At 39.7% G+C, this 144,179-nt stretch overlaps 1 protein-coding gene and 1 pseudogene across 3 annotated transcripts; one reads left to right on the top strand and one right to left on the bottom strand.

Moving 5' to 3' along the window:
* Positions 1 to 29,177: 29,177 nt before the first annotated feature.
* On the top strand, positions 29,178 to 30,533 carry LOC307107904 (cyclic AMP-dependent transcription factor ATF-4-like; annotated as a pseudogene). The gene has a single exon. The product of its transcript is annotated as a cyclic AMP-dependent transcription factor ATF-4-like (transcript).
* Positions 30,525 to 67,571, bottom strand: STARD3NL (STARD3 N-terminal like). 2 transcript variants are annotated; one of them, XM_079786591.1, is made up of 10 exons: positions 67,367 to 67,571; positions 61,519 to 61,582; positions 44,508 to 44,790; positions 42,883 to 42,960; positions 41,174 to 41,251; positions 39,282 to 39,335; positions 38,576 to 38,693; positions 36,518 to 36,613; positions 32,245 to 32,316; positions 30,525 to 30,997 (listed from the first exon to the last, which is right to left on the bottom strand). In XM_079786591.1, the coding sequence occupies exons 3-9, from the start codon at positions 44,730 to 44,732 to the stop codon at positions 32,261 to 32,263; spliced, it is 705 nt and encodes a 234-aa protein (XP_079642717.1). In that variant the 5' UTR covers positions 44,733 to 44,790; positions 61,519 to 61,582; positions 67,367 to 67,571; the 3' UTR covers positions 30,525 to 30,997; positions 32,245 to 32,260. The 2 variants fall into 2 exon arrangements, with proteins under 2 accessions (XP_079642717.1, XP_079642718.1); XM_079786592.1 differs by lacking the exon at positions 61,519 to 61,582.
* Positions 67,572 to 144,179: the final 76,608 nt, after the last annotated feature.

The raw sequence follows: 144,179 nt of genomic DNA, 5'->3' as shown, positions 1-144,179 counted from the left end.
CCTTGGTTCCTAATTTGATAGTCCTGACCGGCTATCCTCATTGTTAGAGTAATGCAGGACATTTTCATGCCCAAGGTCTTAACAGCCACACCTTGAAAATAATAAGAACAGTAGTAACAACAAGCTATGCTATTACATTGCAGCTGACAACCTTTCTCCTTGGATGTCTAATAAGTATCCAGAACAAAATTATTGATTCCAATCTCACTTTCTTATCCCAATCCCCTATTTGTGTTATTTTTTTCTCCCCAAACGTTCCTGTCTCTTTAAAGGACAAAGGTGTATTGTGTCAATGAACACATGGCAAGGATATTTTGTCAAGCAGCTGGTGTTTCTTGTTTTGTTTCCTCTGGTAATAAGAAAAAAATAAATGAGGAAACCTGTGTATTCTTTAGGCATTTCCATAATATGAGATCTGAAAAAAACCCAAAAACAAACAACAACAAAAACAACACACAGGTGACCCTGTGCTAGAAAATAAATCACAAACCCAACCAACCAACCCCATGAGGCACCACCTGAGACTAGAATTGGCTTCCCAGACAGAGTGCCAACCAAAACTCTTAGATCCAATGCAGAGCACTCCCACTCCTTTCTCTCTAACTTAATGCAAGTTTAAAAACTCTTTTTCCCCCTAGCTTACACACGTAGGGTAACCAGCATATTGTTGTTCATAACATCTTTTATATTATCATCAATTCTAAAAAAGTGATGTAAAACTTCAAGTAATTCCACTGAAACTTGTGGTTTACTTCACTGGACTTGCTTATTATATATGTATTTATTCATTCCCTACTGTTTTTGAAGTAGAATTTTAGTTACCTCAGCTAGTCACCTCAAAATATGGTAAGTGAGTTGTGTATGTGTGCATGTGTGTATGTGTATTACATAAAAGAGAGTTAGAAGCAAAAGTACTGATTTTTGTACACAAGACTAAGACGTTTCCATTCTTTCTTAGAAAGTGCATTCCTGTGGTTGACCTTTTGTCTCACCTATTTTAAAAACATTATACAAAAGTTTTGAGAAATTGATATTATCATCTCCATTTTAAAGATGAGGACACTGAGGCTCTAAGAAGGGCCTAAGGACACATCACCAAGAGTGGAAGATCTGTAATTTGAACCTGCTCTTTCCGATGTCTTTTTCCTCACTTTCAACTTCCTTAATGGTAATTTGATATATCTCATGTGGATCCTTTTACAACTCTAATAAACCTATTAATATTAATTGCATCAACCCTTCTGTCCATCCCCACTGTCACTATAATAACACTAGGGGCCCAGTGCATGAATTTGTGCACCTTGAAAGGAACTGTAGGCCGGGAGGCTGCAATGGGCACAGGGGTGGGTCTTGGCCCATCCTCCATGCCCCGCCCAGCCCCTCCCACTGCAGCCCCTGGGCCCCTGTCTGCCGGCAGCCCTGCTCCCATGCACTGACAGCACTGGCTCCACTCACACCAGCTGATGGTGCTGAGTGATTGGGGTCGGCACCAACAGTGGGTGTGAGCAGGGCCGGCACCGTCAGTGGGTGCAAGCAGCGGCTGCTGCCCCGATCACCCCTGAGGAGCAGGGGGCGGTGGAGAAACCCTCAGCGCTATTGGGCTAGCAGCCGCTGCTCACACCCGTTGATGGTGCTGAGTGATTGGGGCTGGTGCCAGGCACTGGCAGTGGGTGCAAGCAGGGCTGGTGCCAGCAGCAGGTGCAAGCACCCAGGGGGACTGCAGTGCACGGGAGCAAAGAATTTTCAGTAACCACCAGAGGCTCAACCTAATGACAGCAACCAGTGCCCCGCCTTGATCTGGTGCCCCCACTTACATGCTCCACTATCCCACCTCGGCTGATGCCCACCATGTTCCACACTCTGCCGCCTGCTGCTGACACCCGCCATATTCCGTGCATGCCCCCTGGTGGTCAGCGCACTCATAGTGACTGCTGGTTGTTTGGTTGTTCTGTTGTTCAGTTGTTCTGCCTTTCGATCTATTTGCATATTAGGGTTTTATATATATAGATAGGTTCTTGGATTCCTCTTAGTGTCTTATGGTCATCATCTTTGAAACATCACTTAAAAAAAATGAAAGATAATCATATGATCATATCAATAGATGCAGAAAAAGCATTTTATAAAATCCATCACCCATTTATGATGAAAACTCTCAGCAAAGTGTGAATAGAGGTATCATAATTCAACATAAAAAAGGCCATATATGAAAAACCTACAGCCAACATCATACTTAATGGGCAAAAACTAAAAGTGTTTCCCTTAAGATCAGAAACAAGGCAGGAACATCCACTTTCACCATTCTTATTCAACATAGTATTGGAAATACTAACCACAGCAATCAGATAAGAAGAGAAAATAAAAGGCATTCACATTTGAAAGGAAGAAGTAAAACTGTCATTATTCACAGCTGACATGATACTGTACATAGAAAACCCTAAAGGCTCCCCCCAAAAAACTATTAGATGTAATAAATGAATTTGGCGAAGTAGCAGGATACAAAATCAAATCCAGAAATTGGTGGCATGTTTATACACCAACAGTGAATTATCAGAAAGAGAAACTAAGATAACAATTCCATTTACTATTGCAACAGCAAAAAATAAGGTACTTGGAATAAATTTAACCAAGGAGGTAAAAGAACTGTACTTGGAAAACTATAGGACATTGAAGAAAGAAATTGAGAAAGATACAAATAAGTGGAAGCATATACCATGTTCATGGATTGAAAGAATTAACATTAAAATGTCCATACTACCCAAAGCAATATATAGATTCAACACAATTCCTATTAAAATACCAATGGCATATTTCACAGATATAGTATAAATATTCCAAAAATATACATGAAACAAAAAAAGACCCTGAATAGCCTCAGTAATCTTTCGAAACATATTTTTATTGATTTCAGAGAGGAAGGGAGGGGAAGAGAGAGACAGAAATATCAATGATGAGAGGAAGCCATTGATTGGCTGCATCCTGCACACCCCCCACTTGGGATCGAGCCTGCAACAGGGGCATATGCTCTGACTGGGAACCGAACAGTGAACTTCTGGTCATAGGATCGATGCTCAACCCTGAGCACACTAGCCAGACAGCAATCTTGTGAAAGAAGAGCAAAGTTTAAGGGATCACAATACCTGGCATCCAACTATACTACAAGGTCTTTGTAATCAAAACAGCCTGGTACTGGCATAAGAACAAGCATACAGACTAATGGAACAGAACAGAGAGCCCAGAAATAATCCCATGCTTTAGCATCAATTAATATTTGACAAAGAAGGCAAGAGCAAATAATGGAGCACAGTCTCTTCAATAAATGGTATTGGGAAAATTAAATAAGTACATGCAAAAAGTGAAACTAGACCACCCATTTACATCATACACAAAAATAAACAAAAAATGAATAAAACACTTAAATGTAAGAAATGAAACCAAAAATGCCTAGAAGAAAACATAGGCAGTAAAATCTCAGACATCTCTTGTAGCAATATGCTTGCCAATATATTTCCTATGGCAAGGGAAACATAGGAAAAATAAACAAATAGAAGTACATCAAACGAAGAAGCTTCTGCACAGCAAAAGAAACCATCGACAAAATGAAAATGGAAACCAGTGTATGAGAGAACATGTTTGTCAATGAGACATCTGATAAGGTGTTAATTTCCAAAATATATAAAGAATGTATGCAACTCAACACCAGGAAGACAAACAATCCAATAAAAAAAAATGGGCAAAGGATCTGAATAGACACTTCTCCAAAGAGAACATACGGCCAATAGACATATGAAAAAATGCTCAATGTCACTGATCATCAGAGAGATGCAAATTAATACCACAATGAGATATCCCCTCACACCTGCCAGAATGGCTACCATTAATAAATCAACAAACAACAAATGCTGGCAAGGGTGTGGAGAAAAGGGAACCCTCATGTAGTGTTGGGGGGGAATGCAGATTGGTGCAGCCACTGTGGAAAACCATATGGAGTTTTCTCAAAGTTTTAAACACGGAACTCCTTTTGACACAGCAATCCTACTTCTGGCAATGTAGCCTACGAATACCGACACACCAGTTGGAAAGTATTTATACAGCCCAATGCTCATTGCAACGTTATTTACAATTGCCAAGACCTGGAAGCAGCCCAAGTGTCTGTCATAGATGAGTGGGTTTAAAAAAAGAAGTGGTACATTTACGCAGTGGAATACTAGGCAACCATAAGAAAGAAGGAAATCTTTCCTCTTGCGACATCATGGATGGACCTGGAGAGAGTATTATACTAAGTGAAATGAGGCAGTCAGAGAAAGACACATGATCTCACTTATATATGGTATCTAATGAACAAAATAAGCCGATGAACAAAATAGAAACAGTGGCATGGATACATGGAACAGACTGATAGCTCTCAGTGGGGGAAAGGGTGGGAGTGGTGGGGGAGGGGAACTGTATGAAAGAAAGTGAATGAATTAGCCAAAGGACATATATGCATAACCCATAGACACAGACAACAGTGTGGTGAGGGCTAAAGGGAAGTGGAGAGGGGTTTGGATGGGGGTGGGTAAGTGAGGGGGATGGGGACATCTGTAATGGTGTCAATAATAAAGTAAATCAATCAATAAATATTATATAATATACTTGGGACCTATTTTACAAGGTAGAGAGCTATTTTTGCTTTCACAACAGATCACTAATAGTGAAGTCAGTTTTTAAATAATCTATCATATCCGTAAAATTTAAAAATTCCATATCATATATTCATATTGACATATATTTGGAGGATATCCTGGAGGATTTCTGTTTTATTTTGTTTCATTATTCTTACACCATTATTATATCAGTAGCTTTGTAATAAGTGTTAAGATCTATTATGCCAAATGTCGATTCACTAATATTTTTCAAAAAATTATTTTTCAATTATCTCTTATTTATTCTTAATATTAACATTTAAACTAAGTTATCTTGCCCACACCCAACCCTACACCATAGAACAAAAAATAAAATGTTGTCATAACTTTGATTGACAATGCAGTCAATTTATATATATGAATTTAAGAAGGATTAGCATATTTATGACATTGAGTTTTATCTTCATGAATATGGTGTATCTATCATTTATTCATGTTTTATTTTATGCCCTTTAGTAAAATCTTTTACTGTTTGCTTCATATAGTTCTCATATTTTCTTATAAATTTAATAAAAGATTTTGTAACTCTTTACTTACTCTTTTGTATTTAATCACAAATTCTTCATGGATCATGAAATATAGGCAACTATTAAAGCTCCACATAATTTTGCTCATAGTTTTGGAATAAGGGAAAAAAGAGGACAAGCTATTAGAAAGGAACTGAGTGAGTATCATTTACACCTACAACTGGTGCAAAAGGTATTTGACTGTTCTCAGTTATAATAATTTGGAACACTCAGTTAGAAAAACACCACACTTTACAACATAATTTTCTTTTTTGTTGTTGTTTTATTGTTGACCCTCTCCCAATTTGTTGGGTACTGTGAATGGACAGTTGCCCACCAATGACCACCTCATAGTTTCATTCTCAGGGGCAGAGACAGTGTTTGCTCATGGGACTTAGGCCCCGACCTGGATCCGACATGCACAAGGGAGTCATCAGGACATGTCTTCTGTGGGTCCTGGCAGATGGACAACTCAGTTGTACTCAGAGAAGCTCTCAGTTGCTTCTGACAATTTCTTTTCCCTGATCCAAGGCAAGTGGCATGGGAGTACAGAACAACTCCTAAGAGGGTTCTTCTTTCAACATATCATTGAACTAGATTTGTTTGTTTGTTTGTCTGTTAATCCTCATCTGAGGGGGATATTTTTTTCCATTGATTTTTTAGAGTGTGAAAGGGAAGAGGGAGAGACATAGAGAGAGAAACATCGATGTGAGAGAGACACATCGATTGGTTGCCTGGGATTGAGCCTACAACCAAATTGCATGCCCTTGACCAGAATCAAACCCAGGACCCTTCAGTCTGCAGGCCGACGCTCTATCGACTGAGCCAAACCAGCCAGGGCTAGATTTTGTTCTTAAATGTTAGTTTAAATAAGAAATCTATTTCATAGGAGCTAGAATTCTGTAAGTTCATTCTTTTACTCCAGGAAAAGGAATGTCATCACAGAAATTAATTTCTTACTCTACATTGCCTGGTGAAGAATCACACTGTCAAATAATAAAAGTGGCTTTACTAAAAATGGAGAATTTTGTTCACATTTCTCAAGTGTATTTGTGTTGGTGGATTTGCATTTTCAGTGACTGAAGCCTTTCCTCCTTTCAGAGACACATTCTCAACTGCTAGAGGGGCAGCCCTGGAGCGTGTGAGAGCAGAAGGAACGGCCTTCCCTTTAGTGCAACCTCTGAGCAGCTTCACACAATTGAACACCTGGAAATGAGAAAGCCTTCATTCTCTGAATACGTTTCCTGGTAATTTAGAGAAGTAGTTGGCTGACCAGTTGAACTTGATGTCTCCTTTTTCTGCTCTTATTCTTTTCATTTATTATCAGTCCTTTTCAATGATTAGTGCCTTGATGGAAAACAGACAGCTGGTTCAATTCAACTGAGGAAACTTACAGAACTTACAGATGCCACAAAACCTGTATTTAAGGACTTCCAAAGAAGCCCTTAAAGATCCAATTGCATTTTTTTTTTTTTTTAATGCTGGTCACGTCATGAAGCTTAAGAGTATGGCGAGATTTTTGTAGGAGCTGTAACCAGTGTGTTAGCTCAGGCTGGATCAAGATATTTGCGGAAGGGACTCAACTCATAGTAATTCCCAGTGGTAAGTAACTTTTCTCTATTTTTGAAAAACTGGTAGATGCTATTTAGATAAAACAATTTAGGATCACCTCAATCTGACTGCCACATTCTCAGCCTCAGCATATGAACAGCAATTTTGCAGCTACTGGTCACTGTATATGGAAACAGAACTACATTGTAAATGGTTTATTACTCCCCTGCTTGTAAGCAGATTGAAATTCTATTCTTAGAATACACATACAGAAAAAAGGGTAGACTGCGGCTAGAAATCAAAACATTTTGAGTACCATGTCTGTAAATCATTGATATAAATTATTGGTTTAAGATACTTTTCTTGTAGAAGATGTGCTTTTCTTTTATTGAGAGACACTTTTATTAATTATCTCTGCTCTATGTTGAGATGAAACATATTGTGCCATTCTCTAAATAATCTGATAAACCTATATTATTGGTTTTTATGCCTAACCGCAGTGCAAAACCTTAATTCTTACAGTGAATGAGTGGAGAACATTACAATTTATGCTACCACGAGTCTTGTTATATTGCCTAAAGACGGACCAGTTTAATGAATTATAAGCTCAATATGCCATTGCAGCTCCAAAGTCTATGAAAAAAGTCTGCATGGTTTTACACCCTCATTTGTTTGTTCGTTGTCTCAACGAACATTTATAGAAGAGAGTTTCTGTGCTGAATGCTGGAGATAAAACAATGAAAAAGACATCGTTCCAGCACTCACAAAGCTCCCCGTCTAGTAGATAAGTGTTCTAGATTCAGCTTGATTGGGCCGCCTGTTCTTTGGCCTGTGGCTATCACAGAGGAAGATGGTCTTGGGTTCATGAGTTGTTTCCATAATTTATGCAAGAGTTATTACTTATAAAATACATGCATTTTGTTCAGTGGAAGAATTTGATAACATGGATCAGACAGTCCATTAAAGAGAATGATATCAGCTAATATTTATATTGAGGGCCAGACACCACGTTAATAGTTTCAGTGCCTTATCTCATTCCTCAGTAGTTCTGGACAGGAGATCCTCTTATTCCCATTTCATAGATAAGGAGACTGAGGCTTAGGGTAGTTCAGTTATTTGCCTCAATTCATATGGCTAGTTACTATGGCAAAGTTTAGAGTCCAATAGAGATTTGTCTATTCCAAAGTGCATGGTCTGGACCATTATGTGACATTGGAAACATTAAGTGGTGTTTTTGTCTTCTGAATAATTACTCTTCTATAGTCTGACCTTTGAAATGGACTTTTAATTGACTACTTACTAGCAATAGCTCATAATCTGTATTACTATTCTTGCATGAAAACAATGCTTCTGCTTCTAATCACAGCACCCCTCTCTCCCTCCAGAAAGATCAAGCAAGTCATGGTGAAAGGCATTAATTAAATACTTGAGATATGATTCTTTCTATAAAATGACAAGTCATTTTGATACCATTCCACTCAATTTTCTTTCTGTATTGGCATCAAGTTTGCTAGAAATAGTGTAGCCAGTAAAAGAACTAAAGCAGTTGCACTAAATTGCATAATTCAGAGCCGGCTTTCCACTCATGACGGGACAGCTCCAGAAATGCCAAGCCGAATAGGATCCTCTGATAAGCAACCAGAATGTATGGCCAATGCCCTGGCCACTGTAGGTGTAATGAGTCCAAAGGCGCAGTCTTTCAGCAACAAAGAGCAGGTAGTGCAGGTGCTGCGGGCTAGGTGCTGGTGAGGGCTCAGGATTGTTGGGTTCAGTCCCAGTTTGGTCACATATCGCGGTGATCTCGAGAGAGCTTAATGACTTCATCCAGGTGTTTGGAGGCAATTGTCTCCTACCTAGCATGGAGGATAGTAATAAGGAGTTAACGAGTGAGGTTCCCTAAGGGGTGGAGATGTTAGGTCCACTTGGTATTTTTATGTTGAAAGATTTTTAAAGAAGTTTATATAATCTATTTATTTGAAGCCAAAAATAACCAAAGGGCGACATTTGTTATTTGGCCAGATTAATATAAAAATATTTGACTGTGTGATCATATGCAAGAAGGTCATAAGCTGGATTTGCTTTTTCTAAATTCAGTCCAATAAATTTGTTCATTCATCAGTAGCCTTACAAATGAAACCGGCCTGAATGCATTTTCCAAGGATGTTCTAGCCTACTAGGTCCATTCAAATGAAGGTTTTGAAAGAATTTTTGCAGTTGATAAAGCATTGATAAAAAATAAATTATATATTTTGGTTTTCTTAGTGGTTGTGATCAGATGAACAAATGAATTCATAAATTGAAAATCAACTTTCTGGTTCTATTTTTTCCAACTGGCTCCATACTCAATGTAAATTATAGCAATAAATTAAATAATGGTGACACATAAAATTCATGAGGGTCCTGAAAAGTGCATTTTAGGAAAGTGTGAGTGGGGCAGGGAAAATTATAGACTTTGATTCTGGGTCTATCACTTTCTATATAAATATCCTTTAACAAATAAATTTTGATTTAGTGGTTATTGCTTTATTAACTTTATAATCATAGTATGTACCTACTATGGAAAAAATAGAAAATACAATAAAATAAGGAATAAAAAGAAAGCATTTTTCTCAGTCTGCTGAGATCTTGCTCCCCGGTGTATCCTCTGTTTGGCTCCCATACATTTTTAATAAAAATTATCTACAGGTTTTCATGGGGGTGTAGAGTACAGCATAGGGAATATAGTTAGTAATACTGTAATAACAATGCATGGTATCAGGTGGTTATTGCATTTATCAAGGTGATTACTTTATAAGTTATATACATATCTAATCATTATGTTTATAGTTGAAGCTAATATTGTATATCAACTGTAATTTACATTTTTAAATTAAAATTATTAAAAAATTTTTAAATAAAATAAAATTTAATTTTGACACACCACTGTTACTATTTTTATATATTTTCATCTATTCATTCTATATATGCATCTCAAGTGGCTGTTGTGAGAATTAAATGAAATTAAATATGGAAATAACCTACCACAAAGGTTGGGACATGGTCAGTGTTAAAAATGTTAATTCTCCAGAATTCAGATTTCCACCCATTCGATCTCATCATAAAATCAGGAGTGATTTTTAAAAAAATGGTCAGTATTTGCAAAATACTTTGAATTTCTAATTGTTACCTGCTTGAAAAAATAATTAGAATATAATAACCATTATCTCAAATACTATTAAACTAAATATAAGGTGATTTCTCATTTTCCAGTAGAAATATCTAGAGGTAAGAGAAGGGGAAGGGCTTGCTATTTGCATGTACAAATATATAGTCTTATAGAGAAAAGTCAAATATCCACTTATAATACTTAGTGTCTTAATTAGATTATAGCTACAAAGTTAAAAATTATATCAAAACAAATATCAGGTGTGAAATATCAATACATATTATATCAATATAAATATCAGGTGGGTTTTTTTGCCCTTACATTTTATTCAGACTCTTCTCATGCATCTAAACCATCTACTTTATTTTAGAGCAACTTTCTAAGTTATTGAGTGTCTGTTTTGGGATCCCTATATGATGTATGATGTCACTGGAAATTTAATCTGAAAAGATAATGATCATTTACGAAATGAAAGAAAAGCACTTTCTCATTTACTAGTATTCTGTTACTCTATACATGTACACTGTAAGCATAAACTACAGAGGCTTTAGTCTCTAGTAATATTTACCAAATCCCTGCTAAATTTCTTTGTTGACTATAACCAGTGATAGCTTAAAACTAGTACTTTAAATTTTAAAAATTTATTTATTTCAGTTTGGTATCTTATCTAAATAGTTGTGTTTTTTTTTAAAATCAAAGCAGAGTATTGGAAGATCATGTTTTAATATGAGAGGTTTCACAAAGACTGAAATACAAAGCAACCCCTCTTTTGTGAGGTATAGTTTTGGAAAGAAAACCTCACCTTATGTTCTGGCACTTTTAGTCTGTTTGAATTCCACATGTTTTGCACCTATATCACAGAGCTACAATTCACAAACATATTCTTTCATCTCTCATGTCATCTTTGAGTTAGAGATTATACTATCAACCTCACGGGCAGAAAAAGAAACCAGCTATAATGCATAAACTATTTGTCAGTTACCTAAACAGCCTATTACCAAAATTTATTTGAAAAAACTGAAACCAAAGTTACAATCAGACCAGGAAATAAAAATAGAAGTTCAAAATCATTAAAGAAAGCAGAAGAAAATGGCCTGTAATTATCCAGCAAGAGCACTGGGTAAAATTTTACACTCAAAGGTAGGCAAGGTATATCAGTTATAGCTCAATATTTTAAAGTGATTTTTTTAAGGAAAAAAAACTGTAGTAGAGTACATACATTGTTAATTAATCAAATGAAGCACTTCAAAATTTTCAAACATCTGTTTCCCACTATAACATTAGGAAATTATTTCAATGCATGAGTCCCTTAGGATGAAAGTGAAGTAAAAGTGAATATTGTCTTGGACATTCACTTTATAAAATGGGAGAAATGGTCTTTGAACACACCCGTTTGACACTACCACCTCCTCAATGCCATGGGCTTTAGAGCAGTTGCTGTTATTCACAGGTGTGACCCTCAGCAGATATGGTCAGGCAGGTGATCTAACGTGACAAGAGGAGGCTTTGAGGACAACCATCCTGCCATTTCTCTTGAGGTTCTGGCTTGAAGGCCCACTGCCAAGAGCTTCAAGCTGAACTTGCAGCAGGAACTGGAAAGATGTCAATTTGAGGCTGAAATTTCTGGTGAAAGCTTGGGATGCTAGTAGTGCTGTTTGTTGCCTGGGGAAAGAGCCATCTGTTTTGAACAACACAAGTGAAGCAGCCCCCATACTGACCTCATATTATTAGGCTGTAGCTAATGTTCCCTTTGATTTTCTTAACACTGGAAATTCAGACCAGACTAGACAAATTAGATCGTTAATTAAGCGTGTGTAAGGCACACTTCTGATGATGGCGGCTTTGAGAATTCCAGACATATTACAGCCAAGTGGGATGCATTGCCAGGGACTTAGCTGCCACCTCAAAGAGCTGAATTCCTATTAGTAGGGGCAAGGTTTGGTCCCATGAGATTAAAAAGTCAGGTTGGAGCACAAAGCCATCACAATAAAATGGCTAATAATTATTATAATTGCTAAATTTATAAATTTATAGTCTTATAGTCTTGATTTCCATAGCATTTTAAATCAAATTGCTTTTCAAATCTTGTTTCGTTTTGGTCTCACTTTGACACTAGCAGTGATGTCAAATTGATTTGCACTAGCATCATTGTTTTCAGATCAATAAAGCATCAAAAACTTGAATTGACTTTGTTTGCTCAGCCACAGACCTTGCTATGAGCAAAAGGAACCAGGACCAGAACACTGATCTCTTGAGTTGCAGGCCATCCTAGTTCCACTAGCGTTTGAAAAACTCAGAGAAGCTAAATTAGCCTAAAGTTTTTGATAGTGGTTGAATCACTGTGGAATTATGATAGAAAACTCTTCGGCGATGGAACAAAACTTATCGTTACAGGTAGGTATCAGAATGCAATTTTTCAATATAATAGAGGGTGGCAAGAAACAATGAAATTGGAATAACACTAAGAATATTTATAAAGAACAGGAATGTGATGGGTATTAGATGCAGAAATCGTAGGAGAGATTGTAAAACAAATCCTCAAAGGCACGCATAGACAACATTGTGCAAATATGTAACAAGACTTGGCTTTTGGGTACATGTGGACTTGCACAAAAGACTCATGTATAATGTATGCAATTATCATGGAAGTGTTTGGCCCCGGGATAAAGTTTGTTATTAGGTCAGTTTTGTGAGTTGACACATTTTCTGTTCTGATGGTGGAAGGGTGTTGTGGAAGAGCCTGGGCTTTGGGGTCAGGATGACATGGAGCTCCTACTCCATCACTTACTGCTTATATGAACGTAGGCAATTACTCTGGCCTCAGTTTTTTAACTCATAAAGTGGGATAAGTATGTACAGAGGATTTGTATGAGAATTGATTGAGATGGTGTGAATGAAGTACTTGCACAGTGTCTAACATATAATAGGTGCTGAATAGTGTCCCCTAGTTCAAATGTAAAGGAAAATTGTATCCAGTATGAAGAGTTGTTTGCAGCAGTAATATTGACAGAGCAGAAATTCCTCAGAGAATTAAGCTGTGTTTCTAACTACTTATTAAAAAAAATAATTTGGAGGTATTCTTTTTACCATCACTTTTTCCTTACTTGGCAAGAAAAATGAGATTAACATGTGTTTGTTTTTAATTTTTATTATTGGCCTATGTGCTTTAAATCTTAATCCTTTATCTTAATTGATATTATTTCTAATACCAACAATTATTGGCCCTAAAATTTATAGCCAATAAGTTTCAGCTTCATGCTCATATTTATCAAGAGTTTAAATTCATACAAAAAATGGTCAATATGTAAAGTAAACTAAATATAGTTAGAAACTTCATAAGTTTGAAATTCATATATAACCATAAAATAGCTATAATTATGTATTTGATAAAAGAAAAATGACAAGAAAAATAGAGAACATTTAATATCAACGTAGGTTTGAAATATCATACTTTCAATTGAAAATATAGTTGACATTTACATAGAATTTGGTAAATTTACATAGTATTGCTGCATCTTAATAAATATAAACAACTTGGGCAATTTAACTCAGACATATTATTTGGTTCTGCAAATAACTACATACATGTATTGGAAGGCTTATTTATTCATTTATTTACTAGAGGCCCAATGCACAAAATTTGTGCAAGAGTAGGCCTTCCTTCCCCCGACTGCCGGCACTGGCTTCCCTCTGGCACCCGGGACCCAGGCTTCCCTCGCAGCCCCAGCTTCCTCCAGAAGGTCGTCAGGACAGCTGGTCTAATTAGCATATTACACTTTTATTATTATAGATTTTTCTGGATGATCTTTTGCATTTTTATTTCTATTATTGCTGATAAAATAATATAAGTGAACTCCCATTTTTTAAAAATGTTACTTCAGCTGGATAAACCTTGTTTTATCTTTTTTTTGAGGGAGGGCTTCTTTATTTTGTGAACTGATTTCTATTATATACATCATGAACAAGATTTTGACCATAAAAAATTTAAATTTTACAAAGACTGTTTAAAGAAAAAACATGTAATATAATTACCCAACAAATAGGTACTAACCACATATAATCAAGTACACTATATAATACTCAGTTAACTATTACACTAAGAAAGATATGGAATTCAAGATTCATTTTATCTTGAAAAGAATGATGCAAAGAATCTAGCTAAGGAAAAGGGACAGGCAGTAAAAATAGTGTGTTTCCACACAAAAGCGTTTCAAGTTTGTCATTTGTTTTTCTATTTCCTTAATATAATGAATCGGAAGTATTACTATGAAGAAAAAAGTTCCTAAGATGAAAATTAGATTCTTTAATATATTGACTAGAGATTAAAATCATGTAAATATAATGTAAAATTGAAAAATTAATATTATTTTATATAGGATGGTTTTTAAGTTAAAAATAAAATATATGGTTGGAGAAATATAGAATGTCTTACTATTATAATCAATAAAATATTATTGCACTAAAAGTAAGATGTATAAAATTAAAATAAGCACATGATGACTTAATTATGTTTACAACATGATTTATAAACCCAACATTGTTTGCTTACTGATTTAGTATAAAAATCAGGAGCTTTGCTTCACAGATAGAAAGTCTCAAGAACTTTTTTCCTTTCCTTCTCAAATGAGTTCAATTAATTTTTCTTAAAAATTTGCCCATTGACTTATTAAACTAACTCTAAGCTAGTCCAAAAAGAATACAGTAAGGAATTTGTGTTTTAATCAGAAATAAAATTGGAAAGGGTTTTAATGTTTATAATTTCAATCATTAGATTAATAATAAATATATAATTTAGTAACATTCCAGCATGCATGTGGCATGCCTTTGTAAATATATGATGTTTTGTTATATATTCTAACATTATATCTGCAAGAAACTTTAGAACCATAGCTCTTAACATTATCCCAATTATATATAAATTTCATTCAGCAGATGAAAACAAAGAAAATGATGGAGCTCTAAAATAGCTCAGCAGCCTTATAGGGTAAACAAAAATTTCATGGGAGATACTCCGAGTCAAAATATGGTGTATTTAAAATATGGTATAATAGTCATGTTTAGACTTCAAATGAAATTCCAAAATAAAATGTGCTTTCGGTGAATCTTTTCAAAGGCAAAATGAAATTTTGTTAAGGGCATTTACTCGCTAGATTAAGATAAGTGTTTCTGAAAATAATCAATGAAAATTTTAATAGAAATTTTGGAATTATTGCTATTTTGCTTCTAAATTCAAGGCATCATAAACTATTTGGAGGTGCAGTTTTCAATACTGCCCTAAAAAATCTGGAGTGGTTCAGATGTGAAACCTATTAGGAGAACTCTATTACTTCAGAATTGGGCATGGGGTCCATATTGGAAGGTAAAAGAAACACTGGATAAAGTAAATACATCTAGTAGTAGATTCCCATTAAAACAAGTGACTGTGTATTATTTAGAAAGAAAAGAAAAACTTCCTCCTGGCATTTATTTTTATAAAAATAACGTAACTTGGTATATTTCAGAATCAGTTAATAGAGAGTGAGTTCCCACAGAGTTACAGAACAGGAGACTGTGTGGCCAAAAAGAGCTTAAATTACAAAAGTCATAGCGTGGGATAGGAAAGTACTTTATTTTTTATTTTTTAAAATTTTTATTGAACTTATTGGGGTGACATTGGTTAATAAAATTATACAGGTTTCAAGTATACAATTCTGTAACAATCATCTGTATATTACATCGTGCATTCACCTCCCAGGCAAGTCCCCTTCCGTTCCCATTTTTCCTCCCTGTACCTTCTTCTGCCTCCCCTACCCCCTTGCCCTCAGGCAGTCACCATAGTGTTGCCTGTGTCTATTTTGGCTTTTGCTTATTTGCACTTTAGAAGCCACTAAGGATTCTCATCTGAAGAGAGATTATCTCTTCTCTTACTCCCCTATCCCGCCATCCGTCCTCCGCCTATGATAGCATGAGAGAGATTAAAAATGAATAAATAAGTTCACAAATGTTGGAGCAGTTAAAAGTCATACCCCATTTTAGCACATGGAGAAGGAATAAAAGCCAAGTCTTCATTCAGGCTGTGCCATTTAATAGCTGTGACACTGAGCGAGTTATGAAACCTCTTTTCACATCTGAAAGTAAGAACAATAATAAGCAGCCACACTACTGGTATACTGTGGATGAAAGGCCATTAAAAGCACCGATTCAATGGCAGCTTTCCTTCCTTTCACTACATGCTAGGTTGTTCCAAACCACACAATGTTTGTATGTCTCTAATTCTTCATTGCTATTCCATTTTCCCCACAGATAGAAGCTATGGTCCAGAGTTCTACCCCAAGCCCACTATTTTTCGTCCTTCAGTTGCTGAAATAAACCTTCATAAGGCTGGAACACATCTTTGTCTTCTTGAGAAATTTTTCCCTGATGTTATCAAGGTGTACTGGAAGGAGAAAAACGGCAATACAATTCTGGAATCTCAGCAGGGGAATACCACGAAGACTGGCGACACATACATGAAATTCAGCTGGCTGACCGTGAGTGAAGAGTCAATGAATAAAGAACACAGATGTATCGTCAAACATGAGCATAATAAAGTGGATCAAGAGATACTTTTTCCTGCAATAAAGAAAGGTATGTGTGTGTGTGTGGGTGGGTGTGTGTGTGTATCTTCCCAGAACACTTCCCCCCCACCCCAAGGGAATGCCCCATGTGTCTGTTAAGCATTAATAATAATTATTATTATATATACATATATCTTCCTCAAATGTTGCTACATTTAATAGTAGCATAAATGTCCTGCTATTTTCCCATAAAATTAAAAATAGTATAGGTTTTGGAACATAAAAAGATAAAAAAATAAAAATTTTACTTTTCTCAGCCTCAGTTTTATCATCCAAAATTAAAGTCACATGATTTTTTTTTTAGAGTTATTGATGAAACAACCTACATGACAGCATAGCAATTTAGCACACAAGAAATGCTCAAAAAGAGATTCCACTTTTGATTATCTTACTTGGCCAGGAAATGAGAATAAGCGTACATCTTTCAGGAATTTTCTGCTCAGCAAGCAAAGTCACTCTTGCCTGAGTCTTGCTATACTTGAAGTATAACCCATAACTAATGAGTCTTAAGCGACTGTTGGTGCCATTCTGAGGGAGTCGGATCAAGGTTCACCGAAAAATAGAATAATTTAGCCCTGCAGTGTTATTACGGTCCTAGATTCGCATTTAAATACCGCTGCAGGTAAATTTTGGTGAGGCTAGTGCCTAGAAACATATTTCCATTCTACATAGTGAGTCTATTTCTTGCCATTGGTATTGCTGCTCCACAAACATGTCGTGCAGTGTTAGCGCGTGTCAGGCCTGGAAGGGTATGGATGAATACACTAGGACGAATCTCTGTTCCAAGGAGGATGCACACAGTGAAGAGAATGTAGTCTTTTCCTAGACATGCAGGGTCACCTGGGATTCAGGCATGATGCCCAAAGGAGTGCCTTTGATTCAGATGCTGTACATATTTAGACAGTGTGGGCAGAGGGCCGAATGTGCCCTGGCCCCGGCCGTGGCCCCATAACTCCCTAGACTCAGAACTTAAAGTCCTGAGTATTAACACAACAGACCATGGTCCCGTAAGAAGGAACCAGTTGGTACTTTACCCTGTGGTCAACAAGCCCTTTTTTAAGCACTGGGAAAAGAGGACGTAAGACGTGCTAAGACCTTTGCTGTATATCAGTCTTTATCTTAGATCTGAGTTTCCCCAAAGATCAAATCAGGTTTGAACACTTGCCTTGACTTCCTTCTGGGGCTGTGATGAAGGACAAATGAAATAATGTCTCTGAAATGCTTGCTCTCAAAAATATAACATGGATGTATTTATTCATATATGTGTATTTATTTATATCCTTTCCTAAAACTAGGGTAAGATTGCCAAAACAGCCCTAGTTTTCCTATTCCTGTGGCTACGAAACAGAGAAAGCAAATAGGCAAAGCACAAGTTTAATACCATCACTGGGCTTCAATGTCCTATTAGGTTTTGATTTTTCCAGTGACCAGGGATGACTACCATAGAGGAGAGAAGGTTCCGGTTACAAGGTGTTTTACTTGGCATCTAATTTCTGAAACAAATGTCTCCCTTGGGCGTCTCATGGCAGCAAAGCTAACGAGGGTGTTTCTGTTAATGTCATTCTATGGCAAATTTCTCATGCTGTTTCTTGGAAGATTTTTGTTTGTCATTTTTTTGTTCTAAAAATATAACATGGAAGCACAAATCAATCAAGCGATTTTGAAGAGAGAGAAAACTAATCTAGTCCAAGTTTTCTGCCAGATTAGGAAAGAGAATTAGGATACACACACGGATTTTATGGTGAAAAATTGTTACTTTCTTGTTTTTACCTCAATCAGTGCTTGGTGCTAATAGATTTTTATTTTTTAATGAATAAAGTCACTGCAAGGAAAATAAAGGGACGTTTGAGACACAGTAAAGTGAGTCCCTGGGGGATATTTTAACATTTAAACATAATTATACTAACATTTTCAATCTTGGGGTTTTCCCCAAAGTCTATACCTCAGAGCCATTTTTTTTAGAGCACAGCAAAGGACGACCTCATGAGTGCATAAAATTGCATACCAGAACCACATCCATACGGACAAGAACATATCTAGCAGAAAAAGGCTAAGCCAAAGCAACCATTGCGACTGTTTTTCTCCACCCACTGTTTTTTCTCTTTTTAAGAAATTTTGTCTTTGTATGTATATTTGCCTTTAAAAAAAAACATTGTAGATAAACACAACTCTCACCTCAGGTTTTATATATTCAAGTAACTATAAGTGTGGCTTGGTTTATCTGAAAAGAATTGCCCTGAAATGCCAAGCTCCTGTAGTAAAAAGGTCATTTGCTAAGCATCACTAAGACACCTGGAAGATATGTTTTAGTGTCCACAATGGTGGAAGTATGTTGTTTCTCTATAGATTATTTTCTATTTCTATGGATTATTTTTATAGAGTACTTTCCACATGTTCTCTCCCATTTAATCTCCCACAACTGTCCTTTGAATGCTGGCTCTACCTGTCACTGGTGTGCCTCTCAGCAAGTCACTAATACTCTCTAAACCCCACTCCTCGTCTGTGACATAGGGACCTCCAAAATACAACTCACTCCAGTGTTACTGGGGGGTTAAATGAGATAATGCATGTGAAGCATTTGACATGCACTGTGCCACACAGCCTCGCACAGTAATAATCACTTCATAGACATTAGCTTTTATTAATATCATTGTCATGTCCACAAACACAACTGCAGAAAATTATGTGGGTGAGTGGGGGATATTGGGGAAATGTATGATTTGGCAAGGCATGGCTTCGATGGGAAATTTGTCTAAACCAGACTCCTTCAAACATGTAAGATTCTGTTGTGGGTTCTACAATTAAGCAAATTTCTTTGGGTAGCAACTGTTCATGCCAGCAGTGTGTGCTGAAGACTGTAGACCAGCTCCTTTTTCTGTTCATTTTTTTCCACTCAACAGTATTTATTGAACAGTTACTTTGCAGCGGGCACTGTGCTAGGAGCAATGAGTGCAGGAGGAAAACAGGTAGTCTTGGGTCGTAGCCTCCAGGTAGGATTAAAAAGTTAAAATGTGCCTCGCTGGTTTGGCTCAGTGGACAAAGTGTTGACCTGAGGACTGAAGAGTCCCGGGTTCGATTCCGGTCAAGGGCACATGCCCGGGTTGCAGGCTCGATCCCCAGCGGGGGGCATACAGGAGGTAGCCAATCAGTGATTCTCTCTCATCATTGATGTTTCTATCTCTCTCTACCTCTCCCTTCCTCTCTGAGATCAATAAAAATATATTAAAAATAAAAATAAAATTTAAAAAAAATGTTAAAATGTACCCTTCATGACCTTCAACACCTTCATGTGCAGAAACACAGTATATGTATTAGGTCTACTGAATTACATAGAGTCTGGGCAACTGTTCCTGGAATTATGGGGCTCATATTTTTAATGGCTCTCTCTTCTCTATTGGTAGATTGTATCTATCTATATATGTATGCATGCATGTATGTATGTATGTATGTATCTATCTATCTATCTATCTATCTATCTATCTATCTATCTATCTATCTATCATCTATGTATCTGTCTATCCAGACACACAGTCAAATAATGGTTATGAACAATATATTAATAGTGCTCTCATTTCTTGTAGAGGCTGCTATTAATCCTACAATAGAAGTTTATCTGGAAGACAAAAGTGGTAAGTTTTTGCATATGTTTGCCTTTGTGTCATGCTGTAGAATTTTTCCCCTTCTGATCAACTTAAATTTTGAACTTCTCTGGCTTAAGGTAGAAAAATCAGAATGGCTGGATTTTGCAGAATAGACTGATATTTTAAGGCAACCCATAATTTCCTATTAGCTATCTTAACACAGTAAATGCTATATTTTGGTATGAGAGGACTGTGGGGTGCAGTGATATGCTCAGAATTATTTCAACACTGGATTTTATTCATCTGCATGGTTTTTGTTTCTATTGATTAGGGAACACATGCTATCAATATGCTTCTAGATGTTTATCTTTGGTCCTTGCTAGTAGTTAATAACATGAACTGACATTTACTGAGCAGTTCTTATACAGAAGGCTTAGTGTTGTGTTTTGAATGCATTTTCTTGTTCAATTATCATAATACTCCTGTGAAGTGGTAACTATATTTTCCACCATTTTACGGATGAGAGAGTGAGCTAGAATTAAGTCCCGTACACCGTGCCACACAGCTAGATCTGGGGTTTCAGCCCAGGCCACCTGAGTCAAGAGTTCATACACTTCCTCAGTTCTCTATTCTTCCCTTATGAGTCGAGTCATAGAACAAGAAAGCCAAAAGCCAAGACCCCAAGACAATGGATGCACGGCTGGGGCGGGGCTGGGGTCAGGGCATGGGCTTCTGAGTACCACAGACTGGGCTTCAACCCCAACTCTTTTAATAATTAGTTGAATATGGGTACTCACATTTTATGAGAAATACTTTCCTCGTCCGCCAACCAGGAATACTTACACCTAACTCAGTTCTTAAAGAGATAAGGTCACATATGTGGAATGTCTAGCATGAGGTATCTCATTTAGCTGGCATAGAATATGTGCTAGTTTCTGGCCCTTTCTCCCTACAAATGTACAAAGAAAGCCACTAGAAGCACTGGCTCTAGTCCTGCTGATCTCTCCTCCATTTCCAATATCAAGGGGGCTCTGGACCTCAACTAACACCTCCTCTGACCAACGGCAGGCGTTCTGAGCACATCACCTCTTGAGGCCCCTTTCCACACCAAGAGCTAATAATTCTGGAGTGCTGACACTGTGAAGATAAAGCACGTCAAAGGGAAATTTCCACAGGAAAGGACGTGACCTTGTGGTTCATTGAGTACCAGTCTGGCCCTCCATCACTGTCGTCAATCATGTCTTAACATTGTATATTTCTTGCAAAACTTCCAAGGATATTAAGTGCAATTACCCTATATTATCATAGCCCCAAAGAGGGACATTCAGGAAAGATAGGTGAGCCATCACCTCTCAAAGTTGCAGAGAATTTGGATTAATCACTTTCTTCCAGTTAACTTAATGCCCTCTACTAAAACCTCACACCCACCCCACTGTGACTACCACCAAATTTTCATGGATTGTACCCTTAGTAGGAATCATATTGCATGCACATGTAATGCCTCAGATACTTCTAAATCAGCAACTCAACTTTATACTCATGCTTAACCTTATGATATCTGGGGTATTATTAATTGCACCTGGAGATGTAGAATTACAGAGTAACTAAGAATGTGATCTGTAAATTCATGTTGCTGGGATTGAAATCCACCTTCTGGTACTTACTAAATGCATGACATCAGGCAAATTACTTATCTCTCCCCATTTATTTGTAAAGCAGGAATTAAAATAATAATTTCATAGGTTGTTGTAAAAATATATAAGATTAATGCTTTGAATACAACGCTCTTAGAGTGTTTGGCATTTGTTTAGTGGTTAATGAATATTGGCTATTATTAATTAGAGATATGGTGGGGCTGAAGAGATGCTAAAAGCTATTTACCACAAATATTTTCTTCTCAGTGGACTCACTCATTAAAAATGCAACCTTAGTTTTTAATATTTTGGAGTGGTCTAAGTGAATTTAGCAGAGGTTGTTGGTTGACTTGGCCTGCAAGCTGGATTCTACATTGTCTTGTTGTTGTTGGTAGAGGTGGTAGATGTTTGCTTATTTGGGGGGTTAGTGGTGTGAGGGTGTCACTTTAATGAAGATCAGGTGAAACTAATCAAATGACTTCTCCTAGATATATTTCAGCTGCAGCTCATCAATACCTCTGCCTATTACACCTACCTCCTCCTCTTCCTCAAGAGCCTGGTCTACTTTGCCGTCATTTCCTTCTGCCTGGTTAGGAGAACAGCAGTCTGTGACCATGGAAAGAGTTCATAAAAGATGATGGCACAAAAGGATGAACTTTTCTTTCCTTTTCTTTTTTTTTTTTTGCCTCTGAATCTGTCTGCTGAGGATCTAGGTGGACTTTCTTTCTGGGTTTGGATGATTTCAGTTCACATGTGCATTTTTCTATTATGTCATTTTTGCATAATGATTTTCAAACCACTGGACAAAAGAAAATTTCACTGTGTAACATAACAAATTCTGCCATTACTCAGGGGCAGGGCACCCTTTAGCACCATCTTCCCATAATCCCCATCAGCTCCTCTAGCCACGCCTAATAATCGCGCCTTCTGAGTACGACAGCACGCAGCCTCTAGTCACACTCCTTAGAGCTTTTGCACCAGATAACTGCCCTGAACTTTCCATTTTACACACCCAGAAGACGCCATATTTGTTACTTGAATTTTGTATTTTGTTTTTCATAATAAAACAATAATTTTTTTTCAATCAAAAGTCTCCTCTTGTCTATGTACTTTAATTTGATTAATCCAATTGAAAGTCCAAGATAAGAAAGACATGACAAATGAGGTATCAAGTTCAGTGTTGGCATGATGGTCCACACTACATTTCTAGTTCGTTCCCTGAGACGGTAGTTCTGATGCTTTCTTTGGGGCACTGGTTCCTAGGGGAGCCAGTGCCAAATGAAGGTGCCCAGCTTCCTTCTCTTTCAAAGGTCGCCATAGCCATGCTTGTTTGGTTTGGGAAATTCCAATGGTGACACTGTAGCACCTACCATGGTTTGCACTCTGTGCTCAGATCGATACCAGTGTTTCTCAAGCATCAAGTTTCCCGATCCTCACAATCACCCTGTGAGAACTGCCCTGGCATTGGAGAGGCAGCATGAGGGAGGGGTGAAGCATGGCGACTCTGAACCCTAAGTGCCTGGATCTGAATCCTGGGTCTGGCATCGCTATCTGTGTGACCTCAGACAAACTCTTTGAACTCTATGTGCCATAATTTTCTCATTTGTAGAATGCAGTTACAGTGGCTGGTCTCCTCGATTTGTTGGGTTAATAATTTTTGGAAATGTAAGTCCTCAATAGCATTAGCAGCTAACTACTAGTAGCTCTACGTTAGAAATAATAGAACACACACACACACACACACACACACACACACACACACACCCTGACAGTCATCTCTAATCTTATTTCCCTGCAGAGAGGTTAGATGTGGATGCAATAGTGCCTCAGTGAGTTTCTACTGCACACCAGGCAATCCCATTAATCCTCTCAGAGCCCTTGGAGGTGGGGATAGTCCAAGTTCACAGACTGGAGAGACTGTTATCTGCTCCTGGTCACCATTTTGTAAGTAATGGTCATTTGAAGCCAGGTCTCTCTAAACTCAGAGCCATATTTTGTTACCTAGTATCATGTGGCCTCCCCTTCACCTACTTTCAACTGGGGAAACAAAACAAAACATGCACTGCTTCTTTACCAAAGGCATCCTCCAAGGAGCCAGGGAGAAGTTTCTTAAGGACTTGCAGGTGCATCTACATTTTCTCCTGGTAGAACCATAATTGCTCCCTTGATTAGCAACAGGATGGAAATCCTGCCTTACTTGATGTGTCCCAGATTTGCAGCTGCTCTCTTGGGTGTTAATGAAATGAACTGAGAGTCCCAGGCAGAGACCTCTGATGGTGCGCTCTGGGTCCCGAGGTCTGCAGAATCACTGTGTAGAAGTCTCTGTATGTCCGTGGGCATTTCTGAGGTCGGAGGTGGGTACACTTCCGTTTTGGTCCAGGACTTTTCCCTCATAGCAAGACTGCCGCACGGTGTGGTGGGAGGAACACTGGGCCAGAAGTCTCACCTCCCACTCCATAATTAGAGCCTGTTACTTGGTCTGGCTCTAACTAGCTGTCATTTATTCTCTTTTTTAAAAAAATATTTTTATTGATTTCAGAGAGGAAGGGAGAGATAGAAACATCAATAATGAGTGAGAAACACTGACCAGCTACCTCCTGCATGTCCCTTACTAGTTCCTAGGGGAGCCAGTCTGGGCATGTGCCCTGACCGGAAATTGAACTGCAACCACCTGGTTTATAGGTCGACGCTCAACCACTGAGCAACACTGGCCAGGCTGTGACCATGTCATATTGCCTAAGTTTACCCATCTTTACGAGAAAGTGCTCAATTTAAATAATTTCACATTTCTAGCATATTTACAAATTCAATGATTAATATCCTAATGAAGTAATAATAGCAAACATTTGCACAGTGCTTAATACTTACCTAAGTATGTGTTAACAATTCAATTCTCACAAGAACCCTATGAAACAAGAACAATTATCTCTGTTCTACAGATTGGGAAACTGAGGCAAAGAGGAGATAAAGAATGTCCCCAAAGTTAGCTAATAACAGGAAGAGCTTGGATTTGAACCCAGGAAGCCTGGTTACCGGAGCTCTGCTCTTACATCTACATTAGTTGCTACTAGAGTAGAAACGGGTTAATTTTAGTTTCAGTTAAGACAGGAAAATTTTCTTCCTTATTAGGCTAAGAGCTAATGAAATGAACTGCCTCTTTACCTGTCTACGCTTTCTCTCCTTACTCCTACTGTGCTGTTCATACAATTAGAGGGTTATAGGCCAACCTGCCACACAATTTTTCTCATGTTGGGAAGATTTTTATATGCTGACCTCTCACACACCAATCAGACATCTGAGATTAGGGTCCATGGCACTTGGTTGGGTGAAATAAATACCAAGACAACAGGTGGCATCTGCAGGTGTGCAATGAGAAACTTAGGCAAAGATTTCTACAATTCCACATGAAAGCACTCACGTCTCAATAGTCTTTATAGCGTTAAAGTACTCCATACACTTCCCAACCACAAAAGAAGGGAAACAACAAAGCAACAATTCTCAAAACTTTTCCAGTTATGAAGTCTCTCGACTGTTTTAGATTATTTTCTCCATAAAGTCATAGATTTTTGTGAAGGCTTTCTGTCAATCAAGCAAGCCACAATGATGTAATACTCGATTTTCCCTTTACATTAATCAAAGTCCTATATAACTGCCAATTAGAAATTCTGAATAATAAGAGATAGTCAGAGACCCACGTGATACAATTCAGCCAAAAAGCTAGAAACTCAACATGTCGTTAGCCATGAAAACTTATCTGGGTAAATGCATGGTCGCTGTCAGGTTCTGTTAGACTATTTTTTTGTTCGCTTTCTTCTGTTTTGTTTGAATAACAGCAGGTACCTACAACTTAGTGAGCATCAGGAATTCTGCTCGGCAGTTTGCATGCTCAGTCTAATGCTCTCACTGTACCACAGCGCAGGTATCATGCTGCGCTGATGGGAAGGCTAAGTGGAGAGAGGCTACTATGCCGGAGGTTAAACATGGAGTAGTGCCTGCGTCGGCATGATTCCAGGTCCATCTGACTGAAAATCTGCTGTTTTACCCATTATGTCAGTGGCTGTCCTCTTGGAGCCTTTAAAAAATCACTGAGGCCGGCATGGCTCAGTGGTTGAGCACCGACCTATGTGAACCAGGAGGCCACGGTTTGATTCCCAGTCAGGGCACATGCCTGGTTGTGGGCTCCATCCCTAGTGGGTGTTCAGGAGGCAGCGGATCAATGATTCCTCTCATCACTGATGTTTCTCTCTCCCTCTCCCTTCCTCTCTGAACTCAATTAAAAATATTTTTAAAAAATCACTGAGGCCCAGACTGCATCACAGGCCAGGCGCCGGAGTTTAATAAAACCTTTAGTAATTCTAATGTGTAGGCGGTTTGAGGCCAGCAGGTGACTGAAATAGCTCCTGAGCTCCGGTGCTGCTGTCTCCGCCCTGAGGCAGCCGGGAGCCATCACAGCCCATTCCACAGGACATGCTGCAACCTGGAAAGGTATCTAAAACTGTTAGATGACACCTCCACAGGGTTCAAACATCACAGCACCTGTAAAATGTGTTAGCTTGCAGACCACACTTTTGTTTCTCATGCATCCTTCTTGTTTTTATTATGCAATCAATGCACATATATAAATACATATGCATGTTTATATACATTCTAATTTCCCCCCTTACACACAAAGGGAGTATACAATACACATTATTCTGCACTTTTCTTACTTATACATCCGAGAGCTCTTATGTTAGGACATAGGGGCACTTAGCTGCGTATTTCACTAGTAAATATACAATCCTTTATAAAACAAGTTTTCCGTGATAGACTGTTGGCTTATTCCCAATCCTGTTATAAAAAATGCTAAAATAAATATTAGTGTTTTATGTCATTCTGAATGTGTGCATTGGTCATTTCTACCGCAATGTAGGTGAATGCTGAGAGTGTGCTGTCCAATGTCAGGACTTGGCTAACATGACAACTGAAAAACAGCCTCATCGTGGCTTTAACTTGCTTTTCTCTTATGAGTGAGGGTGAGCATCTTTTCATATATTTAAAGTTTATTTATGTTTTCCTTCTGTGAAATATTTGCCCATGTCCTTTGGCCCCTTTTTCTATTAATAATACTAACAAGTATGACACCCATTTATCCCTGTGTCTGTGTATGACCATGGGCACAGGCATAAAACAAAATGTTCAATGTATGGTTGGTGGGTGGAAAACAAATGTGATTATATTTTTCTATTTTCTGTAATGAATCCTTTAAAAACAAAAACCTTTACATATTAGAATTAAAACAATGTCTCATTTAAAATTTAAAAGATTTTGTTTGTTTACAATCAGCTTTAGGTTCTGTGAAACCAAGTAGAGGTTCCCATTGGGAAATAAAATAAGACCAAGCAGATACAAGAAAGATTAAATTTAATTAGATCTCCTGCTTGATTCTCATTGATTTGATCAACCTCATTAGGCCAAATACCCCTCTACTTTCAACCAGTGTGCCACATGGATTTTTAAAACAGTAAATACCTGACTTTTTAGTCAGGGGCACTGACCTCTTCTCCCTTAAATTGTCAAATTAAAAAATGACAACAGCTAACACAATAGCCTGCTGGTGTAAATGCCCTGTCTTAAACCGTACATATATAGGTCATTTAAAGAGTTGCATCTTATCGATTACATCTCATAATAACGTTGCATATGATCGGTTAATTCTTAGTACTAGAAACCCTTATATACAAGTATATGCACCTGATTTTTAAAAAAGTTACTTTGAGCAAAAAGGGTAGGTAATTACTCTTATTATTGTTTTTATAAGTCAATCAAAATTATTACTTTTTTGTCAGATTAGCAAAAAAACCCACATTTTTTTGGTGTGCTGCAGAATATTATTAGTTTATGTGTGCCATGAAATGAGAAAGATTGAAGATTGTTGACTTAAGAGAGTTGAAACTATTTCTGCATGGGGAAAGGTAGGAGCAGAGGGAACTAAAAATCACTGAGTGTTTTGTGTGGCTAATTTCGCAGCTGGGGCACTGCTAGCCAGTATCTCCTGTGGCTTCAAACTTCGTGGCCACTTCCTTCCCCAACTCAACCTGGGCTGCCCTGAAACCGGCGGGGGAGAGGAGGAGAGCGGAGGTGGCCGCGGAGGAGCCGGCGTGTGCGGTGGGAGGGTGTTGGTGCAGCTGATGGTGTTTCCTTTTCTCAGGCCGGTTTTGTTTACGTGCTCTGGCAAATGTGGTTGATTCGTGGAAAAGGCTCCAATTCAAACCGGCCCCCACTGGTTGGGTCTGTACCAGTGGTGGCTGGCGTGTTATAAGATAAAATAAGGACAGTTAAACCACAACCACTTTCAAAAGGGCACAGCTAATGTGAAAGAAAATACCCATCTACAGACACAAGCAGGTGGTTGTCATTAGACATACACTCAGGCTGTGGGGAGGGGGTCCCCACTTCTTATATACAAGGCTTACTCCCATGACTCCTAGACCAGGAGGTTAATAAGGCTTACCCTGCATGAGCTGGAAATCGCATGCCCAGGACTGTTCAGATGTTGCCCCTTCAGGCCATCACGACGCTGTTCTGGAGGGTTAGCAAACAGCACTGGCATAATCCCTAACATTTCACCAAAATATTTGGGCTTTTCCATGGTATTTGATCTACTGAGGCCTGTACCTTTCGGGTTTCATTTTCTCCGTGTAGACAGGGTGACACCTGTGTCTGTGAACCTCGTAGCACGGACAGACCATGGATATGGGCACGGGTGATGAGCTTTCTCCTTCGTAAGAACACAGTGATAGCAAGGCCCTACGTTCAACTGTGTCCCTGAAGGTCCAATGCAGAATCATGTAAGCCCCCCTAAAGAAAGACAAATACTTCAGTCAACCCGAGCAAAGCCTAATAGAGGACATGCCCATCAGATAAAAGTGTGACTGGGGTCAAGGAGCCGAGGGCTGGTCAGCACTGTGAGCATAAAGAGCAAATGTGGGCCCCACCCCAGCCATGCACGGTACAGCGGGGTGCCCAGGCCCACGCGCTCAATCTGCACGGTCCTGGGGGAAGGATGGCTCTATTGTTGGGAACAACGCTTCAGGCTTTCAGTCTCACTTCACGGCACATTCAAATCAGACCCCTCATTCTTCTTGGTCTGTGCTCCGAGAGCCGACTTCTGGGAGCCTTGGCTCCCTATGACGAGGGGCTGTACCCCACGGGTTGAGTCCAGCATGCTGAGTGAGAGCTCTTTCTCAGGTTAAATTATGGCAAGGACATCTGGTTTAGGCGTCATCTGAGGGCTTGGTGTAGGAGTCCATTCCTGAGACAGGGCATTCTCGCTGTGGGAACGCCAGTGAGTTCCTAAGGTTTTAGTCCAAAGCTAGCCCCTGGAGCTTTCCCTCACCCCTTTCTCCTCCATAAGAAGCTCTTCCAGGTCAGGCTCCAGCCTCCCCGAGAGCCTCCCCTGTGGCATTCCTGTCATTTGGCCCATTCTTAGACCAAGCACAGATGGACTTGCTGTCTCCCTTCAATCAGTGGGGTTTGGAGGCTGAAGAAAGCCAAGGTCTCTGAGATGACCATCTGGAGGTGGCCAAGCACTTCAAATCTCATGGGTTCTCCAGCGACCAGGCTAAAGTGGGCTCCTCTGAATGGCTGGCGTGGATGGGCTGGTCAAGGCCTCAGACAGTGTAAGGAAGATGCCTTCTCAGGGCAGATCGGATGGTGGAGACATTGGATCCCAAGGAGTTTGACTTCGATGACGTGTTTAGATGACCTGGAAACCATGCCCTCTGAGCTTTGGCTACATTGGATGACACATGTGATCTCTGTGACCCCCTAGACAAGGAGGTTAATAAGGAATCCCCATCACCCCTAGACAATGAACCCCATTAGCCATCTTTCAGAAAGTTCACCCTAAACTGACCAGGTTGCCCCCTTCACCTTCCTGCAACCTCTTCCCCTTTCTCCAGGGGCCCTGTCCACTCCGGATCATTCCTTTAGTTCAGAGTTGGGCAGTGAAGTCGATATTTCTGAAGGAAATAGGAAGTCCGACTCAACTGATTTTATTACCATAATTCCTCAATGCATAAAAGAGGAGGTCACCTCAGGCAATGACAGTGGCATCTCTGAGCCCAGAGTCCTATGTGGGCTCTCTCCCTACCTCCAGGACCCCTCCAACTAGGAATGTTCCTGCCGTCTCCAGGCACCCTCTGTGGCTCTGCCCACCCCAAGCCCTACAGCCCTCCTGGACACAAGATGGTAGCAGCAAAAGTAAAGGGTAAGAAACTAGATAAAAAGCTGAAAAAAATGGAGCAGAGCAAGACAGCAGCCACCAGGTACCACCAGAAAAAGAGGGCAGAGCAGGAGGCCCTACCTGACGAGTGTGAAGAGCAAGACAAGAAAAACGAGGCTCTGAAAGAGAAGGCAAATTCCTTGGCCAAGGAGATCCAGTATGTGAAATATTTGATAGAAGAGGCCCGCAAGGCACGGGGGAAGAGCCCCCAGTTAGGGTAGTCGTGTGTGCTTATACATTGCACATAGGGGGCTTGTGCTGGAGCTGTGTGTTGTAATAAAGTATTCTGTAGTGAAAGTAAAAAAAAAAAAAGCTCAATATAATTTAGTCTACTTTAATTCAAACTAGGTAAACACAAAGGGAAGATGATAGCAATGATTTCATAGTTGGGTTCAGACTCCTTTAGAACCACACTGCTAAGAGAAAGATACTATTCATGATAAAAATAATACAAACGCCTGGTGACCGTTTATATGTATTCACAATTCCTCCTTGCCCCCCTTTTGTAATTCCCACACTTTGGGCCAAATGCAAAATGAGAAAAATAAAACTAATAATTTTGATATGTTGGATTTTATTACTTTTAAAATTGTACAAAGAGCACATGTGCATGAGTTAAAAAAGACAAAGAAAATGTAGGGTGTTAAAAAAAGAAATCTGAGACATGAAACAAAACAAGTCCACTCTGTGAATCCAAACAAAAAGATATTTGCTTACCCAAGAAGTGTTATGCTAATATATTAAGAAGTCCTTTGATTAGGAATACAGTATAAGACCATTCTGCAACTATTCATGAACAGGTCAGACTCAATCTCACGGATACAGGATGGATCATGACATTATTATCTTACCAGCCACAGGCAGGTTACTAAACGTCTGTGAATATGATACAGTGTCTGTGAGGTATTACGATAAATAAATTCTTTATTAGCCAATCAATCACGTCATCAGTGATGTCACCATTTCAACCTTCCAGACAGAGACCCCATCTCTGGTCCTTTTTGTCTCTGGTGATTCTCAATGAGGGTTTTTCAAACTTAGAAAAAGAGAGAACACAAAAATATCTGAGATGTGTTGAAGAATGCTACCCTTTGCCTTATGTTTTTATAACAAAGTCTGTGCCGAAGATGGCTGTGTTACAGACACCTAAAGAGCAATGGGTGTGGTCATGCAAGAACTTAATTTAAAGCGCTGTAGAAAAGGATCAGCTCTTCACATGCCCACATTTCCGCTTTGTCTCAGCACCGTTGTGCAAAGAAGGGAAGGAGTATGGGGCGCTGCTGATGCAGGTGCAGGGCCCGCACTCGCCAGGACTCTGGCTGCCTCTGCCGGCCCGTCCGCCTCTATGCTGGCTTCCCAACTATGCTGAAGTCTGTCTACTACGCTTACCTTCTTTTAAAAATGCTACTATTAGTTTATTGAGATCTAACTGACACATAACCTTATACTAGTTTCAGGTATAAAACATAATGATTCAATATTTGTATATATGACAAAATGGTTGCCACCGTAAGTCTAGTTAACATCCATCACCACACAGAGTTACAACATTGGTTTTTCCTTCTGATAAGGACTTTTAAGATCTACTCTCTTTTCCCTTCTGTGTTTAAATAATTAGTCACTGCTACTACCATTTATATTTATTATCTTCTTGTATTTCCGAGGTTAAATGTTCTTCTTTGATGATTTGAAGGGATTTAACAACGTGCCCCACCTGAGGTACATCAAGCACTACTGCTTTGAATGACTGGATCACATCTTCCATCTCAGAAGCTCCACAAACTCGAGAGACATTCAGTGCAGGGTCAGAGCGCACACTGGAACCAGACTGCACGGCTGGCGTCCTGGCTCTGCCACTCCCTCTTTGGGCGACCTTGAACAGGTTACCCCCCCACCCCTAACTCTCAGCTGCCTCAAGTGTAAATGGAGACAGTAGCAGTAGCACATCTCATAGGACTGCTACGCTCCCATCCTACATACGCTAGGGTTTGTAATTAAACAATGTCTGACATGGAGACATTCTGGCCAAGTAAACAAAAATCAATTCATCCTTATTTAGAAACTGGGTTCTCTGAGGTATTTTTCATACTTCACAAATTTATACCCATACAAAAAATGTTAAGACCTTTTGCACAAATTACAATATGACTGGTAAATTCATGTAAATTGGAGAAATCTGGCTACAGATTCACTCATATTCTTTGAATTTTACTTTGAATCCGCTCGAAGAAATGCTCCCTATTTCAGCACTTTGCTGTTACAGTTTCATTTTCAAAGACTTACTTTAACAAATTAGGACTCATAGCTCTAAAAGTGGCTTTTCACTGTCCTGCTTTTCTTCAGCTTCTTCAGATCCTATGTGGTAAGAAAGGGGAACGAGAAAAAGTACTGTGTTCTATTAAAGTAACAAACGATACCTTTAAAATTACAATATATACACACAAAGTTTTAAATGAGAGATACATGTTTAATCCTCCAGAGATTTAGGTTAAAACTGTAACATAAAATAAAGTTTTACCGTATTTCTTGTAGGAGGAACTTTGAAACAGGATCTATCACTTGCACTAATCTGTCAAAATGGATTTCATTTACATACTGTTAAAAATATTCATACAGACCAGAAATCTAATTACCCAGGCTCTTCCTCCTCCACCTCTGTGCTGACAAGCTTATATATGTTTTTCAAGGGCAAATAGCTGAGCTTTGGTACAGATAATTTAATCTACATATTTTTAAAAAGCACTGTCCAGTGAGAGAGCAGTGAGGGCTTCCTGATGCCCAGGTGATGCCAGATGGTCCCCGCGTGTGCTGTTGCCAGTGACCACTGTTCTAACCCTGCTGGGTCAATGTCCAGAGAGCCTCACATTAGCTGTGCCTTTGACCCAATTGTTCCACTCTTGAACTATATCCTTAGGTTATATCCTTGAGGAAATAGTACTTGTTTTATATCACGTAGATTTTTTTTCCTCTCAAAAGTGGGGGGGGGGGAAGTCTAATTCTGAGAGCAGCAGTTAAAAATTCTTACATTTCCATAAAATATCTTGCTTCCATTTAAAATTACGTTTATATAGTTTATAATATGAAAAATGCATGTTATAATGTAAAAACAAATTATAATGAAAAAATCATATATATTGTAAGATCATGTTTGATAAAAATAAAACACTAAATACATATGTGCAAGTCAGAAAGACCAGGAGAAAACAACCAGGTGACGTACACACAGTTCTGGATTCCCAAAGCCTCTAGAATAAATCCACAGTAACTACACAAGTTTAGAAACAGGATATAAATAATATAGGCTCTATGGCCACAATTACAGAAATTACAAACACAAAACTAGACGGAAACAAATTAAACTGTCAACATTGAGGTTGCTGAATAGTTTGAAGAACAGGTCATCTTTTATTTTTGTTCTTTCCACATTTTTATAAAAAAAACATGCATTACTCTGATAACCAGGCCCCAGAAACAAAAAGGAGCAGAGATTAGACGAAGGTAGCAGTCAGCGATACAACCTGTGCACACACAAAAGCAGCCTGCCCCCCGCTGCGGCTGCACCTGTCAGGTAACGCACTTTTCTCATGAGTGTGTCTGCCTGGGTTATCGCCAAAATACACCTGCTCCAGGAGAACAAAAGGCCAAGAATCTTAAGGCAAGGTTATGTCCCACATCTTAACGTCATGAATGTCACACAGTTAAGGGTGAGTTTGTGATAAATAAGTAGACAAAGCCTTCACTTCCCAGCCTGTTAAACTGCTATAATGCTTCCGGACATTACTGCTTCATTTAAGCTGTGTAACCACACGCAACTACTTCAACCCCGTCATCTGAGAGAGGACTGTGCTTCCTCATTCTTTCCATTTAATACACAGGTAAGCAGGAAATGGCTAGATCAAAAGCAAACCTGCAAACCACCTTTATAACCTCTAGAAGTACATCTACTAAAATATGCTAATTTTCCAAATCTCTGTGATGCTAAAATTCAAATCATTCCTTTACAAGGAAAATGCTGACATTTCAATTTTTGGTGCCTTCAACTTTTCCCCTTATTTTAATTTTCCCTCCAACAGTTTAAGTTTAGTATGTGCCAGGCACTGTACTATGTGCTGAAGAAACACAAGAAAAGGCAAGGCAGGCCCCAGATGCCCTCTTGCCTCTCGGGGCCAATCAGGGCTGTATCAGGACAACAGAAGCTTATAACTTCTGCTGCTAACACACTGTTTAATATTTAGCCATTGGCCTAATGAAAAACTTTACAGTATAATCTTCTAGGCATGTTAATTTCAATAACAGTTTTCAATTTTAATTCTTTCTTAAATTGAACACTAAGACAATTAAAATAATCTGTAATAATAATAAAAGTGTAATATGCTAATTGGACTGGACTTCCGAACAACCTTCCGGAGGAACCTGGGGCTGCGAGGGCCAAGCCCCTTCCATGAATTTCGTGCATCGGGCCTCTAGTATAATATAATATACAATATAATACAATAAACTAAGCCATCCTGAACACTCCTCTGACCACTACTAATCTGCATTTTGTCTTAGACAAAGCAGCTCCCCAGGGGAACACTGTGAAAGTATTTGTTGTTCTTGGTTAGCATCATAAGCCAGTGAAATGGTAATATTTCCAACTACCACTAGGTGGTATTAAAAGTCACAGGCAGGAAACCAATGGATTGCTTGTTGGAAGAGTGCCTGAGAGGTATTCCCCATGTTATTATCCCACTGTTCTGAATTTCCAATTAAGAAAATACATTAGTGTTGAGAAATTTTAATAGTCTTAGAAAAATAAAAGCTATACAAAAGCATGAACTATACTGCAAAATTCTTATTTTATAAAGGAACGAGTCCTATGACCCACAAATCTCAATGAAATAATCCTTATGATGAGGTAATGAAAAAGTTTAATCCTTACTCTAATAGTTTCAGCTGGCTGAGAAATAGCTTTTCTTCTAGTTCATATATCTTATCCTCTGACTCTATGCCTTTGATTTATACTGCGTTTAGAGCCAACACCAATAGTACAGAATATCAAGTTAGTTCAAGTTCCCCTAACATGCTGTCCCAGTGCTGTGCCTTTGATCTTCACATGGCTATTTCTGCCTGGAGTCTGTTTTACCATGTGTGTGCGTGTATGTATGTTTATTATATTTACTACGTATAACACTGGGAAGAAAATAATGCAGGCTCTAACTCAGGTTTATATCTCAGTGCTAGAAACAGGGCAGATCCCTGCTGAAGACAGTGCAGACAATAGAGGGTGACAGGGCTATGGGACATGTCCCAAAGAACAAGCAAACGACAAGGACATGCTGCCAACACTGCCAGGAGCCAGCATGGGTGGGAGGTAGGGAGAAGCCTTCTGAACACATTAGTGGAGACTAGGGTTGCAGAGATATAGTGTTAAGGATAGAAAAAAGCAAGATGCACGGTGGCTTGAGAGGGTTTGGGTACACTGCATTTTCAGAAAAACAAGGAAAGTTAACAAGCAGAGAGGCTAGACAACTGGGTAAGGGTGGTCACAGAAGTGCATTCTTCCAGGCTAAGGAGTCATGACTTCCTTAATCTTTGATCTCACCGAAGGCTTTTGGCCAGGGCAATAATGTGATCAATTTTTAATTTTCGTTCATGTTAAAAGGCTATATACATTTATCAGCTATGAGTGTGGACTCCAGGACTATAGCCAGGGTTCAAATCCTACCTCCAACCCTTATTCTTTGTATGATGTGGGACAAATAACTTCACCTCTCTGTGCCTCAATATGCTTATCTCTAAAATAGGGAGAAAGACCTTCACATCAGAGTGGTTATGAGAAACACTTAGAACAATGCGATTGTTATTTTTAATACTGCACTCTGGTGGCTGCTTGTGAGAAGACAACTAAGGCAGGGAGACAAGCTGTTGCAGAAACTGAAGCAAGAAATGCTGAATTAAAGCTCAAGGTGGAATTAAGTGGTACACATCTGATTTCACTCAGATGTGGAATCTAATGAACAAAATGAATTAACAAGCAAAACAGAGGCAGACTCATAGACAGAGAGCAGGCTGACAGCTGTCGGGAAAGGACTGGGGGGCTGGTTGATGGGGGAGCGGAGGGATTGAGCAAAGAAGAGAAAGAACTCATGAACACATACAACAGTGTGGTAACTGCTGGTGTGGAGGGGAGTGGAGGGAGGTGGAGGTGGATAGAAGTCTCCTTCTATCACCATTTATCCCCCCACCATTTATAGGGGGGATAAATGCTGATAGAAGGAGACTTGACTTAGGGTGGTGAACATACAATACAGTGTACCCTGCGTCTTCTAGGATGCAGGCTATAAATAAGCCACAGTGTCTCTGGCTCTTCATTCCATTTAGTTTTACATCTCTATGTGAGACCACCAATCACATGTCAAGACCATGTCTTAGTTATTCTCATATCCGAAATACCTGGTATGTTAAATGTTTGCTAAGTGTTTTGAGAAGTAGAGGGAGAGAAGCAGAGGGAGAGACAGCTGGCTGAGCATCTGAATAACGGACGAAAACACAAACGATAACCAAACTTTTTTACCTGCTTCTGATTCAGGAGGAGAATAAAACTGGCCATCGGAAAGACCCCCAGGGATAAGGGCCGCCCTCTCGGAAGCATCCTGAACTATCAGGAGTCCTGAAAGAGAAGAGACTCAGAGGGTAGGATGGTGCCACTGTTCTGGCAACTTCTGGCAAGGCTAACCACAATACAATGATGTTAATATTACACTTAAAAACAAGTCTTAGCCAAAGAGATACTTTGAAAATATTTCCACCAAAATATAAATTTTATTAATAAACTGTGAACCTGTACTGTAAGGACAGATTTCAACTAGTTTTAAAAGTGGCCTCGTGTTACTCATGTGATTCTTTGACTCGGTATTTACAGCATCTTCCCTTGAGAACAGCTTTCTCCCTACAGAAATCAACATCAGAACCAAAACACAAAGCAAAACAGAAAACCTGGTCAGCTCGTACAAGTGGTCTATAGCCTGCAAATCTGGAGAATTGCCAGATGTAAAACATAATGAATGAACAGACTTTTATAAGTATATAAAGAGTAATTAAGATGGTGAAGAAATATTATCCAGTAAAAAGGTCCTCACAAAAGAAGAGTATTAAAAAAAAAAAGTCAAAAACAAAGAAAAGGAAGCACAATGTGGACAGTTCAAGAACACTAACACATGATGAGAGAGGCGATCAATAATGAGTTCTTCTGACTGCACGTGAGTTAACAATGAGAAACAGCAGGTCAAATAGCAGATACCAGGTAAGAGTGTAAAATATGCCACAGACAGTAAAAATAAATGCTATTGTAAAGTTTTCCATTAATTGTGTGTTCTGCTTTGTTACTTATTTTGAATCTGGTTTAAACACATAAGCATTCAGGCCTCAGTCACATTAATAGTTGTTCTGCTTTCAATCAAGTTCAATTTATATATAATTTAAGAAATGACTTCCATTAACTTTGTTCCAAGTCCACAATATGTTTTCATTAAGGAAAAGAAGGTGCAAGATAGATATGGCTTGGTCTGATTAATGAGTTTTAAAATCTGCTCTTGAATAATCCTTTTCTAGTAGATGTCTTCTCTGAAAATGAGGTTTTTCCTAAAGAAAGTCATTTCCAAGGTCACTTTTCCTTCTGCTGTTCCTTTAGGTTATAATCATGTTTATCTTTACATGAGTCAGACATTTTTTTCCATTATGCGGGGCAAACAGAGCCAGGTGACTGAGGGGGCATGAAAGAGCATGTCTTAAATCTGCCTGGGTCTCTGTTGAGCTTGGATCATGTCACCACCAAGAGGGCGGGTGGAATACGTGGGCTTCCACTGAGGCCATGATTTCGAAAAGAATTCCAGCCCAATAATTAATCAGAAAGCTCCATGAATCACTTGGCCTTCCTAGTCAATATCCAGGGATACTCAAAGCCGCACAGGGAGAGTACGACAGCTTTGGCAGGACTCACAACTCCACAACGCTAGCTATCACTCAGCTACTCGGAGGAGCGTGATGCAAGCCTGGAATTGAGCATTTCCCTGGCTCGCTCTCTTCCTCTTCCTGAACTCCATCTTCAGCATTAACCCACCAACAGCTGTACCCTAGGCGCTCAATGTTCTAATTAAGGCACATCCAAAGCCACAGCTGGATGACAGCCATGGGAAACTCTGGAGAATCACTGACATTTAGAATGGCTGACTCAGTTCACCTAAAATGGTTTCACATTTCTCTGTCCTTAAACAATAGTTCTGTGTAGATGCACAAAATGCCTCGTGTCCTGAGTATTAACAGGGAGAAAAGGTCAACCTGTCTGAGGAGAAAGCGGTGTTGGCGATTTTTGTTGTTTGAATGTCTTTGTCAACAGTGTTCTCACGTCTTCTCAGGAAGCCAGGTCTAACAGCTGGAGGGAGGAGCCACATTCTGTCACTACCCTTTCATCTAACTCTCCTTGCGATATCAGCTAAACCTACTAAACAACATAGACACCACGATCTGCTAACTTCAGCCACCTGCCGCTCCATTCAAATTACGGCACCCACAGCTCTTCCTTCCAGCTCAGCACCTAGCCGGTCCCAGGAGGCCAATGTTGAGAGGAACTTACTGTTTTCTTCTTCTGCCTCTTGAGGTAACACTTTGAAGTCCAGAAACCACGTCTCGATCCAGGCAAGGATGAATGAAATGATGGGAAGCACATAACCAAAAGCCCCTTGAGAGAAAAGCTGAAAGGACAGATGTGAGCAGCAGACAGAAATCCAGTTACCATGAGCTCACAGTGGAAAATAAGGCTTGGTTATTATAGACTAGTGGCCTGATGAATGCACGATATTCGTGCATGGTGGGGGGGGGGTGTCCCTCAGCCCGGCCTGCACCCTCTCCAATCTGGGACCCCTCGGGGGATGTCCGACTGCTGTTTTAAACCGGCAGTTGGACATCCCTCTCGCAATCCAGGACTGCTGGCTCCTAACCACTCACCTGCCTGCCTGCCTGATCGCCCCTAACCACTCTGCCTGCCAGCCTGATCGCCCCAACTGCCCCCCCCCCTTCCAGCCTGATCACCCCCAACTGCCCCTCCTGCCAGCCTGATCGCCCCCCACTGCCCCCCCCCCTGCTGGCCTGCTCACCCCCAACTGCCCCCCAGCTGACCTGCTCACTCCCAACTGCCCTCCCCTGCTGGCCTGATCACCCCTAACCGCTTTTGCCTCAGCCCTGGCTTTTTCCAGAAGGTCTCCCAGTTTAATTAGCATATTACCCTTTTTTTAGTATAGAAGAATAAGATAGTATTGTTCAGAAAAAGTGGTAGGCCATACCTTTGAGAGGATCACTTTTGCTAGTAAAAAGGCACTGGTCACTGCTGTCGTCAACTGAAAGACACAAAAGTCAGCACCATTCAAAATAGACATTGGACTTTGTAGAGGCACCTTCCTCACACAAGAGACCCACCTGAGCCAGAAGTACATAACGTCTGAAAAGCTACGCCCAGGCTGGCTCCTTCCCACATCACTCTATCTCTATGTCCTGAACCCAGACTGCGGCAAAGTGAACTTCTATGTGACACACAATCCCTGACTGGCTCTTATGGCCTCCTTTCTCCATCATTTAGCAAGCTGGCGTGTTGGGAAACTAAATTTTATCCAAAGATACTATCACCACAGAAGAAAGGAGAGTGAAATGCAGAGGCTGGGCTCCTGGGATTGGGGTTGTGATTATCCCATAGGACCTGGCCCTAGTCTCTCTGTCCTCCAACTAAGATTTGTAACAATATGAAACCTGACCAAAGCGAATAGCAAATAGTCACCTTGATTGACAGAATGGAGGTCAGGGGACATCAGGTGTCATGCTTAGTATTAGCAAAGTTGCAAAGTAGGTATTTGTTAGCAAAACACCACCCCCCACAACACACACACACACACACACACACACACACACCAGCTAAAGTGAGTTACTTGGAGAGGAAGCATTTTACATTCTGATACTAATTTACTTTACAGGCTGAACTAAGTACTGTTTAGGTACCAGCTGACTTCTTCCAGCTGCCTGGACCCTTCTCTACAACTGTTTTTCAAAATAAAAAACAGAAACGATAAAATGGATATGCTAAATCTGACCTGTTCTCTTGATAATTTACAATTAGAGACTGAAGATGCTTTCTTAAAACTCTCACAGAATGTCAACCATTTTTCTGAAAACAAACAAAACACTGAGACAGTTGTTTTGACAAATACTAGTGCATGTTACAGAGACTCAAATAGGGACTATTGTAGGAAATTGGGAAGGGACAATCATCAGCTATTTGGTATTGCCAAATAGCTATTTCATATTCAAGACCGGAGTCAAGTCTGGTTAAAATTGTTAGCAGATATCAATGAAATACAAGCTTAGGGCTCAACGGACGGTCTGACGATTCTGTGGATGCTCAGGAGAGATGGCCCAGGCAGAGGTGCCCCCTGGTGGGTTCTGTCTTAGGAGTGCTGGACAAGCCTGCGCCGGCCCACACAGACCAAGGTCTCACACTCCAAAGCAGGACTGCAGGCTATTCCTAAGCAGCATTCCCCTCCCTCATATACCTGCCTTATTAGAGCTCTCAAAAAGGTGAGTGTTCAGGTATCTGTGGAAATAGAAAAATTGCTTATAATTCTTCTTTCAATCAATCAATATTTATTAAGGGTGAATAGTATGTGCTCTATGCTGGATGCAAGGAAACAGAAATGAGTAAAAAGGCCACTGCCTTTAAGAAGCCTAAGGCAATAATAAAAAGGAACATGAGAGCATTTCCCTTTAAGACAGGAGGAAGGGGAATAAAACAGGGAGGAAGGCAGTTATCAAAATGAGCAGAGAGCAAGTCATGAACAATCACTAAGCAGTTTCAATCAACAGGAAATTTTCAAAATATCTTTGTGACAGAGATACTAATCTTATGCCTCATTATACAATGAGATAGAGGGTGGGTTGGTGCTTGGCCAGTAATCCTATTAGGCCTCTGGATTTCTGAATTGGTTCAATATCCATATAGACAAAGCTAGTTAGTCATTACCATTGGAAAGAAGCTAAACTGTTGAAAGGTAGAGGAAAGGGGACTCAGGAAAAGCTAGTAGAATTCAACCCAGATAAAAACTGCCTCTTCTCCCAGCTCAGCCCTGCTGTGAGCAGGCCCTAGCCACCAGCACTGGAGGAGGCGAACCATTCATCCAGGTATACTCACTGCTATTGCCCACCAATGGCGCAGTCTGCATACAGCGTAGGCAAGTATTAACACTTTGAACCGAAAAACTGCCAAAAGCTATAATAAAAAAAGAAAAGTTTTTAAAAATATGTACAAAAGAAGAGTAACTTAGTTTTATGAAGAACCCACCAAAGTGCCTTCATTATTCTGAGTTAGCTAAAGACTGCCATAGACTAGCACTAGTCTACAGACCAGCATTTGAGATCCCTGCTCTAGAATTTATATAGTACCACCCAAATAAGGATTCAAATCAACTTCCCATTCTCGACAAAAGAACATAAAATTAAATGTTTGTTTTTCCTTTCTACGTAAGTCCACATATATTTCCGATTCCACTTCAGGGATAAATGCTCACTTTTGGAAGACAGCAGGATTTTAGTCAAGTCTACTGTAAAGCTCTGGGTTACTGAGGTATTGGGAGAGTTCAGCCTATCCCAGTAGTTCCTATCTGTTTATTCAGGATGGTTCTGGGACTTTTGTGAAACCCTTTGTGTGTATTATTATCCCATGTAATCCCCACCACAACAACCACATGAGTCAACCACTATCATTAATCATATTATACAGATTAAGATGAATAGAAATATTGTTCAAAACTATACAACTCCTTAGAAAGCCAAGATTTGAATCCAGGTAGTCTGACTTCAAAGACCAGGCTCTTAACCACTATACTACAGCTGTCTTAGTAACTCTCATCCACTAAGAAATAAACATATGATAAAAGTTTACCAATTTTACTCAGAAAATATGTTTATTCTGAGTTGGACCCTTGAGACTCAGGGTAGAAGTCTGCCAAAAGTTCCTCACCAGTCAAAACAGCTAAAAGGCTGCAGGCTGAACTTTTTGCTGCCATTGACTAGATAACCTCACTTAAGATTCTTTTACATAAATGAAGTTCACAGGTTATATTTGTCTTTAATTTACTGCTTTCATTAAAAATGTGTTTTCCAATAATCTAACCATTTAGTTTCTCTTCATTCCAAATTCTATCGCCACATTCTGGACTTGGCAAGGTATTTCTTTACCCCTCTCTCTTGACTTCTCCCAGGTCCCAAGGTTTCATGCTCCCAGGTCTCATGCTCAACAGACTTTCCAAACTGAGCCTATTTGTCCAGTAACCCCCTAAGCATGGAGCACAGACAACCAATGAGATCTGACCAGTGCATTAATCTGGCTTCCTGATAATTCCTGACTCAGGCTATGTTAAGATAAACTCAGCAAGGGAAATAAGAGGAAAAAAGAGAAATCTATTTTGTTGTTGATATGTCAATAGAAAAAAATGAAACAGATTTATTATTGAAAATATACTGAAAAGAAAATGCATTTTCATGATGTTGTTACATAAATAGGTAAATTTTCCTTTTAGTGATTGGTGCCAATGGCTTCTATTTCAGCTATTTGAAAAAATAAAGGCTTTTTTTCTAAGAAAATCAGAATGGCTTCTTCTGCTGCCTTTCTTGTATCTTTTATTGTCTTGAGATGACCAGATAATTCCTTAGAAAGAGGTAAAGAGAACACAGAATGGGCCAGTAACTAGAAGGGGGGGGGGGGAGGCGGGGATTGGAAATATAGTGTTCAAGGGAGGAAACAAATAGAACTACATAGAATATGAGGTCTATTGGGAGGAAATTTGCCTTTTGGTTAGTTTCATCATATCAGAAATAAATGATATAATAGAAAATACTTACAAATATATCAAAATAAGAAGAGTAGAAGTCATATTGCACCACCTCCTTCTCTAACGTGTTCTCAATGCCTCCATTCACCTAGGAAGGAGAGTAAAAAGTAAAAACAAAAAGATTTATGTGTGAAAGTAATACAAGAAAACACATATGGAAGACAACTGATCAATGTTTCTCTCTCACAGTTATGTCTCTCTCTCTCATCAATAAACATATCCTCAGGTGAGAATAAAAAAGAAAATAAAATGAAGGGAGCAGACAACTTCTTCCTGGGAGGAAAGCATTTTGGAAGTGTTTACCTTTATTGTTGGTAAGAAATGTAAACAGAACCAAGGCTTTGGGAGAAAACAGGTATGTTGAGTTAAATAAACTATATTATTAAAATTAATTTCACCTGTTTACTTTTACTTTTATTAAATAAATGTAGCAACTAGAAAATTTAAAATTACATATGAGGTTTGCATTATATTTCTATTGGATAGTACTGATCTAGACCAGTGATTTTCAACCAGAGTGCTGCAAGAATTTTAAAAACAAGCAATGTCTGATTATTTAGTCAGAGGCACTGACTTCTTTTCTTTTAGATTGTCAAATAAAAAAAATTACAGCCCTAGCTGGTTTGGCTCAGTGGATAGAGTGTCGACTTGCAGACTGAAGGATCCCAGGTTCAATTCTGGTCAAGGGCATATGCCCAGATTGTGAGCTCAATCCCCAGTAGTGGCCATGAAGGAGGCAGCCGATCAATGATTCTCTCTCATCATTGATGTTTCTATCTCTCTCTCCCTCTCCCTTCATCTCTGAAATCAATAAAAATATATCTTAAAAAAATTATAACATCCAACACAACTATGACGTGTGAATGAATCAAAATTATACCTGTTTTTTTTTTTGGTCAGACTGGCAAAAAATATATATTTTTGGTGCACCACAGAATTTTACTAATTAGTTTATGAATGGTTGAAAATCACTGATCTATATAACTATATAAGTCAAAATATAGACAAACCTCCAAATGGTTCTACAATATTTTTATAACATATAATAATATCTTCGCAAAAAGGTAGAGTAAATAACATGCAAAATCTTAAGTATGGAAATTAGAAAAGAAGATGTAACATCTAAAACATATTCTAGAAGCATGCTACATTTTTGTGGAGCAAGGATCAGCAATCTATTTTTTGAAAAGGGCCAGGGAATAAACATTTTTGCCTTTGTGGGACAGAAGGACTCTGTCACAAATACGCAACCACTCAGCATAAAAGCCAGCTATAGACAATAAGTAAACAAATGGGCAGGGCTGTGTTCCAATAAAACTTTATTTACAAAAGCAGTCCAGCTGAATTTGACCCCCAGGCTGTAGTGTGCCAATTTTCACTATAATACAAAACACCATGAATTCAAATTCCAAAATCCCAGACAAAATGAGTTTTAAATTAACAAGGTTTCGTTTAAACAGTAAAGAAAAAGAAATGTTCAATTCAGCTGGAGATCAATATTGCCTCATTTGGGAAAAAAAACAAAACACAAAATTCACTAACTGAGACAGAAATGATATAAAAAAAATAAGAAAATGGTTTTGTCTCTGGAAACAATTCTTATACTGTTACAGGAAAAAAAAAACACACACTTACATTTAACTCTATTATCCACAGTAATGTTACAAATAAGAGGTCAAAGGTGACAAACAAACAGAAAGTCCTCCTGACATCAGATATGCCTTTCTTTTCCCTTCCTTCATAGGACTCAATCCTGGCCATGAGCTGTGTAGGGTTGATGGAATGGACATCACGCAGAGAAGCGCGAGAGCTCTGGCTCCCTGTGAGAGCGTTCTCCATGTCTGCTGGCAGGGAGTTCATCCTGGAGGGGAGTTACAGGAGCCTTTTTCCAGCTTCACCATCCCTAGAGAGAAGAGGCCTTTGGGGGATTAAAAGAGAGACACCATGTTAAATCAGAGCTGACCCAACATCACAGCATTACCCCCACCTCCATACAACTGTTTCTCTAATGGAGCACAGAACGTCTTCACTGAAAACATTTATGTTTTGATGAAAACATAAATTGAAAGTGAAAGAAGAAGCAATTCTTAATGTTAACAATTAATACTACAAAAGAGCTGTATGGAAAAGAATGGCAATAGAGAAGAATGCAAACTTACAGTGTACAGGATAAAGACAGGATGTTAACCCCAACAAAAAGGTGTGCCCGATAACCTGGAGAAGGTCCGTTGGTGAGCAAGCCAAGCCAGTTCTCTTGCTGTGCCAAGAGGAAAACATCTACAATTCTGTCATCACCCACAGACTAGGAAAACTTTAACTGAATAGCTTCCCAGAGAGCATGTAACCAGAATGTGTAAACTATAAAAATGTGCCCTAAAGAGGAATTGCTTTCCACCAAAGGTATCTAAATAAACTAAAGTTCGTATTTCCCCATCACCTCTTAATGAATAAGCATGTTTCTGGGCTTCTTCTTTATAAAGAAATACACACACTGCAACAAGTTCAGCAACACATAAATGCCCCACTGGTAATTACAGTAGTTACACACTCCTATAGGGAGGTGCAGAACCTCCTCCCCCAAGGCCAGGATGTACTTCCATAGTAAAAGTAAAAGATCTAGTGCTATAAATGGTTTGATGTCCTTATGGAGGAGGCAAAGTCATCAAGTAGAAGGTATGGTGGATGGTAGTTCTTTTTGCCAAAGATTTCAGTTTCCCTGCCTATGGGACGATTTATTATATACCCGTGGCTCTATTGAATGATGTGCCTTTCTTTAGCCAACGTAATGTGGACAGAAGTTTGTGTCACTCCAGATCTTAAGAACAAGTGCATCGTTTATCATGCTCTCGTTTCTTCCTGCCACAATGACTAGCAATGTCCAGATAAAGAAGACCATTTTCAAGATGGGTAAAATAAAATTTCAAAACATTGCAAGAATTCCCCTCAAGTAATATAATCCCATTTGGTAATATTCACAGTCCAGGACTCTGTCTCTTTACACTTGACCCTCATTTCTCTCCCTTCTCACACTCAAACAAAAGTCTGTTCCACATTTTCATACAGTGTGGTGATAAAATGACATTTTGAAAACAATTTGGTAACATGAACTAAGATACTTTAAGATGTTTATACTTCGTGATCTAGTAACCCTACTTCAAATCTAACAGAAATTAAACGTAGACCTTCAAGGGAAAAGTTGATCTATGTCATTAGACGTGGGGTTAGTGATTACCTTTGAGAAAGAGGGAGGGAAGAGTGACAAGGGGCACGAGCATGGCCAAGTTCTATTTCCTGGCCTGTGTAGTGCTAATGTGGCTATGCTCACTTAGAAAAATTCACTGACATGGGCAGTAGTTTCAGTGGTGTGCTGACTTGTGAAAAATTCAAATGCTTATATGTACACATACATGAATTGGGTATGTTATCTTTCAATAGAAGTCTCTATCAAAAAATACTTTATCATAATATATCTATAATAATACCAAGTAGAAAACAACCTAAATATCTAATAATAGGAGACTAATTAGATAAGTCATAGTATAGTTATAACACAGTCATTAAAATAAATACTTATAAAGCATTTATAATGACTTGGAAAATGCTTGTGTTATAATAACTAGATTAAAATCTAGCTACTAAATGGAATACATACATACACACAGTATGATCACAACTTTGTAAAATAGAAAAACCATATGTTTAGAAGAATGTACCTATGAAATATATCATATGTTAATACTGATTATATCTGATTGATAAGATTATATTTTCTCCTCCTTTTACTTTTTCCATATTTTTAAAACAATTCTTTATTGTTGAAAATATTACATTTCCCCCCATTGGCCCCCTCCAGCTCGCCCTTGTCCCCCTGCCCCAGGCCCTCACTACCCCATTATCTATGTCCATGACTTTTTCCATATTTAAAATTTTCTTATTTTGCACATATTATATTTTACAACAGAAGGAACTAAAATTCAAATGTAATTTTGTTAGCATCCTGGACAGATGTCCTAGGACTTTATGAAGCTCTTTCTCTCTTTTTAACCCATCTGGGCAACAGTAGATAACAGCATTTTGGTCATTCAATTTGCCTCCTGAGAGTCAGCAAATCAGCAAAGTACTTTGAAAAACTCAACAGAAGTCCACTTCAGTGTTTTGTAAAAGAAAGTATAAATTGAAATTATATCTACACAATATCTGTCTCAATGAGATCAATACCATCCTAGTAGAAGGAATACCAATATTCCCTAGAACATTTGCTCTTAAAACAAAGCTTGCAAAATACTAGATTCATCTGCCAGACTTTTAAAAGTTAATTCTGAAACAATAAGTAAAAATGAATGTAACCAATATGCCTTCTGTGACGAAATACAGATTTCAGAATGGAAAAGATGGCTGAGCTGTCTCTAAAACTGAACCTGGATGAAAATAGACGTATTTCTGCAACAACACATGCTACATTAAGAAAAAGCAATATATATATAATTTTTAAGCCAGTCTAATTATCTATTTAAATTCTTAAAGCCATTAAAATGTACAGAAAATTCAACAAAATCATTCCCAAAGTAATTAGATCATTTTCTTAGTCTCATTCATTCCTCCTTTCCCTAAGCCCACTTCTCATGAATTATAAAAAATAAAAATAAAAATAAATCACTAACTCTAGGAATCTGAGGCCACTTCAAACTATAAACTGACATCATACAATGATGTACACCTGTCTTAGGAAATTAGAATTATTATATAATTTTAACATGTCTGCATATAACTACTACTTAGCTAGTATTTATAGATACTTGCATAGCTTCCTATCTAATAAAAGAGTAATATGCAAATTGACCATCACTCCAACACACAAGATGGCCGCCCCCATGTGGTCAAAGACGGCTGCCCCCATGTTGACACAAGATGGCCTCCACAAAATGGCCAACAGGGGAGGGCAGTTGTGGGCAACCATGCCTACAGGGTAGGGCAGTTAGGGGTGACCGGGCCAGAAGAGGAGGGCAGTTAGGGGTGACCAGGTCAGCAGGGGAGGGCAGTTGGGGGGACCAGGCCTACAGGGGAGGGCAGTTGGGGGAACCAGACCAGCTGGGGAGAGTAGTTAGGTGTGACCAGGCCTGCAGGGGAGGGCAGTTGGGGGCAACCAGGCCTGCAGGGGAGGGCAGTTGGGGGTGACCAGGCCTATAGGAGAGGGCAGTTAGGGGTGACCAGGCCTGCAGGGGAGGATAGTTAGGGGTGACCAGGCTGGCAGGGGAGGGCAGTTAGGGGTGACCAGGCTGACAGGGGAGGGCAGTTAGGGGCAATCGGGCCCGCAGGGGAGCAGTTAGGCGTTGATCAGGCTGGCAGGAGAGTGGTTAGGAGGTGATCAGGCTGGTAGGCAGAAGCGGTTAGGGGCAATCAGGCAGGCAGCCAGGCGATCGGTTGGGAGCCAGCAGTCCTGGATCTGGGACCACTTGAGGGATGTCCGACTGCCCGTTTAGGCCCGATCCCAGGCAATCGGACATCCCTCGAGGGGTCCCAGATTGGAGAGGGTGCAGACTGGGCTGAGGAACACACACACACACACACACACACACACACACACACACACACACACACCCGTGCACGTGCACGGAGCCTCTAGTTAATAATAAAGTTACCCAAAGCACAGATTGCTCTAAGCAGCTTGACTCCCATCAGATTGATCTCTTTCTGGGACAGAGAGAAATCTTAAGTGAGAAAAAGCTTCCTTTAATGTGTAAAGAAGATACTTCCTAAGCCTCTTTCTAGTCTACAACTGTGGGACTTCATCCTAACCATGTCCTTCAGAGGATTTAGTTCAAGTGCCAGTTCCTTCAGGAAGACTTCCCTAAAATGCTCCCTGTGTCCCCAGGAACTACCACAGTACACAGCACACAGCAGGGACAAAACAAATGTTGACTGAATAAATGTTATCAACCAGATGTAACACAGAGTCTAGCACAGAGCAGGATCTCAAAATTCTCTGCTGAACTGAGGCAACTACAACTGTTCATTTCTGAGGAAGAACTGGGATCTTTTCCTAGATATAATTTAAGAAGTATTAAATATTCAGTTCTTAGTACTGAGATCCTCTCTGGTGTTGGCTTAATTTACAATTCAAGATTTATTCCAACCATGGAGAAAGCATGGGGGATGAGGAGTGGGGTCAAGAATTATAAAACAAAGAAAAACATCCCCTTATCTTTTTCTCAAATTTGTGTGAGGAGATTGAGAATCCTCTTTTGTTTTTTGGTCTATGAAAACGAGATTTATTTAGTTGTTTTATCTATCCTCTACTGGAGTATACTAGCCAGCTATTTCTATAATTATGCTGTATTAACAAACTATCCCCAAATTCAATGGCTTAAAAAAATCTACATTTATTCTCAAGTTCAGAGGTCTGCAGGCTGCCTTAACTTCGGCTGATCCAGTTTGGGCTCAGCTGGCCAACTCTGCTACACGCTGTGCTTAGAGAACTCAGGTGGGTGGGTCTAGGTCTTCTTCCTGTCTGTCATCCTCCTTGGTCAAGCATGTTCTTTTTTGGGGGGCCAGAGGGGTGGGTGGGAGAAGGCATGTTCTTTTCACAGCAATTGGCAAGAGCACATTAGAATAGCTAGAACATGTAAACACACTTAACATCTCTGTATATACATCATGTCTACTCACATTCTATCGGCCAAAGTATATTTCAAGGCCAAACCTAAAGGCAGTAGAGCTGGGATGTATACTCCACCCAAAGAGGAAGAGTAGGTAAGAGAATAGTTGTTGATTAATATTCCAACCTAGCACAGCTATCAATGTTCTAAATCACAGGATGACAAACTAGAGCCTGCAGGTTAAATATGGCCCGCTGCCTGGTTTTGAACATCGACGTTTTATTAGAACGCCACCAGATCCACTCTTATTGCCTATGGATGCTTTCACATGAAGATGGCACAGATAAATTACTGCAACGGAGACCATATGGTTAGCAAAGCCTAAAACGTTTATTTTATTATCTGCATCTTTTTTCTAGAAAGAGGGACTACTGTTTTTATCAGCTTCTCAAAGGGGACCAGGGTAAGACTGAGAGTTATTCAGATTAGGCTAATTGACAAATATTAATTTGCATGCCCTTAAACTTGTAATTCATTCTTATTTTCCACAGGTTGCTCTAGTGACACACTACAGTTTAGGTACTGATGGTCTTATGTTGGCTTATCTGAAGGCCACTTCAACAGTACTTACAGTTGAAGACCTTCTTCTCTTTTATTCCACACTACTAAAACTGGAGAAAAATTCTACCCCTCTGTACTGGTAGCTTCCTAAATGAGAACATCTTTCCCATGTGAAAATAAAAACAAAAATTGTATTTATAAGATCATTTATTAAATAGTGTGGACCAAATGGGGCCATGTATTAACCCTGACAAGCTCAGGAAAGGCCTACATGGTGGACTTACAAACTCAGAGATCTAAAGGAATCACATAGGATGGTCTGAAATTAAAACCTTTTAACTAAATGCAGTGTATAGCAGGTAGTCATGTCCTAGGCTAGAATATGCCCTGACAAAAGTCCATTTTTACCTTAATTCAGCCTGTGTATTGTCTTTTTGCATCTATGATAACATTACTTTGGAATGTCAGGGTAACTTCCCTTTTACCAGACCCTCACGGCACAACCAGTGCACCAAGACAGAGACCACAAATCCTCTTATTGTTATTGAGTTAATTGTTGACTGTCAACTATACTGTACCTACCTATGTAAAAGAAGCATGTGTCTACATTTTACTTTTTATCCAATCCCAGAATTCCCACCTAACCCCACCCCCTGCTCTGCTTTCTCTAATCTCCCTAATCTATTACCAATGGATTTCATGTTGCCCACTTACGTTTTCTCTTTTGATTGTAATGTATAGAATATGATGCAAAACTGCCGTTCTCTGGAACAATTTTCTCAATCCAATGTCCACAGTTTGGCTCAAATAAACTCATAAAAATTCTCTGCAGGTTTGAATGCTTATGTTGACAACAGTTTACTGAGACCTTTAACAGACCACAAACTCCTTAATCTTGCCTAATCTAGCACATGACCTAATTTTATCTACTTCTCTAGTACCACTTCACCATGCTAAAAATCACAAGCAGTTTCCTTAAAAAAAAAAAAATCACATTCTCTGGAACCTCTGTCTCTATTTTTCTCTCTATATGGAGTGCTACTCTCCTTACCTCTATGGCTCTTACTCTTCCTATCAGCCTTAACGCAAAGGTCACTTTCTTAGGGAAACTTTTGATTCCTCCTACTCTTTCTTCCATACCTATCAGAGAATAGTGTTCGCCAAGCATGTCAAACTCAAAGGCTAACATGGGCCAAATAAAGAAGGTTTAAGTTTATGTGGGCTGCAAAAAAAACAAAAGCTTCAATTTTCATAGAAACGTAGGTTTATTTCGAAAGAAGACATGCTGAATACAAAGGGCTAAAATAAATGAGTAATCGTTAACATAAAATAATAGAACATTTTTATAAAAATTAGTATTTTTTCTTGAACATTAATTACCAGATACTGAACAACTGCACAAATTAATAAGCATAATTTATTAATTAACTAATAATTAATAACCTATTTAATAAACCTATTGTTTTTGTTCTCCAAAAGCAAAATATTTCCTGTTGCATACACCAAACAAGTCAGTACAAGACTAATGACATGGCAATCAGCTGCTAAAATATTCGCTGCTAGTATTAGTGGAAAGAAATAGTGTGCTTGTGTGTAAGGGAAATGAATGCAACATGATTACAGTAATCAGTCGTTAGCAAACGTTGTAGTTCGTTATTAATGACTAGTGGCCCGGTGCATGGATTTGTGCACATTGAAAGGAAATTAATTCGAAGAAATATTTCAATATCGCTATTCACCCTTTCTCTATAATAGAAATATCAACAAAAACAACCAAATTCACAACTGACGATGACAGATTGAAACACACACGTGATTGGTGCCAGTGAGAGCTTTATATATATTACGCATGCGTGAGTCAAGGTTTATTTTTAAATTGCCAGTGCGCATCATATGTACCAGCTGGTTGGATGGTCGGACGGACGGACAGTCAGTCACTTAGCCTTTTACATATATAGATTATGTATAACAAGATATTGTAAAAATTAAGTTATGAAATTTTTATTAAAACGTTTCTTACATACTGTTATATTGGCTGGGCCACAAAAATATTCGTTGTGGACCACATGCGGCTTGTGGGCCATGAGTTTGACATGCTTGGTGTACCCAGACCTACATAATGACTCCTCTTATGCTGCATAAGATTATTTTTGCTCTACATTTTCCCTAAAGGAAACCAACAGCTCACTTAGGATATTGTGATTCACCTATTTACCAGTTTCTTTATTCTGAGCTTCATATGGGGAGTGGGGGAAAACTAGAGACAAAGGGGGGGAGGCATTTAATATAACAAAATATATAACACACTAAGGAATAAATTTAACAAAAATATGCTAAGTCCTAACACTGAAAACTTCAAAACACAGTTTAGAGAAATAAAAGATGAAAACAAATGGAGAGATATACTATGGTTATAGATATGAAGAATTCATATTGTTAATATTTCAATTCTCCCCAAATTCTGAGTTGATCTACAGACTCAACTCAATCCCAATCATAATCAATCAAGGCTTTTGTAGACTTGACAAGGCAATTCTAAAATGTATATAGAAATGCAAAGAAATGAAAAGAGCCAAAACAATCTTGAAAAAAAACAAAATTGGAACTCACACTAATAACTTTCTATAAAGCTTCAGTAATAAAAACAATGTGAAACTAACATAATGATCAACAAATAGGTTAATGGAACATAATGGAGAGCCTAGAATTAGGCCAGCACTAATATGATCATTGGACTTCTAACAAAGATGTCAAAACAATCCAATGATGAAAAGAAAGTTTGTTTTCAACAAATGATGATGGGTCAACCAGATAACAAAACTGAAAAAAAGCAAAACAACTTTAAACCCTAACTCACACCATGCAAAAAGTAAGATAATGTAGGAACACAGTTTTACAACCTTTCTGCAAGCAAAGATTTCTTAGAGAAGACACAAAAGCCACATCATCTGAAAAAAAATTGTATAGGCTTGTCTTCAGGAGTTCCTGCTAGCCCATGTGAAACAATTCGAACATGAAAAGGAGTAATTTTTAGAATTTATATTTAGAAAAATTAGAAGTTCCACAAGTCCACAGTAATCCTATATAATAAAAGCCTAATATGCTAAGTGTCTGGTTGACTGGCCGGGCGTTCAACCAATCAAAGCGTAATATGCTAAAGACATGCTAAGGCCGCTCAACTGCTTGCTGTGATGTGCACTGACCACCAAGGGGCAGGTGCTCTGACCGTTAGGTTAGCTTGCTGCTGGGGCCCAGCTGATTGGGACTGAGTGAGATGGGCCGGTCATGTCCTAGAGCCCTCCCGCGGTCCCTCCCTGGCCCCAGTCGTGCACCGGTGGGGTACCTCGGCCTGGCTTGCGCCCTCTCGCAATTCGGGACCCCTCAGGGGAAGTCAGAGAGCCGGTGCTTAATGTAGTGCTTATCTATATGTATAAAAGGCTAATCTGCAAAGTGTCCCCTTGGGAGTTTGATGGGAGACCGGGAGTTCAATCGCTTGCTAGGATGTGCACTGACCACCAGGGGGTGCATGGAACGAAGGAAGGCCCCGGCCAGCAGCTAGAAGGCCCCAATTGGCCCTGATCACTGGCCAGGCCTAGGGACTCTCCCTGTACACAAGTTTCATGCACCAGGCCTCTAGTACTGTATAAAGGAGAGATGGAGTAGAAGCTCTTCTTTACAGAAAAAAAAAAAAGGTCCAATAGAAAAGATAGAAGAAATAATAAAATTAGAAAAAACAAAAGTTTGTAACCCTAGTTGAAGTAACTAATTTAGACATATATATATATTTAATCCTCATCTAAGGATATGTTTTTATGGATTTTTAGAGGGAGAAAAAGGGAGGGAGAGAGAAACATCGATGTGAGAGAAACATCAATTGATCGGTTGCCTCCCATACGGATTGAACCTGCAACTTTTGGTGAACAGAATGATGCTCCAACCAAATGAGCCACCCAGCCAAGGCTAGGCAAAAATTTTTAGTAAATGCTAAAAATTATTAAAAGTTTGTTAGGAAATAGAATCTTTATAGTCTCAAAGTATTATCCCTCCGATTATTTAATTTCATTAAGGGATAATGTACCTTTGTTACTGGACTACTGGACCAGGACTGGGCCCAGAGTGGGTCTGCCTCAGGCAGGTCGGTAGTGTGTAATTTTGCTACTGTTATGAATCGTAATGTAAATATCTGTGTTTTCCGATGGTCTTAGGCTCTACAGCAAAATTACAGTTATGAAGTAGCAACGAAAATAATTTTATGGTTGGGGGTCACCACAACATGAGGAACTGTATTAAAGGGTCACGGCATTAGAAAGGTTGAGAACCACTGCTCTAGAGCAAGCCTGGCCCGGGTCTTTGTCTTGAGGGTTTTTATCTTTCTTCTATGGGGGAGAATCTTAGGGGAGGGTTTCAGTAGAATATTCATCAGCTTTCCAGATACTTTCTAATATGTTGGTGCATCAAATTGAGCATATAGGGGAGTTTGGGATTATTCGTTGGTCTGCTTTACTGTTTCACTTTTACCTTGGGTCTAATCGGACTTTGTTATTTGTTCACCTGGCTTCCTCTGTTCTAGGGTCTAGCTGGCACAAATGGCATTAACTGGGTCTCTGTCCTCTATTTCCCTGACCAGGGTGATTTTAAGCTATGTATTCTCTGGTTAGGGAGGATAGGTATAAACTATTTGCTCTCAAGTATCCTTGGTTAGGGCAGATAAGTTCTTGCAAATTACTAGCTCACTGTAGGTTGTTCAAATTGTTTAATTTTGTTTCAGCTTCCCCATTCCCATGCCCAGGAATTTCCTAGCTTCTTACTACCCTGCCTCACCTTCACAGTAGAATGATATGGCAGTCACCACTTATACCAAATAATCAAACAGTATCACCAACATTGAAACAAACTGACATTATGTGCCTTCTGATGTAACACAGTAAGAAGTACATGATATCAATTATCGATTATGATATACCCTTACCAACAATGTTTAATCTAAATTTAGTCATAAAGAAACAATCAGACAAACACAATACATGGGACATTCTACAAGACAGCTATCATGAACTCTTCAGAGAAATCAATGTGATAAAATGCAAAACAAAAACAAAAAGAAGGAAAAGTGGTATGGATACTCTTCAAACTTAAAAAAGCATTAAGAGACATGAACATCAACTGCAAGGCACAAGCCAAAACTGAATCCCGAATAAAAAATTAAAAAAAAAAAAGAAAAGCTACAAAAGACAATTGGGGAGTTGGTTATGGTTTGAAATACTGGTTATGTAGGAGAGTGCCTTTGTTCTTAAGAGATGAATGCTGGAGTACGGAGTAGTAAGTGCCATGATATACAGAACTTACATTAAGAATAGTTCAGAAAATCATAAGAACATAAGGATGTTTTATATATATATATATATATATATATATATATATATATATATATATATATATATTACAAGATAAATATATTTAGACATAATGTGTATATGGTATTGATAATGAAGAAAAGAAAATGGCATGAGAATAACTTTGCATATTGGAACTAATCAATCCTGTTAAGCTAGCAAGCAATCCTTCATTTTAATTACATTCTGTGGTTTTGCCTTTATAAATCCTTTCTTTGTTCTATTCAGAGAGCATTTTGGGTTGCTAACTGAATTTGCATCTCCAGCAATCCTTTTGCTCATATAAATGCCTTTTGTTCTTTCTTACAGCTTGAACCTCTTCTTTGGTTAACAGTATATATAAGTATATGCAGTACATATAGATATGGAAGAGAGTAAAGACAAGTTTTCATTACAAAAAAAATCATTAACTTTGCTATTAGTATAAGCTCATAAAAGCACAGAGCAAGGAAACAGAATAATCCTAGAAAATTTCTTAAATAATTCTACAAATAGAATGAACATGGATTTTATACACATCTTTGTATAATAACTTCTGTATACAGCAGTTTGAGAGGCCATGACAGATTAAAAGGAAAACCTATACTTACTAGATTTCTGGGTATCCAAATCATTCTGCCTTTTATATAACTACTAGAGGCCCAGTGCACAAAATTCGTGCATGGGAGGGGGATCCTTCAGCCCAGCCTGAACCCTCTCCAATCTAGGACCCCTCGGGGGATGTCCAACTGCCAGTTTAGGACATCCCCTGTGGGATCAGGCCTAAACCAGCAGTTGGATATCCCTCTCGCTCCAGGACCTCTGGTTCCTAACCACTTGTCTGCCTGCCTGATCGCCTCTAACCCCTCTGCCTGCCTGCCTGATCGTCCCTAACTGCCTCTACCTGCCGGCCTGATCACCCCTAACTTGCCCCCTGCCAGCCTGATCGCCCCTACCTTGCCCCCTGCCAGCCTGATCACCCCTGCCTTGCCCCCCTGCCAGCCTGATCGCCCCTAACTTGCCCCCCTGCCAGCCTGATCGCCCCTGCCTTGCCCCCCTGCCAGCCTGATAGACCCTAACTTGCCCCCCTGCTGGCCTGATTGACCCTAACCACCTCAGCCCTCGGCCTAAGCTGCAGTCTGACCTCCCTCTGTGGGAGGCAACCTGGCGATCAGGGGAAGGCACTGCCCCCATTACCCTGCTGCTGCTGCCACTGCTGGCCTGAGCGTGGGCCCTTCACAGCTGTGCCTCAGCCCTTTCGCAGCCGCCCATGGCTGCCTGAGCCTCGGCCCTCGCAGCCACTGCGGCTTTGTCCAGAAGGACGTCCAGAAGACGTCCGCCCTAATTAGCATATTACCATTTTATCAGTATAGATTAAATCACCTAGACACAAGTGGAGATTTGATTATAGAAGTTAAAGACTTCTAATTTGTGACTGCAGATAGGAGTCACTCTGTCTGAATCTTGAGCCAATGCCAAGTACCTATGAAGTTCTTTTTGTTGTTGTAAGGCTTAAGTGAAACAGTGGAGTGTACGTTGTGCAATGGTCTGGGATCTAGTTTGCTCAGTTCTTTAGTGAAAATGTGCCCAAGATATCACTTTACTATAAGTGTTTAAAAGCCAAATTGTCCATCATTTGTTCCATACATTAGTACTCATATACTTCCCAGACACTTAGGGAAATCGATTTTTTTATAAAGCATCACCCATCAAGGCTCAGGCATATACTATCTGCTCTTATTCATGCAGATGACTTACTACACTGGTACCTACATTTCAACAGCATTTCCTTCTGTTCTTTCTCTTACTTTTCTTTAAGAATTTAGAAGTCCAACTACATAGTAATATCTCGATATATTATTTCCATGGTTTTATTCCAAACACCAATTTTCTAGATCTCATACTTTCTAGTATTGTTTACATTTGTTTGAGACATAATGAAAGTCTTTTTCCATCTCAATAAATTTGCTCTCTTCACACTGCATTCTGCCCTCTTCCTCCCACATATAAAGGCACACTATTAAAATTCCATGTCATTCTTGCAGTCTTATCTCATCCACTAATTTCTGTTAATATCAGCAGATATAAGTAATGCCCATAAACAGAATTTAACCTTTTGACAATCTGCTTCAAGATTCATATTTACTTAGAAATTATTTTTTTAATTTTAATTTATTGTTTAAAGTATTACAAATAGTAGTACATATGTCTCCTTTTTTTCCCCATTGACCTTTCCCCGGCCTCCCCTATACTTAGAAATTATCATCAATGACTTGGAAAAATTAAAGCAAAAAAAAAAAAATGTTATGGTGTTTTTAAGTCACTGCTCTAACAGACAGTAATTTATCTTCTAAGCCCAAACTTTTTTAAAAATACATTTTTATTGATTTCAGGGAGGAAGGGAGAGGGAGAGATAGAAACATCAATGATGAGAGAGAATCATTGATTGGCTGCCTCCTGCATGCCCCCTACTGGGGATCAAGCCCGCAACCCAAGCATGTCCGGGAATCGAACTGTTAACTCCTGGTTCAACCACTGAACCACACCAGCCAGGCCCAAACTTGTTCTTATAGCTACTTAATTTCTAAGTGATCTATCTCTATAGCAATATTTAAAATGTTACTGAACTTTTATTTGACATATAAATTAAGATTTAAAGATGGTTGAGTAAATGCACACCAATGTTTTCATGGTTTTTGAGGCAAACTAAAACATATATTGAGAAACTGAATCTGGATGTGTACAATAAGATTTAAGAATTGCACTTGATTTTTGAAAATTCAAAGTTTGCCAAGAATATACTACATCTACTTTATTTACTCCACAAATATGTTCTGTGCACCAAAAATGTTTCAGATCTTCCTCTGAACAGTGGGGATGTAGCAATGAACAAAACTGAAAAAATTTCCTACCCTCACAGAACTTACCTCCTTGGGACAGAGGATAAAGGAGAATTGTAATTTGAAAATGAGTGGTCAGGATGAGCTCAATGAGAAGGTGCTGCAAAGACTAGTGGGAGATAAGAGAGAAATTCCCTGTAAATACCAGGAGAAAGAACAGTGCAGGTAGAGGGAACAGTAAGGGCAAAGCTCTGAGGAGAGGTAGAATTGGCCATGTAGGACAAGCATGTCAAACTCAAAGGCTAACACGGGCCAAATAAGCAAGGTTTAAGTTTATGTGGGCCCCACAAAAACAAAAGCTTCAATTTTCATAGAAACATAGGTTTATTTCGATAGAGACATGCTGAATACAAAGGGCTGGATAGATGAGTAATTGTTAACATAAAATAATAGAACATTTTTTTAATTTCCAATAATTATTTACTTTTTTGCATTTTAATTTCTTTATTGATTAAGGTATTACATATTTGTCCTCATCCCCCCAATACTCCCCCCACACACACACACCCACACATGCCCTCACCCCCTGTTGTCTGTGTCCACTGGTTAGGCTTATATGCATGCATACAAGTCCTTTGGTTGATCTCTCCCCTTTACCCCCACCCTCCCCTACCTTCAATAATAGAACATTTTAATAAATGTTGATGTAGGAGTTCAACCAGGTCATCAGCTTTCAGCACTGCTGGAGATGACAGTGGAAGAGTAGCAGTAGATGATAACAGAAAAGGTAACAACAGGCAGGGGACATTATACTCCATGATGATAAAGACTCTGAATGAGATAGGAAGCAAGTGGAAGGTTTTCAGTAGAGAAACATGATCCAGCTAAAACTTTAAGAGGCTCTCCAGCTAAGAACCATAGAAGTGGCAAGACCAGTTAGTGGACTATGACAATAATTCAAGAAGAGAGATGACATATTGACTTAGTAGACTCGAGTTGTGGTAGTGCAGGTGGTGAGACTGATTGGCTCTAAATACAGAGCCAGAAGCATGTTGTGATGGGAGGGATAGGGGTATGGGATAAAGGAAGGACTGAGGGAAAACTGCCAGATTTATAGTCTGATGAAATGGAAAGATGGGAGTTATGTACTGAAATGGAGAAGATAGAGAGGGGCAACTTTGAATAAGAATATCAGTTTAGTTTGGACATAAGAAGTATGTGATGCTTATTAATATTCAAGTGGAAACAAAGTAAGTGGTTGGACATAAGTCAGGAGTTCAGTGGAGAGGTGTGAGCTAGAGATAGCAATTTGGGAACAGATAGATGGAACTTAAAGCTTTGAGCTATTAATTGCTTGTAGTAAGTGCTAATTGCTTGTAGTAAGTGCAAGCAATTTTCAAACAAATGCTCTCTATTCTCAGGACAGAACTGGCAATCTTATTGATTTAGATCTGAAAATCATTAGTACCTCAAGGCAGTGAGCTCACTGCTCTCCCGGGAAGAGAAGGTGGCTAAAAGTGTACGCTTCTTTTAGTAACTACTTTCTTCATCTTAAAGACCAGAATTAAAAATGTGTTTATCACACATTCTTCATAGCCTCCCTAGACCTACCTTCTCTATACAGACAAAACAGGAAGATAAATTCCAAGGAGCCCACCAATAAGTAGATAGCAAAGCTGCCAAGGTGGCCATTCAGAGTCAAACAACACAAGACTTCTTTCAACAACACAAGACTTCTTCTCTAGAGAGACGAGGGATCCTGCAAGTGTCACTTTAACTGACAGAGCAATCTTCTACTCCCTGCTCCTATGGTGGCTCTACAGCTGGTAGAAGTAGCACACCGATAACAATGCTAAGTTAGACATGACATCAACTGCCCCTGGAGTTTTCCGAGGCCAACTTCCTATTTCAGAAACTAGAGCAAGTCAATAAAAGAGAATGCTATCCACACGTTTGCCCAGGAATATCTAACCAACAGGCAGAAGTTACATATATTGTACTTTGATATACAAGGCTGATACAAAGTTTATAAAAAAAAAAGTACTAATGTTTACTATGAAGGAAGGTTTGAGGTCCAAAGCTTGGTGCATGTGACAGATAAGGAAATCCCAAAATCTTAATGCCTAGATTTTAAAAATATCAGTAGTCAGTACCCTTGTCTTTTTTCATCAGACTTCATCACACAAGAAACCAGACCCTCAAAATATCAGCATCAGATGACTTTTTCAACCTAGCTCATGATGCAGAAAACAGAATCACATAAACATAAGACTCAATGCAACTATAGGCTAATATATCCAGAAAACAGTTTATGAATTATAGCCTAATAATGAGAAAGGGCTCAGATATCACAAAAGTAGTAGGGCTGAAACTGGACAACCAATGGGTACAGGCCGCCTGTCACTACTTGAGCCAATTAAGCAGAAACTGGGCTGAATCATATTCCATTAATATGATCAGGTCATCCAAGAAAATTTGCTTGGCACCCCCAACCCCCCAATAAACCAGCTGCTTAGATTGGGTAAGACAAAGATTACATGAGAAAGTAGGCAAAAGGATTAAGAATGGGTATAACGGTTACAGGCAATACAGGGCAGGGACTCCACTGTTTGGGAAACAAGGTTATTAATCTTTCCATATGATAATAGACTGCATTCCAAGGCTGACTCCCAGGTCAAAGGATGACTTCCAGGTCCCAGGGGCATAAAACTCCCAGCCAGGTTAGAATGTGCTTTCTTTAATCAGAACAAAGCAATCACAGTTAACAGAGCATGATTAATATTTCTTATAACTATAACTAGTCCCCGATATTTTATTTCTGCCCCTAACAGGGCCCCATTTTTAGATCACAGGATCTCAATGAAGATTTGAAACTAACTCCACTCTCAAGAAATTTGCTCTCAAATTATTTAACAAGAGGTAAGCAATTATAAATTCAAAACGGAAAACAGTAAGGCCAGCAGGAGTTCCTCTGCTACTAAAATGCAGGCAGGGAGCCTGGTCATTCAGAGAGAGTTAAACCCAGACTCAGCTGTCTAAAGGCTGTTGTGGACAAAAAAGGGCCACATGCTAACTTAGCTCAGGAAAGGCCTGCACAGTGAGTGACCTTGCAAACTCAAGAGATGTAAAGTAACCACAAAGGATGGTCTGAAATTAAAACCTTTAATTAAAAAGCAGCTTATAGTGGGTAGGCACGCCCTAGGCCAGTATCTTACCTGACAAAGATGAACTTGATCTTTACTGAGCCTATTGTCTTTTTGCATCTAAGATAGCATACCTGTGGAATGTCAGGTTAACTTGTAACTTCCCTTTTTCTGGACCCCTCAGGGCACAAGTAGTACCTGGGAAGAAACCACAAATTCCCTCATTGTTGTTATCCTGTCAATTGTCACCTGTTAACTATCCTGTGCCCACCTATGTAAAAGAAGCACGTGTCTATCATTTTTATCCAATCCCAGAGGTTCCCATCCCCCCCTTTGCTTTCTCTCACCTCCTCTAATCTATCACCAATGAATTTCATGTAAGCCACTTATATCTCCTCCTCTGATGTATAAAACAAGAGGAAAAACTGCCATTCTCCAGAGCATTATCCCAATATGCTGAGATTCTGCTTCCTGGCAATTGTCAACAGTTTGGCTCAAATAAAGTCACAAAAATTCTTTACAGGTTTGGATGCTTCTTATGTTAACACCTGTTTACATACATGGGTCTTCAGATCCCTACTAGCTGGTGCCCAGTCTGAGCTGGTTGCTTTTAGGCCAGGGTTCCAAAAGAAACACTGCCTAGTTTCACAGCTAATACTATTGCTTACTAGTTGTGCAACCTTACAAATTACTTAACTTTTCTATGCCTCAGCTTCTACTTTTAGTAAATGAGAACAATAGTAATACGCCTTACCTCAAAGATTGTTAGGAGGGATAAATTAGTTTATATAAAGCAGTGGTTCCTAAGGTGTCAGAGGCTGGGGAGACATTTCTGATTGTCACAATTTGGGAAGGTGCCCCTGGCATCTAGTGGGTAGAGCTCAAGGACTCTGTTAAATATCCTATAACGCACAGGACAGCCCCACAACAAAGAAGTATCCAAAATGTCAATAGTGCTGAGGATGAGAATCCGGACAAAGCATTTAGAAGAGCACCTGGCACAGAGGTAGCCCTCTGTGTTAATTATCAATAATGACAAAAGCAAATCCTGGCTGGTGTTTCCATCTCAGCTGATGAAACATCTAATAGCTCAAGAGCTGCTTGTGTTACCTTTGATGAATTTTACTACCATACAAATAGGGAAAGGTACTGAAAATTCTCTGGTTCCACATCATTAATTCAACAAGCAAGTGATAAATTAAAAAAATAATTATGAGAATACATTTACCTGAAACAAAAAAGCAGATAAGAATATACTCTGGCAAACAATAATGCACAATATTTGAAAAGTATAATGTTCTAAAAAATACAGGACACAGAAATTTGTGATTACCACAACTTATAAGGCACTAAGCCAAAATGTGTTGAGAATGCCTACCAGTCCCAATATATACATATTTTTTGGAAAACTAATGAGAGGAGAAGTCGAAGAGAAGCCTTTGAACCTTTTAAGGGTCTACCAAACCTGATACTACCCCCATGCCTGCCCAGGAAGATCCTGAAGCTTCCATAGCTCAGTTAAGGATCCTTGGTTAGAGGTCCTGCTTTGATCTTGAGTCACCACCAAGATGTTATCTTCCAGATCCAGGTCAACTCACAAGAAAAGCAAGCAAAACAGTCCGGAAATGACTGAGCTGCGCTGATACACTTGGGAGAGGCTTTCAGGAGTTCTGATGTAGGCCATCGGAGCCAACAATGGCCTGCACACGCTCCTGCTGCTGTGAACCAGGGGTCCTGACCAGCCTTCCTATCCCAACACTGCAGGGGTCTCGGGCTACTCTGTGCCCGCATTTTCTTATCTTTAATATTAAAAAGTGGAATAGCTGTTTGTTTGTTTTTCTGACACTATAAACACACACAACATTGATTTTTATTTGCAACAATCTCTCGTCAACATTTACAACCCAAGGATCTGAGTTCCTCTCAAGGGACCCCTTGTTAACTATAGAAGTCAGAGCCTTAACTGAAACAGGAAAGAGTCTGTGTGAATCAAAGCCAAGAAAAGCATATCAGTGCTTCTCTCAAAGATGAGGAATAAACGCAGGAATGAAACTACAGGGCTCTACAATCTACAAAAAACTTTGCACATATAACATGAATTAAGTCTCTTTCAAGTTCAAGCTAACATCTATTTGAGCACCCATGAATAAAACAGTGCGTTACCAAAGGTATCAAGATTGGTGACCTGTGCAGAGGAAAACTCCCAAAAGTGCTGTGAAAGGGACGGCTTCCATTAAGGAGACACGGGACATATCTCATTGAGCGAGTAGCACAGATGGATGCAAATGGACAGGGAGAACGCTGGCTGGATTTGTCCACCTAGAAGGCATTCCAGGCTGCAAGCAGAGTACAAACAATGGCACTGAAGTTGGAGGAAAGGCCAGGGAGTGCATTTTGGGGTACAGGGTTCATAGTGGAAGAAGGGCACTATGATTTGAGGCCAAATCACAACAGTCTTGATCATCAGTTGCGTGAACGATCTTACAGGAAAGAGATACCCGGACAAAATATCCAGTAGATGGCTTAAAGATCAAAAGCTCTCTTTTGCCTAAATTTAAATTTCTTCCAACATTTAAGAAAGAAGGTGCTAATCGATTAACATTATTCTAACTGACTAATGAAAAAGCTTCCCATACTTGTAAGCATAAGGTTAAAGCTGGAAAACAATAACAACTTTAAAGTCCCTTTCAAAGATTTGTGAAATAAAAATTAAATATTAAAGTTATTTGAAATGACTTTCTATTAACAGAAACCAAAGATTCATCCAGAAAGCTTATACTTGTTTAATGCTTAGAAAAGGGAAGGAAAATAAAACAAAGGATTTTTTTTGCCCCCAAAGCAGCACTCTTTAAACTTTTAAAAAATGACCTTGTGTAAGTTTATGGACATTGGAATGCTATGTTTTTATATATACAGAAGCCCCCTGTGATGAAATTTTCAAAAAGCATTAGGCTGAAAATCAGCAGGGGGAGAATTTGGCATCAGTTATGTCTTGAAAATCACTAAACATCTATACATCTCCACAGCCCAGCTTTCAACTGAGAGTACTGAATCAAGATCTCTAAATGCCATTTTATAAAATATAATGTGAAACAATAGAGATTGGTAGCAACTGTTACATAGTGAGGAAAGCAGCAAAGTAACATGGATTAGACTTTGGGGACAGGCTAATTGGGGTGTTCAAATCTAGACTCCTTCATTATTAGCTGGGTTTAGGTTTCCTTTTCTATAAAGAAGGGATAATATTTACCTTCCCAATATGTTGGAAGAATTAAAATGAATGTAATATGCCTGGAACACAGTAGGCACTAAATGAAGGCAGACAATAATCTCTAATCAATGGAAAATGGTTATTAACTTCACCAATGCAGTTTCCAAGAACTCAGTTTGGAGAAGAGCAGGGATTAACTTCCAGTCCTTTTCAAAGAGTGAGAACATAAAGTTGATACTAGAGAGGACTCATGGATGGCAATAGGAAGGATAAAACCAGGAAGTTGAAGACAAGCAGAGTCCTGCACATAGTAACAATGAACAGGGAAGAAATATCTTGGGTCAGAGTGCTTGAGGGAAGAAGACATTTTTTCTTTAAGAAAGAGGACCTCTGGTGAAAAAAAGATATAATGGATTATTGCAATGACTTCATAACCAAAATAGAGCAGAGAGATGGTCAGAGTCTATCACCATCACTAAAGAAAACAAAGAGGTTGCTCTCTAACCCCCCACCCCTACCATTTGTCTCTAGATGGATCTATTCTTATTCATCAAATTATGTTGATCATTATATCCCACATATGAGTGAGATCATGTGATATTTATCTTTCTCCAGACTGGCTTATTTCACTTTAGCATAGGACTTGTATGCATGCATATTAGCATAACCAATGGACAGAGACACTGGGGTGGTGGGGGCTTGCCCAGGGTGGGAATGGATTGGGGGGAGGGGTCAATTGGGGAAAAAGGAGACATATGTAAACCTTTAGACAATAAAATAAATAAATAAATAAATATCAAGCTAAGAAATGAAAAGAGAGCTTTGGCAATATACAAATCCTATTTCCTTTGTCCCTTTGATGACGGGCTCCTGCCCATCTCTTGAGTGTCATCTCCTACCACTGTCCCTTACTTCACTCTTCCCTAGGTTCGCTCCACTCCAGTCACACAGCTTCTCTTCTATCTCTGGAACGTGCCAAGCACATTTTTCCTTTAGCTCTTTTGCACATCTGCCTGGAAACTTCCAGCAGAACTTGCCATGGCTGACTCATCCTAAAATTCAGGTCTCAATCAAACTGTCACTTCTTCAAGAAAGTCTTCACTGACCACCATACCTAAATTCTCCCCTTCCCTCCCCATTCCCCCCCCCCCCTCCCATATCCCAGTCACACTCTAGTCCCTTATCCCTGTAATTTTTTTTTTCTGGCATTTATCATTATCTAAAATTGACATTTAAAAAAAAAACCACATTATTTTTATTGATTTCAGAGAGGAAGGGAGAGGGAGAGATAGAAACATCAATGATGAGAGAGAATCATTGATTGGTGCCTCCTGCATGTCCCCCCGTCTAGAGATTGACCCAGCAATCTGGGCCTGTGCCCTGACCAGGAATCGAACCGTGACCTCCTGGTTCAGAAGTCCACACTCAACCACTGAGCCACGCAGGCCAGGCTCAAGTTGTCATTTTTGTTTACATGTTTATTGTATCTCCACCAAAAGCTAAGGTCTTTGAAGGCAAAAACCTTATATAAATTTTTCAGCACTCAGTCCCCAACACCTAAAACAAAGTGTGGCATAGATGATGCACTCATCAGATAAACTTGTCCAAAGAATAAATTCAAATGATATTACCATCCTTCTGTGGACACAAGTTTGAAAAAGTCCCTGGAAATGGCTTTAGTTTCGCTTCTTTAATGCAGTTTTATGCAATAATGCAGTGTTAAAAGATCAATGTGTGAGACAGCAAGATTGAAAGAGAATAAATCCTTCAAGATAATAGAAAATATGTACGCATGCATATATGATGTGATACGTGTTTTTACTTTATGAATAAAGCAACAGTACCATAAGTTTTGTGAGATCCTGCTTCTAGAAGGAGAGGATATCTGATTAGATGGTATAAAGACATTATCGTTCAGAACCCTTCTCAACAGAGTTCGGAGATAAACTGAATTAATTCCATTATATCTGGGAGGTTAGACCTGTTACTTTACCTTGCTAAACTTATCCAAGTGATGAATTCAGTGATTCCATGTGAAATAAAGACAAATGACATGATGAAAAATTGGCACATTAAGGAAATGGTAAGAAAAGTTCACGTTAACTCATGTTTGAACTAAAAGAGGGGAGTGGGGGAGGGGGGGACCTTGCTAATCCTAAACGAAAGAAAGCATGCTGGTGAGATTTTGAAATATGGCCAGGTGCCCATCAGTGGGCAAAGCAGTGAACTAAACCACAGCCAACACATTCATGACTTGTGCTTTCATTTCTAAGTTTTGTTTTGAACACAGCTTTTATTGATGAATAGAAGATGCCGGTTACACTTGACTGTATAACCCGGGCATCACCGAGTCACCATTCTTGGTGGCTCTGGAGGGCCCACAGCGCCAATATGAGGCTGGACCCCACCGAAGACTCCACTGGGTCTGCAGGGTGAAGGAATGGAGACCTCGCTCCTGCAAACACCCCCTGAATCCCAGCCCAAGCCCTAGATGACAATGGGCTACCATGCTGCAACTTCACTTTTGTGGATCTTTCATAAACAGAGCCTGCCTAGTCCTAGCCCATCCTCCTCCGCCTCCTCCTCCTCCGCCTCCTCCGCCTCCTCCTCCTCCTCCTCTCGGAGGACGCCGCCGGGCTTAGCCAACACAGCTAGATGCTCGGGCTGGGGCCTCCGTCGGCGGGTCTCCGGTGAGCCCCGGGGAGGTCATCTGACCCCGGCTGACTCAGTGTTCCAATCTGTCAAATAGGAGGACGAGAAACCCAGCCTACCTCATGGGGTGGTTCCGGGCCTGCTGCCCCAGGCTGGCCCGGGGAGGACAACTCCGTGGTCGCGCCCGTGGGGGGCCCTCGCGAGCAGAGGGGCGGGCTCTGCAGGGCGGGACCCTGGATCGAGCCCTGCAGGCGAGGCGCAGCCCAGCGCCGGCCGCCAGCCGCCCCCGAACCTCCACGATTACCCGGCTCCTGACGTCAGCACGCTGACGTAGACGCACAGAGTCCGCAAGTCGCCCTAGGGACCAAAGACCCGGCTGGGGCCCGAGTGCGGTAGTAGACTCACTGATTGGTGAGTATGTATGTCAGTCATCATCTGCCCAATAAGCGAGGCGTAAAGGCGAAAGAGGGCGGGCTTATCTGCCCCAGGAGAGGGTGGGAATTTGAAAGCCAGCGCTGGTTGCACTTGACCTAATCCGGTGCCTCTCAGTTTTACTAAGATCCCGCTTCCCACCGTCATCAATTTTGTTTCTTCCGCCTTGAAAATTGGGACTAGATTTCAGGACCCGTGGGCGCCTCGCACTAAGCTCTCCAGGAATGAAAAAGTGGAACATTTCTTTTTTTGTTGTTCTAGCTTCACCTTCGTTTTGAATCTAGAGTCTAGACCTATTTAGGAGACCTTTCTCTGAGCTCCTATCGCATAGCTGACACCAACATCTTCATAATAGTCACATTTAGTTACGTTTCCTAGGAGACTGGGCATTTTTTAATTATTGTTTTAAGTCAAGTTATCTATATATTTTAATTAACATCCCCCCCCCAAAAAAAATAGATGCTAGTTATATCCTTGAAATATTTAAAGAAATAGAGGGTTATACAGTGAAAATTCTTCTGCTCCCAGTTTCTCAGGCACTCAGTTCACCTATTGGAGGCAACTAGTGTTGCTGACATCTTGGATATTCTTCCAAAGACATTCTAAGTGCTGTTATTAATTTTAAGTTACACATAACCATAAATTTAAACATTACAAATTAGGCTAATATCCTGCTCAGGCCCTAATTGCAAACCCAGTCCCTATCTGATGACTCCTAGTTCCTGTGCATTTACATATGCATCGATGTTATTATATATCAACATTATATATTTGAGATCTTTTCACACCTCTATGTAAATTTACCCAATGCTTTCAAAATACTTCAGGGTAGTCCTCAGAACCAATGGATATAATTATGATTCCCTTACCCTCCTCTCCCTCTCTCTCTCTCTCTCTCCCTCTCTTTCTCTTTCTCTCTCTCTCTCTCTCTCTCTCTCTCTCTCTCTCTCTCTCTCTCTCTCTCTCTCTCTCTTTCTTGTAGGCAGTTAGACAAACTTGAGCAGAGCAAGGACAATGGGCCAAGTACAGAAGGTCACCAGGGTAGAAAAGCCCCTGGTGCCTAGCAATGGACAATTTTAGGGTGGGACCTTGCTCCCCGAGGGTCACACACACACACACACACACACACACACTTTTCACTTTTCCTCCCTCGAGATAACCTCTATGCCTCAATTGTATTTCAGCTGTAGGTCCAGATAAGCAACAGAAACAGCCATGACTGATATCAGGACCAGCTGCATTGGATAATGACCCCTGCCCTGGTGTCAGCCAGTCAGTCAGTGAAGGCCAATCAATCAATGAAAGGACGCACCTGGAAAACTGCTGACTATTCTCTCCAAGGGCCCTTCCTTTACCTCTATAACTTGTTTCCTAAGTCCATTTCTTCTAGGAATTAGTTTTTCTACCTCTATAATTTACCCAATAAATATTCTATTAACAGTTTGAGTCTGGACCCTGAACTCTTTCCTAGGCAGAATCCAAGTACTGAGGTTGCTGAACCCAGGTTTGGTTTAACCCCACCAGTCATACAACTGGTGCCATTCCATTCCCACCTCCTACAACATTTGGAAGCATTGCAACCTTTAACATAAGTGCATGTGCCTTTTTGTACCTATATAAGTGTCCTGGAAGGTATAGATACTAACACGTGAATGCACTGCATATGCACATTTTAACTCTTAGTAGTAGATTTCCTCCATTTGCTCCTCTACGTAGTTGTCACAATTTACATTCCTACCCCTAATATATGAAAATCCCTTTTCCTGTACCCTTGCTAAAATTGATAAAATACAATATTTAAAATTTTCTGAAATGATGGGTGTGAAAAATTTTAAGGGATAACATGTACAAAAGATCTGCAGTAATTATGACTGTATATCTTGGTAACAAAGTGAATGAACTATTATAACCACCTCCTGGGTCAAGATTTTAAATGATTTCCAACAATGTAGAAGCTTTCATGTTTTGTCTTAGTCATTGCATATCTACACAAAAATAACCACTGTTCAGAATTTTACCACCAAATTAGTTTTGCCGGTTTTTGAATGCTTAAAAATGGCCATACATGGTATGTGCTTTTGTGTGGCTCTTCAGCTTTATAATATACTCGAGGCCCAGTGAACGACATTTGTGCACTTGGGGGGGCAGGGGGAGGGCGTCCTTCGGCCTGGCCTGCGCCCTCTCGCAGACCGGGGGCAGCCGGCAGTTGGACATCCTTAGCTCTGCTGCGGAGGAGGGAGAGGCTCGCCTGTTGTGAGCCCAGCTTCTGGCTGAGGGGGTGCTCCTTCTGTGGAAGCGCACCGACCACCAGGGGGCAGCTCCTGCGTTCAGCATCTGCCCCCTGGTGGTCAGTGCGCATCATAGTGACCGGTTGTTCCGCCGTTCGGTTGATTTGCACATTAGCCTTTTATTATATAGGATTTGTAAGATTGAGCTGTTGGCAGCCACAGGAATGGCACCAGGTGTTAGACCAGTGGAGTCAGACTAGACCTGGATTCAACAAACACGGTACTTGAGTTCTGACTAGGTAAGAATTCAGAACCAAGACTCAAACTATGGGAGAACATTATTTAGAAAAATCACAGAGGTAGGAGTAATTCCTAGAAGAAATGGGCTTAGGAAACAAATTGCAGAGGCAAAGGAAGGCCCTTGGAGCTTAGAACTGAGGAAGGTGAAGGTGACTTGCCTGGGAGGATGGGGAGGGGTGAGAAAGGCTCTGGGGAGCTTCAGGGAGAGAGAGCACACTGGATCCTCCTTCCTAGGGATTTTAAGGGTAGAGATTTTAGGAGAAGCCCCAGGGAAAGATCTCAGTAGAAAATCCAGCAGCTTTCTAAGTATGTTCTTTTAGGGTTGTGGTCTCCACAGATTGATTGGTCGGCGCCAGGGCAAAGGTTCATTGTTCAATGTGGGTCCTGAGGTCAGCCCATGGTTTTGCTTGTCTGATTTTGCTGCTTTTCTGGAGCTGAAATTACAACCAAAACCTAAATGTTATCTCTAAGGAGAAAAGGTCAGGGGATCTAAACTGAATGATCAGGTTTATGCTAGGGGAGGAAAGGTCACCCTGGGGGCAAGGTCCCACCATACAATTGTCCTTTGCTAGGCTCCTGGGCTTTCCACCCTGGTGGCCTGCAACAGGCCCATCATCCTTGCTCTGCTCATGTCTGTCTAACTGCCTACCTTTTTTTTTTTTTTTTTACAGAAATAGAAAAACAGTCCTAAGATTTATATGTATGTGGAACACCAAAAGATCCAGAATAGCCCAAGAAAGAACAACGATGAAAGCATCACACTTCCTGATGTCAAAATATATTACAAAGCTACTATAGTTAAAGCAATATGATACTGGCATCAAGACAGACATACACACCTGCCAGTGTTGCTCAGTGATTGAGCATTGACCCATGAACCAAGAGGTCACCAGTTCAATTCCTGGTCTGGGCACATGCCTGAGTTGTGGGCTCAATCCTAGGTGCATATGTGTGTGTGTTTGACTTTTAGGATTTTTCTATACATAAGATTATGCCATCTGCAAACAGAGACAATTTTACTTCTGTCTCATTGATGTTTCTTTCTTCTTCTCTCTCTAAAATCAATAAAAATATATTATTTTTTTTAAAAAAAGCATGTTACTGGCATAAAACAGATATAAAGATGAATGGAAAGGAATAGAGAGCCCAGAAATAAACCCATGCCTATATCATCAATTAATATTTGACAAGGAGGCAAAAACATTTAATGGGACAAAGAAAGTTAATTCAATAAATGGTTTTGGGAAAATTGGACACATGTAAAAAAATGCAAATAGTTCATGTTCTTATACCACATAAAAGAATAAACTCAAAATGGATTAAAGACTTTGATGTAACACTCAAAATCATAAAACTCCTACAAGAAAACATAGGCATGAAAATTTCTGACATTTCTCTTAGCAATATTTTTTTTCTGATATATCTCTTTGGTCAAGGGAAACAAAAGAAAAAATAAACAAATGGGACTACTCAAACTAAAATTTTTTGCACGGCAAAGGAATCCATCAACAAAACAAAAAGACAACCTACTATATGAAAGAAGATATTCATCAATGATACATGTGATAAGGGGTTAATATCCAAAGTTTATAAAGAACTGATACAATTCAACACCAAAAAAAAAAAAGCCCACAAAAATAATCCAATTAAAAAATGGGCCTGAGCAGACTCTTCTTCAAAGAGACATACAGATAGACAATACACATATAAAAAGATACTCAATGTCACTTATCATCAGAGGAATGCAAATTAAAACTACAAATTTAAACCTCACACATGTCAGAATGACTATCATGAATAAATCAACAGATAACAAGTGTTGGTGAAGTTGTGGAGAAAAGGGAACCCTTGTGCTTGGTGCAATTGCAGATTGGTGCAGCCACTATGGAAAACAGTATGGAGGTTCCTCCAATAATTAAAAATGGAACTGTCTTATGAACCAGTGATTCCACTTCTGGGTATATAGCTGAAGAAATCCCTAATACTAATTTGAAAAGATATATGTACCCCTATGTATAGTGCAGGGTCACTTATAATAGCCAAGATATGCAAGCAACTGGTGTCCATCAATAGACGACTGGATAAAAAAGTGGTTTCATATACAGGGTGTCCCCCCAAAATGTACACACACTCTAACAGCTGATACCTTAATTTTGAAAATGAAATGTATTTTAATAAACATTTGTGATTATTCAAAGTGTGTGCATACATTTTTTTGTGATACCCTATATATATGAATATTATTACTCAGCCAGGAAAAAAAAAAAGAAATCTTGCCATTTGTAACAGCATGGATGAACCTAGAGGGTATTATGCTAAGTGAAATAAGTCAGTCAGAGAATGACAAATACCATATAATTTCACTTATATGTGGAATCTAAAGAACAAAATAAATAAACAGAATTGAAACAGATTCATAGATACAGAGAATAAACTGTCAGAGGGGTGTTGGGGGTTCAGTGAAAAGTTGAAGGAAATTGGCAGTTACAAAATAGTCATGAGGATGAAAAGTACAGCCTAGGGAAGATAGTCAATAATAGTGTAATAACTATGTATAGTGCCAAGTGGGTACTGGAAATTTCAAGGGAAATACTTTGTAAAGTATATGATTATTTAACCTCTATGCTGTACATCTGAAACTAATATACAATCATGAATGTAAACTGTAATTGAAATATAAAATTTAAAAAGTATCAATGTAACAGCTAAAGCATATTTATGAAATCCACCCAATATCAACAATAAAATATTTATAATTGGGAAAAGATGAAATATTTGTTGAATGGTGTTGCAATGTGTGTGTGTGTGTGTGTGTGTGTGTGTGTGTGTGTGTGTGTATTACAAAGTCATGCAAATACAATGCTCCCATCTAATCCATCCTCCAGTCTGCCTCTAGTTATGAGATGTGATAAAAGCCTGAAGCCTTGAAATAGATATGTTGATAATGGAAATCAGTAATATATATTAGTGTGGGTTGGAAAGGAAGGGATGGATATGTAAGCTCTTAAGAGGTGGAATTGACAATTTACTTTATTTGGGAAAATAGAGGGCTAGGTAAAAGGTGGTTGGTTGGAGAATTTTGCCATTAACTTATATTAGGATTTTAGAAGGAAGGCTGGATTGGACAGGGCTGGGTTATAAACTCACTTTTGAACATTTTGAGTTTGAAATAGGTGTGGTTCATCTGGAAATGTGCTTAGTGGGCATCTAGATTATAAACCTGGAGAGTTCAGGAGAGAAACTCCAGGGCAATATCATCCAGCGAGAGAGTAAGAGATTGAGAAGGGGGAACTCTGGGCAGGATCCTGGGGAATATCTTTTAAGGAGTAGGTGGAAGCAGAGAGACCAAAAGGAAACTTAGACACAATGAACTCAGAGAAGAAACAACAGAAGAGTCATAAATGACCAGAGAAAATAGTGTTTTGAAAATGATGAAGTGATAAAGATTTAAATCGGAGTGAGCAAGAATTAAGAAAACACAGAATACAAATTCTAGCAGAGCAAGGCAAATGTGAAAGTATTTACTTAAAGAGATTAATTGCAACTTGGATCTTTAAGGATATAAGAGATACAAAGCAAGAAGAAAGCCAGTAGAAGTTGGAGAAGGACAGCATTACAGGAAAATAAATGGAGGCAACGATCTGTAACTGAGTAGCCTGGAGGGGTAGCCTTGATTGAACGGCACATGAAACAGTAGGTCCCTGAATTATCTAAATTGACAAATCACTTTTGATTCTGTGAGGACCTGTGGTTGGTCATATGATGAAAGGAGGCATTGATTTATTTTGTTCGAACATTTTTCTGATATTCCCTTTATTATTAGTTTGCAACTAAAATCATCTTCAGAGCTTGTCTAAAAGGGACAACCCTTTAGTAATTTGATAATTAGACAAATCACTAGCGCACATAGTGCTCATTATAATCTAGTCCCTATTAAATAATTCCGAGTAAATAAAAAGGTGAGAAACCTGAGATTGGTGGCTTCAATTTAAAAAAAGAAAAACATCAATTCTGGAGAAGAATTCAATAGTGGATAGCTGTTGTCAGTATTCATAACATCCAAAGAGACATGGGTCCTGAGGCAAGTTGGGGTATTTAGGTCTGATCCAAGATAGACTTTGAATATAAATTCACTCTTAAACAGAATGTACATTCCTACAGAATTTATTGAAAAGTCAACTTGAGCTGCAGCAACTTACCTATTAGAAATAAAGAAGGCAAAGTAAAACATGCTTTATGAGCCCAGAGCTAATGTTAGAACTTCATAGAACTTTGCCAGCCCAAACCGTCAGTGACTTTGGTCGTTCTCATCCTGTTCTCTCCCAATTTGAGGGATTTGGTTGCATGTTGGTGAAGCCATTTAGCTCACTGCGGTCTCTCACATAACCCAGGACCACAATCCCAACGAGCATCCTCTTCTGCTCCCGAGTGAGTCAAGACAACCAGGAAGGAGGCTCTCTTCCGCCACTGTGACTCATGGCACATGAGACTGAGCTGGTGCCCGGGGTAGGGGCCGCTGCGCCCGCCTTACATGTGGAGCTGATGTTAGCCAAGGCCAGTCAAACCACCAAATCCACATATAAAATTCGGCTTCCCTTTTGCAAAGTTGCTAAGAAGTCATACAGAGGTCACTGGTCTGTTCTTCCCAGCTATGTTTGTAAAGTTTTCACACAATGCTTTTGTTGGCAGGAAGCAGCTCCTGTAAGATTCTAGTGGTAACATTGAGGAAAGGCCAAAATCATAGCAGAATATCCAGGAAAACAATGTTTACCATTATCATTAATTATTTTCAAAGAAATTTAATCATTCAATGTATAACCTTCCCAATTTGCTTTTGTGACTTACTGGGGGATTTCTTAGTCTTATTGTAAGCAACTGTAACCTAATGTTTCTATGCTAAAGAATGGAATTCTAGTAATTCTTAACTTTTGGAGGCACCATGTTGATGTAAAATTTCTCCATAAAATTATGCTCTCCATAAAATTGTTTAAAAGATAATACAAGCAGACAGCATTATAGTGCTCAGTATTTGTTCTTGGTGAGTTCATTTACTATTAGCAGGAACTAATGAAGTTAGTGTTTTTTAATTGGTCTGTTTAAAAATTTATAGGAAAAGGAGATTGAACCTACCTTCTTTCTCACTCTTCCTTCTCCCCCCCCCTTCTTCCTCCTTCCTTCCCTTCCTACCTTTTTTCCTCTTTTGCTACAAAAAAAAAAAAAAAAAAAAGAGAGAGAGAAATCAAGAAAACAGTCTTTACACCTAGCCCTATTATCAATGCTGGTTTCCAACAATTTTTTTTAAAAGTTTGTCTTTCTGAATAGGTTTATTAATAATATCTGGTTATAACAAAGTAGACAGTATTTAGACAGAACTATTACTTATAGGAAATAAACCTGCATAGCTCTAACCGGTTTGGCTCAGTGGATAGAGCGTTGGCCTGTGGACTGAAAGGTCCCAGGTTTGGTTCTGCTCAAGGGCATGTACCTTGGTTGCAGGCACATCCCCAGTAGGAGGTGTGCAAGAGGCAGTTGATCGATGTTTCTCTCTCATCGATGCTTCTAACTCTCTATCCCTTTCCCTTCCTCTCTGTAAAATAACAATAAAATATATTTTTTTAAAAAGAAATAAACCTGCATAATATGTTAAACATCTCACATCACTTATGTAAGTGATATAGGAATACACTCCTTGCAAATAATTCAAATAGTAGATATGCATGAAGAGTAAATATCTTCTTTCAAACACACCCTCTTTTTTAATTCATCCACAAATCTGACTACTGTTAACCATTTAATGTATAACCTTCCCAAATTTTTCCCTATATTGACATTATATACATTAACATTTGCAATCAGTACACTGGAGAGGTAAAATACATTGGATATAGTTAGAAAACATTTTTATTTTTGGTTCCCATTGTCTCTTCAAACAAGCTCAGTAGGAAATCTCTTTCTCTGACAATGGATTACAACTGGGCATGTCTATTCACCCTTCTGCTCATTCCTAGTTAACTGTAAGTTGTAAACTCTAGTCCTCTATTAGAAATGAGAATGCTACGTGCTAAATCTTAAAGAGCACTTCAGATCTCTTCTCAAAGGCAAGCCATGTCTCCTACCCTCGCCGGGATCACTTGAAGTGGACCACTTGGTGCCAGAGAAAAGAGTGCCATTTTTCTTCCCTCTGTGAGGTAGCCCCTCCCCGACTCAGTAGCAGTGATGTTGACCTTGCTGGAGTTGGAGACAATGCAGTGGTTCATGGGGAAGAAAGAGAGATGGGATTGAGGGGCATGTAGGAAAGGTGTTATCTTTCATGTAATTTTGTAAGATGACTCCACGGTCTCTGGGCCTGGGTGTTTTGTATTACTTTAATTTTGGTTAAAAAAAAGTGACATAAAATTTACCATCTTAACCGTTTTTAAGTGTTCCATTCAGTAGTTTTAACCATATTCACAATGTTGTGCAATTGATATGTAGAACTTGATCATTTTGCAAAATTGAAACTCTGTATCCATTGAGCAGCAGCTCCTCATTTCCCCCTCCCTCTTAAACCCTGGTGACTACTATGCTACTTTCTGTTTGCATGAGTTTGACTACTTTAGATAACTCAACACATGAAATCATACACTATTTGTCCTTTTGTGACTTACTTATTTTACTTAGAATAGTGTCCTTAAGGTTCATCCATGTTGTAGGACTTCCTTCTTTTTTAAGGCTTAATAATATTCTACTGGATATGTATATGCATTTTTTTAATCCATCTTTTAATGGACATTTGGTTTGCTTCCACCACTTGGCTATTGTGATCAATGTTTGTGCAAATGTCTTCCATCCTGCTTTGAATTCTTTTGCATAAATACCCAGAAGTAGAATTGCTGAATCATATGGTAATTCTATTTTTAATTTTTTGAGAAACCTCCCATGTGTTTTCTATGGTGCTACAAAATTTTACATTGCCACTAACAGTGCACAGGGTTCCAATTTCTTCACATACTCACAAAGACATATTGCTACTTTTTTGCTTTTTATGTATGTACCCTCTCATTGCATTTCTCTAATGATTAGTAAAGGTGAACATCTTTTGGTATGCCTGTCGGCCATTTGTATATCTTCTTTGTAGAAATGCTTATTTAAGTCTTGTATATTTAACATGATGGTTTGTTATTGTTGAGTTGTAGACGTCCTTTGTATATTTTGCACAATAATCCCTTAACATATATATGATTTGCAAATATGTTCTTCCAGAAAAATACACTTGCCTTTTCACTTTAGTGATTGTTTCCTTTGATGCACAGAAGTTTCTACGTTTGGTGTAGTCCCATTTGTCTACTTAAGCTTTTGTTGCCTGTGCATTTGGTGTTGCATCCAAGAAATCAACGCTAAATCCATTGTCATGAAGTGACTCCCCTGTAAGCGATTCACTTACACTTTTATAGATTTAGGCCTTCCAAGTAGGTCTTTAATACATTTTGAGTTAATTTTTATATATGATATAAGGTAAAGATCCAATTTCATACTTTTGCAAGTGGATACCCAGGATTCCCAGTGCCATTTTGTTAAAGATGTTGTCCTTTTCCTATGTGTAGTCTTGGCATCCTTGTCCAAGATCATATGACCATATGTGTGATGATTTATTTCTAGCCTCTCTTATCTGCCCCATTGGTTTATACGTTTGTCTTCATGTAGTATCACACTGTTTGGATTGCTGTAGCTTTGTAATGTTTTGAAGTCAAATATGGAGGGTTAAATTTTTTTCTTTTAAACAATGTTAAGGTTTTTATTTCAGATTTTATTGTCTTACAGTCAGAGAATATAACTTACATGCTATTGATTCTTAGCATTGCATCTTTTCTAAATATTCTATGTGTACATTAAATGAATACATTCTGTGTATTTCTGTGGAACACTTCTCATATACACACTGGCAATTTCATTTTGTAATTTAAATGTATTATATCCTTTTTAATTTTTTCCCACTCGATCTAATATTTTCTGATAGATAAATATAGACATTCCCCACTATACACTGAGTGGCCAGGTTAATATGACCACCTGACGTTTGTAGGCAAATTAGCTATAATTTCACGCTGAAGTTGCTAGAGGGCCAGACCATTATAAATAGGGGAGCAGGTTGTTTACCACGACAGCAGAAGTGATTTTTTCTGAAGATATGGGTAAACAACGCGATTTAACAGCCTTTGAACGTGGGATGACTGTTGGCACTCAGAGCCATGGAGCGAGTATCAGCAAAACAGCTGAATTAGTTAAATGTTCAAGAGCAGCTGTTGTTAAAGTGTTTAAAGACTGGACTGTCAGCTGAAAATCTGGGTTTGAACGTGCGAATTGTGGCTGTCAGCGACCAGTCAATGTTAGGGCAGAACGGAGAGTGGCAAGACTGGTACAAGACAGTAATTTTATGCACTGTTGCCCTTCTGTTAGGTGTGGAGTGGTATCTCATTTTGGATTAGATTGCATTTCCCTAATGACTAATTATGCTTTCTAATTACTAGTGATATTTTTTCATGTTCTTATTGTCTATTTGCATTTTTTTTGGATAAATCTTTGTTCAAGTCCTGTGCTCATTTTAAAATTGAGTTGTTTTTTGTTCTTGTTGTGGAGTTTTAGTTCTTTCTTGATATTACTCTCTTATCAGATATATGACATGAAAGTATTTTCTCCCATTCTGTGAATTGTCTATTCACTGTCTGGATAGTGTCCTTTAATGCACAAAAGTTTTAATTTGGATGAAGTCCAATTTATCTATTTTTGTTGTTGTTGTCTGCTTTATATATCTTGAAACTACTTTGTTGGTATTTAGTTACTTACAAGTTATAGCTTCTTAATAAATTATTTGTTCTTTTAATCCAAATGTACACAATCATCTTTATTACATACTAGTAGCCCGTTTGCACGAAGATTCGTGCAATAGACCTTCATTCACCTGGCTGCCTGCACCAGTTTTCTGCCGGCACCAGGGACCCAGGCCTTGGCTGTGGCCACCGCCTTCTGCCTTTTTCAGGGTCGGGGCTTGGCCCCGGGCGGTGGCCTTGGGCTCCACGGCACCCAACATCCTTGCTAAGGATCGCAGGAGCTGACCCCCAGTGGTTTCCTGCGATCCATGCAGGCTGCCCACTGGTGCCCAAGGCCGGGAAAGCCTCCGCCCCAGGCTTTCCTGGCCTTGGGCTCGCCGCACCCAGCGTCCCTGCTACCGATTGCAGGAGCCAACCCCCAGTGGTTTCCTGCGATCGGTGCAGGCTTTCCGCTGGTGCCCAAGGCCCGGAAAGCCTCGGCCCCTGGGACCCCCGGGAGGGGCGGGAGGGGCAGGACCACGCCCTCCCAGGTGGACGATCAACCCCGGGACCCCCGGGAGGGGCGGGAGGGACCCGGACCCGCCCCCCCGGTGGCCGATTGCCCCCCGGGACCCCCGGGAGGGGCAGGAGGGGCAGGGCCACGCCCTCCCAGGTGGACAATCAACCCCGGAACCCCCGAGAGGGGCGGGAGGGGCGGGAGGGGCCCGGACACGCCCCCCTAGGTGGCCGATCGCCCCAGGCACCCCCGGGAGCGGCTGAATGGGCCCGGCTACGCCCCCCCCCGGGGTGCCGATGGGCCCGGCCACGCCCCCCGGGGTGCCGATCGCCCCAGGCACCCCCCGGAGCGGCGGCATGGGCCAGGCCACACACCCCCGGGTGCCGATGGGCCCGGCCACGCCCCCGGGGTGCCGATAGCTTCAGGCACCTCTGGGAGCGGCGGCATGGGTCCGGCCACGCCCCCCCGGGGTGCCGATGGGCCCAGGCACCCCCGGGAGCGCGGCATGGGCCCGGCCACTTGGCACCGCCATCTTGAACTTCTCAACGGCGGATATGCCACCCGGAGTCCCGCCCCCAGCCTCCTGCCGGCCCAATCGTGGGCATAGCGGAGGTGCGGTCAATTTGCATGTTTCTCTATTATAAGGTAAGATTGTAAATTTTCAAATCTGGAAATGATCTCTGCCATTCCCTCCAACCTTTTCTTTTGAAACTTCTATGAGATATATTTTAGAACTTCTCAATCAAAGTGTCAGCGTCAGCGGGGCCATGCTCCTTCTGCAAGTTTTAGGGAATATCCTTTTTTTTTTTTTTGAACTTTGTATAGCCTTTTTATGGCTTTCAATCCTGGGTGTTCCTTGGCTTGCAGCTGCATCACCCCAGTCTCTGTCTGTCATCACATGGTGTTTTCCTTGTGTGTCTGTCTTCTGTCTTCTTTTTCTTATAAGAGTACAAGTCATATGGAGTTAAAAGCCTATCCTACTCCAGTATGACCTCCTCATAACTAATTCCATCTGCAACATTCCTATTTCACATTTGGAGGTGACACACTTGAGGTATTGCCCATTATAACGTCAACATATCTTTATGGATGACAAATTATAACCCATAACAAAGGCTAAACCCAGTTTTAGAGGTACTGGAGTAATAGGGTCAGGTTACATACAAGTGTTCTAGAAAACACAAAATATGACAGAAGTTCAATTTTTTAAAAAATTATATTTTTATTGATTTCAGAGAGAGAGATAGAAACATCAATGATGAGACAGAATCCTTAATCGGCCGCCTCCTGCACGCCCCCTACTGGGGATCGAGCCTGCAACCCAGGCAAGTGCCCTGACCTGAAATCGAACTGTGGCCTCCTGATTCATAGATCAACACTCAACCACTGAGCACACTGGTTGGGGCAGAAGTTCAGTTTTAAGAATTAGGACAAAAGGTCAGAACCAAAGTGAGATCAAAGATAACTTACAGCCAAAGAAGGCCATTATAAAAAGAGAAAAGGAATTGTAGCCAAGATTGGGTTTTCTTGTAGAGCTAAATATTGTGGTTAGCTGGAGAGCAGGGATTGTGGAAATTGGAAACCAGAGAGTCACATATAATCATTAACATCTTTATCTCACATCTAATGATGTGAATCACTTTGTATAACCCTTTTAAGTTTGCAGAAATAAGAGACCATCTTTTATTTGCCAGGTCTGCTGCTGAGTAGCTGGGCAGATATTGTGATGGTAGTGTAGTGTCCTTTTGGGCTTTCTAGAATTTTGGCAAGACACACATATGGCATTTATATATACACTAGAGGCCCAGTTCACAAAATTCGTACATGGCGGGGGGGGGGGGGGTTCAGCCCGGCCTGCACTCTCTCCAATCCAGGACCCCTTGGGGGATGTCTGACTGCTTCTCGCAATCCAGGACCGCTGGCTCCTAACACACGCCTGCCTGCCTGCCTTATCGCCCCTAACCACCTCTGCCTGCCTGCCTGATTGCCCCTAACTGATCCCCTGCTGGCCTGATCACCCCTAATCGCCTCTGCCTCGCCCCACACCTGGGACCCAAGATTCCCTCCTTCGGCCAGTCACAGGCACCTGGGACCAGGGCTTCCCTCCCTCTGGCCAGCCTCAGGACCCAGGACCTGGGCCAGCTTCACTCAGGCCGGCCGCAGCTGCAGGGGACCGTGGGCGGGCGGCTTGCCCGGACCGCAGCTGTAGGCACCCAGGACCATGGGGCGGGCAGCTTGTCCCTCTCCCAGGCCACAGGCACAGGCACTGGCACCCAGGACTGTGGGGGGTGCGGCTTGTTCCTCTCCTGGGCCCCAGCCCCAGCCCCTGGCACCCGGGACCGTGGGGTGGGCAGCTTGTCTCTCTCCCGGCCACAGCCTGGCTGGTCCCCATTCCTCTCTCGTGAGCTCATTTGTGCCTGGCTGGTCCCCATTCCTCTCTCCCCAGTGTTGAGTGTCTGAGCCGTTATGGCATGATGGCATGATTGCGTGACGACCATTTGCATATTAGCTCTTTATTATATAGAATTATGGATATAGGCAATCAGTAACATTATATCTCAAAACTGAAGCATAAAACTTTATTGAATGGAGGGAAAGATAAATTGATTTTGACAGGGAGGATATGTATTCTGTATTCCTCACCCACCACTTTCCCCCAGGCCCTTTTGATATCTGTCTTCCTCTGTCTTCTGCGTTAATCTTCATCTTAGCAAGCATGTCTTACAACCTAACTGTCTGACACTGAATCCAAAGGCTTCTGCTATAGACTCAATATTTGTCCTCTCGGCCCCCGCAAATATTCATGTTGAAACCTAATGCCCAAATGATAGTATTAGGAGGTGGTGCCTTTGGGAGATGCTTAGCTCATGAGGGTGGAGCCCTCATGAATGGGATTAGAGCCCTTATAAAAGAGACCTCAGGACCTCCCTAGCCCTTTGCCATGTGAGGTTATAGTGAGAACATGGCTTTCTATGAGAAAGTGGGCCCTCACTAGACATTGAATCTGCTGGTGCCTTGACCTTGGACTTCACAGCCTCCAGATCTGAGAAAGAGAACTTTCTGTTGTGTGTAGCCACCTGGTCTATTATATTGGTTATAGCAGCCCATATGGACTAAGGTAAATTCTTTCAGTCTTTATTTCTGCTTTGGTTTTAGGAAGAGAGGTCCTCAGTGTACCAGCGAGAAACCAGAGAGGGAGGGAATTACTTGGAAAATACATATAGTAACACCAAAATATAACCCTGCTGCAGAAAGGATGTGTGGCAAAATCACCTTCTCAACCTTTACTCTGATTAACGTTTCAGCCCTGCAGGCTGCTAACCCACTGCTGGCTCTGAGGAAACAATTATTGAATTTGACTATGCTATGTTTTAGGAAAAATATAATTTTAATATTTGACTTGCATATATACACTTTCCCCCAATCAGCAGAATGGTCCAGTCAGCTCGGGGCATTCCTTCCTATACTTGCCCAATCATAAGAGCCACCTGGGGCAATAGTTAAACATACAGATTTCTGCCCCAGCTCCAATGTAATGGCCGCTCCAGGGGAGGAGCTCTGAACATATATTATTCATCTAGGAGAGCCTTGGGAACAGGTAAGTTGGAAAGCATTGAGCTAATATGGGCAAATATTTCTGAGAGAGAAAAAATAGAGCACTCAACTCACAAATATCATAACATGTATTTGGAAATAACGATCCCATTGCCCAAACACATATTTAAAAGTAAAGAATATCTAGTTGATATTACAAAATTTTTTCTGAGTTTGAGGATTTTTCATATTTACAGCCCTGAAATTGCCCCTCTGCCTTGTCTTCTGTAATAATATCATCACCATAATGAATTGCCCAATCAGCACCTTTTAATGAAATGAGAATTCTAAGTAATTGCTTGTGAAACACTATATTATTATTTGTTTAAAAAGAAAGGAAGTTATATAAAAATGAAAGGAAAAATAACCTGCTTTTTATATGAAGGGAGGATGTGGTCTTTTTTTGAAGGACTTACCAGGACTAGAGGCCCAGTACATGAAATTAATGCACTGGGGGGGGGGGGGGTGTGGGAGGGGGCGGGGTCCCTCAGCCCAGCCTGAACCCTCTTGCAGTCCGGGACCCCTCGGGGGATGCCCGCCTGCTGGCTTAGGCCCACTCCCCATGGAGCATACATCCATCTCACAGTCCAAGACCCTTCGCTCCTTACCACTCGGCTCGCTGCTCCTTAGTGCTGCTGCGGAGGTGGGAGAGGCTCCCACCACTGCTGCTGTGCTCGCCAGCCGTGAGCCTGGCTTCTGGCTGAGCAGTGCTCCCCTGTGGGAGCAAACTGACCACCAGGGGCAGCTCCTGCATTGAATGTCTGCCCCCTGGTGGTCAGTGCGCATTATAGCAACTGGTTATTCTGGTCGTTCCGCTGTAATGGTCGCTTAGGCTTTTATTATATAGATGGCATATAAGTCCCCAAAGAGCAGGCATTTCCATTTTACTGTTTGAAAAGCCGACCTGGAAAAGCACAGAGTCTTTACCATAGTCATAGAGTATGTGGTGGGCCAAGATCCAAACCCAGGAAACTTAGTAGGACAGCTTAATCAGTAACTAATTGGAGATGAAAAATTTGAGAATTCATGTTGTATTTTAAAAATAAGTCCACCATAACCTGTGTAGGAAAGCTGCACATGTTTATTTTAACTCCTAGAGCGCCTACGCTGCTTTGGAATTGGCAGTTGTGTTGATGTAACAGCATCAGTTGAAGTCACAGACAGTGGATTAAATTCTACAAGGGTGATGATTAAGTTTAACTCTAGCAAACAAACAATTAATCAACACAATTTCCCACAAAAAATAAAATCAACATCATTGTGTCTGGGACTTATGCAAAAGCAAACCATAGGAAAATTTCTCGGAAAAACAAACTCAACTTTTTAAATGTCAGAATGTAGAATAATGGGACTTAACTAGTATTTTCCAGCTTCTCTAAATAGCTAACTCACTACTTTGAATTCTACAGATCCTCACATCAACTATCATCTAATTCTTTCATATTTTTCTTTTGAACTGTTTTTGAAATTTAATAGCCTCTGTGTTGACTCTAATTGTAAACAATGTTAAATCAAACGACTCCGCTTTATAATTTTCTAAGACCACTGTAAGCAAGATCTTCTCATTGAAAATAGTTATTGATTCACTTATGTTATCTGCCTTTCAAAGATAAAATATAAACGTCTATCAGAATCTGTGTCCAGAAGTGTTTTGTTGCAGACAATTTATCAAGTATTTAAAAAGAAGATATCAAACTTGGTAGGAAATCAAAGAACTTTACAGATATTAAGTAGGGGAAAGTAATGACATGGTCTATCATATAGTGCTTTAGAATGTACACTTGACTTTCATAGAGGATTCTGACTCAAACTCAGCTTCTCAGATACGTTTTTCATTTTTAAGTTATACTTGTAACTTATTCAGGTAAATTACACAGGTAAGTTCTTAATAACCTCTTACTCCAGGGATAAAATCATTCCCATGAGGATTAGACTGAGACAATTCATGTTAAGCATATAGTGTAATGTCTGCTCCCTTGAAAGTCACCAATAAAATCTAGTCATTATTAAAAGTTGTTGTTATTATAGCTGCCTCTACGGCATGTCTCCTTCAAAATGAGGAGTACTGCTGAAAATAAATGTTAAACAAGTTGTGTGGCTGATTGGTGCAGCAAGAAACTTGAAGGCAGCACACGACTTTATAGAAAAAAACCCATATAATATTGCAGTAGGATCCTGAAAGAGCTTAAATATTCATATACAAGTCCATCACACACATGGAAAACTACAAAAGTTTACAAATGTACAGAGAATAGTACATGATTCCATCACCAGCTTCATGAACCATCAACTCACGGTCAGTCTTTTCCAATGTAGTTCTCCTCCCTCCACCACATGCAATATTTTGAAGCAATTGCAGGCTCATGTAAAGTTTCTTTTTTTATGTTCACAGAAGGATATGTTTTTCATTGATTTTAGAAAGAAGGGTTAGGGGAGAGAGAGAGAGAGAGAGAGAGAGAGAGAGGAACATTGATGTGAGAGAGAAAGCTTGCCTCCGTACCAACCCCGACCAGGGATCAAACCCACAACTCAGGTTTGTGTCCTGACCTGGAATTAACCCCCCCACCCCCACCTTTGGTGTATGGGATGAGGCTCCAACAAAGTGAGCCACACCGGCCAGGGCTCATATGAAGCTTTTAATCAACTTTGATTTTATTATATGAGGTAAGATATTAAGAATGTAAATCCATTTTAAAGGATATGAAGCTGACATGAATATGAGCTAAAGAGCAAAAATATGAAAAGTCTGATATTGTGGATTTTAATCTTCGAAAACAGAATAAAATAATAATGTCTCCATAGTGAAGTTCAAAATGTCAAATGCTTTTAATTACTTGATAATATTTTCTACTTATTTATTTAAAAGGTAACAAAATATTCTATGAATGTTTCTAAATCTTCATGTGTCTGGATCTGTTATGTGGTAAGTTGTATCTGTCAAGGTGCTAATTCATATTTCTCAAAAAGACAGGTGAGTCTTCATGAAAGTAAAGATAATTGCTAGCTTTTAAAAAAATCTTATCCATATAAAGAAAAATGGATAAGTCAAAAGAGGAAGAAAGTGCTTTAATACTGCCTGGTATTGAACTGAAGTAGGACTTGGTACCATATTAATACATACTAAAGAATATTTAGGGCCATCTTCAGATGCTGGCAGACTCTCTCTCTCTCTGTCTCTCTTTCTCTCTCTCTCTCTCCCTCTCTTCCTTCGTTTTCTAAATCCAATTTAAAAAAAAAAAGAGATTTCTTTGTTTTCTAGCACATCCTATGAAAATCTTTGGCCTGAAATATATTACACCAACTAGTTCACAAATGTGAAAGAAAAGAAGATATTTCCTCAATATAGGCAAATTTTGGATTTTAGGTGTCTATGAAAATGATGAAATAAAGTTATGGAAGCAGCAGAAATTCTAGAACCTGACCTTCATCTGTTTGACAATGACTTAGGAACAACTCACACAAATCTGTACAAACAGGGCGTGTTGATTGCTCAGCACAGCATATATTTTGTATATTGAATGTGTCTTTAGCTCAGGCATCTCTTCCTTGTTCCTCACTGTCCTCTTCCACTGCTCCTGGACATCCCACAACCCTGGGTGGTTTCTCACATTAATGAAAATAACCACCCTGGCATTCCCCGGGGTATAAGGTTCCACTTGGCAAAAGTTGTTCAGCTATTCCAGTGGTCGGCAAACTGCGGCTCGTGAGCCACATGCGCCTCTTTGGCCCCTTGAGTTTTTAGCAAAGGCCAGCTTAGGAGTACCCTAATTAAGTTAATAACAATGTACCTACCTATATAGTTTAAGTTTAAAAAATTTGGCTCTCAAAAGAAATTTCAATCGTTGTACTGTTGATATTTGGCTCTGTTGACTAATGAGTTTGCCGACCACTGAACTATTCCATGCACTTGAGATACCTCCATTTCCCAGTCTCTTAATGATGGAGCCTTTTAAAAGCTCTTCAATATTCTGGAAGAAGATTAGCCTACCAGAGGGACAGCATATTGAGCATAGAACTTTCAATGTTATGCTTAGTATAAGCGGTCAGCAAACCCAGAGAGTAAATATTAAAGACTTTTCGGGCCACGTGTTCTTCTTTATTTTGTTTTGTGTTTGTAACTCTTTAAAAATGTGAAAACCCTTCTTAGCTCCAGGCTATATGAAAACAGACTGCAAGTTGGATTTGGCCTTTTCTTTGTAGTTTGTGCACTCTAGTGAAAATTTGTTTTCTGCAAAATTTTTGATGTTCAAAAGCTGAAATGTCATAATCATAAAATCTAAGACATAGGCATATTTGTTACAAAGAATAATTCAAATTTACTTATTGAATGAAGTTAATATTTTTCCTTAATGTAAACTAAAATATTAATCCTATATAATAAAAGGCTGATATGCAAATCGACCTAACGGTGGACTGACTGGTTGCTAAGATGCGCACTGTCCACCAGGGGGCAGACGCTCAATGCAGGAGCTGCCTCCTGGTGGTCAGTGTGCTCCCACAGGTGGAGCACCGCTCAGCCAGAAGCCAGGCTCACAGCTAGTGAGCACAGCAGCCGTGGTGGGAGCCTCTTCCACCTCTGTGGCAGCACTAAGGATGTCCGACTGCTGGTTTAGGCCTGGTCCCCATGGGGAGCGGGCCTAAGCCGTCAGTTCGACATCCCCTGAGGGCTTCTGGACTACAAGAGGGTGCAGGGACCCACCTCCCCACCCCCAGTGCATGAATTTTGTGCACCAGGCCTCTAGTTGAATATAAAATACTAGGTAAATAATAGTCCACTTGTCATGCTAGATACTTTGTGGGCCATTATACCTTAGGAAATTTCTCTGGGAAATTTGTCTGCATTTACCTCTGTTATAAGTTCATCACTTTCATTTTCTGCACTTTAAAAAAATATTTTTATTGATCTCATAGAGGAAGGTAGAGGGAGAGAGAGATAGAAACATCAATGATGAGAGAGAATCATTGATAGGCTGCCTCCTGCAGGCCCTCAGGCATGTGCCCTTGAAGGAATCAAGCCGGAGACCCTTCAGTCCATAGGCCAATGCTCTAACCATGAGCCAAACTGGCTAGGGCTCATTTTCCTGCACTTTTTTTTAAAAATGCTATGCATTTATATTTTTGTTTTGAATATATTTTCATTGATTTCAGAGAGGCAGGGAGAGAGAGAGAGAAACATAACATGAGAGAATCACTGATCAGCTGCCTCCTGCTCTGCCCCTACTGGGGATCAGGCCCCACAAACCAGGCATGTGCCCCTGACTGGAATGGAACCTGGGGCCCTTCAGTCAGCAGGCCGATGCTCTAGCCAGTGAGCCAAATCAGCTAGGGCTCTGCACTTTTAATGAACTTGTTGTGAATAAGATATTGGACCTCTTGAATTGATTATTTTTTCTATCAATTTTTCTACTCATTCTGGGGTTTTGGTCATGCTTTTGGGGAGATTTCCTTAATTTTATCTTTCAATCCTCATATTGATGGACCCTTAAAAAGTTATGTTTCTAAGAGCCCTTTTTTTTCTTAGCATGTGTTCTTGTTTTCTAGATGGAATATCTTCTCTGATTGTTCAGAAGATATTAAAGACGACAGTTGAAGAAAACCTCAAAACTTCAGGGTTTTTTTTTCCTGACCAAATCTTTCTTTAATATGGGAAGTTTTTCTCAAATATTTTATAAAATTTCATTTTCATTAATATTTCATAGTGAGACTCTGAAAAGCAGATTGTAAGCTATGGGGTTCAGCTTGAGGACTGCTCATTCATTGGCCGTTTTTCTTATTTCAGTAAAATGCCTTTGGTGGAGGTATATTCCTAGGATCATTAAATTCTTCAGAGAAGAAATCGCCAATCTCTCACCTGGGGTGGGAGATGGGAGGAGCTTAGCCATGCATGGGGAAGGGAAGGAGGATGGAGGAGTTAATTCTATACGTTTGTACTATCTATAGAAATTCAGATTGGCCTGTGCCTCCTCATCACTTTCCTCTTTATTTTGTGTTTCCAAGTCCTGCCAAGTGAAACTGTTGCTCATCATGCACTGTCTGGCTTTGTGACCATGGCTTACTCAGCCTTGATAAATCCATATTGGTTCTGTTTTCTAGAAATTGATTGAAATTCCTTCTTTGATGCTGTCTCTCTTCCCATGTTATTCTTGTACTTGTCAGTTTAGATTTTTTTTCTTTAATATTATTTTTAGGGGATTTTTAGGAGAGAGATTAGATGATAATTGTTTGACTCCATATACTTAATACTCAACTTGGTTTCACCTTGCATTCACTAATTTAAATTTTATTGAAATATATGCTTTAGTAGTTCTAGTAAATGCAGTTTGAAGTTAGTATATTTTATGATTTTTACTTAGTTTGCCTTTACCCTTGAATAATAATTTGTTTAGCTGAGAGATTCCAAAGATATTTTTGTTCAGAGCTTAGAAGATACCACCTCATTACCTTCTTGTGTCTACTGTTACTAGTGAGATGTTTGATTTTAATCTGACATTGGAGTTTATAGATAATTTTTAGTTGTTAGTTGCCAGTCAACACGATCCTGAGATGTTTTCCCCAACTTTTTAGTAGGAAAGTGTTCAAAGAAATAGGAAAATTGAAATAATGGAATACTCATGTATCTGCCACCTAGAGAAGCGTTTAGCCATATTTACTTGATATTCCCCTCTACATAGATTCTCTATATATTCTTTTGCTTAACCATTTGAAAATAAGTTGCAGCCATCATTGGATTTCATCACTAATATTTCAGCATACTTTTTGTTGTTGTTAATCCTTACCTAAAGATATTTTTTCCCATTGATTTTTAGAGGGTAGAAGGGAGGGAAGTATGAAGGGAGGGGAAGAGAGAGAGAATCATCAATGAGAGAGGGACACACTGATTGGTTGCCTCCTGCACGTGCCTTTGACTGGGACTCGAACCTGAGACCCTGTGGTGCCTGGGTTGGCGCTCTAACCACTGAACACACTGGCCAAAGCTCAGCATACTTCTTTGAAAAAAATAAGGACATTCTTCTATTAGCCACAAAGTCCTCATGGAGGTTTGCCACAGCTGGGGCTGCAATCAGGGGTGAGACTGAGAAGGCCTAAAGCAGGCACTAGTGGCATCTAATACAGAAAAGAAAATAGGAAATTTCAGGCAAAAATGATAGATTCCTTCCAGAGTCATGGTCCCTATGAGACAAAGAGCAACTATATAGGGAAGACAAGTCTTGCTTGCCATTATCTCCCACCTTGCTTTACAAGGACAATGACATGTCCAAATAGGCCTCAGATGAACTCAGCTCCCCACAGCACTTCAAACATGATTAAAGGAGTACATTTTAGACCCAGACAAATATCACCCCAAACCCTCTTCTCAAAGCTACCTTTTTGGCATTGCCTCCGAATTTCAGAATCCACTCAACTCTGTAATAATTCACAGCACAGCAATGAGAAAACGGGCCATCGCTAGGAGGTATGGAAGTAACTAGTGGCACAGGCTGTCTTCACCTCCATCAGGGATGTTGGTCCTTGGAAGTCTCCCACCGTTTCTTTTAACTCGTTGTGTTTTTCAGCATCTCCCCATGAGCACTAAGTACTGAAGGACCTGGACTGTACTAGACACTTTGGAATAGGATTATAACTTTCAATCATTATTAGATCCAAAGTATGCCAAAATTATGTGTACTCTATATCTACTAGGGGAAATTATTCTCTGGTAAAAATGACGGGTGAACTTTCACTGAATAACTCATTTTATAGAAAAAGAATTAACAAAAGGCTGGTATCTGAATCCTGAAGGACAAAGGGGGAAATAGGATGTGAATTACTATGAAGAGACAAAACCAGCAGCAGAGAGAATATTTAGACATCTTTTGCATCTCCAAAAGGATTATGATGGCAGCCTGGCCGTTATAAAGCGGACTGAGAAGGGAGTTCCGGGTACCAGAATATTTGAGATATAATCAGTGGCTAAGTTGGTGAATAAATTTGTTCAAATCTCAAGAAGGGGAGGGAGTTGAGTTGAAAATATAGAATTGGAAGTCAAAAGCATACTGATGATAGTTAAAATGACCTGTTAATTTTACGTAATTTTTTTTCAGTGGTTAAGGCAGAGAACTGAAGAAATAATCTAAAATTAAAGAGTATGTGAGAGAAAGATTGCACTTATAGAAACAGGATTAGAAGTAACAAAATAGTGTATCTTGGAAAATAACAAATTTGAATAAAAATGGCATGATAATGTCATATAAAGTAGAGAGAACCAGTAAGAAAGAAACAGAAATAACTATTAAATTTGTTGAAAATATTATTATGGACCCCCAACAAGAGTAACTTCAGTGGAGTGCTGAGAGTGGGAGCCAGAATTCAGCAGATCAAGATGGCAAATACATGGCACACCTCACCTTCAACCCAGTGTGTCTGGATCATTAATAGCTAATCACAGCATTTTGGGAGGGGGCTGTAAAGGAGCAGGTAGGGCAGAAGAGGTTGAACATATAAGTGAGACAGTGAGTGACTAAAGGAGCATGGGGTCAAGGGCTGGATGGTTGGCTATCACTTGAATAGGGAGAGTTTAGACCAGAGAAAAGAAGGTAAAAGTGGATTGGTGTTAAATAAATTTGTAGATGGAGTGGAAAGTAGAGAATGAAAACAAACAAATGACTGAAAGCTGTAAGCATAATCTAAGTAGAAGGTAACACTGAAAAGATGTACGAGAACAAGAGGTAGAAAAGTGGAAGTTGAACTGTGAATTTAATGAAAGAGAAGTGAGGGTTTAAATTTAGACGAGACATTGAATAGAATAGAAGGGAAAACTTAGGTTAGCTAATAAAAGTGCAAGTAGGAGCCGCTAATGGTTCCATGAAGCCAGAGACTCAAAGTTAGGTTTCATCGATTTTCAGGGTCATGTGACTTTCTCCAGCAGGGCTCAGTCCTCTGGATAGAGTAAGAGAAAAGGTGGATTGTTTCTTGTCATTTATCCGAAGATCGGGAAATATGCAGAGACAGTATGGCAAGAGAATAGAGTGTAGGTAAATTAAAGTGCTAGTGAGAAGGTGGATAAATTAATCACAAGGTTTAGGGTAGGTACTAAAGCTACTGATGAAAACACACATTTGGATGAAAGAAGATGAGGAACTAAGGAGAGGAAGGTCTATGGGTAAAGATGAGGAGGTCCTCTGAGAAGTAGAAGGTCAAGGTTGTGGTGAGAGTATGGGTTATTGGAATCTATGATTTTTGAGGACTAAACACATCCTTGAGGCCAAAATTGAACCAAATCAGTCTTTGGGCTTAAGGAAGAAGATGAAGACCCAAAGGATTATTTCAATAATATTTAATGGTCTCTTCATTAATTCCTCCAATCAGTACTAGAGGATAAATAGCAGAGTGGTTATTGACTTACAATTTCTGATTCCCACTCCTTTTATCTTACCACTTAAGGGAAATTTGGTTAAAAACAACTATTAATGGGAGACTGGGAATAGCTGACTATGCAGAAGAATGGAAAAGCTAATCTATTAGACATTCCCTCAATCACCACTAAGACATAATGTGATTATGAGCAACCACTGGTGGTAATATTTGCAAGGTGGGAATATTGTACCACAGGAAATATATTATATACTTGTTTCAATGTATTTTAACAAAGTGCTATGTGATGGAATAATCTGATACTAGGTGTAATGTTTAAAGATACGTCAAAGAGAGGATGACTTAGCCTAGAGGTTTTGAAACACTATGGAAAAATGGAAATCTTTGGCTATTCTCATTAACTATTGTGGATAACCACTATATTTCCCAATCTGCAAAGTTTGCAAATTGTGGAATATTCACAAAAAAAAGTTTTTGGAAAATGGCAATAAGAGAGTAGATAAATGATTTTTCTTCCAAAGCAGATTATCAGAGTGTACTTTGGTATATTCCATTTTACCCTTGAATATGATCACCTACAATTCACACAGAAACTAGACTCCCCTGTACTCCATTTCTGTTTGGTTCCATGTCTGTTATATTTGAAAGCTTCGTGAACTTTTTTTAACCCCGAAATCATAGGACATTAGGGCCCTGAAAGAGCAGGAATTAGCATGCTTTTATCCTTGGATCACTTTGTAACATTATTTGGATTCTCTATCCTCTTCCTTCAGGATTGGTACTCTGACCTTAGGAGAAAAATAAGGCAGAGGCTTGACAATGGAAACAAGACCCACTGCCAATCTAAGCAACTTTTTAATATATCTTGGACGGGGTGGGTGAAGTTCAGCAATTAGCATCATAAACACATCATTTTCTTTGCTTTGCTGGTTTAGAGTGTTTATGTACTCTACGGGTATAAGGTTTTTCTTTTAAAGTCCATACTTGTACTTAAATTTTCTGTTCCATCAGCAAAGTTTAGCTAAATTGGGCCTAAAACATGCCTTCTGATAGAGTGAGGTAGCCTCCAAACTACTGACACCACACTCGGTTGCTCAATCAAGGGTGCATACATTTAGGGAAAAAGTAGTTTGTTTGGCCCATCAAATGTAAATGTTTAATAATTCAGAAACACAAGCCCACAGCTTGATTTGATTTAGTCCTCAACTTTCCAGATCCAACATAGCCTCTGGCAACTTTAGAAAATTATTTTTTTAAGTAGCAGGGAAAAGAAAGGTTAAAAATAATAAAGCAAATTAAAATCCTTCTGGGCACTTTATCCATCTCAGGAATCACAGAAGAAGGAGATGGATGCAAAGTAGGCTTTATTGAACACAAACAAATAGAGTGGTAACAGGAACTCGTTTGGAAAACTGGTGACAGACTTTTAGAATCCTTCTTAACACATGTTAATTAACTCTACATAGAGTAAAATATTTTTTTTTCAGTTTTTCTAACCCAAAATTTCAGCCTTGAAGAATTTATCCTGTTACCAAGGGACATCTTCATTTACATATTCTGTCCTGCATCTCTCTTTGGTACTAAATCTCAACACATATTTGCCTGCTCAGCTTCCAAAGATAACTTGATAATATAGTTTCCGTTGAAAGAAGGGAAACCCAGACAGCATGGCTCAGTGGTTGAGCGTCGACCTATGAACCAGGAGGTCACGGTTCTATTTCTGATCAGGGCACATGCCCAGGTTGTGGGCTTAATCCCCAGTGTGGGCCATGCATGAGGCAGCCAATAAATGATTCTTTCTCATCATTGATGTTTCCATCTCTCTCTCTCTCTCTCTCTCTCTCTCTCTCTCTCTCTCTCTCTCTCCTTTCCTCTCTAAAATCAATAAAAATATATTTTAAAAAGAAAGAAAGAAGGGAAGACATTCAATGAAAGAGGCTGTAAAATGGGTATTTTTTTAGTTGCTAACTCAGGTATTTTCTTTGTACAACCCTATGGGAAATTCATTCAGTAAGACAGATCTATTTATTGGTAAATTTGAGCACTGAGGCAGACATGCTATTTCTGAAGGAAAATCCTCTCCTCAGACTAACTCAGAAAGGGAGGGAGAGCTCTGGTGTTTCTTTTGTGGTCCGTTCTGTTTTACTGCACTTTGTAATAAACGCTCTGGTCAAGAGACCAAGTTCTGATGAAGTGGCACAAAACTGCCTGTCATCCCACAGCCTCAGAAAGGAGGTCTCTGTTTTTATTTTAAGCATTCCGTAACATGGGATCCCATCACAGTCTTTGAGATTTGAAATATAACAACACACATCTGATGTTTGGACTGCCTGCAAACCACAAGAGAATAGCCACAGTTCCAGCAACTTTCCTTCTTAGCTCCAGCCCAGTGTTCTAAAAGCTATAGTCTGGAATTGTAATGTAGAATAGCATTGATTTCTGGGGGGAAATCGTGGTTTCAGAAGATAGTGACTGATGAGTTCTAATGCAGCATGGAGTAACAGAAAATGCTTTTGATAGGACTTGTAGCTTTTTCCCCATCCCAGTAACTCTGTGATTGAGGTAAAATCATTTGAAGCCCTTATTTAACAGATGAGAAGATTAATATTGAGTGCAATGACCTTTCTTATCCTAAGTGTATAAGTCAGAAGCTTGAATTTCTTGATCTATAAACCTTTCTATAATTCTAAACTTTTCCTTTGGGAGGGATTCTAACACTGATGTAAAAAAAAAAAGTATTACCTAATACCTTCCATTTTTAAGATAAATAAATTTTCAGGAAATCAACTTTTCTTAATTCATAAGGAAATGAAACAATATTCTGCTAAGTAAAAAATATGGTTTCCTTGGCTAATTAATTACCTCTAGAACTGATTGACAAGAAAAGATGTGTAATTCTACTTCCTGGAAGACCATAGAGACTAGGATACAGGCACTTCTCAATGACCATGGGATAGAGTAAATTGAATTCCTAATTAGCTATATAAATAATGCAGCAAGACTCAGAAATTAGGCAATGGTTATTTATCACTTGTTGATATAGATGTTCACTAGAACACCCTTCCTCCACTCTCAGAGGACCAGAGGAAGTTGGTGGTTTTAGGGAAATTAGAACCAGGCCTTTGAGATAGGCTGCTTATGGGCTGGTGGAAGGGAGCTGGAACACAATGGAAGATGGATGATGCATAGTTTATTTCAGCTATGGCTTTGGGCTTTTGTGAACTTCTCTCTGTTCTGATTAGTTGAGAGTTGATGGTATTACTATATGTCCAGAACAAAAGGGACAATTTATCAAGGTTGTTTCTGGTCTGATCATTTCATGATCCCCAAATCCATCTTTAGCATTTTCTCCATGTTTACTCTTTATTTCAAATCTCTACCCAAAGACACAAAAATATTTCCATGAGAATTACGGTGGAATTAAAATAGAAACACCTTTTACTGAACTGGAACCTTTATTAAATACTAGAGGCCTGGTGCACAAATTCATGCACGGGTGGGGTCCCTCAGCCTGGCCAGTGATTGGGGACAATCAGGGCCATCTTGCCCAGTCCCTATTGGGGCTGATGGGCGCCAGCCAGCCAGGGGGAGGGACTGCGAGAGGTTGGCCGGCCGAGGGAGGTTGGCTATGGGAGCGGACTGGCCACCAGGGGCAGCCCCTGCATTGAGCGTCTGGCCCCTGGTGGTCAGTGTGCATCATAGTGACTGGTCGACTGGTTGCTTGGTCGTTCGGTTGCTTATGCTTTTATATATAGAGATAATTTGTGATAACATCAGTTACTTTTCTTTCTTTTTTAACATCAGTTATTTTTTAACAAGAAGGGATTTGGGCATCAGCCTCTTGACACTGAGCGACTGAGGTGCTTCCCATGGGAAATTCAAATCCAATTCTCTGAAACCAGAATATAATCCATACAAGGCAATGTAATCCGTACAGAGTAATTCTCTGAGCAGTAGAAAGATTTACAAACATTAAGGTTATAACTGCTTTTACAACAAGCTCAGGTGCTGCCATAAAGGAATATAACTCTTCCTTGAATAAAAAAGAGGGTGGCCATTGGGACAGAAAGATGGAGAGGGAGGTCTTTCCCCTTTAGGGGTTGGTCAAAGAAGGTGGGAGGCAGAAGAGGTTAATTCTGGGCAATTACATGGGAGAGACTAAAAATCCCTTCAAAGGTAGTGACCTTTGGAATTAAGTGTGGATCTTAAAAAATGGCTTTATATGCAAATTCAAATATTATCTTAATTATAAGATGGAAGCTGTGGGTGAGGGCCAGTAGGGGGTGGGGGTGCTCAGACCTACATGGCATAGAATTTCATAGTTGAAAGTGACTCTAAGGACAGATTTATTCTCTCTATGCAGCAACTACTGCCAGACAAATGATGGCGGTGGTACTTGTAGGTCACCAAGGCCCTATCTGGGCGGCTTTGTTCCTTGCGTTTCAACGCCACCATGTAACAAATTATAAAAAAAGAGTGGCCCCCGCCATTACAGAGCAGATTTTCTGGTTCTCTTTGAGGATGAGGGCTGTCTCCCTGGGAGTTTTGGAATTTTCATTGGAAGGAAAATCCCAGGGAGAGAAGGGGAAGAATGACTGCAATCCAAATGAATGTGCCACTATCAAGAAAGGGAAACTTTACCCTCTAATCTTCAAAGTGGAGGAGACCGGGGAGAACTCACCTACTGTCCTCCTTTAGGAATTATCTCCTCATTCAATAGGAAATAAATATGAGGGCTCAGAAAGATCCAGTATTAATGGTACCAATGTAGATCTCAAACTGATTGCCAAGTAATCTCTCTCAGCAAGGGCTTCAGAGTAAAAACTATAGGTGTGGGCTTTGTCTCAGCCCTACCTGGGCTTAAACCCAGTTCTATGATTTTGGAAGTTATTCCACTCTGGGGCTCACTTTTCTTAATGAATAATGGGATGGAAACAACACACCTCATAGAATAATTTTGAGAATTTAATGCATGAATGTCCATAAAGTACTTGGCCCACCACGGGACCCAGTCAACTGGTGTTTCCCAGAAATGCTTGCTTTTTACCCTTTTATACTGTCCTGCTACTTACCTTGTTCTAAGGCTCTTTTACGCTCATTAATTCAAGTAATATAGTAACCAGATCTCGATTCCTGTCTTATTTCTGCTCTTTTAATTTTACATCTATATTTCTGAAATATATCTCAGTATTAAATTATATTTTTCTTTGTTTGAATAAAAAGCTGCTGCTTGAGAACATCTGATGTAACTGTAATGCAAGGATCACAAAATTAAATACCTACAGGGCCAGATGGGGCTATAAGTGATTAAAGCAGATGAGATGAGAAAAATCAGCAGTGCCTGATGTTAGAGCGCATGCTCTTTCTACAGAATTGGCCTGGTAGAGTCAGCTGGCTGCTGGCAGGTGGGCTAAAGGCCCAGTGTTTTCAGGTCTATTTTTCAAGAGAAGCAAGAAATGCAGTTAGTTTTATAATGTAGAATTCTCTAATCTTAAACACTGACCAACGATACAAATTTTGAAAACATGATGGGCTCATCAAAACACATTTGTGAGCCAGAGCCAGGCCATATCAATTTGGCTCCTTCCTGAGTAAATACAACTTTGGATGAGTGCCACCTAGTGGTAAGAATTATAATTGAACAATGAGTTCTACATGTTTTCTAGTTTATGATTATAATGCTAAGTATAAATGGTGGTTGGTGTCTTCCAAACTTTGCCTAATAATTATTCACAAATACTAGTGTGACAGTTTCAGGAACTTCTCGTATCACAAGCAGGGGTCTGTACTCTATTTCATTCTCATAGCAAAAGTAGCTGCAGAAGAACATTCCACCCTACAATTTCTGTGGATTCTATTTTCAAAAACTCTGGATCATCTGCTATCTGCAATCACTATCCCAAGCCTATGTCTTAATGTTTACCTTGTCCAGAACTGGTGTAATGTGGGGGTGAGGGAAAAGGAAAGAAATGATGGGTGAGGGAGTAAAAAATCAGGTGAACTACCATCTTTGTTCAATTTCTTCTCGATTTTTATCGAATACCTATTTCAACTTCTGAGACTGTTTTTTTCTTATAAAATTAGGTCTTAGTTTATTTCTTAGTATTTTAAAATATTATTTTCCATACCGATTACGCCCATGATTATGACCTGTCAATAGACCAAAGGCAGCAAACTATGGCCTATGGGCCAAATATGACCCATGCCCTGTTTTTGTTAATAAGGTTTTATGAGAACATGTAAATGCTCATTTGATTACATATTGTCTAGGGCTGCTTTCTTACTATAATGGCAAGTCAGTAGTTGTGACATGCATTAAAAAAAACACATAAAAATTGTAGAAGAATCATAGACAGTAAAATCTCAGACATCTCACATAGTAGTATTTTTGCCAATACATCTCCTAGGGCAAGAGAAACAAAGAAAAAAATTAACAAATGGGACTACATCTACAAAAGCTTCTGCATATCAAAAGAGACCAATAACAAAATGAAAAGTGAACCCATAGTATGGGAGAACATATTTGCCAATGATACATCTGATAAGGGTTTAATATCCAAAGTATATAAAAAATTATACAACTCAACACTAGGAAAACAAACAATTCAATTAAAAATGGGCAAAGTACCTGAAAATACACTTCTCCAAAGAGGGCATACGACATATGAAAAAATACTCAACATTACTAATCATTAGAGAGATGCAAATTTTAACTTCAATGAGGTATGACCTCACACCTGCCAGAATTGCTACCATCAGTAAATCAACAAACAATAACTGCTCATGAGGATGTGGAGAAAAAGGAATCCTAGTGCACTGCTGGTGGGAGTGCAGACTGGTGCAGCCACTGTGGAAAACTGTATGGAGTTTCCTCAAAGAATTAAAAATGGAACTGCTGTTTGACCCAGCCATCCCACTTCTGGGAATATATCCCAAGAATCCTGAAACACAATAAAAAAGAATATAATGCACCCCTATGGTCATAGCAGCATCATTTACAATAGCTAACATCTGAAAACAGCCTGTTTCCATTAGTAGATCAGTGGATAAACAAGCCATGGTACATTTACACAATGGAATATTATGCAGCTGTAAAAAAGAAGGATCTCTTACCCTTTGTGACAGTATGGATGGATCTGGAGATTATTATGCTAAATGAAAAAAGCCGGTCAGAGAAAGATAAATATCACATGTTCTCACTTACCTGTGGAATCTAATGTGAGCAAAATAAACTAACAATCAAATAGGTCCAGAGACATGGATACATGAAACAGGCTGAGAGATCTCAGAGTTGTGGGGACTGGAAGAGATTAACCAAAGCACATATATGCATACATACATAGCCCATGGACATAGACAATAGTGTGATAAAGTCCTGGGGTGGGACAGGGGTTGGGTGAAGGGGAAAAAAGTGGGGAAATACTTTCAACAATAAATAAAAATGTGGAGGAAATTGTGGGGTGTAGAACCATGATATATATATATATATATATATATATATATATTATGGGTAGATAAATCTGAGCAGAAGACTGAGGAGTAGGATAAAGAAGTAAGAATAAATTAAGAAAGAAAAATACAAGCCAAAGGAAAAGAAAATTCAGGGTAAACATTACAGAAATCTAGTTACAGAGGAGTTGAATCATTTAAAAAGTATTTTGAGTTTATTGCAAAGAAGTCACGATGACCTGGCAGAAGCAATTCTAGTGCCTTGGGAGTACAAGCCAGACACGATTTTTAGTCTACTTTGCATCCCACTATAAGCAATGACTTTAAAGACCTTCATTGTGAAGGGGCAAAGAAAGATGGAATAAAACTCAGAAGAGGGAGGAATCAGGTTATTTTTTAATGAATAAGAAGTATAAACATGCAACAACAACAAAAAAAGAATGAATATCGCAGACACTTAGTATGCATAAAGTATCACCACGGCACTCATATAAAGGAGATTCCTGAGTTCTGCCTACAGAGCTGCTGATCTGGTAGGTTTGAGGCAGAGCTCTGGAATCTGTTTTTAACCAGGTTCCCCAGGTGAATCTCCAGGAGGTAAGTATTGGGAAGACTAATTTTAGAAATGCTGTGGTAGAGAGAAAGTGAACAAGGATAAAAATAATAAAAACTGGTCCATAGAAGTATGAGAGGTGATGAGGTCTAGAGAACAGATGGTAGAATATGCATCATAAAGAAAAATGTACTTACCCCTCTAGGACAGAAGGGAAGTGCAAGGCTGGTTATTGATGCACATGTTTGTAGTTAGCACACAAAGATGAGGGAGTTTCACTCTGAAGGTTTCTTTCTCTTTGAAATAAACAATAAAATCATTTACTAAGAATATTGGCAAGGATGGAGAGTAGACATGCAAAGACATAATTTTACAATGGTTATTTTTAGGGAGTAGGGAAGAGATGGTCATGAATATAACAGCATTGCCAAGCGGCTGAGGCCCGGGTGAAATGAGATCCTATTAATTTGCAGGGACAATGATCTATGATTTATAAAGCTGTGACTTTTCCCTTTCTCCCATCAGTCTGTATCTCCCATCAGGCTCTAAAGCAGGGGTCCTCAAACTTTTTAAACAGGGGGCCAGTTCACTGTCCCTCAGACCGTTGGAGGGCCGGACTATAGTTTTAAAAAAAAAAACTATGAACAGATTCCTATGCACACTGCACATATCTTATTTTGAAGTAAAAAAACAAAACGGCAAAAACACCCGCATGTGGCCCACGGGCTGTAGTTTGAGGACGCCTGCTCTAAAGTTTGAGTTTTTGTGACAGATGCAGAATGAAGGAGTAAGCTAATCATTCTAGTTGTCAATTTATTGTCTCTCAGCCCCAAATTCACCCTTCAGGCCCTGCTTTGTGATACTGGGCTGCGCCTTGTAAACATTTCTCCTACCAGCTGGCACAATGCCAGGAGAGAGTGCTGGAGAGACACCATCAGAGGAAAGGGCTTCTCACAGTGGTGCTTTCCTTCTTTCTTTCTTTCTTTCTTTCTTTCTTTCTTTCTTTCTTTCTTTCTTTCTTTCTTTCTTTCTTTCTTTCTTTCTTCCTTTCTTTCTTTTTCCTTGTTTCCTCATCTTTATTTTATTATTAATATTTTTAATAAGTCTTTATTGTAGAAAGTATTACATATGTCCCCTCCCCCGCCCCATTGACTCCCTCCAGCCTGCCCCTGTCCCTGCCCGCCCCCCTCCTGGCCTTCAGCACACTATTGTCTGTGTCCATGCGTTTCACATATGCATACAAGGTCTTTTGTTGATTACCTCCACCCACCAACCCTCCCCTGCCTTCCCTCTGAGATGCTGCACTCTGTTCCATGCTCCCATGTCTCTGGATCCATTCCGTTCATCAGTTTATTTTGTTACTTAGATTCCACATATGAGTGCGATCATGTCATGTGATACTTGACTGACTTATTTCACTTAGCATGATACTCTCCAGGTTCCTCCATGCTGTCTCAAAGGGTAAAAGATTCTTCTTTTTTACTGCTGCATAGTATTCCATGGTATAAATGTACCACACATTTTTTTATCCACTCATCTACAGATCTTAGCTATTGTAAATTGTGCTGCTATGAATATAGGGGTGCATACATTGTTTCTGATTGGTGTTTTGGGTTTCTTAGTATATATTCCTAGAAGTGGAATCAATGGGTCAAGTTATACTACAAAGCTAACCATAAGCTAAACAGCCTGGTACTTGCACAAGAACAGGCTTATAGATCAATGGAACAGAACAGAGAACCCAGAAATCAACCCAAGCCATTACGCTCAATTAATATTTGACAAAGAAGGCAAATACAATGGAGTCAAGAGGGTCTCTTTAATAAATGGTGCTGGGAAAATTGGACAAATGCATGCCAACAAAATGAAACCAGACCACCAACTTACACCATGTACAATAAACTCAAAATAGATAAAAGATTTAAAAGTAAGTCGTCAAACCATAAAAATCCTAGAAGAACCAATAGGCAGCAAAATCTCAGACATCTCTTACAACAATACGTGTACAGATATATCTCCTAGGACAAAGGAAACCAAGGAGAAAATAAACAAATGGGACTACATCAAAGTAAAAAGCTTCTGCACAGCAAAAGAAACCATCAACAAAATGAAAAGGTAGCACACTGTATGGGAGAACATATTTGGCAATGATACATCTGATAAAGGGTTAATATCTAAAGTATATAAGGAACTCATACAACTTAACAAAAGGAAGATAAACAATCCAATTAAAAAAATGGCCAAAGGACCTGAATAGACACTTCTCCAAAGAGGACATACAGATGGCCAAGAGACATATGAAAAAATGCTCAAAGTCACTGATCATCAGAGAGATGCCAATCAAAATAACAATAAGTTACCATCTCACACCTGTCATAATGGCTGTCATCAACAAATCAACAAATGACAAGTGCTGGCGAGGATGCAGAGAAAAGGAAACACTAATACACTGCTGGTGGGAGTGCAGACTAGTGCAGCCATTATGGAGAATAGTATGGAGTTTCCTCAAAAAAAAAAAATGTGGTGCTTTCCTTCTTGATCCTGGGGTGCAGCTGTGGGAGGGTGGCTTTCTTGCCAGAAAAGCTTCCCTGACTTGGGCAGCTTCCCTATTAGAGTTGTGCGGGAGACCAGTGATGCTCACCCCACAGGTGACTTCCCGGTGAGTCCAGTCAGTGCGTGGGCATGGGGTGTGTGTTTGTACCTTTCTTGAGTTTTCATCCACAGCTCGAGAGCTGGTGTGTGCTCTTCCCGTGTGCATATCCTATTTTTTATAGTTGACCTACAACATTATATTAGTTTCAGGTGTACAGCCTAGGGATTAGACATTGATATACCTTAAAAAACAAAGAAACAGAAATAGACTCACAGATACAGAGAACAAGCTGCTAGTCCTTTAGAGTTCTCTTTACTTTTCTTCATAGTTAACCCCCATTACTAATTAAGAGTTCACTACATTAAAATGGCCCTGTTAAGATTTTTGGTGTGGTTTTACCTTCTTGCTTCACTCTGAATGATCTCTAATTGAGAATGTTTTCTTGGAAAACAGATGGCTGAAGGACGAGATAAATTATTTGAGGGCAAAACAGGGCAGGGGTTTGGGTTAACTTGATTCATTTCTCCCCACACTCAGTTTGGCTAATATGAGTATAAAGATGACTGGTTCACTAAGAATGAAAGTAAAGGGAAAAAATGAATGTTCACAAAAGAGATTTGGAGAGCCATCATTGTGGCAAATAGTTTTGTTAAAGTGCATTTTCTACATTGATTTTATGCCCTTATTAATAGTGAGGACGGCATCCACAGAAATTTGCCCTTTTCCATCTTGCTTGAAAGTTCACAGGATATATGAAATGTTTTGACAAGTTATATTTAACTAGATTTTTATATAGGGGCAAAAGTAGGCTTACAATTGTAAGTATGCGAAGCTGTTCATTCTTGTATTCTTATTTATTCTTCTATTATATTTTTTCACATGAACAACTGTAAATCTAATTTTGATAAAATTAATAAAATTAATTTTAATCCCTGATAAAATTAATTTTCTGCTATGCCACAACCTTAATTTTGAGGGTAGTATTTGTGGCACATATAAATCTGTACTTGTAAGTTTTGACTGCTATGGAGAAGAAATATTCTTATTTAAAGAAAAGTTATTTAAACACTTATTATTTTCTATCGTTAGGAAAGCAAAAGTGAGGAATCAGGCTTTGCTAATAAGCATTATTAGCATTTTGCTGCCCATGGGTGAGCCATTTATTCATTGTATGAGCATTTACTGATTTCTGAATAGTACCCAGGTCACCATTAGGTGTCAGAGATACATGTATCCCTGCCCTTGAGGAAACCCCAAATTCACACTTTTCCCTACATTTTAACATCTAATCTATATATATAAAAGCCTAATATGCAAAGTGTTCCCTCGGGAGTTCGACCGGGAGAACTAGAGTTTGATCGCTCGCTATGATGTGTGCTGACCACCAGGGGGCGGGGCAGAAAAAAAGAAGGCCCCGGCCAGCAGCCGGCAGCTGCTAGGGACCCTACCCATGCATGAATTTCATGCACTGGGCCGCTAGTATCTAAAATAAGCAGTCCTCAACCATACCAGCTACAGAGCTGATGGCATCTCATCAATGATAGTGACTGAGACCGGACTGCTGTTGGGAAGTGATTATCATTGCCTGCACATGGGTCAACTAGGGACTAGCAACTCATATTGTCATTTTAATAATATATCACTGATCAAAAGCATTGGCCCTGCCCTAGCCGGTTTGGCTCAGTGGGTAGAGCGTCAGCCTGCGGACTGGAGGGTCCCGGGTTTGATTCCAGTCAAGGGCACATACCTAGGTTGTGGGCTCCATCCCCAGTAGGGGGTGTGCAGAAGGCAGCCGATCAGTGATTCTCTCTCATCATTGATGTTTCTCTCTCTCCTTCTTCCTTTCTCTCTGAAATCAATATATATATATATATATATATATATATATATATATATATATATATATATATTTTTTAAAAAGCATTGGCCGAGAGGGGAAGAAAATTTACACAGTAGAATTTCTCAAGGGAAGATGAAAGAAGAAATGTATTTCTCTCTCCAGGGTTTAGGGCAGGAGAGAAATTAAGTGGAACATCTACCAAGTATGAAGTTGATGGGTAGGAGCCCTGCATTACTAAGTATGCTGCTTCTCTCATTCCGGGGACATGCATTGGAAGAGTCAAAGTAAAAGCTCAGCAACAAGTAAAGTAACTTCGTTGTTATTTCTCATGGCATGGCTGGACAACTGCACCCCTGTACATTTTAGTCAACATTTTAAGGCTTGTTTAAAAAGTCATGTGAGAACTAACTGTTTCAAAACCTTCCATCAACTTCTGGTTGGCTTTTCAATGTCAGCGCCAGAGCTTGAAGAGCAAGCATCAGCGGCCGAAGGAGAAGCCCAGAGGTGAGAGTGGACACTCTTCACACACACTGTGGCACCACATCTCCTGAAGCCCTCAAGGAATCTCCTGGGGGAAATATGGACATCAACACCTCTGAACTCTGAATGGGAAGAAGTTTGGGGAGTGGTAAGCAACTTGTTTTCTTTTAAGGTAAATATGATTTTGCAGACTTAAGGGACTATGTACTACTGTTAATATCTTAGAAGAACAAAACACATTGAACATCCATCCAGAAAGCCTGAGGGAGAACCTCTACCCATAATAGAATATGGCACTCACTTCTGACAGTGACCGTGAAGTCAATCATTTCCTTACTGTTGGAAGGACATATTGTAAAGTATGTGGTTATATGCAGTTCTTACACTAAATTTTTAAAGAACAGACAAAAATAATGTAAACATGAGTGTTATATATTATAAAAATCTAGGTCTAAATATGTTTAAAGAGTTCTTTCAATAAATGTAAAATAAAAGCATAAGACATTATTTAATTTTATAAACCACAAAAACATAAAATATTATTACATTGTACATTGTTAATATCATAGAATCAATAAAATATGGTTTATAAAATATTCCACAAAAAGTAATGACATAAAAAATATGACGATATGAAGTGCTTTCTCTGTTCTATGAACATGGAGCCTGTTAGTACATACTAGAGGCCTGGTATATGAAATTCGTGCACGGGGTTGGGGCCCCTCAGCCCGGCCTGCACCCTCTCCAATCTGGGACCCCGCAGGGATCAGGCCTAAACTGGCAGTTGGACATCCCTCTCACAATCCGGAACTGCTGGCTCCTAACCGCTCACCTGTCTGCCTGCCTGATTGCCCCTAACCACTCTGCCTGCTTGCCTGATCACCCCCTAACTGCCCTCCCCTGCTGGTCTGATCACCCCCAACTGCCCTCCTCTGCCAGCCTGATCTTGCCCCTAACTGCCTGCCCCCACACACACACACCGGCCTGATCTTGCCCCTAACTGCTTGCTCCCCTGCCAGCCTGATCACCCTTTACCGCCTCTGCGTTGGCACCCGCCACTGTGGGTTTGTCCAGAAGGAATTTGGATTTCCAGAAGATGTCTGGTCGATCTGGTCTAATTAGCATATTACCCTTTTATTAGTATAGATTACTAGACACCAATTAACCTTTTACATTCAAAAGGGAATAGGTAAGCATTTTACCAAGGGCTTAGTGACGAATTTCTCTATTTCCAACCTCCCATTTCCCCATGTATATGACTTCCACATACATGTTCTGTTCTTAGAAGCAGGGCAGCTAGATGGAGAATCTAGTGTGGGGAGATTAATAAAATTTTGTAATTCGCGTCATTGGTAGAATATTCTGGGACTCTTTGTGGTAAATTTGTCACACTCTATGGAACACTTTTAAGTACAGCTTCTGTTAAATTCTGCTCTATGCCTTATTTGTTAAGTAGCAAGCATAGAGAGAGGGAAAGTGAGAGAGGGAGTCTATTTTGTAGACTATACCCTATGAATGGGATTAAATCTTTTCATAATTATGAGGCATCCCTGCACAAAGTGGAAGAATAAAGATTTCAGTGGTGCTTACAGGATATCTATGACATCATGAATACTGTATTCGCAGTGCAAGATAGGTTGTGCAGCAGACCAGTTCCTTTGGAACCAACAGTATGGCTATCAGAGAAGAAAGGCTCAGGGCACAAACCTCACAGTTTTGGTTTTCTACAGTTCCAACCTAACTTTTCATTCTTCTGGCCTTGCTTATTTTATCCTCATTAGGTTCATACAGAGTTTAAATTTATTCCCCACCCAAAAACCCACAGGAATCAAGCAAATGTGTTTTGATGGATTTCTGTAGTTTCCTTTCAGAACCAGATGTTGGACAGCAGCCATCTTAGTGAAAACACTTGCTAGATGAGTCAGGTCCAAAAGGGACGGATATCTAAAGAAGAAATCAATGATGTTCAGCATGTAGACAAATCAGAAATTTAATTAATTACTAGACATTGATAACTCAAAGATTGGAGGTCTGTAATCCCTGGAAATGACATGGACTTCCATTCACCAAAGCTAACCTAGCTACAGCCACTGCTAAGTGACCAGTCGGTCAGCAACAGAGATAAACCCTCAGTCCCTGGCATGTCACTATATTCAAGGCTGACTGTGCAATGGGAAAAGGAAATAATCAGATCTTTTAAAGATTAGTGGACTCTGCCTCTGACCTAATACTACTTCAGGGAGACCGGAAATGCCACTGTGGTTCACCAGAAGAGGGACTTACGGAGGTCAAGCGAGCGATGGAGTTTTAGCTCAGGTCCATCTCGCAGTGGGTCAAGTGGGTCCCTTGAGCTCATCCTGTGGTTATTTCTCCAGCTCCAGAAAGCATAATTGAAATAACAGGCATATATAGCAACTAGCAGAATTCCCAGCAGTTCTCAAATGTTAGTGGCACCACAGTTGCCTGGAGGACTTGTTTAAACACAGATTGCTGTCCTTCTGATTCAGTAGGTCAGGAGTGGAATGTAAGAATTTGCTTTTCTAACAAGTTCCCAAGTGATGCTGATTCAGCTGGTAAGGAGGCCATCTTTGAGAAGCATTCATTTAAACCATGGTAATGATTATAATGATTAAATATTTTAATCTTGTGTTGACTTCTTGCCCTAAGTATCTGAGACCACAAAGATGCTATGTGGAGGAGAAAAGATGTTGGGAGTGTACAGATGGATCAATATAAGTATCCAGCCAATATAAATGATGAGATGATTTAGGTTCAATATTTGTAGATACCAAAACAATGAGGGAAATATGAAAAATTCAGAAATTTTGTTAAAAGAGCCCTATTAACTTTGAAATAAAATGCAACTTCTGCCAGAATGGCTTAGTGGTTAATTTTTTTAATCCAAATTTCACCTCAATTTTAAAAAAATGAATTATTATATTGATTAGAAGTAAGAATACCAAATAGGTGCCTATAAATATAATACACTAGTGGCCCGGTGTACGAATTCATGCACATTGAAAGGAAATTCATTAGAAAGTGGCCAGCAGGGTAGGACTGGGCAAGATGAGCTGGACACTCCCTGGAGCCAACCTCCATGGTTCCTCCCTGGCCAGCCGCACCTGGGGCGGTGCTGCAGCTCGAAGGGCATCTGTGCTCACTGCCGCTCGGCAGTAAACCAGATTTGGGGCAACAGTGCTCCAGCAACAACATAACTCATGGCCAAAGTTGGAATCGTGTGGCCCCATGAGAAATCGAGCTCCTTCCTCTCTGGTTTCAGGGTGCATCACCCGAGAACCACTGCTGCCAAGTCCCCACAGCTTGGCCGCTCCTACATTGAGTGTCTGCCCCCTGGTGGTCAGTGCGCATCATACCCACCGGCCGGTCAGCTGGTCGAAGGTCACTTAGCCTTTTATATATAGAGATTCAAGTGGATAGTATGACCTCAATTCAATAATATATAGTAATTGTTTTAATCTTTGTTGTCTATTCTAATATGCTACTCAATTGCTATAAGATGCTAGCCGATACATCTAAATAAAGCTTGCCACAAACAATGAGTGAATAGGAGTTGGAATCAGAGAGTTTGGGCTACTAATCTTTTCTAAAACCAGACAAGCACCCCAAACAATTGTCAAGCTTTTCCCACACTCTTCTACCAGCACAAACCAACAATGTGCACTAAAACAAAGCACATCTGATCTCACCTTACCAATCCATACACATTTTCTTTTTTCAACTCCAAAGGTACCACCTTAGAATGGTTTGTGATTTTTGTTGCTTGTAGTTCATTTTTTATTCTACTAGTTATACCCTGCTTCATAAATAGATAAGCATATTGGGAAATTTAATTGTCATGTGGGACATTGCCCTGGTTCAATGGTATTCTCCAAGTATTCTTTTTCTTTTTTTCTTTTTTAAAGAGAGAGGAAGAGGAAGGAATAGAGAGACAGAAACATCCATGAGAGAGAGACATCAATCACCTGTCTCTTGCACACCCCCTACTGGGGATCGAGCCCTCACCAGGGCATGTGCCCTGACCAGAATTGAACCGGGGATCTCTGGGTTCCTGGGTCGACGCTCAACCAATGAGCACACTAGTCGGGCTCCAAGTATTCTTTATCATTAAGCTACCCCAAAGAGGCTCACAGACTAAATTAAAATGCTTGAATCATTCAGTTTATTAAATCAATTTAAAACACACGAAAAGAGGAAAAAGAAGTGATAGGATAAAACATTAAGTATATGTTACCAGTAGGGCAGAAGGACACTGCCACCTAGGTTCTCATTTAAGCAACATTTATATGACTTGCCTTTCCTCTGCTGCATTAACATTCCTTGTTGATCTTGAAGCTATGAGGACCAGAATTAAGGTTGAGCAAAGGAGATAAGCAGGTAGAAGGTCCTCAGAGTTAACATTACACACAGTTGCTCTAGCAAAGAGACACAGAGACAAGTATTGGCCACAGCTGTGTTTCACCAATTAGGCAGATGATCAGCTACATATTTTATTTGTACTTCTTGCCTTGATAAGTGGGGTCAGAATGGTGTCAATAATCAATATAAGGTCTCATAAATAGCTGAATGCTTAATGTCTCATATTCGTGCATCACAAATATTAGGTGCCTCTTGATCTTTTAATCCCTACTTACATTATCTATGGGTCTAACTTGTATCACAGGTTAATAACTTGCTTATCTATGTTAACATAATTCTGCCCATGTCATAGAAGCCATTTGATTACATATTATTTATATTTAACATATTTTATGTCTCACTTGTCTGAAAACTAACTTATTTATTTTCTATGTTTAACACAGCTACTTAGTTTTATCCATCCCATTTGGTTTTATTGTGTTCCATAGCAGAATTAAATATTCTCAGTTAATATATGAAACACATAATACATTAATGAGAAATGACATTTTAATACCATAAGCTATGTTCAACGCGTTACATTATATGTAGTATACATATTATAAAACTCCAGGCTTTTAGCCAAAGGGTACAAGAGATCAAACAGTGATAACGCAGATATTACTAATGTCCTTTCCTCTATAATACAGGACCTAGTACTATCTGTATTCTTTGTCAGGTAATTTGGCAAGTCCTTAAAGTGCTCAAATGCACTCACAAATAGTCTGCCTCATATTTGCACTGTACCTTTCTGGTGGATACAATGTACTCATATAGTTAAGGAATAGAATATACCTACCATCAAGAAGGTATATGCTCCAACAGAGAAATTTATTTCCTAATGTCATTTGGAATATATTTTGAAAATCGCCCCCCCGCCCCCCGCAATCTCAGTGAAATTCTAATGAGTCCAATGTGGGAGCTATAAAATCATATCTCAAGAATTCTGAGAAAGTCTGAAAATAGTAGTGTCTGAGGTTGCCTTACTGGATCAAGCTCAATATTCCTTTTTTAAAAATATAATTTTATTGATTTCAGAGAGGAAGGGAGAAGGAGAGAGAGATAGAAACATCAATGATGGGAGAGAATCATTGATCAGCTGCCTGCTTCATGCCCCACACTGGGGATCGAGCCCAAACCCGGGCATATGCCCTTGACTGGAATCAAACCCAGGAGCCTGCAGTCCGTAGGCTGACACTCTATCCACTAAGCCAAACCAGCTAGGGCAAGCTCAATATTCTTGAAGCTTCCTTAAAGAATCTTTTTTAAGGCTCTAAGGTCCTGTTCCAATGAGTTTCTTGTGGTCCTACCCCTCTGATTCATCAACAACAAACCACATATATGTGTCAGTCTCTGAATCAAGCTGAGATGCCCCACACGCACACAAAAAAATCACATAATTATTATTCTAATTTTTAAAAACAAGCTTGAATGACAGGTACCATCACGGTTGAAGAACATGTAGTTCCACGGAGATAAAGAAAGTTGCTGAGTATGATAGTCCCTGCCTAGGTCTGTCATGCTCAGACCCTCGTAGTCTTGTCATGCTGGAGGTTACTGCACACGTGGTTATATTGTCTCAAGATGACTAGGGATAGGAAATGCCTCACCATCACTACTACATAACCTCTTAACTATGAAGCTAGATGGCACTTGTGGGGAAAGAAATTATTTCTGGACCCTGATTGTTAACTCCAGGTGATGGGGTTTGTACCAAGGTATAATTATGCCCTTCTCTTTCCATCATGCTGATGGTAGCAATACAAGTAGTCATTAAGTTGGTGAATGAAAATTACACAGATGATCAATCCAATATTGGTCTCATGAATTCCCTTCCATATAATCTATGAGCCTTGGCAAATAGGAAGTGAAAATTATTGTAAGGTCATAAATATTACAATTTCTATCCTATAGTCCCGGTGCATGAAATTCGTGCATGGTGGGGAGGGAGGGGTCCCTCAGCCCAGCCTGCACCCTCTCGCAATCTGGGACCCCTCTGGGGATGTCCGACTGCCGGTTTAGGCCCGATCCCAGGAAGAGGCCTAAACTGGCAGTCAGACATCCTTCTCTCAATCTGGCTCCTAACCATTCTCCTACCTGCCTGCCTGATCACCCCTAACCACTCTGCCTGCCTGATCACTCCTAACTGCTCACCTACCTGCCTGCCTAATTGCCCCTAACCACCTCTGCCTTGGTCCCCACTGCCGCGGCTTCATCTGGAAGGACATATGGAATGATGTCCGGAAGGTCTTTTGGCTGTCTGGTCTAATTAGCATATTATACTTTTATTATTATAGATAAGAGATGTGTATGCAAAAACCATGCGTGTCTCTAAAAGAAATCTTAGCATTACAAAAGAAACTCTAAACAGTAGCCCCGTCTTGAAGACCTGGATAGTTCTGGCAATTTGGAGGCTGGAAAATTATCTACTTCTTTAAGGAAAACTTTGGACCAAGAGGCAATATTTAAGCAGATCCCTGGAACTCAAAGTCGATGGCATATTTCAGAACAATCAAATTTAACATGGTTTGCGGTTTTGCAATAAAATCTCATATGATCCTAAGCAAAGAATGAAACTCTGCAAAGTCCAGGAAAGAACTTGAACTGACAATACTAAAAAATAGGTTAAACCAAACCAGAGGAAGCAGACAGTAGGATAGGAGGCTCTGCCAACACAGGGTGGATTGGAACAGATAGTCACATACATTATCATTTTCCAAAACATCCTCTCTCCTGGAAGCCAGTGTTACCACTTGGCCTACCAAAGGCCATGTGACCAGCCATTAATAACAAACTCAGGTCAACCATGTTCTATGACGCTCTTAACCCTTTAATCTTACAACAGTACTTTTTAATTATTATTATTGGTTTCAGAAAGGAAGGGAGATGGAGAGAGAGAGAGAGAAACATCAATGATGAGAGAGAATCATTGATCGGCTGCCTCTGCACACCCTTTACTGGGGATTGAGCCTGCAACCCAAGCATGTACCCTTGACCAGAATCGGATTCAGGACCGTTCAGTCTCTAGGCCAACACTCTATTCACTGAGCCAAACGAGTTAGAGCACAATAGTACTTTTTTGAAGATAAGGTAGCATGTTTCTGTGTTGAAGGAATTTGAAAATTTGAGACAACGTTTGAAGAAGTTGTCTCAAAGGACATTTTCTTTCAGCAGTTATGTAGTCTTTTCCTTTGCTGAATACTACAGAAGCTGACAGTTGAAATTATGCCTAACATTTAAAAAATATTTTTTATTTATTTTAGAGAGAGAGGAAGGAAGAGAGAAACATTGATCAGCTGCCTCTTGCACACCCACTTACGGGGATTGAGCCTGCAACCTGGGCATGTGACCTGGCCAGGAATCAAAACAGCAACCCTTCAGTGCACGGAATGATGCCCAACCATATAAGCCACACTGACCAGGGCATGCCTAACATTTTAAGCCATTAACAATTTATGAGAAATTATTTTCTGAGTTTGGATATTCCTCAATAAATAAATAAATAAATAAATAAATAAATAAATAAATATTCTATTTACACACATGAAATAAAAATGTTATTAATTACTGAAATGCTATTTTATCCTCTAGGCAGACACTGTATTTGGAATTTTCATTCACATTCTAACAATCTTCTAAATAACTCTGCTGTGTAGAGTTGAAAGTTGGAGAAACCAAGCCTTAGAGGAGCTCAAGTAATGATGCTACTCAGTTTGGGGACTGGCTTTGTGGGACTAAGGTCTCCTACCCCATCTCCCTAATTTCCATATTGTTCCTAGAGAAAGTAAGACCAAACTTTCTCTGCAATTGAATACGTATTTCTTAGTAAAACAAAAGTTTTATGGTAAAATACCCATCATCACCATTTAAAGGTGTACAATTCAGTGACATTAAGTAAATTCATATTGTTATGCAATTATCACCACCATCCATTTCCAGAACTTTTTTCATCTTGCATAAATAAACTCTGTAACCATTAAACAATAAATCCCAACCAGCATTCTATCTTTCTGTCTCTCTGACTGTGACTACACTAGTGGAATCATACACTATTTTCCTTTTTGTAACTAGATTATTTCACTTAACATAATGTTCTCAAATTTCATCCAAATTGTAGCATATGTCAGAATTCCTTCCTTTTAAAGCTGAATAATAGTCCATTATATGCATATATGACATTTTACTTATCCATTCATTTGTTTATGAACACTTGGATTGCTCCCAGGTTTTAGGTATTGCAAATAATTCTGCTATGAATATGGGTATATACATATCTGTTTGAATCCCTGATTTAATTCTTTTGGATATATACCTAGAAATGCAATTGCTGGATCATATGGTAAGTCTATGTTTAAATTTTTGAAGAATGCCATTCTATTTTCTACAGCACCTGTACCATTTTACATTCCTACTGATAGTGCACAAAGGTTCCAGTTCCTACCATTCTCACCAACACTGGTTATTTTCTGCTTTGTTTATGTTTTTAATATATTTTTATTGATTTTAGAGAGGGAGAGAGAGAGAGAAACATCAATTTCTTGGAAAATTTTGAGAAGAAATGGTCTTAGTTTTTCTTTAAATTGTAGAGTCCACCAGTGAAACCATCAGATTCAGAATTATCTTCATTGGAAGATTTTTTTATTATTATTATTTTTTTATTTTTTTACTTCTTATAGCCATTTTCAGGGACCTTAATGACTTCAATGTCTTTAAGGCTCGTAACATGGCTTTACTATTGCCAGCTTTCTCTAAATTTCTGCAGAACACATTCAGGTAAGCAGACTTATTGGCTGGCTTCATTGGAAGATTTTTAATAAGTGATTCAACCTCCTCACTCATAGGCCTATTCAGGTTTTCTATTTCTTTGTGATTCAGTCTTGGTATGATTTATGTTTCTCAGAAAATGTCCATTTCATCTAGATTATCCAATTTTTGGTATATAATTCTTCATAGTATTTTCTTATATTGCATTCTATTTATGTAGCAAACATGGTAAAGTCCCCGATTTAATTTCAGATTTTAGTTCCTGGAGTTTTACCTTTCTTTTTTTTTCTTAGTCAATGTAGCTAAAGTTTGGGTTCACCTTGTTTGGGACTCTACACTTTCTGTACTTATAAGTGTATCTCCTTCACCAGGCTAGGCAAGTTTTCAATCATTATTTCTTCAAATATGTTTTCAGTCCCTTGCTCTCCCTTCTCCATCTGCTACCCATATGATATGAATGTTTGTATGCCAGATGTTGTCACAGAGGTCCCTTAAACTATCCTCATTTCTTTTATTTTTGCTGTTCTGATGGGTATTTTCTATTATCTTGTCTTCCAAATTGCTGATTCCATCCTATACTTCATCTAATTTGCTATAAATTCCATCTAATGTATTTTTCATTTCAGTCATTGTAGTTCTCATTTATGGCTGAATCTTTTTACATGTTTTCTACATCCTCTTTTAATGTTTCTTATCTCTTTGCTGACGTTCTCATTGAGGTCTTATGTTCTTCTCATAAATTCATTTAGCATCCTTATAACTAGTCTTTTGAACTCATCATCTGGTAGATTGCTTGCCTCCATTTTGTTCTTTTCTGGAGTTTTAGCCTGTTCTTTCATTTGTGATTTTTTGGAGGGAGTCTACTCATTTTGGCTGCCTCTCTGTGTTTTGTTTCTATATATTGGGCAGGTCTGCTTCATCTCTCATGCTTGGAAGGGTGGCCTTATTTAGTCGTTGTCTTGTGGGGCAGTTTCATTTCACATCCTAGTTTACAAGCACACTTAGAAACTATTGTTGTTCATAATTTTGTTAAAATTTATCCTCTGAGATTCTGGCATGTTAAAGCACTCTTTCTACCTCTCACTATTATTGTCATTATTTTCATGGTTGTTATTTACCATTAATTTCTAAGTATTCATGGACAGGAAGTTCAATGAAATAGAAAATTTCAGTAATTCTAAAAAAATGGTCTCTTAAATTATCTAATGTGATTACTAACTAACTTCAGTTTCTCTCAGTCACAATCTGGTCCTCTATCATTTATCCAGTATTGCTACATATTTTGAAACAGCATATAATTCAGTAGTACCAGACTTCATAATCTATTACATAATCTATCCTGCTAACATTTTCAATGACCTCATTTACTAATCCATTTTTCTTCCATAAAACCCAACCCTAGATCAATCCAAATGCCTATAATTGGTAATTACATACATAGACTATTAGCTCTGAATGGTTAAAAATAATCCATACAGATTAGTCCCCAATTCAGGGTCTCCATGGTCATTTGGGCTTATGATATTGTCTGCTATTTCCTCCACATTTCTCCAGTTAACTTTTCTAATACTCACAATAATTACTTTGTACTTCACTACTTTCATCAAGTTTCTTACCCATCACAGCCCTATTCTTTACTCATAAAAAAGAGATGCTCAGTTGAATGTTCTTTACAATGAAGAAAATCACAGAGAAAATTATTTCCACTTAAAATGGACAAAGAACATGACCATCCATATGACTGGCTAAGTGTTAGATATCACCCACTAATCTACCCAATACTGGGCATGGGAAGGGGACTTGTTTGACAAGAATGCAAAGAAATTGCTACTAACAGCAGGTGGTAGAAGTAAACAGATTTTTACCAATTTGGATACATATGACCAGATTTTAAAATTTTAATTCCACTTCTAGGAATCCATCCAAGAAATTTGAAACTGATGTTTTTTCTTCTAATTTTGTAGGAGAAAGTAGAGATAGGATGAATATAAAGCTAAAGACTGAAGTTTGATTGACTGTTATTTCTAGGATCTGAGATAAATGAAATAAGCCAATCAGGACAGAAAAGAGACATTCAAGGGGGTAGATGGGAAACTAAAAAGTGCAATATCAGGTAAATCAGTTAGGAAAATAAATTCCAAAAGGAAGTCAACAGTATAAACTCTATAGAGAATCAATTGACATGATTCTCAAATGGATGAAATGGGCTGACCCATTTGAAAGCTGACAGTGGAATACTATTGAGAAATTGTTTGACACCTAATACCATTTATGTAAGTTGTAAAATGCTCCTGTTGCTCACCAACTGGTTCAAGTTCCATGAGGAGTAAACATACATACATATTCACTTTTGCTGCCTTTTAAGTCTCCTGCATTCAAATTAAACCAAGTGATCGCTAGATCTAAAGTTTTCATCTCAGGCTTTTCACTAGGCAACCTTGCATAGTTATTTTGCTCCAGGCCATCAAAATAAAGACTATTTGTGAAATTGGCGGCTCCTATAACAGTCATCTGGAAAATCCAGGGAAGGGCCCTGGGCTGCTGGGAAAGGGAAATTGTCCTCTGGCCTATGAGCTGGTGTGTTTGTCTGCTGAGTGGCTTCAGTGGTTTCATCTGTTGCTGAAAGAGCCAAGAGGAAAGGATAAAACGGGACTGTAACCCACACCACAATGAGCAGGACCAGAACAGTAACAAGTGAATGTTTTGTTTGCATGCTGCCCCTTCTGGCACACTGAGTTGCTGCACAGATTGTATGGGCTTTTCTTATTTTTATTTATTTATTTAATATATTTTTATTGGTTTTAGAAAGGGAGAGAGAGGGAGAGATAGAAACATCAATGATGAGAGCAAATCATTGATTGATTCTCAAATCATTGATCGGCTGCCCCCTGCATGCCCCCTACTGGGGATGGAGCCTGCAACCTGGGCCTGTGCCCTTGACTGGAATCGAACCTGGGACCCTTCAGTCCATAGGCCGATGCTCTATCCACTAATCCAAATCAGCGAAGGAGGTTTTTTTTTATTTTTTGAATTAATGTATGGGCTTTTAATCATCATTTAAATAGGAGTGATCCAAGCATAGCATTCATGTGCCAGCACATACAACTCCAAATTATGATTTTTCAATGCATAGTGTCATGGCATAAAGGGTAAATAATTCCCATATTCTTGTATCCTGTGTACATTCATTGGATGTTCACAGAGAGAAAAGACTTGATAGAACACCTGTAAACTGATTTTTGTTTTCAGTCAAATAATCTCTGATTAAGCACTGACTCCATTTCAATTAATTAAAATAGGCTGGAGACATTACCATTTGGATCTCTGAGGTTGAGATTGTTAGTTCAACACTGGGCATTGAAAATTCTCAATTTTCTTTTAAGTCATTTTTTCCTCAATCTTGAAGTGCTAAGGAAGAAAACAAAAAAAAAATTATAAGAATATTCCACTAAAGCTATCAGACTGATTAGCAAAGATTATAAAGAACAAAACTCCATCTTTATGGACATTGTTTAAGGAAATATGAAGATGTAGACTTATTCTCTTTAGTAAGAGAGAAAGTAGTCCCAAATCTTATGAATGAAAACAGGAACCCCAATTATAATTTTTTATTTGCTTAGCAATTATGTGCATAGAAATTTATCTTAAGGATCTATAAGATAAGTGTCTAAATATCTAAGTATAACAATGATTGTTGTAACATAGCTTATACTATAAAAATTTAAACAACCTAAATGTTTAACAGTGATTGAATTGTATCCCATTCTATAAATGTTATAGATTTAATTAGTCCTTTAAAATGTGTGGAAACATATTTGACATAAGAACACGTCATATTTTCTTTTTCTCACTAATATTTCAATATGGAAAATTTTAAAACCTACAGAAAAGTTGAAGAAATTGTACAGAGAACATATACATAATTAGATGGTATAATTAACATTTTATTATACCTGCTTTATCACAAATCTATCCATCTATCCCTGTCTCCATCTTTTTTTTCTTTTCATTTTTTCTTTTCAACTACAGTAGACATATATTATTATATTAGGTTCAAGTGTGCAACCCAGTGATTAGACATTATAAAACTTACTGAATTATCATCCTGATAAATCTCATACCCATCTGATACAATGCATAGAATATTATTGATTACATTCCCTATACTGTACTTTACATCCCCATGACTATTCTGTAACGATCAATTTGTACTTCTTAATCCCTTCACCATTTTCATCCATCCCTGGCAACCATCAAATCATTCTCTGTATCTCTGAGTCCGTTTCTGTTCTGCTTGTTTGTTTATTTTTTAGATTTAATTGTTGATGGATCTATATTTATTACCATTTTATTACTCATATTTTCTTCTTCTTCTTCTTCTTCTTCTTCTTCTTCTTCTTCTTCTTCTTCTTCTTCTTCTTCTTCTTCTTCTAGAAAATCCTTTAACATTTCATGTAATACTTGATTGGTGCCAATGAACTTCTTTAGCTTTTTGTTATCTGGGAAGCTGTTTATCTGTCCTTTGATTCCAAATGATATATTTGCTGGGTAGAAAAATCTTGGTTGTAGGTTCTTGCTTTTCATCACTTTGAATATTTCTTGCCAATCCTTTCTGGCCTGCAAAGTTTCAGTTGAGAAATTAGCTGAGAAACTATGGGAGCATCCTTGTTAGATAACTAACTGCTTTTCTCTTGCTGCTTTTAAGATTCTCTCTTTGTTTTTAACCTTTGGCATTTTAATTATAATGTGTTTTGGGATGGGCCTCTTTGGGTTCACCTTGTTTGGGACTCTCTGAACTTCCTGAACTTGTAGGTCTATTTCCTTCACCAGGTTAGGGAATTTTTCTGTCATTATTTTTGCAAACAGGTTTCCAACTTCTTGCTTGCTCTCTTTTTCTTCTGGCACCCCCACAATGCAAATGCTGATATGCTTGATGTTGTCCCAGAGGCTCATTAAACTAATCTCATTTTTTAAAATTATTTTTTCTTGTTGCTGTTCTGACTGGGTGTTTTTTGCTTCCTTATATTCCAAATTGCTGATTTGATTCCCAGCTTCATCTACTCTACTGTTGATTCCATGTAAATTATTCATTTCAGTTTGTGTGTCCTTCATTTCTGAATGGTTCTTTTTTCTTATGGTTTCCATGTCCTTTTTTATGCTGTTGAAGTTCTCAGTAAGTTTATTGAGCATCCCTATAACCAGTGTTTTGAACTCTGCATCTAGTAGATTGCTTGCTTCCATTTTGTTTAGTTCTTTTTCTGGACTTTTGTTCAGTTCTTTCATTTGGGACGAGTTTCTTTGTCTCCTCATTTTGGAAGCCTTTCTGTGTTGTTTCTATGTAGAACCAAGTAGAACTACTATGACTCCTGGGCTTGGCAGAGTGTTCTGCAGGGTCCAATGGCACAGCCTCCTCAGTCACCCAATCTAGCACTTGAGGTATGCCTCCTGTATGGTCTGGGTACATCTCCTATTATAATTGAATCTTGATTGCTATTGGCACATCAATGGGAAGAATTTACTCCCAGGCCCCTTAGCTGCAAGGACCAGCTGAGACCACTGACCACTGACCTCTGACCACTGAGGAGGATCAGCTGTGCAGAGGCCTATCTCATAGAGCAGGATTTACTTCAGCAGAGCTCTGGTGCCCACTGAGTCTGCCCCTTGAATGTATCACTTGTGGAAGTGGTTGGGAGATGGTGCTTTGAAGCTGTCCATTGGGTCTGCTGGCTCTGCAGCCTACCAGGAGGTGCAGGCCAAATCAACCACTGCCTGTGCTCTGTCTGGGGCCACCCATTATGAGCTACAAAGCAATCTTCAGATGGCTGCTACTCGTGCTGGCCTTGGAGGTACCCCAGAGAGGTCAGGCTATGAATCAAGGCCAGCTGCTGCTAGTGCTCGGTCTGAGGCCACTTCATGAGAGATATGGGGCTTGCTGAGGCCAGATGCTTCTTGTTTGAGAGGTTTTAGAAAAATCTGAAGCTGGGCCAAGACAGGCCAGTTGTTTTAAAAAGCCACTGGAAATAGCATGGATGGGCCTGAAAGTTGGGTGCAGTGGAGCCTCAGGGAATCACCAGGGCAAAGCAAACAGTCTGAGCCAGGTTTATGGTGTCTCAGATATGGTGCTTGTTTACCAGCTCTGTGGGGGAAAAGGCACAATGGTCTCTGCCAGTCTGGGACAAAGCTGCCTCTCCAGCACTCACTCTGATGCCAGACAATTTAGTTCCTCCCCTTGTGTCCCTGGAGCCTTTTGAGCTGCTTCCCCAGTAATGGAGCTTAGATGGAGCAAGCCTGAGTAAGTCCATGCATGGGCCCTTAAGAGGAACTGCCTGGGACTCCAGCAGCCTCAGTCACTCTCAGCCTCAACTCCCACTGTTTTTTACAGCCAGAAATTATGGGGACTTCTCTTCCTGGCACTGTAACCCTGGGCTGTGGGGTTTTGTGTGGGGCTGTGACCCCTTACTCTTAAGGAGGTACCTCTGCAGCCGAGATATCCCTCCCAGTTATTATCTGGCATACATGGGTGTGGGGCCAGCCCGTTTTGAGTCTCCACCACTCCTACAAGTCTCAATGTGGCTTCTTCTTTAAATCCCTAGTTGTAGGACTTCCATTCAGTTCAATTTCAAGCAGTTCTGAATGGTAGTTATTCTGTAGTTTAGTTGTAATTTTGATGTGGTTGTGGGAGGAGGAGATGACTACTGCATTTACTTACTCCATCATCTTGACCTAAAGTCCCATCTATCTTTTTCAGAAATGAATTTCAAAGTAAGACATCTGTTCATTTTCCCCTTAATACTTTAGCATGCTTATTATTAATTAGAGTTCAATATTTGTTGTTCTTTCCTTAGGTAAAATTTACACACAATAAAATATGCAAGTCTTAAGTGGGCCATTAGATGAGTTTTGTCACATGTATACACCTGTGTATCCTAAATCCCTATTAAAAGATGGAACATTACAACTACCCCAGAAAGTTCACTCTTGCCTCATCTTCACTTCCTGCCCCATCTGTCAAAGCAACTTTTTTGATTTTTTTCCCAACACCGATGAGCTTTGTCTGTTTAGAACTTCCTATTAATGGACTCATACAATAGGTATTCTTTTGAGTAAAGCTTCTTTCACTCAGCACTGTTTTGTTGTGGGTATATGTGGTTCATCCCTTTTTATTGCTAAGTACTACTCCATTGAATAAATGCACCATAGTTCCTTTATGCATTCTCCTGTTTATGGACACCTAGGCTAGGAAATGTGTAATGTGTTTGTAAGCAAGAAGAAAAAGACTGCAAAAGAGGCTAGGTCATATGGTTTCGTATTTCTAAAACACATGGACATTCACACACACACACACACACACACACCTATTCACCAAGACTTATCACAGTGTGATTTCTGAGATTCAGATTGATGAAGATTTTATATATTGCAAATATCATAGAAAATGGTGGCTTAGAACCCTTATGCCTTCATTTATAAACAAAAACTCTCTCTGCTGTATCTGTGGATGACCCTCAATTATGTTATTATACTATTTAAAGCATTTTTATACACATATAAAAATCTCCAACAATCTGAATGGAGACAATAATTATATATATTATGTATATATAATCATCTGGCTTTCTATCTAAATAACACTCAAAAATTTTTTATGTAAATAATACTCAAATGTTATTATATTTATATATAAAAACACTTTTGAGTCCCAAGTAAATATATATGTACTATATACTTAATAAAAATGTATTTTAAAAGTATTATATATTATGTATTTAAATAAGTACATATAAACACATGTGTGCACATATAAACACATGTGTACACATAAACATGCATGTAGTAATGTAGTGATATGTATAAAAACACCTTTGATTACTATGTACACAGAAAGTTATCTGAGAGGATGGTCACCAACACTACAACACTATAACTGGGTTTCCTCTCAGTGGTAGAACTTGGGTGATTCATTTTTTTTGCTCACTTGCATTGAGGCTCTTCTGAAATTAACACTTAGTAACTAACAAATCACCACTTTAAATGAGTAGACGGCATGTGATGGGACTGCAGGGAGCTAAGATGAAAAGAAAACATTGAGCTTTAACACAAATCTCCTTCCCTGAAATCAATGGGAAGAACAAGACTGTAGCTGCGTGGCTGGAAGAGCCACAACACGATGGTCTCCACACAGAGAGTGGTTTGGTTACTGTAAAGTGACTAACGTGCCGTCTGTGGAGAAACAGCTTGGGAAAGACTCCTCTCTTACAAAGGTCCAGACTGGAGTCCTGTGCCTGGCTTAGAAAGCCAACTCGTAAAATTCCCAAAGTTACTTTTTCTCTGTAAAGAATGTGGATTAACCTTTTGTTGTTTGCTTAGGGTGAGTTAAAAAATGAAATGTTTTACTAAAGGTGATTGAGAATACAGAATGCCAAGGGAGAGAAAAACCTGAGTTTGTGTAACATGATAAAAAAAAATAATGCTAAATAAATGTGTTGCATCATGTCATCTTTAAAGCCACATGAGGCTCATTGGGTAAGTTTTCGTCTCACTGGCAAAGGGGAAATAAGTGATTGTGACTTCCCCAAAATCACGGAAAGTGGTAGCTTGGAACCCTGGACCTTTATTCATAAACCAGAACCCTCCCTGCTGTATCTATTGAGGACTGCCTGGGCTGACCAGCAGACCCTGAACGTCGGATGAATGATTACTCTACACACCTTTCTGTGAAAGGGAGGGCTAAGGCACTACTTGGCTATCGCCGCCAGGTAGCCCTGTTCGCCTGCCTCCTTTGGCTTTTATTGTCATAACAGATTGAACTAAAATTAACCTCTAGATACAATCAGCAGGGTAAGCATCCTTGAGAAAGTATATGCTTCTACAAGGCCTGGTCTTTAAAGACTAAACATAGAGATTCTAGCTGCTAGAATCTAGCAAAACACCCCAGGGGATTGGACTTGTTTGGAAAAGTCCAGGTAGGGGCTGCCGCCTTCAGCCAGGTCCCCTCAGAGGCCCTGACCTTTCAGAGAATCCTCCTTACAGACATTCCAACCAAGTCCCATGCTTCCCCACAGAGGACCCTCAATTATGTTATTGTACTATTTAAAACTTTTAAAAAAATGTTATATCTTAATTCTAGGCTCGGTGATATTTTTTGTCATTAAAGCCAAAAGGCAAAAGGAGTCATTTGAAATAGACAATTATCTCAATGATCTGCAGGAAGATCCCAAGAGGAGAAAAGAGCATCTGACATTTGTGCTCTAGCCTTTTTGTTCTCAGAAAATGGGACAAGAGGCTGAAGACCAGCCCTGACTTTTTTCTCTCCCTTCTCTTACACAGAAGGGAAGTGATTCAAGAGCACAGGGTTATTGGTGAGGCAGGAAGAGAACGCAGACTTTCCCACTTTTGATTTGAGAGTCAAGCTATTGTATGAGGTTTAGGAAGGGCCACTTGAGGGTCAAGCAGACACCTTGGTTTCATGGGTACCAGTTTCTCTCTGCATTTATCTCTCATTATACAAAGAGCCCAGTGAGGTCTTTAGCTGATCCACTGTGTGAGAGCCTCAGAGAGCAGCCCTTTTGGCCACAGGGGGACCATGGGATCCTGTAGTTTCAATGAGAGTAGACAGAGCGCTGAATGTGTTATTAGATTATTTTAATCCCAGCCTTACCCAAGGGGTCATGGCATTTAAACACTCTAAGTGTTAGTTTCCTAATATGGGCAGAACATGTATCAAGTAAAATATGTATCCTATTAAAGGACTTGCTATAGATCCCAGTTTTAGCATCCCCAATTAAAATAATGAATTCATATTTTCCTATTAAGCACTCATTTGGTTAACACTTTTTGCTAGGCACTCACTGATGACTATATAAAGACAAATTAGTGATTGAATGATTGAAAATCTAGACTCTAGAGTAGACATTCTTAATTTGAATCCTAACTTCACCACTGATGGATTACCTACAAGAGATTGGGAAATTACTTAATTTCTCTGATCAGTTTTCTTCCCCAGCTGTCTGCCTGCTCTCTATCTATGAATCTATCTCTATTTTACTTGATAGTTCAATTTGTTTATTAAATTCTCCATATCAGTGAAACCATATGGTACTTGTCTTTCTCTGACTGGCTTATTTCACTTAGCATAATCTTCTCCAGGTCCATCCAGGCTATCCCAAAGGGTAACATTTTTTTCCTTTTTAAAGCAGAGTAGTATTCCAGACATACAGATGGCCAATAGACATATGGAAGGATGCTCAATATCACTAATCATCAGAGAAATGCAAATTAAAACCACAATGAGATATCACCTCACACCTGTCAAAATGGCTATCATCAATAAACCAACCAACAACAAGTGTTGGCGAGGATGTGGAGAAAAGGGAACCTTTGTGCACGGTTGGTAGGAATGCAGACTGGTGCAGCCATTGTGGAAAACAATATGGAGCTACCTCAAAAAATTAAAAATGGAACTTCCATATGATCAAGTGATTCCTCTTTTGGGAATTTACCTGAAGAAACCCGAAACACTAATTCAAAAGAATATATGTACCCCTATGTTGAGAGAATATTTTTAAAGGATTCAACTGCTGATGGTAATTCTGGTTTGGCTCAGTTTTTTTGTGTTATTTGGGGGGAGGGTAGCGGGGGCAGGCGTAGTTCAGCCCCAGATCATTGCTCTAACTGCTCTGGGGTATGGCTAGAGGCCTCAGTCAGGAAGAGCCTAGAAGCCCATGTTTTATTTATTTATTTTTGTCCACTCCAATGATCATTTAGAAATGTAGCAGTCAAGTTTTGCTAAATCAGGAACATTTTCTAGAAATTTTAGCTTGGGGTTAAATGCACTACCTATGAGAAACTCAGATCTGTGAGCTGAATGAAAATATGTTTTTATGGATGACATAGAGGTTACTATGGTAGGTGAAATAAGTCAGGCAGAGAAAAACAAATACCATATAATTTCACTTAAATGTCAAATCTAAAAAACAAAATAAATGAACAAATAAAATGAAAATAAACTTATAGATACAGAGGAAAAACTGATGGTTGCCAGATAAGAGGGGGATTGTGGGGCTAGGTGGAAAAGGTGAAGGGATTAAGAAGTGCAAATTGGCACTTGCAAAATAGTCACAGATGTAAAGTGCAGCAAAGAAAATATAGTCAATAATATTGTAATAACTATATATGGTGTCAGTGGGTACTAGACTTATAAAGAGGGCCACTTAGTAAGTTATATAAGTGTCTAACCACTATGCTGTATACTCAAAACTAACATATTGAATGTCAATTATAATTTTTTAAAAATTTTTAATTGAAAAAATCTGGGAAAAATTTTTTAGCACATACCTCCTTTTGGTGTTGACCCAATCTGGGCATAGTATAACATGTCCTATATTTATAACAGTGATGTTCTTTCAAGCTACTGACATGAATTATTTACTCAGTTAACAGAAGAGTCCAAATTCAAGTGAAGGCACTTGTTTCAACATAAACACTGAAGTAACAATGAGTTACATTCCCCTTATAAATTAACACAGAAGGCCACATGAAAACATGTTCAACATCACTTATAATTAGGGGAATGCAAATTAAAAACAATTGTGATACCATCTCACACCTGTCAGAATGGCTACCATCAATAAATCAACAAATAACAAGTGTTGGCAAGGCCTAGCAATACCACTTCTGAGTATACTTGTATATTCAAAGGAAAAAAAAACCACTAATTTGAAAATATATATGCACTCTATGTTCATTGCAGGAGTTACAATAGTTGAGATATGGAAACAACCTAGGTATCCATCAATAGATAAATGACTAAAGAAGTGGTACATATATACAATAGAATATTATTTGATCATAAAAAAAATAACATATTGCCATTTTTGACAATATGGATGGACCTAGAGGGTATTATACTGAGTGAAATAAGTTAGACAGAGAAAGACAAATTACCATATGATTTCACCTATACATGGAATCTAAAAATACAACAACAAAACAAATGAAGAAACAAAACAGAAACAGAACCCTAGATAAAAAATAAATTTTGTCAACAAAAGTTCAATATTTCATGTTAACCAAAGCTATATTTGAAGGCACATTCCAGTAAGTGTGGTCTGACATAAATGACATCAGTCATAGCAAACAGCAACAGGCCAGCTGCAGTTCTGAGCCATGTCTCAGTACATAGGGTATGCATATGAACTCTGACCCCTAGGCAAAGTTTCTGCAACTCAACAATTTATATAACGGGTGTGATAAGCTTATGTGTCACAAACACTAACGAAAGTGGTGTTGCCAGGCATTGTTCTTGAAACAACTTGTAATAAAAGGAAAAAAAATGTTTTTTTCTTCTATATCTCTCCTTTTCAGGAAGAAGCAAAAGACAACCTAATGAATTGGAGACAATTGGAAATGGTTTATATGGACAGAGTCCAAAGGTAAATTGATGTTTATAGGAAATAGCATTGAAGTCTCCAGTTTTTCCCTTGGTTTTACCTGTGTAGGCCCTTGGTGGTAGCCAGTGTTCTCATAGCCTACCTGACTGCTACAGAAGGGTTAAGAACTATATAATTACCTAAACATTTGCTAAGCTTGTTTATTGATTGATTAATTACTAATGATGCTTATCAGAGATATTTTCCTTCAAGACCAGATGGTAAATTATGCTAGGCGAAACAAGTCAGATAAAGACAAGTATCACATAATCTCACTCATATGTGGAATCTAATGAATAAAATAAACTAATGAACAAAATAGATCCAGAGACATAGAAGCATGAAATGGACTGTCGAATCGCAGAGAGAAGGCGGGAGAGAGTGGGTGGGCGGGAAGAGATCCACCAAAGAACTTGTATGCATATATGCATAACCCATGGACACAGACAATATAGTGGTAAAGGCCTGGGGTGGGGGTGGGGAGCTAGAAGAAGTCAATGGGGAGGGGGGAGAAGGGAACATATGTAACATTTTCAACAATAAAGGTTAAAAAAAGAAAAAAGACCAGAAAGTATAGATAAGAAAACAGCTAGAAAACTGCCCCAGAGCAGTTGAAACTGACCAGAGGACACTTTTATGGCCTTGGCATGAACTTTTCTCCTAATACTCTCATTATAATCTATATAATAAAAAGGCCAATGGCTGTAACAACCAAAACAAACAAATGAACAGTCACCATGACGTGCATGGAGCACCTCTCGGTCCCTCCCCTGCAGCCCACAGGCTCCTATCACAGCAAGGCTGGTGGCCAGCGGAGGGGCAGGTGGACGGGCAGGTGGGCGGGGTGAGGTGGGTGCCACTAGAGAGGCATGGCCTGATCAGCAGCTGCCGGGGAGGCTGTGGATCAGGCCTGGAGAGAGAGGCAGGGCCTGATCTGCAGCTGCTGTGGAGGCTGCAGATCAGGCCCGGAGATAGGCCCGGAGAGAGAGAGAGAGCTGTTAGTGAGGCCATTCTGGATTTCCCAGAAGAGCCAATGGCTGCCTAGGAGGCAGAGCTTTTGATGCTGACTGGCATAGAAATCGACCAATCAGAACCTAATCTGGGTGAACTGAGAAGGCAGAACCTAAGGTGGGGGCTCAGGAGGGGTTTTAAGGGCAACAGCTGTTTGGTGTAAGCTGTAAGAAAGTGGTTGAATTTTTTAATAACCGGTATGGCAGTATAGTGCACATGGCTGGCTATCAGTCCAGATATAGGGATTATGTATTTTTGTCTGCCAAAAGCATCTCCTCCTCCTGAAAAAGGCTTCCCCCTGCCCCATTTAAGTAATCCTATCCTATATAATCTATCTATACTAATAAAAGGGTAATATGCTAATTAGACCAGGTCAACCGGCCATCTTCCAGATGTCCGACTTCCTTCTGGACAAAGCCATGGTGGTGGGGGCTGAGGCAGAAGCAGTTAGGGGTGAGATCAGGCTGGCAGGGGAGAGCAGTTAGGGGCAAGATCAAGCTGGCAGGGGGTTAGGGGTGAGATCAGGCTGGCAGGGGGTTAGGGACAATCAGGCTGGCAGGGGAGGGCAGTTGGGGGTGATCAGGCCAGCAGGGGAGGGCAGTTGGGGGTGATCAGGCCAGCAGGGGAGGGCAATTAGGGGTGACCAGGCCTGCAGGGGAGGGCCGTTGGGGGTATTAGGCAGGCAGGCAGGTGAGTGGTTAGGAGCCAGTGGTCCTGGATTGCAACTGCCAGTTTAGGGTATTGGGCCTAAACCAGCAGTTGGGCATCTCCCGAGGGGTCCCAGATTGGAGAGGGTAAAGGCTGGGCTGAGGGACACCCCCCTCGCATGCACGAATTTCGTGCACCAGGCCTCTAATATTAAAATATTTGCCCAAGGTGGGGCTTGTTCATCATTTTTTGTACATGAGATATATGTATAGCCACCTCCGCTTACCATGCACTCCTACTCCAAACATATCTCAATATGCTATGTTATAAGAAACTAACCCTATAATACGTTGTGGTCTTTTGTTCTTGAGGAGGGCACTGCTCAGGGACTGATCCCCAGTGGACTCCCTGCTCACTGGCTTGCAATAAAGTTCCTGCTATCAAAATCAACTTGGAGTTCTTTTGGCTAACACCTACCAGGTGGCCAGACCCCGTTTCATGTTGGTAACATTCTCGGTTATACGAAGGGCAAGAAAGCCTGAAGACACCTAGTCAGGTCATCTAAAACGTAAAGAGTTCTGATCAGAAAGGCACAGTGAAGAAGCCCCAAACCTTGGTGTTTCTGAAAACAGACACATCCAGGTGCCACGACTGGCAGTGGTCGTGTGGGTGACAGCACAGATGGTGGTTAGTTCTGTCAGGCTACACTGATGCAGCCCTTGCTTGCAGGATGAGATTTTATTTAAGGACTTTGCGTGAGCTCTTAGAGCTGCCTAACTGACTGACATGGGAAACCCACACCAAGCAGCAAAGGCACCAGAAGGGGATTGGGTTTAGACGTTTGGCCATCTGCTACAATCTTCACTTCATTCTAGGAAGCAGGCAAAGAGCTCACTCACTTTGCAAAGCTGAGAGAAGCTTTTCCAAGAAAACACAGAAGCCAAGGCCAGTTTAGGTTCAGAAAGTAACCGCCCCAAAGATTCCATCATTCTGTGCAAAAATGACAGAGGTAGTTCTGGGTCAAACTGGTTCTTAACACATGTGCAAAAGAGACCACCCAAGAGGTTGCTCTTCCTGAGCGGGGAGGGAGGGATGGCCTTCCTTCCTTCTGCCTTCCCCTGTTTGCAACCCTGGAATCAGGAGCAAGCTGATAACATCAGTCAAGGGCCATAAAGGAACATTCCTATTTATTGTGGGCATCTGAGACATCAGATAGCAAGAGGAATGCTATTACATTCAAAGACTTCTCCAGTGGCTATTATACAAAAAGCACTTCCAAAGGCAAAGCATAGAAAGGTTTTAACAAATGAAAACAGGCAACTCACTAATGCATTTTTGGTTTTCTTTCACACTTCTACAATATCACAAAATCAGGCCGAGGGGCCCAGCGGTTTTGCTGTTGTATCAGTTCCTATCTAAGCCTCCCTTTCCATATTATAACCCTAGTATATTTTATTCTTTCTGTTATGTGACTTGCCTTTTCATTCTGTCCTCCAAATAATATCAAGTTGAGCTTAAGGCTTTGGCATCTATTAAAATACAAGGTCTCCTTCCAGTAGTAATATACTTGATTACTGTTTTCATTTAAGATGTGAAGTTCAGAGTCCTATCAGTTGGGCCCAAAATAACCTCAACCAAATTCACCAATTTGCAAACTGCAGACTAAATCTGGCCTGCAGATATTTTGTTTGGCTGGCCCAGTGAGTTTTGTTTTGTTTTGTCTTGGTTTTGTTTGGCTTTATCTTGTAATTGAATTTGAATGACTTTTGGCAGAAAATTCTTTCTCAAATTCCATAGACCCCAGCCCTCCCTATTCCCATGAAATTTGCAGGCATTTGGGTTTGTGATGCCTGCCCTATATAGTAAGTGGTGACAGCAGGCATTCATGTCTTATTCCCAATCTCATGATAAGTGCTTTCTATATTTTACCTCTGAATTTGATAAGAATCTTTTCTTGTTTGTATTGGTACTACTTGGATTTTCTTGAGATGCTCTTTATCAGATAAAGAAGACCTTTCTATTCTTAGTGTACTGTAAGTTATTCTCATGAATGATTGTTTAATTTTACAAAATGCTTTTCTGCTTCTATCGAGGGACCATATTATTTTTCTCACTTTTATCTATTAATTGCTAAATTACATGGCATGATTATAAATGTTAAACCAACATTATATTCTAGGAATAACTCCATCTTGGTTATGATATATTATTCTTTTATATACAGAGCTTGATTATGTTTGCAGTTATTTTGTTTAGAATTTTTACCAAACTTGAAGAGGGAGCATAGTTTTAAATGTTTCATTTTAGAAAAGAGAATGTCCTTGTTGGGTTTGGGAGGTCAAGAAAATGCTGAGCTCATTACAGAAGCTGGGTTTCCTCTTCCCTGTTTTCTGGAAGACTGTGGGTAAAATGTAGGCTAGTTCATATTGTGGGACAGGTTTTAATTGCAAATTCATTTTCTTTAATATATATAGAACTACTTATATCTTCTTTTTCTTAATGTGACACTTAGTTTGAGTTTTTCTAGAAATTTGAGCTTTTAAAAAATGAAATTTCAAGTGTATTAGTGCAGTGTTCTAAATAATAGCTTCTTATTATTACCTTCTTAATGCCTACATATTTCTAATGATATTTCCTTTTCCATTTATGATATTAAGAATTTGAGTCTTTTCTCTATTTTTCATCAACCCTGCTAGGAATTTATCAATGTATTAATCTTTTCTTAGAGTTACCTTTTTTCTTTGTTTTCTCTATTATATGTTTACTTTCATTTAATAGTTTTAATTTATGACAGATATGACTGCACCATGAAAAATAATTAAGCACTGAGGTTTTGGCAACTATGCCTGGAATCATCAGGAATGCAGTAGCTGCAGACTCTGACAATCCAGGTGTGCAGGTGGCCCAACTACCATGAGCAACATTGCCGTCAGTGATGTGGCTTCCTGAGATGGTAAAGACTATAAAATCATTCTAATCAAACCAAATGCATTCTTCTCTCCATTTGCAGTTATTACTGAGAGATTCTATGTATATTAAAACTGAACAGGACTATTTTGTGTTAATATAAAAGAAGTTGGGCTCTAGGTAGATTTTTAAAATCTATGTAAATATTCAGGGAGACAATTTGGAAGTTGTGCAAAATGTGGGACAATTATTTGATTGCAGGATACTTTATATTCCTGACCCTTCTCACTGAGTGTCCATTGTATTTTCCAACCACTATGACAAAAAGGAAAAAAGCATTCTAAAATTTCCAAAATGCTCTTGGGTGACTCTATCCTCCCCATTGAGGTGTAACACACTTATAGAGGAAAAGCCGAATGGCAGATTGCCCTCACTTTTCTTGGTCAAAAGTGGATCTTTCTTTAACTCCTCCTTCTCCACTATCACTCATGGTTGACTACTGGGCTTCACTTTACCTCTCCTGCTCCGACATGTCGTGGCTCCCTGGGGTTTGCCCTAACAGAGGCTTTCTCCTGGCGGTATTCAGTCCACTCCTACAATGTAATAGCACTCACTTGCCACCAGTACAGCGATGCTAGTGCAAGATCTGCTCTCAACTGTGCAGCAGCTTTGATTTTGGCTCCTCTACAGCCTCTGTGAGCAGGCTTCCACCCCACTTCTTCACTTGGGCCATCCTGGACAGACTTCCATGTAGCCTGAGACCTTCATTCTAGCAGGTGGTCACCTCAGCATAAGGTTCCCTCCCTGGAGATTGCAGGAAATTTTCCAGATCCTAAATTGGCATCAGGACTGACTAGAAGCACCATAGGTCCTCAGAGGGTTTGGTACTCAAGGTCACTGCATATTCTAGGAGTGCTGCCTAGATTATTTGTCAATTTTAAATTCCTTCACCCATGCTTCAACCTAGTTGTACTTCTGCCTCTTCAGGACCTGAATTGCCCCCTTTCTCGGGCCAACATGGTGGTGTGTACCAAGTACAAAACTGTCATTGTCTATGCTAGTAGCAAATTCTAGGATGATGTTAACCCACCCAATTACAGGGGCTGCAGCTTCCAGTTTCATAGCTAGCTGCGATGTCCCCCATGGTGGGTCCCTGCCTCTGATGCATTCAACACTTGCTTGATACTGGGGCACTCAGCTCCGGGATTCCTGACGCTGCCTGCATCGAGACAGCTCCCTTCCTCCAAGCACACCATCCAGATTAGACATCAAGTCTCTTATGACCTTTTCTTTGACACAAGCTGCTGCTTCCCTACCAAGCGACGGCAAGGTAACGAGGCTCTCTGCTGCAGGGGCTGCTCACATACTGACCTGACTTGATGAAACTCTTCCTCCAATGACACTTCTGCCAGCTATGCCTCTGAAGACCCAGAGACTACCATAGTTATTACAACCATGTCTCCAGCTGTTCCCATTTACCACCAAATCAAGATTGAAAAGGAGTCTGGCCTTTGCATGAATATTGACTATTAGGTTTGGTTTTGGTTTCGTTTTGTTTTAGTAATGCTTTCCTCTTTCCTGCTGTGACCCAGCGGTAACTGTCAGAGGGACATACATAAACCAATTTTAACATAACTAACAAATGGTCAACAAATGGTTGATCAAACTCTCCCTGAGTGTGGTGTGTTATAACGAGATAGGGCAGACTTGAGGAAAGCACTTTTTGATATAGGATACTATTTAGAGCTTTCTGTATCCACATTATTTTCCTATACTATGGGATTTTTACTCCACCTCACCACTTGCTGGGGTTGGCACTACTCATCATCTATCACATTCAGACAAAACCAAGCCATGAGCAAAGATGCACATGTCTGTTGGGAAGGTTGGCCTCGTTCTAATTTTGGCCACAGGCTGACTCCTCTGTGTGTGGAATGCTCCTAAATTAGGTGCTTGAGGTAGGTAGTGCCAACAGGGTATTATAAAATGAGAAAACACATACAATGGACTCTGGAGGATACCAGTGCGTATACACTGCATAGACACTGACTAAAACTTTTCTTTGTAAATATTTTCTTTATAGTTAGTCACTAAAAATTACAGAGCTTCAGCCACCAAAAATGTTATTTCTTATCCACAATCACTAAAACCAGAAATGTAACTTGATTGTGAACTTGAAACATTTTTATTCTGGTTTTCTTCATGGGAATTGACTGACTTTGGTGGAGTAGAAACAGAAAATTAGAAGCTTATGAAGAAGAACCAAAGAAGCCTGATGCACAGAGCACCCTTTACAATGTTTGATAAGTGAAATTTCATTTATAAAATTAAAACTACCTAGAGAGTATTGCATGTTAGCTTTGTAGAGAACTAAGCTATCTCTGAGTTAACATTTTGTCTGCTCAAAAGCTTTCTAAAATATCTGGTCTAATACATTCATTCTCCACACAGAGGTGGTTTCAGATGCACCTGTGAGATCACAGTTCCAGACCACACACATCTGCTCTCAACGCACTTGTATGTTCCCTGGCGTGGTCACCACTGGCCACACCTGTTCAAGAGGCATTATAGACAAAAGAAAAGTGCCTAGTGCAGTCTATCTTCTGTGGCCTTTTCCCATTAGTATGCTGCATTGCTAATGTAGAAAAGTTTGCCATGGAAAATGAATAAAGTACTCCTCTTAAGGAATACAAGTTGGAAGATTAGGAAGGGGAAGTTAAAACTTAATAAGATTCCACTTCATGGAATTTCCCCACATCGTATTTCCTTAGTACAAAAATCTATATTCAGGAGAGAGGGAGAAGATGGCGGCTAAATAGGCAGAACTTTCTTGCACTTCCTCCCAGGGCCAGACCGGAAATAAAACTAAGTTGGGGAACATTCACCTGGCATTACTCACTGAGGTCCACCTGAGGAGGAGACTTACAACAAGGAAGGAAGAAAACACTTGGAGACTGGTGGCAGGGCGAGGTCATGAGAGGCCTAACTTCACAGGTGGCAGACTGAGCGTGAGGAGGAAGCTCCTGGCTGCCAGGGTTCATTTTCCCCGAGGGGACTGAGGCCTGGACCCCAGGCTGGGCTCCGCGGCCCAGAGCACCAGAGCTGAGAACAGCAGCCCGGTAACATGCAGCCATGCAAGGTAGCTTCCTGCTGCCAAGGAGACTGAAACAGGTTGGAGATAAAGCCACAGTTTTGTTTAAAAACAACACAGAGCACAGGGTTTTCATTTGCAGCTAATCAGCTGAGGCTTTGGTGGGGGGAGGGCAGTGTGGACTGGTGTTGCCTGAGGAGAGGCTGGGGTGGGAAGCATTTGAGGAGATGTGGAAAAGCGGCAGCTCGGAGACCTGGATTCAGTCGTACCCCCACAAACCGAAATGGCCATTTTTCCTCAGAGGCACTGGCTTCCTCAGAAACCACAGCTCAGGAAAAGGAACATACCTCACCCCTGGGGATACAGCTCACCCCGCCTCAGGAGCCCTGCCTGCCACACCCTGCATTTCGGCCCTTGCAGAGGAGACAGCAGCAGAGGCCAAGGCTGTGGGTTTGAGCAGTCTCAGAGAGTGTCAGGGACTGGCTTGGAAGTGGGGCCATCTGAGCCCACTGTCCTGGGAAGCTGATTGGTGCTTCCACCTCACAGAGAGCTGACAGAAACACACACCCCCACCCCCGTTTCCAGCTGGTCCCACTGGACCGCATTGGAGGGTCTCCATCCAGCAGAGCGCAGGGAAATATTCTGGGTCACCCTCAGAGAAATAGCTCTGGGACAGGGAAACACACCAACACTTTCCCCCTCACGGGACATCAGTGGTCTTCTGCTCCCTATTCCACCTAAAGCCCTTTCAGAACAGACATTTCAGTGGTTAAGATTGACAGACAGGGGGCTGACAGGCGGGGGAGGGGAGGCCGGGGGAACCTGGGGAAGTCGGCTGACCCATTCCTGGGCCCCGTGCTGCTAACTAACTGGCCTTAGAGGGCAGCTTGGCCCCTCCTGGGAGCAGCCAACTCCTGTGGAGACAGACACAGACTGAATCACTGGAAACTTCAAACAGGTTGCTGAGAGCCAAAGGGGACACTTTCTGACAGTGGTTGGCACCTACGTACCTCCCGGGAGGCCCAGAATGGGCAGACAGAACAGTCAGCCTCAGTCAACAGAAGAGCAGGATCCAAAGGGAGCGCCCAGGAGGCACTAAACTCTGCTGAGATGAATGCTACTCTCCCCTCCTTTTTTTGCATTATCTTCTTTATATTTCTTCTTTATTGAATTGTTCCACTTTCTAGCATAACTGGAATCTAAAGAATACTGTAAGACCAAGAGACACATAAGAAATAAAAAACACAGCAAAAACAAATATGCAACAGAAAATGGGTTGAGTAAATTGTTGCAGAAGATCAAAGAAAACCAAGGACGCTTCTGAGAAAAAAGGAGGGACACTGTTTAATACGCCAGCGGACTCAGGGAACAGCCTTCCAAATCTGAGTGAAGGAACACGCATGGGGCCCTCCCTTATATCTCCCTGTGGTCCTTGTCCCACAAACATGGATTATGCTTCTGGTCCTTTTCGTGGGCCTTGCAAGAAGGCCCCCAGGTGTTGGGGGTCTCCCGGCCATATCTGATGGTCTGGCCTGGCGCCAGCGTTAATAACCCTCCCTCCGGGGCAGTGCACTGATCACAGTAACAGGTTCTGCAAGACCAGTATCTGGGAAGGAGAGAGGGACTTAATTATAGGTTATCAGGAATGTACACTGAGCTTGCTGGCTTGGATTCAGGTCACTGGCCCTGAATATCAGGGTTACATTAGCCCCTTTAGCCTTCTCAAAATGAGTCCTCCATATAACAGGATACTGTATTGTCACAGTTTTTATTACATTAAGAACTATACTAAATCTTATTGAAAATCTTCACAAAAGAGTATCAAGTGAAAATAAGTTATGAAACATACCTGGTTGAACACATTTTCATAAAAATATGTTTATTCATGCAAAATCTGGATAGAGATATACATCTATATATAATAATAATGATAGTTACCTTATTTATTTTTATTTTTTAATATCTTTAAAAAAATCTTTATTGTTGAAAGTATTACATATGCCCCCATTTTCTCCCCATTGTGCTCTTCTAACCCACCCCCATCCCCTGCCCCACATCTTCACCACCCTATTGTCTGTGTCCACGGGTTATGCATATATGCATATGAAACAGGAATTTTAGGGGTAAAATAGGACGGGTTTAGGAAATTTTAGAAATTAAGGGGACCTTGGAGGAAGCACAGGGCTGCAGAGCAGCAGAAGGTATATTTCCATAGAATAGGGAAGCTGAAAAGCTGTGACAGGTACATTTCCATAGAATGAGGGAGCTGGGAACAGCAAAAGGTCTATATTTACAGAATAAAGAGAAGGAAGCCCTTCATCCAGAAGGAAAGGAAGAAAGCCCAAAGGGAATAGGAAAACAATAAGAAAGGAGGGGGGAGAAATCCCATGTGAGATTTGACCTTTGAGCCCAGGAGTTACTATAGTAATCAGTCTAAGGGAATAGTGACCAATCAGAGGGGATATCAAGGCACCAGGATCTGCAGCCTTTATAAGCCATTAGGAAGAGGAACCCAGTGGGACCCTTTTCCCCCTCCCCACGTGGGAGTCCATTCTGTGGGACTCTTTCCCTCTTCCCATGTGGGAATCTGTACTTGTTCTTCAATAAATCTCCACCTTTGCTATACCACTTTCTGTCCGTGGATTCATTCTTCGATTCCGGCAGACAAAGAATCCGGGTTCCAGTCCAAAAATTCCATCTCTCATACAAGTTCTTTGGTTGATTACCTCTCACCCACCCACCCTCCCCCAGGTGATTACCTTTAAATGATGGGGGTTAATTTTTTCTTTATTATCCTAATTTTTCTGCAATTGACTTGGGTTGATTTTATAATAATTATGCAAGTACAGTAGAAAGTATATTTCTCATTGTCCCAGCCTCCAGTCAAGGAAATGACTAGAAATGAAAGTAGGTCCATAGCATTGTAGGGTGGCTTCATGCCTTTCTAATCATTGCCTAAACTCTCAGCTCTCTTGCTTTGGAAATTTCCATCCTACGTTAAATGCCAGATGGTTTGATGAAAAACCCTTGTTGGCCTTAGCTTTTACTATAAGTGAAATGGGCTCCTTTTATCATATAATTTGAATGAGATTTACAATCTAATATGAGTGCTTATAAGAATGACATGAGGTTATATGAATAAAAATTGCATCAAAATAGTTTACATGTTTTATTTATTCACTGCTGTTTTTAACCATAAATGACAAGAGACCAGGAAGAGAGGGTATGTCCTAGCTCAAACCATAAATGGCTGAAGTGTGGCATATTCAGTACTCTGCGTCCATCAGTGAGAGGGTTAACGTGAAACGCAGGCAGATAGGGCAAGGTTCCAGTGGAAAACAAAGGCAGGTGGAACATAGGCTGGGGAGAAAAGGCAGTTTGAGCCAGCCTAATCACAGAAACCAACCAAGCAGAAATAATAAAATGTTTTTGGACACAGAGCCGGAGGCATGGGAAACCAAGGGAGGACCTTCAGCAACACAGTGTACGAACGCATAGAAACAGGGAAAGAACACAGAGAAACAGCGAAAGTCAGGTCTGTTGCTGGGCAAGAACAATGAGGGAATCAACCAGGTAATGACGTGGATAGATACAGAAGCAGGCTTGTAGCAAATCTATACCCCTGAACTATAAAGCTTTAAGGGAGGGCAGCCCATTATTGGGCGCCCACTCCTTGTGAGGGGAGTCTGAATCTGCTTGTAATAAAATTTCCACACTTTTGCTTAAATCTTCTGGTCCAGCCCAAGCTGGTTTGGCTCAGTGGATAGAGCATCAGCCTGCAGACTGAAGGGTCCCAGGTTTAATTCCGGTCAAGAGCACATACCCAGATTTTGGGTTCAATCCCCAGTGGGAGGCATGCAGGAGGCAGTCAATCAAAGGTTCTCTTTCATCAATGATGTTTCTCTCTCTCTCTCCCTCTCCCTTCCCCTCTGAAATCAATTAACAAATATATATTTTTAAAATCTTCTTGACCACAGAGCTCATTCTTCGGGATCATGAGACATGACCCCGAAAAAAACCCTCAGCCCCTGCTCACCGTTCCAGTTACCATTAGAACTAAGAACTGTGTTTTTCTAATAGCATATTCCATTATAGTTAATTTTGCATAGCTCTTAGTTAAATTATCAAGGTATTAGGAGATGAAAACTAGTACTTGAGTCTTTCTGACACATTGTTCTACAAACCACCTTTAACTTTTAATAGAAATTGTTTTACTGTAAGAGAAAGTTTGCTCTGTAACTGTTGACTTGTTTCAGGTTTTTCTTCACAAGAGATTGAGCTGGTAGGCTAGGAGAGCACTAGCAGTGGTTTTACCGAAGGAAAAAGATGTCTAATACTCAAAGATGCCTTTACTCAAAGGCAAGTGGCATAAATTGCTGAAGATAAGAAAGCAAATGGGAAAGCAACGATTCTCCCATGTACTGAATGTACACTATGGGCTCAGTGCTTTAGGTATTATCTTTAAACCTGACTATAATCCTGTTTTACAGATGAGGGAACCAAAGTATGACACGGCCCAACCCAACAAGCTGAGAAATGGCAGATTTTAGATCATTTTTGTTTGATTTCAAAGTCCCGCTTTCCATGAAATTATAATACCCCTATAATTCTACCATGCCTTATAGTAATGTTCAGGCTTTTCACAGTGCCACCACGTAATAAATACTGTGGATATTTGTTGACTGGTATGATAATAAAAAGAAGTGTTTATCATTATATTCACATATATGACTGACTATTGGACATTTTTGCAACATATAAAAATTTAAAAGACATTTAATTGTTATTACTATAAATGTAAATTCTGTCTACTCTTTCCTGAAAGGTGTTGTAATATAAAATATTTAAACTTGCTTATATTGAGAATAAAAAAGTCTTCTATTCAGTTTTGACCCAATTCCAAACCAAAGGAACTTTTTGCTGGGGTTTGAAACAAAGTGCTGAAATGATACATGTCCCTTTCTAGACTGTAACCGCAGTCCCTTCATTCAGATGACCTCAAGGCCTGACCAGAGAGTACTCAGCTGCTTCTTCCGGTTACCTTTTCATGCTGGCTTGTCCTTAATATAGCTAATGCTCCCCAGATGTATCAGCTGCAAGCTCTCTTTAACCCTAGCTGGTCTCCCATGCAGCACTTACTGCTTTTCAGAGACACAGAGGGAAAGGAAATATCTAGTAATAGAGAAAATTACCTATCATTGAAGTGTCATCAAGGCATGGCAATGTACAGGCAAAGCTACCAAATGCATGTTTTTATTTTAAATGTGTTACTTTGGAAAATGTCAAAACTATATTAATAATAATATAATAAACTCTCATGTGCCATTATCTAGCTTCAACAAAATCATTTCATGTACATCCTTACTCACATTCACCTTCTCAACTATTTTGTAGCAAATTCCAGACAAAATTTTATTATATGAACAAACTAGAGGCCCGGTGGGGTCCCTCAGCCTGGCCTGCGAGGATCAAGCTGAAACTGGCTCTCCGACATCCCCCAAGGGGTCCCAAATTGCGAGAGGGTGCAGGCCAGGCCAAGGGACCCCACTGGTGCATGATCAGGATGGGGAGGGACTGAGGGAGGGCTCCAGGGTGTGTCCAGCTGTCTCACCCAGTCCTGATGGAGGCTGATTGGGGGCCAGCCAGCTGGGGAGTGATTGCAGGAGGTTGGCCGGCTGGGGAGGGATCTTGGGAGGGCTCCAGGGTGTCTGTCCAGTCTCGCCCAGTCCCCATTGGCCAGACCCCAGCAGCAAGCTAACCTACTGGTCGGAGCATCTTCCCCCTGGTGGTTAGTGCCCATCATAGCAATTAGTCGGATGGTCAAACAGTCAGACACTTAGCACATTAGGCTTTTATTATATAGGATATTTTAGTATGTAACTCTAAAACAAAAGGACTCTCTTTTTATATAACCACAATACCATGATTGTATCTTTAAAAATTAATAATTTTCAATGTCATCAAATATTGGGTAGTGTTCAAATGTCCAATTATACCTTTTTTTAATTTCAGAGAGGAAGAGATTATGAGAGAGAATCATTGATTGGCTGCCTCCTGCATGCCATACACTGGAGATTGAGCCAGCAACCCAGGCATGTGCTGACTGGGAATCGAACTTTGATCTCCTGGTTCACAGGTCAAAGCTCAACTACTGAGCCATGCCAGCTGGGCTTCAATTATATCTCTAATAACACAAATTTTTCTCCTTTGAATCAGCATCCAAACAAGGCCTACATGTAATAATTGGTTAATATATTTCTTTTATGTCTCTTTTCACCTTTGGCTTCCCCCTCCACTACCCACTCCCCTTTGCAAGTTATTTGCTGAAGAACTTGATTGTTGGTGTTATAGTGTGTTATAGAATTAAAACAAGTACTAAAATTACATTAATATGCTATCTATACCAGTAGAATGAAGAGGTACAACAAGGCATGCAGTATTTCTTAAATCAAAGCTGAACAAATTTAGAAGGAAAAAATTAAGCTTATGTTTGGAAATCCCAAGTATCTCAATTAAATGTGTAATTAAATTGATTCACTTATCTAGCATGCATTCATTTTGTATTTTGCCAATGATTTATTTTTAACTATTTGTGTCAATTCTTTTTTTTCTCTCATTAAATTTGTTGGGGTGATATTGGTTATAGAATTATATGTTTCAAGTGTGCCATTCTATGATACATCATCTGTATATTGCATTGTGTTCCCATGACCCAAAAGCCAAATCTTCTTCTGTCCCCATATACTTGAACCCCTTTACCTGTTACTACCTCCCCTTCCCTCTCCTGTTGACCACCATACTGTTGTCTACATCTATGAGTTTTTGTTCATTTGTTGCTTTTAGTTTTATATCCCACATATGAGTGAAATCATATGGTTCTTGATTTTTTTCTGTCTGACATTTAGCTTAGCATAATGTTCTCAAGATCTATCCATAATGTTGAAAATGGCAGTATTTTATCTTTTCTTATGACTGAATAGTATTCCATTGTATACATGTACCAAGTCTTCTTTATGCATCATCCATCGAAGGATACTTCAGTTGTTTCCATATCTTGGCCACTGGGAATAATGCTGCAAAACAGCATGTTATTGTCAGAAAAATAGACACTACAAACAATGGAATAAAACCAGCATGTGTATGGGCAAAATAATTTTCAATAACAGAGAAAAGAAAGCCTCTTCAATAAATGGTTCTGGGAAGTTGGAAAGCCCCATGCAAAAGAATGAAACTAGACTACTGATTGTCCCCATATACAAAAATTGACACAAAATGAAATAAAGACCTAAATATAACACCTGAAACAATAAATTACATAGAAGAAAACATAGGTACTGAATTTATGGACCTTGGTCTTGGAGAGTATTTTATGAATTTGACTCCAAAGGCAAGGGAAGTAAAAGCAAAAATAAATGAATGGGACTATCTATATATATAAAAGCTTAGGGACTGGAATGGCAGAACAACTGGAATGACCGGTGGCTATGATGTGCAAAGCAGCAGCCAACTAGCCTGATTCGGCCCCTGGTGGGCCCCCAATACCCTGATTAGGGGTGGGGCCAGCCTGCCGGGCCCCACCTGTGCATGAATTCGTGCACTGGGCCTCTAGTATCAAACTAAAAAGCTTCTATACAGTAAAGAATTCACCAACAACACAAAAAGGCAACCAACTGAAAGGGGGAAGATATTTGCAAACAACTATGACAAGGGGTTAATATCCAAAATATATAGTACAACTTCAGTTCTTGAAAGTCTCCCAGCTCAAACAATTCGATTTTTTATCAAGTTGTTCATGGGAAATGTCTCAGTTGTTGAACAAAACTTCGGTTCTAAACCAACAACCCTTTCATACTGATACATGTTTGATAAGTGAAGACAAACAAAGGAGAGAATGGTGAGTATGAGTCAGTTTACTCCTAAACCTCCTGTGGTTAACATCTCAGGAAATTGTGCTGTGAATATTTTCCTGTGTTTTTGTTTGTTTTTTATTTTGGGGATCTGTAATTGATTAATTCAACTTACATTATTTCTAATGGAAAAAAGGGATTCTGTTTTCAAACAGCCTCCTGGAATGAATTGTTTAAGAACTGAGGTTCCACTGTATAAAGGACTCACACAGTAAAAACCAAACAATTCAATTTAAAAAATGTACAGAGGATCTGAACAGACACTTCTCCCAAGGAGACATACAAATGGCCAACAGATATATGAAAAGATGCTCAACTTCCCTATCTATTAGGGAAATGCAAATCAAAACTACAGTTAGATACCACTTCATATCTGTTAAAATGGCTATATCAACAAGATAAGTAATAACAAATGTTGGAGAGGTTGTGGCAAAAAAGGAACCCTCATTCACAGCTGGTGGGAATGTAAACTGGCACAACCACTATAAAAAACTGTATGGAGGTTCCTCAAAAAATTAAGAATAAAGTTACCATATGACCCAGCAGTATTCTTCTGGGTATCTACCTGAAAATATTGAAAACATTTATTCACAAAATTATATGTACTCCTATGTTCATTGCAGCATTATCTGGGTCAATTTTTTATGTCTTTTTCTAGCATACAGTAAGTTTATAATTCTGTGGACACTACATTGTTATTTAAATAAGAAGAATTTTGTTCGCTTGAGAAATAAAATTAACTTATTTTGAACCTATTGGAAATATGGTTGTAATTTACATTCTCCTTGCAAGTCTAAGAAGTCGGCTCTGAATAATTTGTTCCTGCTTTTCTATTCTTAGTGCAATTGGATTAAACAGTTTAAAATGTAGAGCCTTATATTTGACTTGACATTTTAAACTATTTGGAAAATGGCTGATGATTAAATATTGAATAACAGTAATATACATAATTTTCCATGACATGAATAAAAACATTTAGTGAAATTTCCCAAATCATTTGCACTTTAAGCAAATGATTACACAATTTTAGCCTGTTGAATTATTCAATCAACTAGGAAAAGTAGTTAACTTGTAATTTGACAGACCTGAGGTAGGAGAAAAATTGTGAGGTTGGACTTTGTTTAAATGCATGTTTTTATAAATTGTGGAGTTAGCTTAACTGCCTAAGGTGGATTCTGACACTGACACTTTTCTCTCTCTGCTGATTCAATTCGCAGGGACAGTGGCACTGACGTGGCCAAATGATTAGGTCCAAGCAGTTATTAAGATAAGCAAAGTCTCACTCATTTCTGTGGTCAGAAACATGTGCTTTTAATCATGGGAGGGGTAGGTAAGCACTGATGCTCTGGTTAGATAGAAGCTGCATACTTTTTTGCTAAGCTCATTAGAGATTATAGCTTGCCCAGTTTACACATACACACACACTCAAGAGGTCTGAGATAAAGTCTAGTTCCATATTTTTTGTTTCTATATTCTACTGATAATTTTCTAAAGGGATAAATACAGCTTCAACTGTCATCCTAGATTTAAAAAGCAAAAAGTACCCCCCCCCCCAAAAAAAAAAAGAGAGAAACAAAAATTGACCAGCTTTCAGTTCACATTCTCTCACACCCACTCTCTAACCTCTAGGTCTCACT

This window comes from Cnephaeus nilssonii (assembly GCF_951640355.1).
Source record: "Cnephaeus nilssonii genome assembly, chromosome: 12".
NCBI lineage: Eukaryota > Metazoa > Chordata > Mammalia > Chiroptera > Vespertilionidae > Cnephaeus > Cnephaeus nilssonii.
The sequence above is the reverse complement of the archived record's forward strand: the minus strand, read 5'-3'. Positions and strand labels throughout refer to the sequence as shown.

Coding starts and splice junctions, on each gene's coding strand:
- STARD3NL (XM_079786591.1), bottom strand. CDS start 44,732: ATGAACTCCCTGCCAGCAGACATGGAGAACGCTCTCACAGGGAGCCAG. Junction 42,961..44,507: donor TGTGGATAATAGAGTTAAAT/GTAAGTGTGTGT, acceptor TCTCCTTCCTAG/GTGAATGGAGGCATTGAGAA. Junction 39,336..41,173: donor GCCATTGGTGGGCAATAGCA/GTGAGTATACCT, acceptor TGTGTCTTTCAG/TTGACGACAGCAGTGACCAG.